General features: G+C 40.0%; 3 protein-coding genes across 4 annotated transcripts; 1 reads left to right on the top strand and 2 right to left on the bottom strand.

The window, feature by feature from the left end:
- Positions 1 to 3264: 3264 nt before the first annotated feature.
- On the bottom strand, positions 3265 to 56554 carry MRPS27 (mitochondrial ribosomal protein S27). 2 transcript variants are annotated; one of them, XM_065661926.1, is made up of 12 exons: positions 56435 to 56554; positions 54236 to 54313; positions 45911 to 45981; positions 43940 to 43998; positions 29414 to 29500; positions 19880 to 19994; positions 19326 to 19404; positions 17924 to 18039; positions 15011 to 15113; positions 12068 to 12210; positions 8599 to 8754; positions 3265 to 3684 (listed from the first exon to the last, which is right to left on the bottom strand). In XM_065661926.1, exons 1-12 carry the CDS (start codon positions 56499 to 56501, stop codon positions 3445 to 3447), a joined length of 1314 nt encoding a protein of 437 aa, XP_065517998.1. In that variant the 5' UTR covers positions 56502 to 56554; the 3' UTR covers positions 3265 to 3444. The 2 variants fall into 2 exon arrangements, with proteins under 2 accessions (XP_065517998.1, XP_065517999.1); XM_065661927.1 differs by lacking the exon at positions 29414 to 29500 and having other exon boundaries at positions 56435 to 56550.
- PTCD2 (pentatricopeptide repeat domain 2) lies at positions 56529 to 74201 on the top strand. The gene is made up of 10 exons (XM_065661929.1): positions 56529 to 56682; positions 58705 to 58797; positions 61140 to 61269; positions 62176 to 62293; positions 63699 to 63777; positions 64975 to 65066; positions 67020 to 67133; positions 68695 to 68769; positions 69580 to 69693; positions 71064 to 74201. The coding sequence occupies exons 1-10, from the start codon at positions 56577 to 56579 to the stop codon at positions 71286 to 71288; spliced, it is 1146 nt and encodes a 381-aa protein (XP_065518001.1). The 5' UTR covers positions 56529 to 56576; the 3' UTR covers positions 71289 to 74201.
- A 28072-nt stretch (positions 74202 to 102273) lies between these two features.
- Positions 102274 to 139344, bottom strand: ZNF366 (zinc finger protein 366). The gene is made up of 6 exons (XM_065662971.1): positions 139279 to 139344; positions 123634 to 123703; positions 117715 to 119042; positions 115456 to 115647; positions 109615 to 109789; positions 102274 to 107279 (listed from the first exon to the last, which is right to left on the bottom strand). Exons 3-6 carry the CDS (start codon positions 119011 to 119013, stop codon positions 106744 to 106746), a joined length of 2202 nt encoding a protein of 733 aa, XP_065519043.1. The 5' UTR covers positions 119014 to 119042; positions 123634 to 123703; positions 139279 to 139344; the 3' UTR covers positions 102274 to 106743.
- Positions 139345 to 144179: the final 4835 nt, after the last annotated feature.

Raw genomic sequence — 144179 nt, forward strand, 5'->3', positions numbered from 1 at the left:
ACAAAAGTTTGGTTGTTTTTTTTTTTTTTTTTTAGATGCATATATATACACATCCACATTTTTCACTTACCATCAGAGCTCATGGTTAAGAAGCAGCAGACCAAAAGCTGCTGCCCCAGTTCTAAATGCAGCTGGCATCACAACAAGTGATGGCTATCACAGGAGTGCACAGAAAGCCACAGGCACCTGGCTTTTCACTACCCAGTGCCGTTTCACTGTTGGCTGTTGCTACAAGTGTTCTTCAAACTTGTATTTAAGAGTAATGCAGCAAGTTGAAAATCAGGTTGTGTGTGCAACATGACTTACGCAAGGGAGCAAAGCGTGAAATCTTACTTTTTCTGGAGTGGGAAGGAGAAAAGCACGTGAGTCAAGCTGACTTAGCTACTATTCTGTTGATTTTTCATTCGCTGCATTTGTGGTACACAGCTACCATCCATGTCTCCCTTAGGAAGCTGAATACATGCCTGAACAGCACTGGTCTGTGAATTACCGCATCTCACAGTTTGTCTCACTGCTGACTTTTGCTCAAAGCTAGCGGGTAAGTGAGATCGCTGAAGAGGAGAGTACCTTCCTCTTCTTCCTCAAGCTTCAGTTGGCAATTCATGTTTCCAACCTCTTGTGACTGAGCTGTATCCAGGATCTTCAAATCTCAGGGTGCCCAAGCACTTAGTACCCTGGGCTGCTTGCTGTCTGCAGAGCTGCGGGGACACTGCTGTTTAAGGTAGGCATGCGGAGCAGACACATGGCCAGCCTCCTTGGAAGGGAAACAAATAAATGTGAGATGATATATGGGAGGAGCTTGAAGGGGATCAAGGGGAAGGTCAAATGGGAAGCAGTGAAGAGGACTGCTGAAGAATTCAAGAGGGTGCAGGTACACTTGTGGGAAACGTGAGGATTTGTTAGGTGACAAAACATCTGTTTGGCAGAAGCTGGTTGCTATTGAGAGTGGTGAGACGTGGGTAGGGAGAAGTGACAGAGCCTACTGGGCCATGGAATAATACTTGGCTTGGGCATAAAAGGGAGGGAAGAGGAGCTCCAGCATGCAGCTGGTGGAAGTGTCAGAAGCGATTTCTTGCTCAGGGTGGTACCAAGGGGACAGATGAATGAGAGAGTTTGGAAAAACTCTTGGTTTCTAAAGCCACAAATGGTTTGGGCCCTCTGCTGCAGGTCTTGGGTTTGATGTCCTTCATGTGGCCCCAGGAATCTGCTTTGTTTCCTATAGAGCAATAGGCAGCAAATCTCTCATCCCCCCCACCCCGCCCCCGCCTCCCAAGGGCTAGGAGTGTTTAAGCTTAGGCTTTGGACTGGGCTGAAAGCATTCAAACACATAGTGCCTGTGTAATATTCATTAACAAGCTACTCAGAGCTTAGAAGAGGATTTTTTCTCCTATTGCTATAATAGTTAAGTCTAAATAAATGGGAAGGGTATTAATTGTGGGGGAAGTGAAGCATGCTCTGAGAGAGTGGGGGGTATGGCAGCTGGCAGCTTGTTGGAGCTCAATTAGCATTAGCAGCCTGGTGTATCTACCAAGCAGGGTGAGGGAAGGGAGAGGTGGGGCCAGAAACAGGCTCCTTGGGCTGGCAAGAAGCAGATGATAACAGGAAACAAGGAGAAATGTGGCAGTGCCCATTGTGGCCTAGCCAAACAGTCTCATAAGCAACAGGATCAGCAGCTGCAGTGGCTAGGGGCCATGTGTCTGCAAGAAGGGTCTTAAAACTGTGTTCTCCGGAAGGGAGAGGTAGTGTTTGTAGAGAGAAGCTGAAAAACGAACCTGGAAGCAGGAGTGACCATGAACTTTTAGACGTACAACCCATGTTGATACTGAAGAAGTTAAATAGGCAGTCAAGGAAGAGACACTTCATTCTCTTGTGACTGGAACAGGAGAGATGGCCTCTAAAGCCACCAGTTTTACAGAAACTATTCTTAAAAGTGTGTTTGGCTTCCTTCTCTCCCTTAAGGCTCACTAAATTCTAATAATCAGAAAGCATTCAGACCAAGAAAGAAGGGGGAAAAAAAAGTCAGGAGACTTAGACAACTTGCCCAGGAAAATCCACTGCTGGTTTAGTTAGGCTAAGCCACAAAATCATCCACTTACCTGGAGACAGCACTCTCTTACTGCAGCACGGGCGAAACTATAGCACTTGCTAACAAGACAGGGTGAAGGGTCTGACAGCCAAGTTGCAAAAGAGCAATCAGGCTCTGAGTGCATTTGCTGGGAATAAGTGATTCGGAGAAAACTCCAGGAACCAGAGGTATTTGGTAGGGGCAGATGCTTTCCTTACACTTGAAACAAGTTCACAGATTTGCAGCATGTTCTCACTGGATTTACAGTAAGTTTGTGATGTGAGTTTTATTATTGTAAGACTAGACAGGTGCATGACAAACTGGAAATGCTTATCAGACCCTCTAGTAAAGCACAGTGGGACAACAGTGTTGCTGCCCTAAGAAGCAGAAATACAGCAGGGCTGTTGCTAGGATCTCCATGTTTTCAAGGAACTTGCCCTGCCCTGAGCTGAATGAAGTCACTGGGTGCAGCTGATGAAATTCAGTGGTGACAGGGAATATAAGCAGGCATGGATGCTGCTGCATCCCACAGCCAACGAATGCACTACGATCCTTCCCTCCCTTGCCCTTTCCTTGTGCTGTGTGAATACCGACATTGTTTTACCGATGTGAACAATGGGGCATGGGACCGTGTACACAGCTGAGACAGGAAGGGAATTAGGTCAAACCCCCCATGAAACAGCGCCAAGAATATAAAAAGAAACTGCACTGCAGTATGAGGCTCCTCAGTGTGCGCCGAGGTGATTGTGTGTGTTTTTCTACTGACCTCAAAAATGGAGCAGCGCAGCAGCAGTAAAATCAGAAATTTCTAACTTCCTTATAGGCAAGGCAGATCAGAGTGCCTGCACAAGTGCTAACTCACTAGGCTGAAACTCTTAAAACAGTCTAAAGTTAGGCTTCCAACTCCATGTATAGTAGCCTGGATTTTCCAAATGGGTTGGGGAAGAAAAAAGCAATCAATATACGTTAATCCTCTTAGCGTCTGAAGTTCAGAGTAGCCATGGCATTCTTTCCTGTGAGAAACCCCTACTGAAATAACTTGTGCTCGAAATTCTTCCCTCTTCTTTTGTTCCTTCCACCCTTTACACCTTTCATTACAGGCAAGCTACTTCTTGTGCCTTTGTTTCTTTGTGTTGTCTCTATTCTACCCCCTGCCTGGCTGATGTTAGGAGGAAAATATACCACCTACAGGATAAAGATTTCTGAACCACATGTGCTTTACTTCAGGAAACAGGCAAAATGGGAAAAGTTTAATTTCCATATAGCAGTCACATACAGTCACACTTGTAGCAGGACTGAAGTGAATATCAATAATGGTACGCACTTCAGTTCAGTGACAGAGGAATGCATACCACTATGGCAGTCTCGGAGTTTCAGTACTAAGCAGACGCTTTAGCTAGCTTCTTAGCTTCCATTTCCTTCCTAGCCTTTTCTCTCATCTCTCTTTCTCTCTCAGTGAGAAGTGCTTGCTCTTGCTCCCACTCCTTTAGCTTCTGCTCATATTTTGCAATGTCTTCCACTTCACATGCTGGCATCTTCTCCTTGACAAGTTGGGTGGTCAGGGTTAAGAGGCTTCCAGATTCAACCTTGCCAAGTGAATGCAGCTTGGAGTACAGCTCCTGTCATAAGAAGGGATTTAGCAGAAAGTGAAAAGGAGAGAGCCAGTCAGTCACAAAACAGTCAGCCACAAAATACTTCTCAGTAATAACCAATACATTGCTGCCTGAATCTAACTATTAGCTGGGCTGTGTAGGCCAGGGAAGTACTTCATCCCACCACTGTTGTGCTGTGGTTAGCTGGTACCATTTCTTGAAATGCTAACGTTTAGAATAATTTTTTGAGCAATAAAACTGGAAAAAAAAAAAAAAAGTTTCATTTTAATTAAACATTGAAATTCTCTTTATTTTTCCAAGTTCAGTTATGTGTTATAAAGATCAGCTAACCAGTCAACTACAGTAAATATAAACTGAATACCTTAGGTTTGTGTCTTACATCAAAACCAACTGATTGCATTAGCATCCCTCTCAACAAATACACATAATTTTAAATGCTCTTTTGCTGACAACATACTAAGTAACTCCCATGATTTTTCTTCCCAACAGTTACTGTGATCTGAGGCTTGACTATACTTACACAGACTGTACAATAGCACTAAAGCAAGGGATATTTTTTCAGAGATACTCTACACTGAAACTAAAAGCAGAGCTTCAGTAAGAAAACATGCAGCATTTCTTTGAGCTTTACTTATCTAGATTTTAAGCAGCATAAAAATGTTAATTCACTTAAGATAATGAATCATCCAGTGATACTATTTCTGGCTTTCTGGAATCTTTAGCCTGATGGCTCACTAACAATCTGAACTGCCTTAAAAGTGCAGCTACACGACCAAAGAGGAGTTTCCTGAGGGGAGAAAAATGACATGCCATTGAAATATTCTTTACCCCTTGCTCACTCAGTAGATAGCAACACATTTTCCTGATTTTTCTTTAAATTAAAACATTTTACTGAGCCCACACTTGCAGAAATTTTTAAAGTAAGTACATGCCCTTAAAAGATTCTTTTGTGGGCCCTCTGAATAAAGCCTGTCTTTTTGCATTATAGGAACAGGTTGCCCAAAGAAGTGGTAAATACGCCATCCCTGGCAGTGTTCAAGGCCAGGCTGAACAGAGTCTACTGTTACATGTTTTCGTGTGACGTGTCCCTGCTCATGGCAGGGGGGTTGGAATTAGATGATCTTAAGGTCCTCTCCAACCCTAACCATTCTATGATTCTATGACAGAAAGAAGATGTAGGGATCATTCCCATCCAAATATTGTGGCAATTCTGAGGCTACAGATAACAGGACTTCCACTTGCCACACTGGAAGCTTAAGCACTGTGCTGCTGGACCACAGTATTCCTCTTGCCTCAGCCTCTGCTGGCAATAATCTGTAAAGGCACTGCCCCTCAGTTCCTGTCTTGAGGCTCTTGCCTTGTTCTTATGCAGGAAACCATGATACTGCCTCTGAGGCCTCTCCATTTTTCCCTACCTGAGCCAACACAACTGCAAACTTTGTTGTATTTTGCTAGACCCTTGAAGGTTTGAACTGGCCAGACAGCAGATGAAAAGAGTCTTTAAAATACTAGACATACAGGTCTGAGGGGCCTGGGTATTTGGCTCTGTTTGGGTGTTGATTTTATGACAAAGAATGAAGGCAAACCCAGTGGCTTTGAAGCTAATGGACTAACACCAAACTCAGCAATATTTAGTGTATTCATCTCTGAGATGTCAGTAAGTATACAATGCATCAGAAAGAAACATGAAGAGACCATACAGCTTGGGTCTGTGGAAGGAACCTGCCAACTATACTCATGTTTACAGATTAGATATTCATAGAATCATAGAACACTTAGGGTCGGAAAGGACCTTCAGATCATCTAGTTCCAACCCCCCTGCCACAGGCAGGGACACCTCATACTAAACCATGTCACCCAAGGCTCTGTCCAACCTGGACTTGAACACCACCAGGGATGGAGCATTCACAACCTCCCTGGGCAATCAATTCCAGTGCCTCACCACCCTTACAATAAAGAATTTCTTCCTTATATCCAATCTAAACTTCCCCTGTTTAAGTTTTAACCCGTTACCCCTTGTCCTATCACTACAGTCCCTCATGAAGAGTCCCTCTCCAGCATCCCTATAGGCCCCCTTCAGATACTGGAAGGCTGCTATGAGGTCTCCAAGCAGCCTTCTCTTCTCCAGGCTGAACAGCCCCAGCTTTCTCAGCCTATCTTCATACAGGAGGTGCTCCAGCCCCCTGATCATACTCGTGGCTCTCCTCTGAACTTGTTCCAGCAGTTCCATGTCCTTTTTGTGTTGAGGAAACCAGAACTGTACACAATACTGCAAGTGAGGTGTCACGAGAGCAGAGCAGAGGGGCAGGATCACCTCCTTCGACCTGCTGGTCACGCTCCTTTTGATGCAGCCCAGGATACGGTTGGCCTTCTGGGCTGTGAACGCACACTGCAGCCGGCTCACGTTAAGTTTCTCATCAACCAGCACCCCCAAGTCTTTCTTCGCAGGGCTGCTCTGAATCTCTTCTCTGCCCAACCTGTAGCTGTGCCTGGGACTGCTCTGACCCAGGTGTAGGACCTTGCATTTGGCATGGTTGAACTTCATAAGGTTGGCATCAGCCCAACTCCCAGAATCTTCCCTGCTCTGATGTGATACATCAGTGAAACTTATTTAGGAAACTAACTCTATATCCTGAAGGTACCAAAGGGCACATTTTTAAGTGGTTACATCATTGATTTTTAAAAGCAGACTCCAGGGCCCTGAATGCATAACATTAGAGAAGGAGCACTGCTTTTAGAAAGGGTGTTCCCAGCATTTATGTGATGAAATGCTTGCCCACTGATCATTGACACAGAGGGAATTGCCTGAGGAGCATTTTACTGAATAGTGAGGTTCAGCATACTGAATCTGAAAACACGTCATATGAATGACAGTGTCAGACAGAGTTTAAATTACAGCTCTAAAGGGTTTATCTGGAAAGAGCCAAATGCCCTCATATCCTGCTTGTGGAAGCGAAGGACATGCTGCCTCTCATACATTGTGTCCGTTAGGCTGCCATGGCTTTTTCAGGTATTTCCACAAATGGCTGTTCTGAAGGTTAATATGAGACATGGAGTCCAAGTATGTTGATAAAAACCATGCAGAAGAAGCTACAATTCTAGTTAAGAACAGTGTGTCTGGAGAAAATTCACATGCTTTTCCTCACACACTGAGGTGTATATGACTTGTGAAAGAGAACTGCACAAGCAGGAGACAGAAACAATTGGTTTTGAGCTCAAGGAGTAAGACTGGGATGTGGTGGCTAACGCTGGGCTGGACAAAGTGCTATCAAAGTGTTTTCAGCGAAGAAGTGCAAATTCTGTGTTGGAGTCACATCACATGGGGGGAAATGATCTGTGCTGGGACAGCAGCAGTGAATGCCAACATCACCAGGTTGCTTCAGAGCTGCCACTTTCCCTCAGACTTGTATGGATTTCTAGTGAACTTCTCAGCCATGTGAACTATGCCCATAGATGTCCAGCGGTTCAACTGGGAAGACTCGCTGGTACTGGCCTGATGGTTTTGAGACAAGAGTCTGAGAACTCTTTCAGGCTTAGCTGAAGCAGAGTCTGACTTGAGAGCTCCTTTTCTCATCCAGACAACCATAAATTGTGGCTTATTTACATATAGATTACTGTTGGATGCCTAGACTTAACACGGACTATGTGTTTCTTATATTCAGATTTTTATGGTGAGAGCTTAGAGCTAAGCATTGTGACTGTAGTTGTTGGCTTAAAGTCAGGGGACTCATTGCCACAACAGCGAATGCCTGAACTGGGGTTAATTATGAAACTCATGGAAAGGTTGAGGTGAGAAGAAAACTACTCTCTTGGCACTAGTCTGTCCCCAGTTTGACATTTAGGCCTTGTTTTGAGCACTCTGCATTATTTTCTTCAAGGCTGAAAAATATATAGACAATGAGAGACTCAAAAAAATGTCACACTCCCTCCTTCAAAGGGCACTTGTGTTTACCTAATTCACTGTGATTCATTCAGGCATTAATTATCACACGATGAGCACCCAATGATTCCCAAAAACTTTAATTAAAAAGTTCTAAGTGCCTACGAAGTCAGTTTAACCTCTAAAGATTAGTGGCAAATAATTTATGTAAATAAAAATTAAGGAAAGGAAAACAGTGTGTACGTGAGATGAAACCACAGGATACCAGTCTTTTAACTTTTGACATTTCTTTAGAAAGCAATGGTCTGCATTCAAAACAACTGTCTACGGTCATGACAGCTGCAATGGAAACTGATGGTGTATGGGAGGAGTTCCAGGTATGCTCCTGGAACTATAGAACAGATTAATTTGATTTTTACTAAGCACAAATCAGAGATGCTGAAATAAAATGTGCTCATTATATAGCTGAGAGATGTTAAAAATATAATGCACTTATTATATAGCTATGACCTAATGAACAACTGCTTGTGTTTCATATTCTTATCATCAGCGTGACAATGTAAATATAAAACGGAGGTGATACACCCTTTCTTAATTCCCCAAAGTACAGAATGCAACATTCCTACTTAATCATAACATAGACAAATGGGCAGCAAATTCAGGATGGTGTCATCCCTCTCACAATTTATTTTAATGAGAAAGAGCCCACACAAGGTCAGATAATGGATCTCTAATCCCATGCCACTTTTATAAACAGGATTGGATTTATCATTTTGATGTATGAAATGAGAAGATAAAATCCCAGGAGACAGATAAAAGACAAGTGGTCTTGAGCATTTATGTCTTTGTAGGCTGCTGCTTCCTGCTTGAATAAGTGAAAATATAAGGCGATATCTGTTTCAAAAATGCCAGGTAGGACTCCTGATGCACTGAAGGGGTGTCAGTCTACTAACCATAATAAGCCAGCACATATGTATTTTCTAGTAAGTATTATGGAGTTCTACTACATCATAGAATATTTAGATAAATGAAGCTCTTACCTTGAATCGGCTGTAGTACTCAGGTACTTTAGACTGCTCTGTTTCTTCTGATTCTGCACACTGTGACTTCTGTTCTAATTCCTTGACTTCTTCAGCTGATTCTGGATCAGGTTTTGCTTCAAGGACAGACTGCAAAACGGTCTCCAAAGCATCAATCTGAAAAATCACATTTGTCATTGTTAGCTTAAACAGCATGGAGATACAACCCAAGTAACACTGGTGTTACGTTTAACAACAACTTCAGGGGATACCACATATTTTGAGATGACTTCTGTGTATGATAAAAAGAAACCAAATTCTAGAAGGAAATGGGACTTGTTCTTGGAAGAATTTTGTACTGTGTTTGAGATCTTTGAGGATGGACATTAAATACACACAAGAGAAAAACCCCACCACCCTCTGTCAGCAATAAACTCCCTGTGACTCAGATGCTGATTGGTATCTGCAGATTTGTCAGGCATTAGGCTATTATCTTCTCCTGGCCTGATATCCTGCCATGGATACTAATGCTGAATGGTAGTCACAGGGGTAAAAGCACCAGCATGACACACAATCACAGATAAGTCTAAATAAGGTATTACTATGGACTGTTCGAACAATATAATCTCTAATAGATGATTAGTGTACCTTTACAATAGATGATTAGAGGTACAAAGATAGCACCTCTTTGGTGAAAAGAAGCAAGGGAATTAACTGTTCAGCAACAAGAACACTCATTCCTATCATTAGTTTGACAATTTAATAGGAAAAATGGAAATGTAAGCATTTAATATATGGATATAGTTTTGTTCTGTGACACCTCTGTTCTCTTCATATATGACTTCTGAGGTAGTGAGAGAACCACCCTCTCCTAATCTAATTGCATTTGTATCAGAAGAATGCATCAGCTTCACTAAGGGACTTGTTAAATCATTTTTGTATGTATTATTGATATAAAAGATAGAACTGCTATATGGATGCTCATGCTGTTTTGGGAATAACATGATCTTTGTAACGGGAATTATTAGGTGAAGGTTGCCTGCATTTCAAATTTTAGTTTTTACAAATGCAAAGAGCTGTTATCTTTCTATGAATCCTGAATGTTTATCAGTAGGATAAAATAACTCTGTGTAACCTTTGACTCTGTGATGTTTTCTCCAAGCAAAAGGGATCTTGATAATTACAGTTTAATTTTCCCATCATAAATATATAATGATAATGGAATAACACTGAAACACAATCTTTAAACTAGCAGTACTAAAACAGGATTAAATAAGCAATGAAATACAACTATGTGCTTGGAAATACGTACACTTACTCAGAGACCTTCTCAGAGAATTAAAAAAACCCAAAACTTGTCTTGCTTGTCCATAGTTAAACAATATAGCACAACACTAAAACAGTATTCCTATGATTTTGTTAAGACAGTAATTGTAGAGGGAAAATAGACTCCCTTCTAGACAGGCTTTAAGCTTGCATTAATTTCTGAAAGAAAAGTGACTGATAATCATTTGGAATCACTTGAAAATGTTTATACCAAAACTGCAGCTGTAAAAGTTCTTTTGAAAACTTCCCTTTTAGATAATGAAATTCATTCAGCCAGTAAACAATGTTACATTTTGAAAAAGAACTAAGTTCCCAAAACCAAAACTAAGTTCCATGTCTTTCTCAAATAACCCTGTGATTGTGCAGGCCATTTTTAACATGGGCCATGTTAAAAATAGTACATTTTTAACATGGCCCATACTTCTCAGAGCTACAATATGGATTCATTAGAATGGCATAATATTCAACCTAGTCCTGCCCATGAAAGACCCAAGATACTACAGGAAAGAAGGGTTTATGGCACTTGAAACTCTTTCCATCTTATCCACTGCTGAATTCAGTGGCAGTTGACTGACCCCCATATTGACCTGGTCAGTGCTCCTAGTCCTTCACCCTTAGGAATACCGCATTTTAGTCAGAAATAGTAACTGAAAATGTCAAGCATGGATTTTAATAGTAAGATCTTAATAAGCATTTGGGTATAAAAGGCCAGATGATGCAAATCAATACACTGTAAGTACTTTACACCAGATAGGGGTTATCGACCAGCATATCTTCTGGTTTTCCTTTCTGCACTGGGGTCACAAAAATGCATTGCAGAGCAATTACTTTGATACTAACAAACCACCCTGGCCTGCTCTTGGTCCTTAGCTTGGTGAAACTTGTATGACTTGCACTATTGTTTATATACTGCTACCTAAAATCCATATGAGGCAAAGTATCCTTTCCGGGAAGTTTCTGTGAGGCTCTCATGGTCATTACTTCTGGGGCTCAACTACTGGCTTCATACAGAGACACCTGCAGCATTAGTGAGTAATCAGTCACAACCTTCTAAGTTCTTAGTTTTTCAGTGCACAAAGTCAAAAGTGTTTCTATGAAGAAAGCATTGCTAGATCACCAGTAGTGTTTACTAGTGTTACAGCATTGGTACATAGAAGGATGGGATCCTGTCGTACCACAGGCTGATGCAGGCCAATACTAGGATGTTCACCTACAACCCAGAGCTAGCTGAGGAATTCCCTAATTTTCCTGGGGTTTGCAAGCATAAAAGATTACAAGCATGACAGGCTGAATTCTGCAGACTTGGAGTGAGGAAGAAACTCCAAAAACCACATATGCAAAGACGTAACTCAATCTGGCACAAGCTGCATACGTGACACTTCCTTCTCTGCACTGTCCAGTATTACACATGGAGCAATAGATAAGGAGAATCTGCTGAGCAGTGCCCTGGCCTTTGTTTGTCAAGGGGACTGCAGAGACTGCAAGCCTAGTAATGACACCAGCAGTGCTGTTTCTATGCTCCAGCCCATGTGGTGGTTTCCTAAGTTACTCTTCCTAAGCTGTCTGATTCCAGGATTAGCATGATGCCCCACAGCACTCCTAACCCACAAGTTCCTCAGTTGGTGCTGACTTCACAAATGGACTGAATCTATCCATCCTCCCCAGCTGAGGGCACTACAATTCTTCTAGAAATCACACTGTAAAATGTTTGGACCAGTGTAACTCAGGACATCATCTCAGAGGAAACAGAATACATAGAGTTAGCCAGGAGAAGAACAAGATGTGGTATTTCCTTCTCACTGCTAAGAAGTGTATCTTCCAGTGAGTTCCGAAGCTTGGGAAACAAAGGTGTCTTCCCATCCCCACAGACAAGTGCCTCCCGTGACACAGGCGCAGGTGTCTCTATGCAGGGGAAAGGTTTAGGAAACATACTTAAATGGTTTGTGGGAGTACAGACACATCTCCAAAAACATGCCAGTAAACATCACTGCCTCATCAACCGGAGCATGGTTCTGTTCTAAACATTACTTCTTTTCTTGCCTTCCAAAGATCTCTGAAGTGTAGTTGAACTTCTCATTAGCAAGGCACAGAATTCACAGGTTTTACTGGAGTTTGGCTTCTATGAAATTACCTTTGGTCAAAGCATTATAGACTTCATACTTACAGCTTCTTTGCAGATTTTGCTGTCCCCTGACAATGAAGCCACATTCTCCATCACTTGCAAGGCTCTATTCAAGTATCCAGGTGTCCACATCAGTGGCATTAGATTGTATACAGCTCTTAGCCCTTTGTTCAACTCCACTTTCCCTGTGATAAAAAAAAATACTTCAGCATTAATACTTTAACATTTGAGCCTTAACAGAATCCATACGGGTTGGCTCTATATTTCGGAAGTGACAGCAATTGTCTGGCTTCTGTGGTAAAAACAACACACTCTTCTACAAACCTGCTCTGACAGAACTGCTATTATTTTATTAAGGTGCCTTCTTTTTGCCCACCTTCACGGCTACCACATGTTTGTTTCCAGTTCCTCCCCATGCCCACTCCCTCATCTTCTAGAAATTTTGCCTAGATGGAAAAGAGGAAAAGCAGTTAGGTTTTCTGATTGTCTGGCAGTTTTAACAGCAGCTCTGAGAAGGATGTCTGAAGATTTCGGACAAATGTCTCCTTAGCTTTTAGGCACTGACTGTGTAGCATCTGTGCACTAAATCTAAGGCTCCACAGTCAACTCTTTGGCCTTTAGGGTCTCACATACGTGTCATGGCCAGACTGTACAGTATTTAAACAACATACACTCTGGCCAATCATACAGCTTAGTACCCTTATTTCTATTTGTCCTGGGTTCAGCTACAGCTGTCATTTTTCTCCTTCTTAGTAGCTGGTGCAGTGTTGTGCTTTTGACTTTCAGCCTGGGAACAATGCTGATAACACCGATGGTTTTAGTTGTGGCTCACTAATGCTTACTCCGACCGAGGACTTTCTGAGTCTCATGCTCTGCCAGGGAGGAGGGGAAGCCGGGAGGAAGCAGAGATAGGACACCTGACCCAAACTAGCCAAAGGGGTATTCCATACCACAGCACATCATGCCCAGTATATGAACTGGGGGCAGTTACCCGAAAGGGTTAGATCACTAACCCTTAGTTAGGTCGGGCTGGGTATTTGTCGGTGGGTGGTGAATGGTTGTATTTTCTTCCCTTGTTATATCCCTTATTAGTGGTAGCAGCAGTTGTTTTGTGTTATACCTTAGTTACCGGACTGTTCTTATTTCAACCCATGGGAGTTACATTCTTTCAATTCTCCTTTCCATCCCTCCAGGAGCGGGGGGAGGAAGAAGAGGGAGAGTGAGTGAGCGGCTGCACAGTTCTACGTTACCGGCTGGGCTTAAACCACGACACTACTGTAGCTTCCTTCTACTGTACAGGAAATAGGGAGAACTGCCAAGGCAAAATTTTGGTTCTTGATTTAAGACATTTTGTGCCAGATGTTCTTCACTGACTTTAGTAGGATCTGTGACAAGCAGCACTACTGACAATGTGACTTTTTTTCTGACAGTAATTACCAGAGAACATGAAACTCCTATATAATAGAGGAAATGTACATCACATTGCATTTGGTCAGTACTAATTTACAATTATTGTCACTCTAAGGCTTTGATGTTTTCATTGTCAATGTAATGAATGATACTACTTCAGTGTAGCTTATGAGAGCTATACCTAAGCTCTTGATCAAATCTGCACACTGGCTATAATGAAATAAAACTATGAAACACACCTTACTCTTCTTCACATTGAAGAGAACAGTTTAGAAAAAGCAAGGTAATAAGTGCACAGACAAAGCTGATTGAACTATGGCTAAATTAAAATAGCTGAGGTGCTAAAAGCCACTTTGTGCCTGTAGACATCTTTCTCTGAGGTCAGTTCCATTAGTGTTGGAAAGACTGTGTAACACATGACGTAAGAGTAAATTGCTCTTGATCTACTGAATGTCAATGTCATGGAACAAGTACTACCGCCCACAGACAACAGTGAAGTGCATTTGTGAAATACAGCCACTACTCTAACAATCTATATGACATAAACACCACTCCAAACTGAATGAAAATGGGACAGCAAAGCCCCTATTTGTATGGGTATCTCCATTGGGTAACAAACTACAGCTCCATGGAAAATCCTGCTTTCAAATTAATTTTCACATTTATCTGCCATTTGGACTAAAAGGATGTTTTTATCTTACAGTCATGATAAATCTGAATCAGCATCCTAACTCTGACACTACACATCGTATTTTGAGGCCACATTTTAAGAACAAGCGCACTTTTCATTAACCTCAATACATTCTAACATAAAATACTACGTGGTAATGGAAAAACTGCATCATCATGTATTTTAAATTTATTAATTACTTTTGTCCTGGGTTCCCATGACAACTTTCAAGTAAATTACCATTTTGTAGAGAACGACAAAACCTGTCTGTACTAAATTCAAAAATTATTTACCCTGTACTGCATTTCCCTCTAATTCTGAATACACTCTAACTGCTCTTTAATAGTATAGCATACCATAAGCAGTAAAGACTTCTTAACAGATACAGGGTAAAGGCACCAATATCTGCTGCTCACAACAGAAACATTAACTTTACAGCCGGTAGTAAATGCTTAAAGATAGTGTTTTCCAGACTGTGCTCTCTAAACTTCTTGAGGTTGAGGGACTATTTTAAGAAGCTTACTAACTAGAAACAGAATTTACTGTCCATAACCTTAAATTTATGTTATGGAACTCTGTACTTTTGCGTTTGGTTTTTTTTTAATTTGTTGGTCCACAAACCAACCAACCCTACTTCTTTCAAGAATGTCTTTCTTTCAGCTTCCAATTCAAACCAGCAGGGAGTCCTAAAGGAGGTTCCAAAGCTGTCTGATAAAGGACATACGATTCAAATCAGTACTATCCTCCAGGTCTAAAACAGATTCAGTCTTTGAAACTGTTCCTTACACTACTTCTCTTATCCTTAGCTTTCTCCTTGATTACCTTTTAATAAAGTGAAGATGCCAACTTAATTCAGCCACTGAAGACAAGAGGGAAAAGATGACTGTAAGGGAGGTAAAACTTACCAAGGAATGCATAGCCATACAGCTGGGAGCTAAAACCCACGGTACTTGTTTGCTTGAGACCTGTAAGCACTAGCGATGCTCCAAGATTTTTCTCCTCTTCCCACTGCAAATAATGTAAACTAAGTAAGTGTTCCTTGACAAACACAAACATAAAATGGCAACAGCCAAAGACAGGACATAAGGCTTTCATCAGATGTCTCAACAGTAACAGATCACTAAACAGTCTAGCGGTCAGAGTTACAGTACATTTATCCTGAGGAATAGCACACACAATACATTGAGGAACACCTCTCTTTCCAGAAGGCAGAGATTAATCAGTGCATTTCCTTCTAAACATAGGGCTACACAAATTTACACTGTTGAAGCTAAGCTCTGTCTCTGTCCTGTATGCCCTACCACTTGCTTCAGACTAACACTGCTGAAGAAAAGATTCTACGGCTTCTGTGCTAGAGTAGACTTTTCTTTTAAGTATGTGGACAAATACATGGTTCTCTATTCCTCACTAGAATAGGAAAACGCTGAGAGAATATGCTGCTAATGGCTGCTCTGAGTCCAAAATCTTTATTGTGAAAAGAACATATGCAACTCTCCAAGGCCCCTGTACGCCCGAGGATTACAGCTGTCTCTCCAGCTAGAGAGAAGTACCAGCTGTCTGAGCCAGACCACCAGTGTTGGTTAACAAATGGCACCCTACCAGTAAATAGGTTAAAACCACAAGAGCAGTTTGAATTTTGTTTTGTTATGGGATAGTACAGTACATTTTTCAAGACCAGAGAAGCACAAACATTGAGGATAAATGTCTCCTTATTGCAAGTGAAAGGAGACGAACAATTCCCATTGCTAAGAAAATGATAAAAAGGAAGCTAAAAAAAGACAATAGACTGGAGGAAGTCTGACACTAACACATGGATTTTGTGCAAGGTACTTGTGTCTTGTTTATTATCTTATGACCTGAAACAAATACCCCTGGCAAAACATCCAAGTTTTCTGAAAAATTCCCCAAGGTACACTCAGTCTTAAAAAACACAAAGATTCAACCTTCTAATTTAATGCATTATCCAAAGATGTCTTTTTCAAAGTATGGTATTGTTTCTTGTCTCCATCTGGTTGTTACAAGAATTTGCATGTTACTATTTGACAACAAAATAGTATCACCTAACAGCCAGGCAAGGTATTTGCCTGACCCAGAAGAGCGATACAAGGAGACAGGGCTGTTTCATGCTGAATTCAGTACTGCAGCTACATGTTACAGGGAAATCAGATGCAACTGGAAAAAACAAGGCTTATATGGCCTAGGTTCTTCTGTGAGCTAGCCCATTTGGCTCCACAATCTGGAGGAACTGGAAGAACTTAATGTTAACAGCTTTCAGTGGCAGGTAGCAATCATTGTTTGCAGCAGTCAAGGAGACAACTTTCTGGGGAGAGCCAAGATCAGTCAAGCTTTCAGTGGTTTTTACAACAGCAGAAAAATCACCACTCTCTATCACCATTGGTATATATACTAAGGACTAACATAGCCAGATGCCCAAGATTCAGCTCTCAAAGTTAAAAAACATGTCAGGCCACTGAACCCTAAGCTACTGCCAATGGTCTGTCTGCCGCAGCAAACTAGCTGACCTGTCTCACACCTTTGAAAAGGGAATGGGATTTTCAGGAATAGCTGAGCAGACCTCATAATTGTGTTTACCACCACTTCTTAAATCAAACACAGAAAATTGGCACTGAGAGTTATGAGGTATTGAATGGTACCCTGTATAATGCATACACAGAAAAATACAGCTTATTGCTGTCACTGGATAGGGTAATTTCAAAATGCCACAGCTATATATTATTAAATGTCACAGCTGTATGAATATGCTTGCCTTAAATGTGTCAAGTGTCCACACAACCCTTGTTTGCATATTCAGCTTTCATGAAATGCTATGCATATTGACAAATTCTTATCTTTGCAGTCAGGATACATGAACATGGACAAACACAATGGGAAAATGAGGTTTTGTTCCCCCTGCTTTTCATATACAAGTGACTACGATTATTTCTGTGGATTGAAGCAGAATACAGAACACGGCAAATGCACACCTGTTTTCTATAGTGAAAACTGAAATAACAATCCAGTTGAGTAAAACCTTAAGGCATCTGTAACATGTATTCTGGAAGATGCTTCATGTAAGGCAAATGGAGGCTTCAAGCATTTTGCTATGGATGACAACATGCTATTGAAGGCTTGTGTCAAAGTACATAAAAAGTAACTGCCTAAAGTGACAGACATGGCAGAGCCCTTTGCTGATACCTAACTGATCCTCTTCTGAAAAGGAAGAATACAATGCCACTTCTGAAAGCCTGAACTGGCATATTGGCCTTAAGCAAGCACGATGTGAAAGAAACCCCTAATCCTTGGAGACAGGAGAGATGCATCAAATTGAGGTTTAAAACAAATACATACTAGAAACAATACACCCAAAGCCGATTGGGTAGCAAAAATCCTAGTGAAAATGCTTTATAATTCTGCAATATCACCATTACCAAGGTCTAACGGTACACAATAACCACCTAAACAGGCTCCTATACAAGAGATGACACAGTTATTTTGTTAACTGATAAACCCCTCTTTGAAGTGAACTGAAATGTCTTTTCATAATCTTCCAATGGGCATACATTACATTTGAAAATTGCAACACATCTTCCTTTTCAGAGGACAGGGTAAAAAGGGTGACAAGTGATTTTACAGCTTTCATATTTTGTGTTTCTTTTTTTTTCTTTCTTCTGCAGTTGTAAAACTAGTGACAAATAAAAAAAAAGAGTACTATTTTTTCCCACGTAAACTTACAGGAAATAAAATACATTCAAGACTGAATACCCAACTGACACTTAGAAACAAAGGTTTTTGTGCATCATTTTGTGTGGTCAGCTTACCGTATGTTCATGCTTAGTTGCCAGGTACTGGTATAAAACATAAAGAGAAAGAAGCTGTGTTGATAATTCATCAAAACTTTCTTGCAGCATGATCTCTGTTACTACTGACACAGCATCTAGGGAGGAAAACAACACATAATCAGCAACTGCAAATTTACACAGTTCACTTTCATACCTACTCATGTTCACTGATACTTCATTGATGCAGAATGTTTTGAAGTACTTAGGGAGAATGTTAAATTTCTTATGACAGATAATGTGGAATTAGTCTTACTCGCTTGGGTTACTCAACATACTGCGAGAAGGAAGAATGGGTTGAATAGCATGAGAACACAGCAGGGATCTTTCCAAACTCAGCTCTACACTCTTCAACTGGCTCTTCTTTGCTCCGCCCTTCAATCATTAACATTTAAAAAAAAAAAAAAAAATCGGAAAAGTTACTTCTTTGTTCTTGTGTTTAGATTATGAACGAGAGAAGACTGGCTTAAATTCACTGTCTTGAGGTGACAGGAGAGTACAATGGAGCAGAAATGTTGTCACAGATGACTCACAGCACTCACTGTATTCAGCAAACAGTGCTCTGGATATGCTCCACAGGGAGTCCCAGTGACACTCCCTGTCAGGAAGGACAGTTTGTTAAGCAAAAGAACTGGAGCCTATCACAGAAAAGAAATATGGATTGAATAAGGGGTACTTCACAGACAGTGGAGCTCACAAAATTAAATAAAAATATGTATTAATTTGCCATTCAGAAAAACTTTCATGACATAAAGCTACAGACAGTTGGCAATTCTACTGTCTCTTTCAGTTATTTGTTTTACAAGAGGCTTAAGCAAAGAAAAGCTTACTGTTAAGTCTACAGTACCAGAAAACCTGCAGTAAAATGAAAATCTTAAATATCTGTCATCAAACACGAAAGGACTATTCAACACTTACACAGTCTGTAGTGAAAGACAGACACCCCAACACAGGAATTCAGCATAGCTGGCTCTCTCCAGTGACAGAGAGAAAGTCTAAACAAACAGTTCAGCTATGCAGCTTTTTGAATAACTAAATGTACAAAAAATTAACTCTACCAACACACATTTTGATTCTTGTAACATTCTAATTGTCACTAAAAACTCATATGATGTCGTCAGCATGTAAGTCAGACTTGCAAAAAGTGGAGAAGTTGATTTATATTTGGAATGGGATTAATCACAGTAGAAACTACAAACTACAACAGAAATGAGATAAATAAAGCTGCAGAAAACTAGCTTAAAGAAAAAAGGCATTATGTTTTTAAGGTGACCTCAGAGAAAATACGGCTGAAAGCTTTTAACTCAAAGAAAGGCTCTGCAGATGTAGAAGCATACAACTAAGGATGCAGAACTGCATTCTTATGCAGAACACATTTTCTTACCTTCGTATTTCTTCTGCTTTATAAAACAATCCAACAAAATATTGAAAGTGAAATTATCTAGAAAAATTCCGTACTGAACCTGAAGAAAAGACAGAAAAAACAGTGTGAAGATCTGTTTTTCCAAGTCTTCCCAAGCATAGTACTGCAGGTTATCAGAAAGAGGAAAACCACACCATTGCACACTGACACTGTGTGGCACCCAAGTAACCAAAGGAAATTAGCACAGCTTCTGTGATGTAGGCCTTCTAACTTCTGATGTACTGGCTTTGCTTTGGCACTTTATGTGAGCCTTTGGGACCAGGAGGGGCACTGCCTATCAGGTTTTTATGCTTCTGCATCTAGCATGTTTTGGACACCATACTGTTTAAAAACAAAATTCTTCCTGGGAAAGAAGATAAAATTCAAGTGCAACATTAATTTTTGTTTTGGTAAAGAAGTATCTCAACTTAAACCACAGTCTACAGGACCTGACTGCAACAGAGATTCCAGGTCAGCCACATTTTCTCAAAAAAGCTGATTAAATACATTCATGACTTTTCCCTGTAAAAATTTACCTTGTTTTTTAATGTGTATAAGGCTTTGTCTTGTGCACCATATTTTAAGCACTGTCTGATCCAGGTATGGATGGTCCAGTCTCTCAAGTACCAGCAATTTGGACTATGCCGAAACCTAAAGAAAGATAAATGGTCCAAGTTACAATATGACTCTTTGTTTTCACAGAAACAAACTCTGTAATGAACAAACTATGAGTTTCAGAACTCTGCCTTTCATAATCTCAAACATGTCTCTACCTGGTTTGACTTCGCATATTTCTCCAAAGAACTCCAGCTAGCCCCTTAGAATAACTGAAAGAAAACCTAGATCCACTTTGATAGTACATATGAAGGTGAAATCATGCCTTTTCACAAATGCATAATATTTTAAACTTCTCACTTTCCAGGAAGTGTACTGCTTTTCCCATAGAAAGATAAATACCATAAACCAGTAACTTGGTATTCCTATGAAAGCCAACTGAGATTGCTATGAACACTGTAGTGCTTTTTAACCTTGTCCTTCTGATTATGTCACATTGTATCCTTGCTGATCTCATCAAAGAGCAACACTGCTTTATGACTGATGACATAAGCAAGTATCAAAATTACATCAAAATACAGATCGGTCTGAACTTCAGAGCTGGTGTAATCTGGTGTCTCTTACCCCCTCTAACTCATGCCTCAGTTCAACTACTTAAGAATTCTTTGTACCTCAGCACAGGCCATCCCTGGGCTTCATTTGCTTTAGAAATGCTTCATCAGTGAGACATGCCTTGTGCAAGGAAAAACTGCTGGAAAGCCCTCCCCTGCACCAGCTGCCTTGTTCCCAACTGATGCTTCTTTAACCTGTTCTGATTTGCCTCATGCCACGGCTTCAGCAGTCTTCCCAGGCAACCTACTCGAGTGCTCAAGCAATTTGTACGTTTAAACACTCTTCAGTTCAGCCTCTTTTATTCCATCCTTATTTAGACATATACACTTCGCTTTGTATTTGGGTAAGTGGTGACAAAAAGCATATGGAGCTTTACCTTTGGCAAAGACTCAAAAAACAATTAAGAGCCAAGTGGTAGGAGTTGCTGTCGTGGTTCTGGGCTGAATTTCACACCCCAATGTGAAGAGATGCACGTAACCCTTCTCAATTCAAACTGTACGCATGAAAAATGGGCTCACTCCCCAGCACTTCCTGTAGAAAATGCCAGTGACTGAGCTGGGCTCATGTGCAGATGCTTACAGCCTCCAGCCAAGCTGCAGCACCATTTGGAGGCATTGGCTCTTCCATATGAGTGAGCATGCCTTCCAGAACATTTATCAGATTAACATGGCCACCAACATTCTTTCCCCTTCAGTGAATCTCCCTGTATTGCATCCCATGGCTAAGGCTACACAGATGACCAACCCTGGAAAATTACTGCAGCCCAGAAAGCCTTCAGGATGCAGAAGACATTTGTGCCAAAACCCTGCTAAATAACTACACAAAGTCTAAATATATGGGTTTGTAAGTAGCACATGAAACCTCCCAATTAAATTAGAATCTAACAGAAAAAGAAAAGCATGCTTTGAATATTAAATTACAAACATCCATTTTGTTGCTCTAATTGCTTTCCATTTTCTTCCCACTGGAGTTCACATATTGGTAACAGCAAGAATGGATATTTGCTTTCATTAAAGTTCTGTTTCAATAATGCTTGCAGGAAGCATCTATTACAGGCATTTGGACTTAATCATATTTTAATGAAACAATTATCTAATTGCTACAGACTGTTTCACCAGCCATTTAAGATGGGTCAGAATGCAACACCAGCACCCAGCAATAAAGCTGCCCGCACCTTTTAAAGTTGCTTCATTAAACGGTTAATATTGTTTCACAAGGGGAAAATAACAGACTTGTCTTATAAAACCATGACACCGATGCTCTCAAAGACTTAGGCCTTTCTTTTGATATAATCTTTGGCATCCTTCCTGCTAAATGGTTACACAGGAAGGAAAGAGACATTAAAAAAACACCCCAACAAACCAAACAAAAACCCCAAAGGTTTTAATGGGTTTGAATACTCACTTTTTTCAGAGCTATTATTTATTCTCTTGAGTACACCACAGTGAAAGTGAGCACTCCAATACCTCCTGCACCTTGGAAATGCTACAGCCAACTGTAATGGTGAAATGCTTCTAGGTTTCAAAGTCAAATTACACTTTAACAGTAAAGGCTTAACAGGGATGTGATGAGGTCTAGAAAGAGGATGAAATTGGTCCTCAATCAATGCAAGTTTCTGGAACTGAGATGCACAAAATTCAGAGGCATGTTATAAAAATTATATAAAACAAAGAAATCTTCACATGGATTTTGTAGGGCTGAGACTGATCTGAGAGTGTGTGTGTGATAAGATTTACCAGTTGTAATTACTGTATGCTACTATTAAGATCTTTATGCTCAGACCAGGTCCTCATTGTGATAGGTACTATGTAAATAAAAAGCATTCGGCTTCTCAGCCAAATAACTTCCTAGTTAATTCTAATAATTACAAAACAGTTGCCTGGGAATGAAGACAGGGGACTGGTGCCAAAATTTTTCTCTCTCCATGTCAACAAGAATGCAATGCATATGCATGTACATGATCTCTCAAGACTACATACTTCCATTAATCCATGATGCGGTAGGAGAATTGGAAGTGAAAGGGAAACAGGCACATTGCCATCTTCAGTTGTTTCTGATCCACAGAATGCTGGGTTGAGCTCTGTCTCTCTTCTACTAGCTAAGAATAGAAATCAACAGAGTATCTGTTTTTATAGATAACCTAGACAAACTAACCAAATATTATGGCAGACATTTTTATTTGAGAGGGAATCAGGGAAAAGAGATTGATGGTCATTTTGACAAGCATTAATGTTATCATGCTTCTCTTATTCCACAAAACACAAAACAGGATATAATTAAGCAAGGCAGTATGTTCAGGACTGATTAACAAAACCAGAAGGAAACTAGAACAACAGAAAGCAGAGGATTTACAGTGAATTAAATATAGGAAGCCTGTAACAACTGCTGCGTATTTAATGGAAAGATCAGGTTGCCCTGCAGATGTTTGCTGCTCAAACTATTTTTTCTCAGAATTAATACAAAGCTAAGAAGCACATGATTCTTACAACGTGTTCAGAAAAGACGAGTATTAGAGGAGCTCCCAAAGTGTCCCTGTTGGTATACTTTAATGTTAATGACTAAGGAATCAATATGGTCATCCTTCCAGTCATTGAATGGAGAACATCTGTCCCCACAGGGAACAAGAGCATGTGTAAGAAAATGAGTTCCTAAAATATCAAAGTCATTGTGAACCTAACAGCACACAGTGCAACGGTACTAGAATTCCTCTTATTTTGGAAAATTATTCAAATTACATAGTCCAGAAACTTGATTTTTCATTAAACCACCACTTTCTACTTGCAAATTACTATAACCTGGAAGAGATACAGTGAGTGTACAGCCTCAGTACAAGGCAAGCAGGACATTTTTATCCAAGTAAGTGCACAGTCTCTCTTGCTCACAAACTGGCTGCCACATTGAGCTAAGAATACATTTTTAGTTTATTAATTTCCTGCATAAGGCCCTGTTGCTTATTTACAGCAGTGCTGAAGTACTCATGCCGTGTTAAAAAAACTGAACAATGGAGAAGTTTATCAGATGCTGAGAGTGCTTATACTTACAGAAATGCATGGCTCACTTCTGCTGGTGCCCTCCCACACTGCAGAAAAGCTGAGTTGCTTCACTTCTTATTTTATATGGTCTTCCGAATTTGTCTGGTGCCATCAAGTGGTGATACACTCTAGTGCTGCTTTCATATACCTTGTACTCTCAAGGAAGTAATACATCCACCCTGAGAGCAAAGAAGCACCAAGCAGCTGGACTGTATTCTTTTCCCTAGGTTTGGTATAGGGGAGTTCTTGTTTTGGGGACAATCACAATAAGGAAGATGGGGAAGAAAAATTTTCTGGATTACAGAAAAGCAAATTCTGCATAAGTTGTTACTTCTACTACCAGGAACAGCTCTCCTGTACAGAGTAAGGCAAGCTCGGCAGATCTGTTCTAATTCTTTCATAAGCTGATGACAAGCTGCCATTTTGGACTATGTGGCTTTCTTAAGGGTCGATCCAATTCCTGGTACTGCCAGAAGCTATCCTTGTGCAACACACTATGATTTCTTCCCCTTCCCCCTCTCCCCTCCCCATCTGTGAAAAGGGATGAGTTTCTTTCCTTTCTCCAAATTTATCTAACCTAATGAGGAAGTGTTTTGTAATGTTCTACAGATCCAGTACATAGAACTGTATGATCTTTTAGGTGTCCAGATTTCTCCAAGACATTCTAAATTTCACCTGCATTGTGCTTTGCTGATTTTGCATTACCATATATAAAACCAACTCCATAAATCAAACCTCTTGATAGCAGCCTTCCAATATCTGAAGGGGGCCTACAAGGATGCTGGAAAGGGACTTCATCAGGGACTGTAGTGATAGGACAAAAGGTAATGGCTTTCAGCTTGAACAGGGGAAGGTCAGGTTAGGTGTAAGGAAGAAGTTCTTTACTGTAAGGGTGGTGAGGCACTGGAACAGGTTGCCCAAAGATGTGATAAATGCTCCATCCCTGGCAGTGTTCAAGGCCAGGTTGGACAGAGCCTCGGGCGACATGGTCTAGTAGTTAGGCATCCCTGCCCATGGCAGAGGGTTTGGAACTAAATGATCTTAAGGTCCTTTTCAACCCTAACCATTCTATGACTTGATGATGTTCTTCTCTAATCTTAAATTTTAGAGATTCCTGTACATCTTCTGCCACATTGCAAAGAAGTGGAGAAACCAGCAACAGGACACTGAACAATCTCCATTCTTTCATTATATACATTCTTTCTAATATACATCACTTAGATGCATTATTGTACTTTCCTCAGAGTTAAAAATAAAAAGGTTTCACATGCTGCTAGTCCCCTTGTAGGATCTAGTTCAGGAAACGAGCAAACCTACCTAGTGGTATGCACTGTAACAAATTTCTTACACCTATGCTTCAGATCTTCATTACTTCTGTTAGAACTAGAGAGAAATACAGGTTTGCAAATTGATTTGCTTTAATCAGGAAGGGAGAGTGCCAGATTTCTTCTCATCCACTTAAAATTCTAGAAAGTCCTGAAGCAAAATGTAAGGAGACTTAAAATGAGTAAGTATCATAAGAAATATCTCTGTGAGCCAGGAAGCTCTCTCAATGGAATGAATCCAAAGCCACACTATGTTTTGCACAAGTCACAGGGCTGTGAAGCTCTTTGGCAATGCCATGTTTTTTAATTCCCAGGCACATTTTTTAAGCCACAGTGCATAATGATCAAATGGATTCCAGGCAGGCTTAGCTTGGAAACTGAAAAGCTAAGGAAACGTCACCCAAAACTCCCCCTTTGTTTGTCATTTCAAGCCATAGGTCTTGGGAAAAATCGTCTGCATTTTAAATTGCCCCAGAGGCATTGCTCATGTGTCAGCATCAAAGGCAATGGCCCTGTAAAAAATCTTTGCTGATTGAAATTTCTTTTAAACACGGACAAAACTTCATTTTTTCCATGTTCTTTGCCTGCATCTTAGCCTACACCTTTCTTTGTATGCATCATTTTAAAAAATTCATACATAAACATATCAGTCCTATAGCAAATACCTCACGCATTAACTGACTACACTCAAGCGAAAACGGAGGGAAAACTTTTCTTCTGTGTTGAAATAAAAAACTCAACCAGCGCACATAGTGTAAGAAATCAGTTACAAAAAGCAGTAACAGGACAGGTTTAGTAAAATAAACAAGTCAACTGTAACAGAGGATAGTGTAATGCTGAGGCAGAATTGTGCTTCATGTGTAAACATGAAGAAAAGCTGTTTGCAAATTCCCTGAAGAAAGCTCACATTGAGCCCTTATTCTGTTTTAATTTTATTGACTTTCCCCAATCTTTGATTTCAAACTAATTTAGCTTGATTGCTTTGGCCATCTCCACATGAACACCTGCACAGTGTCTTTCATGCAGGAGTTGCACAGACCTCTAACATCACTGATGAATATGGCCTCAGAACAGGTCCAAACGATCAGGTTTTAGATATAGGTTTTTTTTATAGTTTTTTTGACTGTGCAGAAGCACAGTCAAACATCAAGGCTGAACAGGAGACATAAAGAATACTTACAGTATTGGGTCTTGCTTTCCACTTATACCACAGTCAGCTTTTATATTCTGTCTCAATGTTGTAGGTTTACCTGTGTCTTAAATCCTTACGGCCCAGATCTGGGAGAGGAGATATTCTGCGTAGAAGTACATACTATACAGTCATTTAGAAGGTCTCAGGATATCAACTTGATAACCACCCTCTCCTAACAACTGAACAGACTGAATTCACCATTCAGTAATCTCAGGGTAGTTACTGCATTGCTCAAAACCCCACTCCTCCACCAGAAAACAAAGCTGCACTAGGCCTCTTTCCAACAACGACTATCACACAGAAACACACCACATAGTGGCTAGGATCTAGTTTATCCTTTACTGACCTAGATACTGTGCCAGCCAGTTATTATAGTTGATTAACAAATGACAAGCTGAATTACTGATACAACAAGCATTTCTGCCCATTGTTGTCAATCTTTTGTATCACTAAATGCTCTTCTTCCTTTTGATAGATTTAAGGCACCTTTGTGAGCAAAACACAAAGAACAGCCTTGTTACATTAAAAAAGATAAATAGTATCATCAAATAGCTGCAAGGTCCTAGAAAAATGTTACAGATTTCAAAACAATGTATGGATGGAGAAGCAGTTTACTGCAGCACAAAAGAAATGCTTTGCTTGTATATATGCTTATGTATATAGTGTTATATATATGCTTATATATAATTTCTCCTATGAGGAAAGGCTGAGAGATTTGGGGTTATTCAGCCTGGAGAGGATTCCAGGGAGGCCTTTCAGTTCTTAAAGGAGCCTGTAAGAAAGATGTGTAAATACTTTTTTGCAGGGCCTGTTGCAATAGGACAAGGGGTGATAGTTTTAAACCAAAAGAGCGGAGATTCAGGCTGGATGTGAGGAAAAAGTTCTTTACAATGACAGTGGTAAAATACTGGAACAGGCTGACCAGAGAGGTGGTGGGTGCACCATCCCTGGTGCATTTAAGAGACATTTAAGGCCAGGCTGGATGTGGTTCAGGGCAATATAATTGAGATACCCCTACTCATTGCAGGGGGATTGGACTAGATGACTTTGAAGGTACCTTCCAATCCAAACTATTCAATGATTTAAAAATAGACATGAGAACTACCACAAAACTAACGGTAGCAGATCCAGAGACTACAGCAAAGTCTGAAGCAATTTATTGGGATTCCTGTCTCTGAAAAGTACCTGAATTATTTATCTCTCTTTCCATCCACAGGCAGTGAACATACCAGCAGCTCTTCTAACCTTCTGCCACGAGGTTACACCAAGCAGCCTTCGACCCCTCTAGAATCATTTGCAAAGCAGAGGAGGAATGCTTCAAACAACTTGAACAGAGAGACCAGAAGGTGGAAGGAGGTGATCCTGCCCCTCTACCCTGCTCTCATGAGATCTCACTTGGAGTACTGTGCGCAGTTCTGGTGTCCTCAGCATAAAAATGACATGGAACTGTTGGAACAAGTCCAGAGGAGGCCAAGAGGATGATCGGGGGCTGGAGCACCTCAATATGAAGACAGGATGAGAAAGTTGGGGCTGTTCAGCCTGGAGAGAAGAAAGCTGTGTGGAGACCTCATAGCAGCCTTCTGGTATCTGAAGGGAGCCTACAAGGATGCTGGAAAGGGACTCTTCACCGGGGACTGTAGCGACAGGACAAGGGGTAATGTGTTTAAACAGGGGAAGGTCAGGTTAGATATAAGAAAGAAGTTCTTTACTGTGAAGGTAATGAGGCATTGGAACAGGTTGTCCAAAGAAGTGAATGCTCCATCCCTGGCAGCGTTCAAGGCCAGGTTGGATAGAGCCTTGAGCAACACAGCCTAGGGTGAGGCATCGCTGCCCATGGCAAGGGGGCTGAAACTGGATGATCTTACGGTCCTCTCCAACCATAACCATTCTATGATTCTATGATTCTGTAACTTAAGTATCCCACAGACTTGGTTGGCATTACTCGAACCTTCATACTAGTTAATTCACAACCAGACTGAAAACACAATGCCCAGGCTCGCTCTCTGTCCCTAGGAAAAATCTGTCAGACTGTGAATGTTTCCTAAGAAGTTCCTCTAGCCATGTAAATTCAAAATACTCCAGAACTATGCACCTCCTGGCAGGGCACCAATGGAAGTTCACTTCTCAGCATAACATGAGTCAGTATCTTCTGTATCAGCTTAATTGAAGATAGTCTGTATGCCTCAACTATCATGACACCAGTGACAGGCCTTGTCTAGCTAGAAACTACAGGTCTTAATACTCAAAAAAGGGAATCATTTTGCTTATTGTTCTAAGCATAATATTTAAACAATACAGGTTAAAGGTAAGGTTGCCTGCTAGCTCACTAAAACTGGACACCTGGGGATCCCAATGTTACTGGTAGAGGAAAGAACATTGTGATGGTATAAATATTGCTACTAAGAACAAGTGGTAATGCCTGGTTTAGTTTCACGCAGAAAATAAAACTGGATCATTCTAGCAACATTCTGAAGTTTTATTCCAAACACAAATTACGAAACAGGCAACCCCAATTTTTTACTTTACTGCTTTATGGTCAATACAGAATTATAAGATGAACCACAGGGGAAATCTGCTTTATTTCTCAATGACAGAAACCAAATAAAGAGACACTTTAACGTAGTATTTTTATTTTTCTCCTCCTTTTAGGATAATGGCATCTTGTTACTCCACCCCCCGTCTCTCCCAACTCCCTCTGGAAAAGCCAGGCAGGAAAATCAGATTTTATTCTCATACACATGAAGAATACATAATACTGTCACACTAAAGTGAAATTCAAAGAGCAATATTTAACAAGAAAAAGGAAGTATTTCCATAATAATAACAATAATAAAACCCCTAAGATTTCCCCAAACTATCAGCTGTAAAGGATACAGCTCCTAGGATTTCAGTTAAAAATACCTCTGAGCTTACAGTTGAAATGACTGGTTTTGAATATAAATTCCATTAATAATCTAGTGATTAAATAGAGTACCACAGCCTAAGGAAAAGGCAGGGAATGATGGGGTGAGCTGTTGCTATAGTGATTTTCATAAGATAATCTTTAGCGCTTTTCCTTGTCCCCACGCAATCACAACAAAGTCTAATTTAAAACCAACTCTTCAATTAATTATATTTTTTCTTTATAACCTGGCATATAAAAACATATTTAGAAAAATTAAGAACTATACAACACACTCTATTTCTTGTTTCAAGGAGATTTTTGAATCTCATCAATTTTTAAGTGTGTCAGGCTAAAGCTTGCTGCATTAAAGCTTGACAAAGGAGCAGTTCTGCAGGAATATTTAACTAACTGATTAACACAAATACTGTAAAACGTGGCATATATAAGTAAAGTACTGATTTGATTGTTACCATTTTACTAGTCCAGTTATGCTCACCATTACTTCAGCTAATCCTCCACCTGTCTGAAAGCCGGTACTCAAGTTAATGACTGCATTCCTATTTCAACATAAAAAAGAAACATTTGTGAAAGACCATCTGTAATCCATAATGGCTGAAATCACCTTTGTACCTGGTTCACTTTGCAGAGTGAGAACAATCCCCTGCTGAAGGCTGCCAGAAAGACAGTTTCTAGGGGAAAGCTAGTCCCTACTACCTGCATATTTGGAAGTTTAAAACCTGCTAGGTACCAAAGAGTACTTGCATCAACAGGCTTTCTTCAACATGGATGTCTGTAAATTTATGTGATTTTAGGGAATAAATTGCTTCAAAGCTAGTTAGATGTTTCATTTTTAAAAATAAATGACTACAGATGTTTTACAAAACCTCCATCTTAGCCATCAACTTTTGCAGCGATGCCACAGGGAAGCCTGCTTTCCAGTAACTATTAAATAAGCTGAACAGAGATGTAGCACAAAGGGTTTTCAAGCTGAGAAGACAGTGACTCCAAGTTTTACTGTCATTTGGTGTCAGAGGGAACTGAATGGGACTTAGGCCTAACATTTAAGAGATCTGCTTCTAGCACTAAACTTAAACTATGACAATAACCCCCTTAAATGTTAAAAAGGAACACTTTATGGCTATGCATAAAACTGCTGTCCACAAAAGCCAATAATGATTTATTATTTTAAGGGCAGGGGAAAAAAAAACAGCTTGTAACTAGACATTGCTATTACAGTATTTGCGAACACCAACCTTTAGCAGTACCCAATGTACAGCCTAAATTTAACCTGAGACAAAATTAACATAATTTTGTCAGAGACCTAATTCATAAGAGCTAGAGTCTGCACTGTAACAGGGTTGCATTTTCTATTTATTCCACTCAAATTCTTTATGCTTCATAAAATATCTCCCAGAAATACATCACACGCTAGCTTCAAACTACTGTAATATTACACCCACTGACGTAACCCTGACACTTTTTGGCTTGATCACAGTTGAACTTGCACACATTACAAGCCATGGATTCCTCTGTCTTGAGTATCAAAGGCTGCAATAGAGAAGCACAAGAGCCAAACAGTTTATTCTGCATATTTGTTGGGTTTCACACCACATGCAACCTAAGCAAAAAGGAGGTGCTAGAAAGAGACTGCTGTGGGAATACAAATATTGAATGGATCCCAGGTGTCAACTTTAGCAAGGGAAGAACCAAACTTTACAATTGCTTTCAAACACTTCAAAAACTGGATTGGCACAGTTCAGGTTTGTCCTGGTTTAACCCCAGCCAGTAACTCAGCACCATGCAGCCATTCTCTCGTCCCTCCTTTTCTTTCCTCTGGGCAGAACTGGGAGGAGAATCAAAAGAATGTAAACCCCACAGGCTGAGATAAGAACAGTCGAATAACTAAAGCTTTGGCACAGGCATTGTAGGCAAGGCAGGAAGATGGGTTGTCATTTTACTCCCATGTGTCTGCTGCCATTGGATTCAGCCCTGATCTGCTCACTCCCTAATGGAACTAAGTAGAAAGCAGGTGATTAGGCTAAAGAACAGAGTATTTTTCCCTTTTGTTAAATGAAAACAGTAGTGAAAGAGGAGAGATGAGAATTAAATAAATGACAATTTAAAGAGGATGATCATAAAGTTGACTTTAGAGATTTAAGCCAGCTTTACATCCACCCCAATTCTTGGAAAAAGATACTACTCATAAAACTGCAAATATGCTTGCCAACAGTTGCCAAAATCCGTGTGCTTTCAGCTTGACAAGCTCCACAGTGAAGGGGGGGGACTCATCAAAATCCACACTAATTTTTCAGCAAGAGAAAGAAGGAATGTTTATTGTGTCTACATTTACAGCTGAGAAAACGAGTTTCTACCAGCTGCTCCAATTTTAACAGCAAACCCAAGAAAGCATTCTTTGTTGGCTGTTTAAGTGCTCCCTAAACTAGATCCTGGGTCAAATCCTCACCTGATCCAAAGAGACAACACACGGCTCCCCAGCACCCAGGGACCTGCCCAATCTAATGAGGACCTGGCACATCATGCATATTCATGGATCATTAACTAGAGTAAGTCTGGGAAGTTAGGACAACTCCAGCAACTTTTAAGGATATGCAGCCCACTATCCCACAAAATCGGTCAGGGTGCTGAACACAGAAACCAATTGCTGAGAGCTGCTGCAGTTAACTCCTGAAATTACCAACTCCACGTTTAACAAAGCCCTTCAGGGTTTTAAACTGATTGTAGCAAAGGGGAGACAGAGAGGCAGCTAAAAAGCCTGGGGGCGTTCTCCTTCAGGGAAAGGAGACACACCAGAATTTTAGGAAATACATATGGGGATGCAAAAAATAAATAAAATAAAAAAAAAAAAAAGGAGAAAAAAAAAAAAGGCAAGGAAGAGATTATTCTACTGAGGAATCAAAGATTCACCAAGTAAAGGACAAATGCAGAAAAAGAGGTAACAGGGACTCTGCCAGAACAGTCACAGGTAGCTGAGCAGAGTGATGAGAGTGCTTTGTACAGAGAAGCACTGAAGATGCAGCTGGCCTCATCGCAGCAGACAGTATAGGTATGTTACCTGGAGCATGCAGTCATGCAGCTTTAAAAATAGCTCACTAAAGCAGCATTAAAATAAACAAAGGAAAAAACCCTAACCAAAACTCAAAAAGTAGGTGACCTGAAGAACCATTTTTTTCACTTTGCTACTGGACATCTTACATTCAGAAATTTGCACTTTTATTTTCCATTTCTGGAAAACAGAGAGAGTAATAATCTCAGAAATCACTCCAGGAAAATGTTAAACTATGACCTTTACTTATCAGAACCTCTATTTAGTTACAGCAAAGCATTGTTTTGTGGGTCTGTTTGCAATATGAGCTTCTTCTCCCCTTAGGGAGGGAAACACTTTTTCACAGGCATGAATGTATATGTAGAAATAATCAGCCACAGAAGCTGAATAAACATACCTGCTTATTTTCATTTTTGTTCTGTTCTCCAATGTTTCTGGGTATTTCTGAAGAACATGGGAGTATTTAGAAAAAATGAACCACCAGAAGGAATCAAGCAATGGAAGCTGGCTTTTAATTTTTTTTTATTACTGGGGGCAAAAAGAAATCTACAGCCTGATGGGTATCATCAAGGTATCTTCTCAATGTCTCGATAACTGGTTGTTGGCCCAACATTTAAAGTCCTACAGAAGCATAAACATCCACTTCTGTAAATAAAAGAAGCCAACTATTTGAAAACTAACATTCCCCATCATTTAAAAGCTAAAGACAGATGTATGCTAAAGTAAGTCTCTCTTGTCCCTGTCACGGTAATTTCAATTTTGTTGAGAACCATTTTGTCTATAATGGAGTATAACAGAACAAAAAAGATCATACCTGTGATGCATTATTTCATCCCTTACTGTGGTCATTATGTTTTTTCCATTTCCAAAGACTTTCACTTTCTGGAACCTGCACATCTGCTACCTGTTACTACATAACTATGCAGCAACATGCAATACAACCACAGTTACTCACAAATGCAACATACACTCTGCTGGATTCTATTAGTAAGTGGAACATCTTCACTGTTACCAAGAAAGCACCAGTTCAGTAAGATCATGTAGGCCTTTTTTACATGCTTCATCAGACTGTATCCATCTTACACATACTGTGGAACACAGCAAGCTTATAGACAACAATGATTTGTTTAAAGTTAAGATCATACATATTTTTCCTTTTACAGAGTAAAATCAGGGGAAGTTCTCACTGAAAAAGCACATGAACCTTGTATCTCATATGAGTTAACACAGGAAAAAATATTTTAGTGCCTTTCTCCTTTTGTCCATCAGTCTACATTATAAAATTTACACGACTTGTCATCATTCAACCATACTGACAATCTTAATAAAGGTGGTGCAGAACAGGATTTCTCATGTAATGGAATGTCAACAGAGATGCCTTGGTTCCAGCTCTGCTTCCATGCACCCTGCAAGAGCTGATACTGTTTCCATGGTAGAGCAGTGTCATAAAACTGCCTGTATAGGTATTAATAGCATTCGTAACAGTCTCCCGGAGAAACTTTAATTCAAACATTGCAAAGAAAAAAAAAATGAAGAAAAAAAAAATCTATATATGGACAGATAGATACCAATCCCCTTCAGGCTAACCTACAGTGTAATATGGCATGGAATGTTTCAAAACATTTTTTCACATTCTTAACGGATCTCCAATCCCACTTTCTTACAAGCATCACTTTTAGTTACAAATAAAACAATTAAAACATAAAATTCTGAGTGAACTCAGGTACGTAGATCAGCTTTACAACATGTCCATTCAACCCAATATGTATTATCAAGACAGCAGTTGTGACAGGCTACACAATTCTAATACCCAGTATCAGAACACCAGAGAGCCAAGACCACTTAATGCATGTATTTCTCCTCCAGCTCCTAACTTACATTTTTCCAGAATAAAACTGACAAAGTCAAAACCATGTTAGAATCATAGAATCATAGAATAGCTAGGACTGGAAAGGACCTTAAGATGCATCTAGTTCCAACCCTCCTGCCATGGGCAGGGAGGTCTCACCCTAGACCAGGCTGCTCAAGGCTCTGTGCAACCTGGCCTTGAACACTGCCAGCGATAGAGTGTTTGCCACTTGGGCAGCCTGTTCCAGTGCCTCACCACCCTCACAGTAAAGAACTTCTCTTCCTTATATCTAACCTGACGTTCCCCTGTTTAAACCCCTTACCCTTGTCTTATTCCTACAGTTCCTGATGAAGAGTCCCTCCCCAGCATCCCTATAGCCCCTTCAGACACTGGAAGGCTGCTATGAGGTCTCCACGCAGCCTTCTCTTCTCCAGGCTGAACAGCCCAAATTTTCTCAGCCTGTCTTCATATAGCAGGTGCTCCAGCCCCCTGATCATCCTCGTGGCCCTCCTCTGGACTCCTCCTCCACCTGCTCCATGTCCTTATGTTGAGGACACCAGAACTGCACACAATACTCCAAGTAGGGTGTCATGATAGCAGATTAGAGGGGCAGGACCACCTCCCTCGACCTGTTGGTCATGCTCTTTTTGATGCAGCCATGAGCAGCCTGATTGATACCACAGAAAACTATGGCTAATGGCAACAAATCAGCACCGTAACTTATCTTACAAATCTCTTTTACTACTAATTACAGGAAAATACTCAAAACCACTGTGATATCTTTACAATTCCTAAGAATCTTTCTGCCTGATCTGTAAGCCTTTTGACTTTATTTATTCCCCTGTCTTAGGACATTTAAACTGCTGAGCATTTTAAATACATGCTGGTTGCAATAGCTCAAAAACCTTTATTTCGCAAAACATAGAATAAATGCTTCCCCATTTTTAGCCTATTTTGTTAATTATACATGATGTGTGAAGATAGATGAAGTTCAAATGACCTAATATTTTCATTTGAATGGCTACCTACACTTTTGCTTATACCACAATCCTGTGCTACTCAGCAGCGTGACTCAGCTTTAACTTCAGTAAGTTAAAGCTAACAAAAAAATTAAGAATTGCTATTTGAAATAAACTCACAAAAAAAAAAAAAAAACAAAAACCAACACAAAAACGTAAAGCTAAATTAAAAAATTTGTATTACATACTTCCCCCCCCCCCCCTTAAGAAACATGTATTTTACAGCTAATTTTACTAGCAGGATACAATGCCACAGACTAGATAAAGTTACTAGCTGAGCAACTAAAACCAGAATTTTGAATCACTGTTGCCCCTTCTACAGCTGCAATCACAATATATTCCTTATTCTCCTATGTTATGGTTAGTTCAACTCACTATTGAGTAACTTGTGACCAAAACCAGCAAGGGTGCATACTTACATCTTTTAAATAAAAAAGAAATAAAAAATGGCACCTACAAATAATAAAATCCTGACATCCTGAGAATCTGTTAATTTCAACAAATAAAAACAAGACTTTATGCAGTTTTTAAATTTTAAATGCAAAACATGTTCTGATGCTTTCCATATTGTATCTAATATAAATGATGTTTACATAGTTATTAAAATATCTACATTTGCAGAAAAAGTAATACTTTCATTCAAGTTTCTTTCTCAAGAGAGCTGTCCCAACCAGTGAAATACAGCACCCTGGTAAACACTTCTTACTTTTTTTAATGATAATCAAATACATAAATTAAACCTCTAAATACCTGTTAACCTTGCTAGTATCCACACAAGACTGCCTCCTTGATCAGTAAAAAATGGTTTCAAATTTAGTAGAATAATTCCAAATCATAATTCCAAATAATTCCAAATAAAATCAAAATGGTTTAAAGGGTTACCAGAAAACAACAATAAGGCTTTGTTCAGAAAGATAATACAATTCTAAACATGAAACATGGTTGAACTCTTTTATTTGAATTAAGGTTTCTTGCTTGCTGATTTAAGCTGAGATCAAATTCAACAATTCAAGTAATTCTAATTCTAAACAAACTATCTGTAGTAAGACAGCATCCTTTAGAGCATGTCAAGATTATTCCTTAACAATGTGATTCATTGTTATTTTTCTGCCGTATTTATTTAGATATAGAAAAGAATAAACACCTGCACCATATAGGAATGACTAAGATTGAGACACACTAAGCACAAAGTTACCATATCGCGAAGAAGGAGGAAGGCCAGGAGACCTCTTTGGGTGGATAAGGAGGAAACTTCGAGGAAAACAAAGAGGCTTATAAAAGGTGGAAGCAAGGACAGGCGGCCTGGCAAGAATACAGGGATGTTGTCCAGGAAGCTAGGGACCAGGTTAGGAAAGCTAAGGCACAGTTAGAATTAAACTTCGCTAGGGATGTGAAAGATAACAGAAAGGGATTCTATAAGTACACTGCAAATAAAAGACAGACTGGGGACAATGTGGGCCCTCTCTGGAAGGAAACAGGAGAACTGGCTACACAGGATTTGGAGAAGGCTGAGGCTCTTAATGACTTCTCTGCCTCAGTCTTCACTGGCAAATGCTCTGACTACACCACCCAAGTCTTGGAAGGCAAACACAGGGACTGTGAGAATGAAGACCTTGGGCCGACTGTAGGAGAGGATCTGGTTCAAGACCATCTTAAGAACCTGAATGTGCACAAGTCCATGGGACCTGATGAAATCCATCCACGGGACCTGATGAAATCCATCCACGGATCCTGAAGGAGCTGGAGAATGAAGTTGCTAAACCACTGTCCATTATATTTCAAAAATCATGGCAGTCAGGTGAAGTTCCCAATGACTGGAAAAAGGGAAATATAACCCCCATTTTCAAGAAGGGGAAAATGGAAGACCCGGGGAATTACAGAGCAGTCAGTCTCACCTCTGTGCCTGGCAAAATCTTGGAGCACATTCTCCTGGAAGGCATGCTAAGGCACATGAAAAACAACAAGGTGCTTGGTGACAGCCAGCATGGCTTCACTAAGGGGAAATCCTGCCTGACCAATTTGGTGGCCTTCTATGATGGGGCTACAGAACTGTTGGACAGGGGTAGAGCAGCTGACGTCATCTTGGACTTGTGCAAAGCATTCGACACTGTCCCACACAACATCCTTGTCTCTAAATTGGAGAGACATCAATTTAATAGGTGGACCACTCAGTGGATAAAGAACTGGCTGGATAGCCGCACACAAAGAGTTGTGGTCAATGGCTCAGTGTCCAGCTGCAGACCAGTAATGAGTGCTGTCCCTCAGGAATCTGTGTTGGGACCGGTCTTGTTCAACATCTTTGTCGGTGACATGGACAGTGGGGTGGAGTGCGCCCTCAGCAAGTTTGCCGATGACACCAAGCTGTGTGGTTTGGTTGATACACTGGAGGGAAGGGATGCCATCCAGAGGGACCCTGACACGCTTGAGAGGTGGGCTGATGCCAACCTTATGAAGTTCAACCATGCCAAGTGCAAGGTCCTACACCTGGGTCAGAGAAATCTCGGGCACAGCTACAGGTTGGGCAGAGAAGAGATTCAGAGCAGCCCTGCGGAGAAGGACTTGGGGGGTGTTGGTCGATGAGAAAATGAACATGAGCTGGCTGCAGTGTGTGCTCGCAGCCCAGAAAGCCAAAAGTATCCTGGGCTGCATCAAAAGGAGAGTGACCTCCCCAGGGAGGTGATCCTGCCCCAATACTCTGCTCTGCTTTTGTTGAAATCTGACTTGAGAGTACTGTGTGCAGTTCTGGTGTCCTCAATATAGAAAGGACATGGAACTGCTGGAACAAGTCCAGAGGAGGCCACAAGGATGATCAGGGGCTGGAGCACCTGCTATATGAAGACAGGCTGAGAAAGTTGGGGCTGTTCAGCCTGGAGAAGAGAAGGCTGCATGGAGACCTCATAGCAGCCTTCCAGTATCTGAAGGGGACCTATAAGGATGCTGGAGAGGGACCTTTCATGAGGGACTGTAATGACAGGACAAGGGGTAATGGGTTAAAACTTAAAACAGGGGAAGTTTAGACTGGATATAAGGAAGAAGTTATGAGTGAGCTATCCCTGCCCATGGCAGGGGGGTTGGAACTGTATGATCTTAAGGTCCTTTCCAACCCTAACTATTTTATGATTCTATGATCACGACGGCTCTGGGTGTGATTGTAAGTCTAATTCAGATTTTATCCTACTAGTTGCCATCTTCAACATTACTTAGAGGGAAAAGATTGCTACACTGTTTAACATGACTTAAGAAAGCTGTAACAGAGAGAACTCAAGAGAAATAATAACTTCATATTCCTTTTTTTTTTTCTGTTCACATGGGTTTGGAGCTGCTGCTGGCTCTGGCTGCCATTACTGCTCAGGGGTGGTAAAGGAAGTTGAAGTTCCTTTCAGGTGAAGCTGGATGGTGTTAATTCTCAAGTTTATCTTTACAATTATTAGTCATCAAAGCTAGCCAAGGAATAAATCTCTGCATATGTTTGTGTTTTAAACTCTGAAGCTTATAAAAGGTTTTACTCTGTCCTGGTCATTTGTATTAATATGAACCTATCTCTCTCTACATTTTTGGCTGCAATTTAACCTCTGTCTAGATTTTTCTAAAACATAATTCAACATCTGCCTATAGACAAGCTTATTGGCGGTGCAGGAATTTACAAAACAACCTCTAGAATGCTACTGGATATAGTGAAACTGACCTCTGAGATAAGCAGCAGTCAAATTCTGATACAGAACTCTTTTTTCGCCTTCAACATGTAATGCATGCAACATTCAAGATCTGGTCCCACATATTTACTGCTCACAACATACTTAAAGCTATTTCCAACACTGTCTACTAGATAGAATGCTTTGAGCTGTTGACAAGAAAGATGCTGATTGAAATCTATGAAAATTCTGCTAATATTCTTTTCTAGCAAGAATAGTAATGAAAGCATTTCTCCCAGTGAAAAAATGTGTCTACATGGTTCACTTCCTTCCATTTCTAAATCTGCCTGGCTTTATCTTTCTAACTACTCCAGAAACGCTGGAGGGAAAGAGAGGGCTAAGGTTCATATATGTATTCTGTTTGTAGAAGAATCCTTCTTTTCCCTTTGTCTTACTTAGAAAACTTTTTAAAATCCAAATGCTTATCCTTTGAGTTCTGAAAACATGAAAAAAAAAGAAAACTAGTGTTGAAGTAAAGCTTTCTTACTTCTGCTTTTATATTCAGTGCCTAGAAAATTCTTGTCCAGTTTCTGCCAAGCTTAAAGGAAAGCTTTAAGAACATAAAGCATAAGAAAAGCATAAGAACAGATGAATTATGAAAAGCAGATGACTGAAAAGGCCTGTGCTACAGGAAAACATCTTTTTGAAAGCTTTTCAGTGTTACACCTTTACGGATGGTTCTCCGCTACTTTACAGCACAGTTACATTGAGCACACCTACTTGAATGAGATGTGGCTACCGAATCAGGCTTGCTGAAACTGGGCTCTGGGTTCTGAAATGTAGTTGCTAGATTCCTATGGCTCAGACTGACAAATCATGGATAATGACAACAGAGAAACTGTGAAAGATGACAGGGAGAGAAAGCTCATGTGCCCCTTTGTGCAGAAATTAGTGAATGCTTGAGCCAGAAGTGCAGTGGTATCTCTCAGACCATAAAGCTTCCATCTGACAGCACTGGCTTTGAAAGTGACCAACGGCTCTTCCCATGAAGCCACATCACACACTGGTCTCCATAATGGAATAACAATAAACACAGGTATTTCTGTCACTCACAAGCAAATTACTAGAACGTTCTAACGAGGTAAAAATCTACCTGGTGCTTCCCTTCCTTGTGTCTCCCAGTCTGACAAAGAGCAGCACAGATTCTTTTGCAAATGAAGTTATTTTGGATTGCTCAGCTGAGGCAGGTGTTCGAACTGGCAAAACATACCCTTCTGGATACAAAGGGAAAGCATTCTCTCAGATGCTTCCACCACTTCTCAATTTCATTTCAAAATATAACTGCTACATAACTTGAAAAATAGGCAGATATTTCAGACTTACATGTTTTTACACTTCCCTCCCTCCTCCCCCCCACCCCCCATATTTCTCTGGAAGGACTGAAAGCCCATACCTGATGAACTAACTGACAAAGTCTACATTAGCTACAGTCTTAGGACAAGGAAAACATGTCAAAGGAAGAACTAAATATGTTGCAGAATTGTATCTAAGTCTTTTCTCCTTTTTCTGTTTGCGCTGAAACAGTTCAATGGTATTCATCACACCCTGAAGATTTATGTACAAAACCAAAACATCGTATTAGTAATGAATGCCATGCAAAGTATATTTCAGAAGCATTTTTTTATTATTATTAGTATCATTTATTACAAGCAATACTTCAGAGTAACTGAACATTTTCAGACACCTAACTGCTTGACTGGCATGAAAGTACCAAAACCTCTAACTTCTGCGTCCACAGAACAGACATGCAGATACAGGCAGCGCAGGTGAAACTTATCTTGCATGTGATGTTAGACTAACTACTAATACACTGGCATGGAAACGAACAAGCACAAATTCATATATATGGAGACCACTGTAGTCCCAAAATGATTTCATGTCTGAAATCAGGCCTCAAAACTGCAACTTACTACCATGAAAGATAAAACATCACATCTAAGAGTATCTTCTAGGAGTTTGCTATTGTCCCATTTTGTGATTATAATCAAGTACTGATCCCAGGTAATAAATCCTAAAATCTGCAGAAATAACTAGATTTCAAAAAAAGCAATTATTAATCAAGGAAAGGCAATGAGAAAATCTAGGTAGATTGTGCAAGAATTTACAGAGCACATGGATACACAAACATTACATTTTACAGACAGTGTGCACACTTTTTTCTATACAGCGGGTCACGTGTTTAATGCAATTAAAAATCCTCCTGAGGAATCACAACATAAAACTTCCCCAGTTGCTTTCAAGCACATTGAAAATCTTTGTTGGCATAAAATTCACATAAAGAATCAGCAGTTACCTCACCACAAAACCCTGCTCCCTTATGCTAATGTTTCTATCATACAAAAAACACCCTGACTTGAGAAATAGTGACATCTCAGTGAGTGAGACAGGACAAAGTAAGGCGAACTGCAGGTCTTTGATCTGGCTCAAAGAGCTATGCATTCTGATTAGAATTTCTGCTGGTATCCTAGGAGATGAAAGGGTTTTTTTTAAGTCTGACAGTTAACGGAGGGGGGGAGGTATTCAGAAGAGAACAAAAAGAGGAGCACTGAAAGCAGATGATGTCATGCCTCAAAATGGCCTTTATCATCTTACTGACATGTTCCACAATGTAGGGAAGTAGTTTCTACACAGCTATTTTTGACAGCTCAGGATTCTTTGTGGAGACAGTATGGCAGGAGATCACTGCTTTAAGAGAATGTAAAGTTAGAACAGGTCTAAATATAATACATATATTGTATTTCAGGACTCTAAATGCATTATAGTAATGCTCCAGAGTACTACTTTCAGAAACTATGTTCTGCCTGAAATACTACAAGGAAAGTCACCAGTCTACAAAGCTTGTAATTTCAAGTTCTGGCACTCCCATCTTCAGCAAAACCTCACACCATGAGCACATAAATGCCATTTACTTCCCTCTGATTCTTCCCACAGGCACAGCTTGCCCTTTTTTGTTAGGAAGATCTTCCAAAATTGATGGGGCTTTGGAACTGATTACGCTTCACCTCAGATTGCCACGGGCAGCCAACACTGGGGAGAGACATCAGAATCTTTCCCCTATATGCATTTTTCCCTCTATAAGGGGAAAAATGCAGGACTCTGGGAGCATTCTGCTTATTTATGTTCAGGCAAATGCACATACAGCAAACTTACAGGCCACTTACATGCCATTTGTTCACAATGGATTTCTGTACCTTAAAAGAGATTAAAAAGCTTTTGGCTGATACTGCCTTTCTCTTTTTTTAGAGGCTTACTCTTCTTACATATAGTACAAAAATTGTGCTCTGAACTGTTTCTCAAACTATTCCTCATTAAGCCAGAAAAAGTGATTTCCTGTCAAAGCTTCTTTTTTTCTTAACTCTCCCTCTCTACCACCTTCTTTGTATCACTTGGAGTGGACACTTTTGCACAACTTTCCCTCTGTCAAACATTCTCCCAGCTGCAAAGAGGTATCTTATAAATATGTCCTTCATTTGAACTCCAGCCTAAGTGCAAAATGTAAAGAACAACAAGAAGGGGCATTTTGGATACCAATCACATCTCCAATTTCCTGAAGCTAGCACACATTTTCATTTGAAAGGGAAGCTGGTGTTATAATTGGGATTTTACATTTTCACATTACTTACAGACCTCTTTACACTGTTTCACTACCCGCATACAAATGCATTTTGAGAATAGTTTCATGGATCGTGTTGAAATGAAGTCTCCTGGAAAACTTACGCTAACATCACTAAAAGACTAAGCAGTTTGCAACACCAAAACAAAGCAGCATTACAGGGACACAGACAAGAACAATGTCAGTGAAAGCATGTCTGACAAGCCATGTGACACATCAGTACTTCTCTATTTTCTCCACACAGACTACTAAAATCTGTATCAATTACAAATGATCATGCTTGATGCACACATAACTATGCTCTCACCAGCCACAGGAAAATTATTTCTTAGAGAACGAGTAAATAACTGTAATTATTTTTGAACTGCAAACCTCTCTTTTAGAATGTGATTTAAGGATAAAGCCCCTGTGTTTTAAACCGAGGTACAGGTGAAGAGTGGAGAGGATATTTACATGATATATACCAGAGATTCCCATTCTATTCTCTTCCTCTTACTATGGAATTTTTTCTATATTCTAATTTTTTGTCACTCTCTCTGAACCTCTTGTTTTCAAGAACATCTGTAAAACAAAAACAAGGGCTTGCCTTGAACTGCTTTACTTTCTCCTATTTTCATCTTACCTGTTGCAGGAAGGAAAACTGAATTCTGAGCATAGATTCTCACAACACTAATGAAATTGTGACAAAAACTCTACTAACCTTCTCTCTGTGAGAGATAGTTCTTCCTCATTTTATTTTTTCAATTACAGGATATTGCTAGTATTAGCAAACTGGACTTCTCTGATGTTCAGATACTGCCCCAGTAATACCAGAGAATCACAGAGATCTGACATGTAATGCAGTCATCCCTTACAACTGCATATATAATTAAAACAGTCATCCAGTAAACTTCATTAAAATAACAATCATTATTATTTAGAAATAACAACCTAACAATATTTGTAAAGATGCTCTCTCATGCACTTTGACAGGAGGAGTTACTTTCTCCACCGGAAAACCTAGCTCTCAAAATGTGTGTGCAACCAGCCATAAGAGAACTAATTTATTTTAGTTATTAGCAAGAATTACTGTCCTCTTAAGGGAGATATTGAGACGCACTGACCTGAAGCAAGCAAGCACTCAACCTGACATTAGCAGAAAAGGTACCCAATACACTTCAATAAACTCAAAAAGAGTTGCAGAAAACCCTAACAAACCATGCAGAAGGTGAACAATACAAGTTTGTCTGGGGAACATAAAGTACTAAGGGAATAAAAACCAAGAATATACTTCATTTAGCCCTGCTGACTTGATCATGACCACAGCATGCCCATTCTCATTTCTGTTCGTTCTAAGGAAACAAGCTGCCATGAGGCCTACACCTGAACATGCAAATATGCATCTGGCCAATTTAGTTAAACAATGACTTAAGAGGACAAAAAAAAAAGTATTAGAAGGAAAAATTGTAAACAAACATAATTCTTTTATCTTTCAGAATCTCTACTGTAAATCATAGCTGGAGGTATTTCAGCTGTTCAGTGGCTCAGACCAACACGCTTGACAGCAGTCTATGAGAGAGGACCTGAACGGAGGTAGCTATAACAAAGAAGTTACCAAGAAGGCCCTTACCTGTGAGTTATAAGACAAGTAGGTGCACATACTTTGCAAAAGAGAAATTAAAGCCAGTAAACTGGAAAGGGTCAGAGTCTTAAAATTGCAAGATTTCAAGGTATTTACTTGTATGTCTCAAAGTTCATGTTGGGGGGAAAAGATGCTTACTTGTAAAGGTAGTATTCAGCTTGATCCACTTCCTCTCGTGAAGAAATGTTGTCAACAAACTGATTGAAAAATAAGAAATAAAAGCTTCAGAGAGAGCACTCACAAAGGATATTAGAAAGAAATACCACTTCAATAAACAAAATACATGCATAAAGCATTCAGGTGTCTGGCAGTACCGCAGATCTTCAAGTCTTTGGCTGATCCTACTCTGGTTTCTTCTAGACTGCTCTAAGTCAAACCTTTTTAAACTGAGATGGCACCATTCCTCACCCTGAAGAAAAGTTATACCCCTTGAAAACATGGAGACCATGTAAACATAATGGCCATATAGCTTAGTACCTCGTATTTTTGTTGCTTCTCTGTGAATTTTTTGCTCTTTACTGGCATCCTTTAATTTGAGAACATTGAGATAATTTTTTTCCCCACTTTTGAGGGAGTCTCAACACGTCTTACTTCTCTCACTAAAAAGTAATCTTTTCGCTAAAGTTTGCCTGCTATGTCTATTCATACTATGAATTCTGAAGGACAGGGGCAACAGCATTTTGTATTTCACCACACACATAAATAACAATAAGAAAATACATCACACCCCATGCTGTAAAGCACAATGTTATTCTTATTTCAAACGTTTTCTACGCTAGACAATCTTCCAAAATTCCCAGTGCTATGAACTATTTAAATAAAAGCAAAGTTTTTAACCAGACTTTGTCTTAGGGTAACCGTGAATCATGAGTGAACACTCTGGAGTCTTTCCAATACAATACCTTTAACTCAGAATATATAAACAACATGTTCTAAAGATCAGTACTTCTCTTTATTCTAAGCATAAGCTAAAAATAATAGTTTCAACTGACTGGTACTCACTTCCAGTTTCTTCATGCTCCTTGCATGATGTATATATAGGTCTCATCTTTTGCATGTGGCAATAGTATGTTTGCATGATTTACACTTTAGAAAATAAGAATCTGATGTGAGCTCCAGGTGTTGGAAAATTTGATCACCTGGAAATGCCACATGTTCAGGGGAGTGATCAACCCAAAGCAGGAACATGAAGCAAAGGAATAAAGCTGACTAAGTAACATAAGTTAGAGGAACAACCATTACCCGCATGGATGCTGTCTCAGAAGCAGTGATCAAGAATGTATCTGTATAAATGCTTGAGCTTTTAACTGCACAAAGTATTCTGTGACCTCAGTTAGTGGTGCCCATGATCCTAATTAGTGGTAGCACTGAGGTATACCAAGGTGCTAATGCAGCTTTTTCAGATAATTTTGAAGATTGAAATTTTAGTCAACTTTTTGTATAACACAAGTGACATATTTATTCTCCTCCTTCAGTACACTCACACAGAGAACTTAAAAGCACACCTCACATTTCTGTCTTCACTCCTCCTCCCCAGATTAACGCATCCGGAGGATGGAGTTGGTTACTAATTCCAATAAAAATAATGGCTTCTCTTCTCCCATACCAGCATTCCTGCCTCAGTCTCCTGAGGCAAGGAAAGAAAACCACAGAGGCAAAATGTATCACCTCTGCCTTACTCTGAAAGGAGCCAGAAAGTGGAGGAAGATGCAGGCAAACAGGCAGTGTGCTAATTCACTGCAGTCCGTTAGCAGCCTGGGTCCTTATCAAGTGCCAGAGGGGGTGTTAAAGCTCTCACTAAGGCAGAAACCACAGAACGAGAGGGAATGTATATTAATGAAATACACAGCCCCTTAACTGCGAGACCTGATTTTACTAAGAAAAAAAAAACCACCCTGTATCTATGGTGAAGACCCTACAGTCCATGTACTAATAAGTACAAAGTAACAATAAAACAGCTTTACATAGCAATTTAACAGTGTAACAAGACATTTACCATCCCAGAGCTCCCAAAAGAGGTGGCATGATTTATCTCCCCTCAGCTCACTTGACTGCATAAGCATTCCACTGTTATTTCCATTATTTTATGATTGGGATTTATTTCCTTACCCGGGCTATTGTCAAAGAGCTGACAGGTAGCTTTCTTTCATAGGTTCTGTCCATTAAGTGGGCTAAGCTGGCTGCAGAAAACACAAAAAGAGTATGTTTAATCAACTGGCATTATAGGAAAATCTGGCAGACCCATCATGTAGATGTAGAAAAGAACCTCTGTCCACGAAATCAAATTACGGTTCCTTGTTAACATCTCATTTTGATGTTGTATGAAAACAATACTTTCAATTGTGCCCTTGCAGCCCAGAAAGCCAACCGTATTCTGGGCTGCATCAAAAGGAGCGTGACCAGCAGGTCGAAGGAGGTGATCCTGCCCCTCTGCTCTGCTCTCGTGACACCCCACTTGCAGTATTGTGTACAGTTCTGGTTTCCTCAACATAAAAAGGACACGGAACTGCTTGAACAAGTTCAGAGGAGGGCCACGAGGATGATCAGGGGACTGGAGCACCTCCTGTATGAAGACAGGCTGAGAAAGTTGGGGCTATTCAACCTATAGAAGAGAAGGCTGCATGGAGACCTCATAGCAGCCTTCAAGTATCTGAAGGGGACCTATAAGGATGCTGGAGAGGGACTCTTCATTAGGGACTGTAGTGATAAGACAAGGGATAATGGGTTAAAACTTAAAACAGGGGAAGTTTAGATTGGATATAAGGAAGAAGTTCTTAACTGTGAGGGTGGTGAGGCACTGGAATGGGCTGCCCAAGGAAGCTGTGAATGCTCCATCCTTGGTGGTGTTCAAGGCCGGGCTGGACAGAGCCTTGGGTGACATGGTTTAGTGTGAGGTATTCCTGTCCAGGGCAGGGGGAGTTGGAAATTGATGATCTTGAGGTCCTTTCCAACCCTAACTATTCTATGATTCTATGATTCTGTAATTATTGTTTATACTTTATATATATACATATATATTCTTTATACTTTAACAGAAAATAATATATATGGAAAGATTCTCAACATGGTAATTTTAACTTATTAAAAAGAAGGGTGGGAAAGCAAACTACCCTATAATGTGTTGGATTAATTTAGTATAACTAACATAATTCACAAAAAATACCTGAGCAGATGTCCTTAAAATTAACACTTGCTTTCAAGCTTAGCATTTGCTGGACAGTGCTTCTGGCATGCATTTGTCCTTTATTTTACAGTAAAACAATGAAACACAGAAACAAACAGTACCATACCGATAAGCACTATAGTCACAAACATCAATCCAAAGAAATCCTGTTAATCAAACTGGGCACTGTGCCTGTACTCTATTAACTTCAGAGCTTTCCGCTCCCATGGTTGTGTAACAATATTGATTTGACAATATTAAGAATTTCAAGCTTCTGACTGTTGAACAGGTAGCCAACCATTGCATTTAATGAATTTAATTAGAAGTTAAATTAACTTGAAGTTTTAGTTTTGTAGTGTTCCTGCAAAATAATGATAACTCAGGAAGAGTAAGCTGCTTATTGTACAATTAATGTCAGCTTCTTTACGTTTGATTCTTCAATGGGACACAAACTGATGATATCCTATCTACAATATTTTGAGATTTCAACCACTCTATTCTTCTGCATCTTCCAGAACCAGGAATCCAACATATTCTCCCTGCATCATCAGCATCTTGCTTCATCCTTTGCACCCCAAGACTGCAACTGTTACTAAACCAGCCTCTCCCCTGACACATCTCAGTCCCATTACTCATCCTTCCATCCAGGCATTAGTCCCATTGGTCATCCTTCAAGAGTTTATGGGTTGGCTCACTTTACAATTTGTTTTCCAAAAAGCTCATCTGACCTCCACACCTGTCAATGAAACATGAGGTAAGCACAGCTTATAGCACCACATCAGAACAAATCAAGCCTTCCACCCTGGTAAAGTTGGCAGGGGTTGGAATCAGCCCTGCACCAGTAACATGCTATGTCTCAAACTGATGCAGCCCATATCTGCTCCGTCCATAAACACAGTGATATCACTGCTCATCATGTTACAAAACACACCTGTACTGCCAGTGAACACTGCAGGGTATACAATTCTAACAGTACAAATGGCATTCCATGCTATTCTGACCTTGTAGGTATTCCCTCAAATTATAAAACGTGCAGAGATTTTTGCTCCAGTAAAATAACAGAGCCTTGATTTGGAATAAAAGTTGGCTCTTAGTCTGTACAATGTTGCTACCACATAGCAGTATTTTGTGTTTATGTAACACCTTCCTTCCTGAGGCACCTCAAGGTGTTCTTCAAAACACAAAAAAAGCATTTATCTCTGGCTACAGGAAGGCAAGTATTTCATGACCATGGAAGCAAATGGAAATCTGAGGCAAAATTACTGAGCAAGTCCTAGCTCCTAAAAAATACAACACAGGATGCTGAACTGATATAGGCCACCAAGGCCATGCTATACAACTAAAACAGAGGATCAACCTTTTTAATGGTAAAGAAATTTCTGTGGGAACACCCTTAAAAGAAGTGTCTGTATTTGACTCCGTATTACCCATCTGTCCAGCACTCACAAATGTAATGATGGAGCACGCAGGTAAAGATTATGGGGGCATTCTCAATAGTGCTAGAAGTTACACCAAAAGGATGCTGTGGTCAAGTCACCTTGTCAGGAACTAAGGACTGGCTAAATCCTTGCCTAAACATAGTAAGCCTGCTGTCCTCCAACATTCTTCCTCTGCATTTCAAGACAGCTGGGAAAAAATTATTCACTCTGAAATCTGCTATGTTTCATGACACAGCAATGTGGACCTGTGATAGACAATCACTTAGGGTGGGAGTTTATTTATCTATTCCAGACCTAATTTTGTTATGCATTTTCCTTAGAAAACTATAAGGCAGTACCTAAGACCACTTTGTGACATACTCAGTGCCTGAGCTTAGCCCTTCTTTTGTTTACCTGCTCATGAAGACGAAGAGCCCATTTCAGGAAACACTAAGTACCTATGCAGAACATAAACCAAATTAATAGAATGCTATGAGTGCAAAATCCCAGGACTGTTAGCTATTTATATACAGGCCTCCTCTGGGAGAGTTTTCACATACAGAATTTTAATGACTGACCTTTTATGCTGTCTACAAAGCTACATCTCTCCATCAGAACTTTACCATGGAAAGCAACATGAAGCACTTACCTATCAGCTCCAGTATAAGACTCACAATAACATGAAAGCTGATTAAACCTTAAATAGAAGACAAATCAAGCTAGTGGGAAAGTCTGTTTCCAGAAAAATGGCTGTTTCTGTTGCAGTTTCCAGATTTGAACAATCTTCAGTTTTCTCTGAAAAGCACCTAAAATCATTTTTTTCTTATATTCATGATTTGAAATAAGTCAGCCACCTTCTGTAAACCATGCTTGTTTCGTAAGTTGCCACTCGATAATCAAGATGAAAGCTGCTTCTTAGTTAAAAACATCACAACAGAAGTACTAGAATGCAAGGATGTGAATGTTCAAGTCTCCTGCCACTGTAGGTAGTAAAATTGGAGAACTAACATTGGTCTATGAACCAAACAGATGTTGTAATGGCCAAAATAAAATTCTACATACATTCTACTATATATATGTTGCAAGTGCTTTTCTTTGATAGTCATTACCAAAGAGGACACTAGTAGATATAACCTCTCATACACATTACCTAAAAATACAGTTCTACAAGATGATTTTTTTAAAAACTTTAATTTCTACATATTGCAAAAGCTCATGGATTTAAAGAAATTAACAAAACAAACCATAAGCCTGAGATGAGGTCATTTAACTTCTGGACATGACTTCACAGTTTTCTCTATAGCACTGGTAACTTAGATTTCATGTTCACTTTTTTTTTTGTTCATAGAAACTCAGCATCTTGCCGCCTTCAACACAGTGATTCAGAACAATGTTTGGGAAAATACTGTCACCTTCCAAGTTAGTGGTTATGACATCTAATACCAGTTTGGTGACCTAGGAGATCAATCCAGTTTCATTTTGATCTGCAGTGTTCACCTACCCACAGCATGTAGCAACGTTGACAAGTGGCACATTTGGCCACCATATAAGGTTGCTACCCACTTATTCTTAGAAGTGGTCCACCCCAGCCAGGGTTTAAACCCAGAGATGAGACAGCAACAGGAAAGTGGATACAACTACGATGCAAAATTTACTTGTCCTGGGAATGCTGAGCAGAGCTAATATCTTAACTCAAAGGCTAACATTTCACTTTCTGTAAAATGAAAGCCCTGATTTATTTTAGATACCCAATTAAAATACAAAGGCAGGGTGAGGCAAATATTTTGCCTTACAAATTTAGATGCTCCATGTTTCTCATTATTGCCATATCCCTAGCATCTTCTGGAAACAACTACAGTTTTGTACCAAAAAAGGCTTTGAATGGAAATTATTCAAGTTTCTAAAGGCAGCACTGCCACCTGGTGTTGCAGATAAACCATTCTGGGCACCATGAGGTTTTCTAACAAAAAAAAAAAAAGCCACTTACTGTCTTACTCGGATTCCACCATCCCCATGTATTCTGATAACTGATATTCTTCTCATCAAGATGGTTACTGTCACTTAATTACTTCCAGACAGGTTTCTAAATTCTAGCAGTTTGTAAACTCCAAATCAACACATTTTCAGTTCCTGCCTTTTTGAACAAACGTGCTTCTATACACAAAATACAGTCTTGTTTTTTCCCATGCTTTTTTCAGTACTGAAGTTCATCAAAACATAGTAATCCCTGGAATGCTAAACTGAGACTACAGAGAATAGAATAAAGCATATCTTACATGGACGCAGTAAATGAGTTTAAGTCTCGGATGGCACCACATCACTGCAGCAAAGAAATGGAATCGACTTCAAATCAAAAATATTTATTTTTCCTTTAAAGGTATTCTTACAACACAATTTTGCAGAATAACAGTTCTGAAACAGTGTTTGATATAAGCAAATAAAAGAGCATCTCCTCCACACAAGGAATTCACTCTAGCTACAGCACACTAGATTATATGTGCAACCACACAACTGACAGCTACAGAGCAGACGTCTGCAGGGCTGTCTCCCCTTTGAAAATGCTAATACAGCTGACACTGTGTTAACTCGGTTTCTCTTTTCTGTGAGCACAAAATGAAAATGCAAAGTAGTTCTTTGAAAAGCATGGAACAGACATCTGCTTTGGATCAAGATCATCAGCAGAGCAGCATGAAGACTTGCCAAGCAGTCATGAAGGGTCTTGCCAGGCCCAGGGAAAGCCAAACATGGATTGTACCAGCACTTGCACAACATTTTCCTCTACAGTGGATTTCTGTTGCCAAAATAAGCATCCTTTCTCATCTGGAGGTGACTGATTCAAATGCATCTCAGGCCACTAGACTGTGCCTCCAGCCCAAAAATACTGCATGATCAGTCCTATTGACCGTAAAGGGTTAGAAGGTATTAACAGTCTCTGCAGGATCCAAGCTACAGTCATGAGCACCCACCGGCTGTTTCTGGCCCATGTACAGTAAAACATGTTGACTATACCAAACTAGATGGTTATAGGCAAATAACAGAAACAAATTAGTGCATAAAAACTACTGATCATTTATTGATCATTTACTGATCAATAACTGACCATTTTGTCTGTCTTCCTGCCTGACAAAAGCCCGTGAATATCACCTGCTGGCACGGTTACAGATTGGGCAAAGAAGAGATTCAGAGCGGCCCTGCAGAGAAGGACTCGGGGGTGCTGGTCAATGAGAAAATGAACATGAGCCGGCTGCACTGTGCGCTCGCAGCCCAGAAAGCCAACCGTATCCTGGGCTGCATCAAAAGGAGCGTGACCAGCAGGTCAAAGGAGGTGATCCTGCCCCTCTACTCTGCTCTTGTGAGACCTCACCTGGAGTATTGTGTGCAGTTCTGGTGTCCTCAACATAAAAAGGACATGGAACTGCTGGAACAAGTTCAGAGGGGGGCCACGAGGATGATCAGGGGACTGGAGCACCTCCCATATGAAGACAGGCTGAGGAAGTTGGGGCTTTTCAGCCTGGAGAAGAGAAGGCTGCGTGGAGACCTCAAAGCAGCCTTCCAGTATCTGAAGGGGGCCTATAGGGATGCTGGGGAGGGTCCCTTCATCAGGGATTGTAGTAACAGGACAAGGGGTAATGGGTTCAAACTTAAACAGGGGAAGTTTAGATTGGATATAAGGAGGAAATTCTTTCCTGTTAGGGTGGTGAGGCACTGGAATCGGTTGCCCAGGGGGGTTGTGAGTGCTCCATCCCTGGCAGTGTTCAAGGCCAGGTTGGATGAAGCCTTGTGTGACATGGTTTAGTGTGAGGTGTCCCTGCCTATGGCAGGGGGGTTGGAACTAGATGATCTTGAGGTCGTTTCCAACCCTAACTATTCTATGATTCTATGATTCTTTCAGCCTCATAATCTGTGTTACAATTAGTAAACACAGCTCAGGGGCCAGGGAGTGAAAAATGGAAGACAAAGGTAATGCATTAAGGAGTCTCCAAAACACCTGCAGTATAAAATGTGTATGTAATGAAAAAAGTTTTGTATGATGCTTTCCATTTAACACAGTCACCAAAAAGACAGTGGAATGTCATTTCAAATGCAAACTAGCGAAAGAATTTAGCTATGAAATTCACACAAGAGATCTCACTACCATCTGAGACACAGTTTAATGTACAGATTCTTGGAAATAAATGCATAGTTTCATTTTTCCCCAGCAGAAAAATCTAAAATCTCCACAAGAAATATAACTTTCCTCTTGCAAACCTATGAGGAAAATGGTCTTAAAAATGTTTTCAAACATTAATTCCCTGTAATAATTACAGAATAGGTCTTCTTTTTCACTGCATTACAATCAAAACAATCATAGAATCATATCGTACAATCATAGAATGGTTTGGATTGGAAGGGACATTAAAGATCATCTAGTCCCAAACCTCTGTCATAGGCAGGAATACCTTCCACTAGACCAGGTTGCTCCAAGCTCTGTCAAACCTGGCCTTCAACACAGCCATGGACGGAGCAGTCACAACTTCTCTGGGAAACCTCTGCCAGCGCCTCACCACCCTCACAGTAAAGAACTTTTTAATATTTAATCTAAACCTTCTCACTTTCAGTTTAAAGCCATTCCCCCTTGTCCTGCCACTACATGCCCTTGTACAAAGAAATCTCCCCTCTATGTACTGGGCCCTCTTCTTTAGGTATTGGCAGGCTGCTGTAATGTCTCCCCTGATCTTTCTCTTCTCCAGGCTTAACAAGCGCATCTCTCTCACCTAAATTAATAGAAGAGGTGCTCCAGCCCTCTGATCATCTTCATGACTCTCTTCTGGGCTTGATTCAACAAGTTTACATCCTTCTTGTTAGGGGGCCCCGACGCTGAATGCAGGACTGCAGGTGGGGTCTCACAAGAGTGGAGTAGAGGGGAAAAATCACCTCCCCTGACCTGCTGGCCATGCTCATTTGATGCAGCCCAGCATACGCTGGCTTTCTGGGCTGTAAGCACACACTGCCAGCTCATGTTGGGCTTCTTGTCAACCAACACTCCCAAGTCCTTCTCCTCAGGGCTGCTCCCAACCCAGTCTGTGCCCAGCCTTCATCTACACTCAGGATTGCACCAATCCAGGTGCAGGGCCTTGCTGAACTTCATGAGGTTGGCAATGGCCCACCTCTCCAGCTTGTCAAGGTCCTTTTGATGGCATCCCTTCCCTCAAGTGTATCAACCAAACCACACAGCTTGGTGTCATCGGCGAACTTGCTGAAGGCGTACTCAATCCCACTGTCCATGTCACCAACAAAGATGTTGAACAAGACCAGTCCCAACACCGATCCCTGAGGGACACCACTTGTCACTGATCTCTACTTGGACATCGAGCTGTTGACCACAGCTCTTTGACTGTGACTATCCAACCCTTACCCACCAAGCGGTTCATACATCAAATCCATTCCTCTTCAATTTAGAGACAACGATGTCACACAGGACAGCGTCAAATGCTTTGCACAAGTCCAGGTAGATGACATCAGACGCTCTTCCCTTATCCGTAGTATCAATGAAGAGGACACTTGGAGACAGTCTTAACTGTCAGACACAAAACTATGACATTCATAAAAACCTTGAATGTTGTCAAAGAAAAAAACAAATTAGCTTGTAGAAGCCAAACATTAATTAAATGGGAAAACTGTAACTTATTTCTGCATTCTAGCTTTGACCATGACAGACTTTTTACGAGTTGAGCAGATTTTGACATAGATCCTCAGAAGCATATTGCTCCACAAATTTTTTAATTTTTAAATACTTATAGATGATAAGCTAGTCTAATATGAGTGCAGGCTGCAATTAGTCAAAGTGTAGAAAAGGAAACAAACTTTTCTTACCTAGGCTATGATCTTCTTTTTTTCTGTTTTCCCATTTTGAGCTGTCCACATAGGCTGCAGAAAGAAGGTATCTTCTTCCTAATGAAGCAAGAAATAACTAAGTAAGTCAGGTTCCTTAGACACCTCTAAATAAACTAGCACTTTATTGGATATCACCTTTTTCTGTCACATTTACTGAGCTGGATGCATTAAACTGTCTTATGACACAACTGTCAGCAGCAGATACTGTAACAGTTCAGCTCCTTCTATGTGGATGAGCCATTACCTCATAATTTTTAAAACAGAAAAGCTCTCCCCTACGTTTTTTTCAGCATGAAACAAGTCTTTTTAAACTAAACTCCGTATGTAAGAAAATGCTAACTTGTAAACACAGAAAAAACCCAAAGAATAGCTTCTTTGTGCCCACAGGCCTTTATCATCAAATGCTAACAATTAAATATATGTAGACATAAACACATAAACAAAACAAAAAAAAAAAAAAAAAGGAATACACACCAACAGGCTTTTCTGTTGTTGTTGCACAGTTATTTTTTTCACCTGCAAAGATCTGTCTCAGCATAAATGAAAAGTAGATACTAATCTTGGAAATACTCCATTTTTGTTTATCTCCCTTTTTTGCACCTCCTGTGAAATGCAAAGTTTGCTCAAATGTTTTTAAGTTTTTTTTTTCAAATACTATTTTGTGCCACTTTTGAAATCTGCTCAAGACATGTTCTAGCTTGTGAAATGAAACAGAAAATGTTTAATTTGGAAGAACAAAATATGTTTGTGCATCATTCACAGATGATGAGGCCTTGAAAATGCATGAGGAATATGTGGATAATTTTTTTTTAAGGAATATATAAAATACATGCAAAGGGTTGTGGAAATCCATGTTAAAATGTACTATGTACTGTACTATGCTACGCAGAATTCTTAGCTAGTATCTTAAAGCCTTTACCTGAAAATCTTCCTGCTACCACTAAAAGTTTGTTGTTCTTGTGTGAAACAATTTTTCTCCTTATCATTCTTATGACATGAAACTATACACAGACATCTGAACATCTTAGCAAATTTTTGTCAAAAAAGACCAGGTACACTGCATTCCACATTCAAAATGTGAAAAAACCTGCAATGCTTTACCAAACAGTTGGAAAGTAAGATAAAAGGCATTTCTGTTTGGTTCGAATCACAAAATCATAGAATCAGCTAGGCTGGAAAAAACCTTTAAGCTCAACCGTTACCCCAGGACTTACAAGACCACCATAAAAACCGTATCACTGAGGGCCTCATCTACATGGATTCTGAACACTGCCAGGGATGGTGATTCTACCACTTCCCCAGGCAGCCTATTCCAACACCTGACTGCCCTTTTGGTAATGATTTTTTTCGTAATACCCAGTCTATCTAGTTGGTGGGTTTTCTTTAGAAGCTACTTCTAATTATGTTCATGAAGGAGGCACACGAAAGATCCAGGTTTGTGCTGTTCTTTTGTTAGGATAAACACACACTCACAGCTCACTCACAGCTAAGGATACCACTAGCAAGGATACAGCTTTAAAGAACTGTTTTCTATAGTACAAGCAACTGCCTGGCATGATAGTGCTTTGCTCAAGTAAGCTGGAGGTCCAGTGCCAAAGCAAAGGGCGGCCTTACTGAGACAGGGGCATGTAGGTACCAGGAAGCAACATTGTGAAATCCCTGCTGAGGGAAGCTGAAAAGGCACGGTTAAAGTCACCCACCACCCCAAAGGCCAGGATTTTTTGAAAAGTGGCTTCAAAAAACCCAAGTCTTGGTTGCACTTCTGTCACCTGAGTTAGAAGGTTGTGATGAACACCGACTGCCGCGAGTTCGGCAGCACCCATACAACCCCGCGTGGCTTCCCGTGACCCCAAACGGCAGCTCCTATCACACTAAGCTATGAAATCGGCAAGGTGGAATACCTATAAAAAACGGATTAAGAACACTCTCCCGCACCGCATGCTAGTGGTACGCCGTTCTCAGATCTGCCTGCACCTTTACACGTTTGTACAAAGGCAAAGTGGAAGTCCCTAGGCAGCACGCCGCGCCTGCTCACGCTCTGCGGCCAGCCAGGGCGACTAAGGGACCCATCCCGCCACGGCCTGTCCTCCCCGGTCGAGCCCCCACCGCCCCGCAGGGAATCCCCCCAAGTGGGAGCCCAAGCCGAGCGCTGCTGCCGTCTGCCAACAGAGCACCGACCTGCGGCGGCGGCGCCGAGGGCCCTCCTGGTGCGGAACACTGCGCGCCTGAGCACGGCGGCGGCCATCGTGCCGACGGAGGAGGCAAGTTGCGGTGAGGGGCAGGTCCGCGAGCGCCCCGCCTCCGGCAGGTCGGGCGCAAGATGGCGGTGGTGCTCGCCGGCGCGTCGCGGCGGGTGGCGCGGGAGGCCGTGCGGCGCTCCGCCGTTCACCTGCCCTCCTCCGGCTGCTGGGGCTCCGCGCCTGGAGGTACCGCGGGCTGCGCGGCGGCGACGGGCGGCGGGGTGCGCAGCCGGGGCCCTGGGCTGCCAGCGGGCTGCGGCGCTGGCCCTGGTACTACAACTCCCGGCAGGGTTGGTGTTTGTCGTAACCTTGTGCATGACGGGAGTTGTAGTTCCGGCGGGGATGCCCCTCCCGGCCCTGGGTATGGAAAGAACGGGAGCGCTGAGGGGCTACCGGTGGGACTTAGAGCGGGCGGGCGCTGTGATGTGTCGGGCTGGTGTGGCAGCGTTGTCCCGCGGGGCAGCATTACTCGGTTTATCCTGTCTTTGCCGTCGGCTACGTAGGAGTCACCAAAGCCCAATAAGCATGCAGCTTCATAAATGCGGTTTTGTTCTGGGAGGGCGACATTATCCAGGCGCGCCTGCTGGCTGTCACCACGGTGACCAGGCTTCAGAGGCGTTTCGAGGTGTTCCCTCTGCGTGTGGAAAGGCTCCAGCATAGGCCACGTCTGGGTCTCTGGGTTGCTGTACCAACGTCTGTGGAGGGTTTGCTTAGTCTACAGATCCTTTAAGATGCCTCAGAAACATGAAGTTCCCCGCTGCATGGTGGTCTGCCCACCACTTTTCACTGGCCTTCCTTTTAGAGAGTCACAGTGTGTCAGAAGTAAAGCAGGTTGGTCAGTTAATTTATCTGGGATGGCCTGCACTGCCTGTGTGTGCCAGCCATCGTGTTGAGCTCCCTCTTTTTTTGCTCAGCGGCCCTTTTGCATTGTTTTCTTTCTATAACACTGTAAAGTGTGTATTTAAGAAAGCAGTAGAATAGAGCAAAGTAATTTCAAGAAGGGTAAAATTCTGCTCTCCCAGGCTCTCTGATCACACCTGTGACTGCTGAGTGTCCATGCATTGTGGTGTGTGTGTACCAGCCCAGGCACTGGCATGATTCATGCATCAGCTTTGGAGAGGCCCAGGACAGGGGTGGTGTTAGACCAGCTGAGTGGGTCTTTGGGAAGTAATGGCAATATAATCCAGGCAAATTTCATGCTGGATAAAGTGTATTTGCTTGCCCATTGAAACTATTTCCATTAAATTTAACGGCTAAAAATGCCATTTAATGGAGGGGGGTTTTCTTCAGATTTTATAAAATGTACTATTAGCGTGCTTAGCTTGCATAGCTAACAAGTGTTTTTATTTTGCTAGGGAAACAGGAGGAGAAATAACCTAGCTCAGGATAATACTTGCCCTTGTCCCTTAGTGATTAGAATCATTCTTTAAGAAGCCAAAAACTTAAAAGATTAGATTGTGACAACATAAACTATTACAGTGACTCTCTGTCACAAAATCACTGGTTGCAAACAAAAATTTACTGGAGGACTTTTTTTGTTGCACCAAAAAAAAAACCCACAAATAGCATTTGCGTGACATGTCCGTTAAAAGAGTTTACAACACAGCACAGTTGAGGTCAGCACCCAATGCTAATTTTGAGATTCTAGGTTGTTCTCCGATATCTCTACTGCACTACAATTTTACTGGGTCTCCTGAGTGTTAATACAATCCAAATAGTAATCTTTATGGTTTTTTCCTTTTGTCTTTCTACTGCATTTGGAGCTTCTAGAACAATGCATTCTACAATAGGGTGGACAGCAGATGTGAGGAGCCTTTGCCAGTAGTGCACTGTGGTGAACAAAGAGGAGATAAATCGTTATAAAAATATGAAAGGGGTGAAATACCTTATGCTTGTGCAGAATCCTCATGTATCGTAGCTTGGTGGAGAGAAGTGGTGTCTCTACTTTTTCTTTTGTACATCTAGTAAATACATACTTCTTCATCTTTATAGACATTAACTTCGTGAAGCTGAGACGTAGTGCTCAGGCACTTTTGTCGGTCACATGAGCAATTGCAATTTTTGCAGTCTTTTTTTTAGGGTCATGGTGCCCCTGTTTTGGCATCACACAGTAATTAAGGACAGTAATTAATAAATACAAAGTTCAGTAGTATTAAAACAGACAGTGTGACATAAAACTCTACCTTCATTTTTTTTTTCTAATGGTAGGGAAGAGGTATCTGCTAACAGAAGATGATATCAAGTTACAAGAATTTCAGCAGATGAAAGTGGTAATTAGAAATGAAGTTCACGGCAATAAAGGTATTAATATTTATTTTATAATCACCATTCTCAGTTTTGGAATAAGTCCTAGGAAATAAGACAGTCACAGTCATTATAATGTGATATCAACTGACCCCATGTAAAACAACAACTTAATCTTTCTCTTGCAAATTTTTTGTTGCTGAAATTACTGGAAGATCTGCGTCTTTGTAGAGTGAAACAATATTAGTTATGGTGTGCTGGAAAATGTGGAGAAGTTTTCAAGCATGCAGACTTTCGCATAAGAAGTGTTTGTGCCCTTGCTTTTCCAACTTTGTCAGTCTAATAGAAAATACTGTTTCAGTCTACAAATCTTGCTTCAAATATGGTATCAGATAAAGTTAATACAAAACCTAATAGCTGCTTAACTATCCAGAGAATGCCTATGGCAGTAATTCTCTTTTAATCTACTCTGTAAATTCAGTTAGCTTATTCTTTTAGATTTGTTTCTATTTACCTAATGTAAGTTCTCAATTGTACACCCAATTCTAGGTGGTATATGCATACTTAGAATACGGAAAACAAATTTAGGCTTTCCGAACTTACGAAGGAGCAAGATACTGATCTTGGGTGTTACCTGATGGGGATTTTATCAAGCTGCTTAAAAAATAAACAAATTCCTTTCTTTAAGGAACATAAATATAAATCTGTCCTTAATATTCAAGAAAGATTTGGTAAAACTGCACTTCCTGCACCTGTTTAATCATGTGCAGGTGTTCTAGTGATTCAAATTGACAATTGTTCCAAAGGATGTAGTTAATTTCAGTTTTTATGTGTATGTCAAGGAAGAGACAAATAATCAAATTTTGTTTTGTGTAAACCAGTCTTCTGGGGCAGAGTAGGAAATAAAGTCAACCGGACATTCTATATTAAATGAAAGTAGTGTTTAAATCAGGCAGTGGCAAGTCATAATGTTGCTATATTGTGCTGTGATGATGACACACTCACATGGGGGATTATTCATCCTGCCCTTCAGGGAGGATGAATGTGATAATTCAAATGTATTGAATATAATTATTGAATATAACAAACTTAATTTATTGCTGTGGGTTAATCACTCTTGCTAAAACAGGTTTGTAGAAGCCAAATATTTGACCTTACAGGTCACAGTAGATCTTTTTGTTTTGTACAAATAGAAGCTTCCATGGACTAATTAAAACAATGTGCTAAGCACCTATCTGTGTGTATGTGTTCATGGTTTCTGTACTCTGTGTTTAGTCTAATACTTGAAAGCTGAAAAGGAGCAATTAGGGTTATTATTAAACTTGGCTTAGAAGGAGAAACAGAATATATATACACATATATAAATTACACAGTATGTAATACCTATTAGTTATTATAATGCAACTACTAACTGTAATAGTTATTCTATTAACTACAGCAGTTAAACGGTTGCTTACGGTAATATAAAGACAGTTGGAATCCCAGGTATTTTTTGAATTTCTATGCATCTTTGAATACATTACAACTATTATATGCATGCATCTATATACATTCTTCTGACTTCACAGGATTCAGCTCTGCATTTCAGCTTGAGTAAGGACTTGTATTTGCATGTAGCAACAGATACGTATCCGGTAGCTGAATACGTTGTTCTCTGGGGTGCTCACTTTTAGGCCTCTTGTGTAGGTTTTTAGCTTGGGAACAGCACTGACCCAGCAACTGTTACCAAAAAGTTCACTTCCCTGGCCAAGATGGGAGGTAGCACCCTTAGAGGAATGGGGCTGCCAGGTGGTGCATGTGATTTTAATCTTGGGTGTGTCTGAATCAGAGGCTTGAGTTTACAAAATGAAGGACTCATCTTTGTGCTTGTTTTGTCATAGGAAAACGTGCTGGATAGAGAAACCTCTTTAGGAGTGGCGGGAAAAGGGCAACAATTCCTAAGGTTATGGTTATATATAGAAATACATAGATTACATATGAGACTCTTTGTGTTTGCATCAGCCATGAAGGAATTTAAATCTTCTGCACAAGCAGTGTTGAGTAGGAGTTCCTATGGTCATTTGAAGGCTGAGTGGGATTGGTTTTGTTTGTTTGCTTGCTTTTTTAAAAAAGAACATAAGGCAGAAAATGTCACTTACAAAATTTCCTTCCTCTTTAATTTTTTTTTTGTATGACATAACACACACAATGCAGTTAAGTTCACAGTAAGCATCCTCTTGTTTTTCCAAGTCTGACATGACTTCATGGGGACACCTAGGCATGAAGTTTCATGCATTTTTCTTGGTGAAAAAAACCCCAAGGTTTCTGCCTCATTGAATCTTCATGTTTCAGGTACTGAGTATGCAATGCAGGTAAAGGAATTGTCTATAGACTATTGCTATAATGTGTTTTATTTTCAGATCCGTATTTTAAAAGTATTAAAGAAAAATTAAAGAAAAATGAAATCATTCTCAAAACTGAATTAAAAAGTTTGCTGCATTTATGTCAGACTTCATCTGATGTGGAACTAGCCAGAGAAGTTATTTACAGGTATTTTTAACAACCCAGGTAACGCTCTTTTCTCTCTTTAGTTTTTTGCTTTTATTAGATCATCTCAGGTTATGTCTGCAGTTGAGGGCTTACCCTAATACAGTGGCCATATGCATAGTTAATCCCTTAAACTAAGGCTGTGTTTTATTTTGGTTTGGATCTTCCAACCCTTCGCAGGCTCTCAGATCAAAGAAGAGTCAAGCTACAAGAGCAAAGTGCTTTCCTATCGTATGCAGAATGAACAGTGCCACATAGAAGCATTGTAGAATCACAGAATAGTTAGGGTTGGAAAGGACCTCAAGATCATCTAGTTCCAACCCCCCTGCCATGGGCAAGGACACCCCACACTAAACTATGTCACCCAAGACTGTCCAACCTGGCCTTGAACACTGCCAGGTATAATGGTGTGTTCAGTGGCATTTTCCAGCCAAGCCATCCCTTGTTATAAACTCTTCTGCATGCAGTAGTGGCAGGTTTTGTGAATTAAAGCCTTCCCAGCAATTGCAGTGTAGGAGTTAAAAAAAATTAAACACTTTATTTTTAACATTTTAATTTGCGTTCTTTTAATGTAGGAGAGAAAAAGTTATTTGAACAGGTACTGCTTGTAAAATGCAATGCTGCAACTTCCTGTGCTATTGCTCTGGGGATAGAGGGTGAAGTAGCTGGAATTTTTGTGGCAGAGACCCATTTGGCTATTAATCCAATGCAGGTTACTTTACATATTACTGGTTAATTTATTAGTTTGATCAAAACAGGTTTTTTTCCATAAAATTAATCTTCTGTTATCTAAATATCGCTGGCTGGTGCTTGTCATTGCACATACAGATCTTGCTGTCTATTTAAACCTGTTTTCCCTTCACAAATTCCGTGCCCTGTGTGATTAATTTCTTTTAATCTTTCCAATAGGTACCATGAGCAGAATGGAATCACAGCCTTACAGAATTTTAAGTTTGGGCCACTCTTTATGAGGCTATGTTATGAGCTAGATCTTGAACGACCTGCAGTAGAACTTATCAAAGATCAGGTAATTCGCCTGTATATTTAGAAAATATTGTTGTTATTTTTAGTCCTATATGAGTAATTCGTGTACTACATGAGCCCTGCATGAGCTTATAGACTTGAAGTATGTGTGTTGCATTAGTAAGGATATCTATGATATTAATGTGAGGATGCAAATTACATGGGGTTTACCTTAAAACCAGCAAGACAGTAATTAAAACTAAATGCTAGTTTCACTGATAACATTATTGTATTTCTGCATAATTGCATCATAAGTATTGATTAAAACAATTCTCAAATAAACAGAGCTGATGCATGCTTTCCTGCATCCTGTGATGCATTAGCTTGTTCTTGGAAATAAACACTTCTGAGCTTTTACATAGTAGTCCTCTGAAATCCCTTGGGTTGTTTGCACTGACATATGTATCCCATTATTTTGTACTTCAAACTCCCTCTGAACCCTGCAGTGGTGATGTAATATTCATCAGCTCAGGAACGTGGCCATTTTAAATGTTGAAGAAACGTAAAGGCTTGTTTCTGAACATCTGTAAAATGCTGTGTATGCTATTATGACAAGACAGTAGTCACGCCCATTGTATGATAAATATAAAAGGTTCTGTGCAATAATGTCGTGTCTTCAAAAATCTCTGGCAGCCAGTGGAAAGTCACCTCTACAATGATAATCCATTAAGGCATGAGCTTGATCTAGCCAGAAATGGGAGAAGTCTCGCTTGTGCTACTATTGTTAAATTAGGCACACGTGAAAGTATGTGTGGTTTTTGTTTCTTTATGATTTTTTTTCACTTAAGATCTATTTCATTGAGACAGGTCCTGCAGTACTTAGTAACTAATGGATAGTAAGCTAGAGTACCACTTCTTCTGACTGCTGCAGAAATTTAAACTTAACGCCGCTGGCATTTTATATGGCTATTTCCAATGCAGTGTCATTGAAGCGGAATGTAAAATGTACTTGCTCTTTCTTCTGCTATTCTGTTCTTAAGCCATTGTGCTGATCTGTTCATCACTTGATACTGTGATGAGCGAAAAATTCTTTTGGTTTCATGGTGGTGGTACCTTACACTAAAGATACTGTTAATGAGCTGCAAGCTGTGTTTCTGCTGAGATTTTGGAGTTGCCATTAGTCAGTGACTTCTGCTTGCATCAATTTAGAAGTCACAATCTGTTATTTAAAAAATTGGTAGTGGGGAATCTCTGGGAAATTTCTGCTTAAGTTTAGAGAGCTTTTGACTATACTTAATCACTGGCATTTTAGAGGTGACTTGACAGAGGGACAGTCAGGGAACCCGGGATGTTAAATGTGGAACTTAGGAAGATGGGACTATTCCAGTAGGAAGACCTGCAAGATGCTGTGCACAGTAAGAATGCTCACTCTGCTAACTTTCTTTACGCTTGCTGTGTCTGTTCTCCAGAATTTGCGTGGCTTTTTCTCGGAGAGTACATCATTCCATATTTTGATGACTATGTTATTTAAAAAGGGCCATTTTGAAAGTAAGTACTCTGTTTGCTAAGGCAAATGCATTTTGAGGAGAATTCTTCTCATTGTAAGTGTGTGTGTATAAATACATGTACATTTTAATGAATATTACTCATTGGTTTATGGTTTCAAAGGCCAAACATCCTGTATATAAGTGTAGATGTGGATGAGCTGCACTGTAGGGTGTACTAAAAATGGAAGACTGTATTTGTTTTGCATTTTTACTGGTATTCTTACCATTCTTAGTTGCACAGAATTGTATTTATCCAGGGGGGATTCTTTCCTAACCCCTCTTTTCTGAAGGCTTAACTTCTCTTTGGTTTGTAATTTCCAGAGCTTTTTGTTTTTTCTATTCAAAGTTTGGTTTATGCAGTTTTTTGAACAGTAAACTCTTCCACAACCTTTTTTGGCAGTTCTGCATTTGTGTCAGAGCAGAAAAGGGTACCCTTTTTCCCGTGGATAACAAAACCAGGCTGCAGTCTTTTCTTTGTTTGTCTTACTAGTGTGCCCATACAGAGTAGCTACTGCAGTATTTTAAGTCAAGTGTTTCAAGGCATTTTGGTCCTTTTTGAGGATAATGGTGAATTATCTGACCTGACTGAAAAGACATTCCATGAGAAAATCTCAAATTGAGTGTGGAGTAAGCTTTTCAAGCAAATCCTTTTATTTGAAATTTGTTGAACACACAGCACTTACTCTCTTGATGTTTGGCAAATCTAAGTCCAGAGGTTGTCATAGAAGTCTAGACTGTAAAAATAACTGGATCAGAGCCTCAATGCAGTGTGGTGGTCTAATGGAACACATGTGTTACTGAAGAGCTGTTAGTTTCCAAAACATGGTGGAAGCTTTGTTTATGTGTTTAAAAGGCAGACTTTCTGGGCAGTTGGGAAGAATGAAAGCAGCTTTGTCAAGTGTCTAGAATTTATTTTTGAGATTTATATGAAAATAATAGAACAGTAAGGCCAGATGCTAATGTAGATTGAAAACCTTCTTGCTGGCAAGAAATATTTGCATCCAACTGACTCTAAATTAAACTTTTTTCAATGTTTGGTTTTGTTTTGTTTTTTAAGAACAGATTTCAATTACAGTCATGTTTTGAAATACACCCATAAAGATTATTCCATGCTGATTTAATTTATCTTTTTTTTCCCTGTTGCAAAATGTACAGCCTTAAATTTGTGAAGTGAATAACACTAATGTATTTTTGATAGGTGCTTTGGAAGTTCTGGTCGAAATGAAAAAACAAGGTATACCTTTCAGCAAAGAAACCTATCTAATTGCATTTGCAATATGCTACAAACTGGTGAGTATTTTTAATTTACCTGATGAAAAAGGATTTGAAATGCCTCCTCTATGTCTTCCTTTTCTATGAAATTTAAGATTTCCCAGTCATTATTTCATATCTAGCACAAATATTTTAGGCATACTTAATCCTAAATTGCTTAATTGAGTACACATATACAGCTTCCCATGCAAACTAATGTCACAAAGCAAATCTCTAAAAACTTATGTGGGCATAAGCGCTGAAGAGCAAATTTGATACACCGTGATAGTTTTCTTTCTCTTGTATCTGTGTACCTCTTCAGACTGTGCTTTGTGCTTCAGCCTTAATGTTGGTTTTACAGTCTGGCTTCCTTAAGAAACAAGGCGTATATATAATATGTTCTGTCAGACATCTCCCATACATTTTCCCCTTCCCCTCCAAGTAAACTTGAACCATTTCTGTAATTGCACCCAAACTTGGCAAGGATTATAGTTCTCAAAGGTAATATGTTCCTGCATGTCTGATGGAAATGGGCAGCTGAGTGGAGAAAAGAAACCTAGATGAATGCCTTCAGTGAGAAACAGGCTGCCTCTTGACCTTAACTGTATTTTTAGCTCAGAAAAAAAAGAGCATAAACACAGTAAGAAACTAGGCTACGTAGGTTCTATGAGTGTTTCCTTATATCTGTTTCCCTTTTATAGCAAAGTGAGATCCCCAGGGTTTTTTTTATTTTGATCCTTCTCTCCAGATTTGAATCAGTTCTGTAATTTTAAATGCTAAATTAGGCCTTTCCCAAACTCAGTAGGGAAGTATTCTTCAATTTCCCCATGTTTTTAGTATGAAAGACACTAGCTGAAGAAAAATTATATCACTTGACTAAACTTTCTCAGGTTTCTCAGTTAACCAAACAATGAAACTGGTACATATGTGATAAAAAGGAGTTGGCCTCAAACGATAGCTCAGTAGTAATTTATATGGTGCTTTTGAAGTTCTCAGCCCTAATGAGTCAGGGCTACCTTTAGGTCAGGAATAGCCATGTGGCTTTGGTGCCTGGGGAGTGAGGCAGTAGACTGAGCTGAGAAAGAGCTGCAGAAGATGTCTGCTGTTAAAAAAAGCTAGAGATTGATGATTACAGTCAGTTTAGTGTTGTTACCAGTTCTATGTAGAAGGTGCCTTTTTTAGAAAGTTCTGAATATACAAAGACTCTTGACACTATGCTACAACCCAAGTTTATAAGCTGGTGTTTACTACTAACATCTACTGAGGCAATACTTACCACTTCAGGGTTGCTCCTTGGCAAAACACTGCCATATAGGTAAAGGCTTTCAGAGAAACTTACTGTGTTTCTCTGACGTATCCTTTACTCAGTCTTCAGTAGTTTCTTCCCTAAAATCTTTACATAGTTCTTTTCACGGCCTGCTGTCCGAACCCTTGGATCTGTGGCATGTGCAACAGGAAGAGGTTCCCAAGACTTTGTTTTCTACTACTTCTGGCCCTACCTGTGTTTTCAGTAGAGAATCTGACCCATCATTAGCTGTTTAGTGAATTGATAAAAATAGAGGGGAAATGATTCTCAACTGTCACCTGGTTGTTTTAAAAGACACAATAAATGTGTGGTGTTTTGGGGGCTGGGGTTTTTTTTTTGTTGTTGTTTAGTTTTTTGTTTTTTTTGATGGGTTTGGGAGCTTTTTTTTTGTTGTTGTTGTTGTTGTTTTGTTTTTTTAATGAAGATAAAATACTATCAATAAGGGAATAAGCTGCAGTAACCCTTTATGCACAAAAGGGGATTAGGTGAGGCTTTTTGAAAAACTTAATCTATTGATCCAGCTGTTAGCAGTAGTAAGCTGCGCTACTTGAATACTGAAAATAATGGTGCTGGTATCTTACAGTATATTGACTTCTGATTGCCTTCTGAATGTGATTGCAATTGTCTACAGTCCTTTCATATCACAAGAATAGCAAGTGCAACTTAGGTTTGAAATTTCAATGCAGGACAACCTGGAATCTTGCAAAATCTGTGAGAAACTGCTTGAAGAAGCACAGCTAAATGGTGACGCATTACCACTGCGAGCATACTGCTTTGCTGTAGCAACTGCTCTGAAGCAGGTACAGTACCTTTTGTTCTGATTTGTACCTGAATCTCTCTAGTTTAATTTTTGTAAGATAGTCAATGAAAGGAAGCTAACATAGAGGAAGCATAACTGAGATATGTAATAACTTCAAGTACTAGAATTTTTAGGCCCCTGAAAGATTAAGATTATAGACAATTCCCACATAAAGTGAATGTAGAAATTCTCTAATCTAAACATACATGCTGCGTCGAATGCACAGATATTTGGTGCTAGTAACAACGCCAGTAAAGAGAGTTCAGCCAACAGGTCAGATGTCACCATGGACCCAGTCCTTCAGATACTGCTAATTATTGATGGTTTCCTTTAAATGTAATTAAAAAGATAATTTAAAGTATGTGTACAATCATCTTTTAAAAATATGTAACTTGGGAGGCAAACTCAAAGGCTATGTTTTGTCCTACTGCCTGGAAGATGGCTTGTCTTTCTCCACAACATTTCTTCAGGGGGAGGTTTTCATATACCTCATGTGCCTAAGCACTGATATGGAGAGGCTCTGAGGCAGTACAGGGTTAAAGACTGAGCAAGAAAGTAACAATTAGAAAATTGTAAAGTCTAATATTTCACCTACAGATAACTTGTGTATACTGCTTGAAGGAAATTCTGAACTTTCTCTATTTCATGTCTAAACAGAGGTCAGAGACACTGTAAGAGCTAGTGATTTGATGCTAATGGATCAAATGGATAAGAGCTAATGGATTTGAATGGATGAAGTGAAATTGTTAAAATTTTCATATGCCCTCTGTGGTCTTTTTTGCACTGTCTCTGTGAACAGAGACACTGAACAATAGCATCATCTAATTAATTTTTTGATGTGCATGGTGAAATGACAGGGCATCTCACTGGCACTGAGGTTTAAAAACAAAATATCTGTCTCTACCACAACATGAAATATCCTTCATGAAGTTGCCTTATATAAAAATCAGTTCTTGTTTTGCAAACAGATTAATGCTCTACGTTCCTTAAACTGCATGATCTTTGATAGCACATCTTGCTGTAAGATATTTCTTGATCCCAAGTAACAATGTTTAGTCTAGTAACTGTCAGTGTAACATTTACTGTCTATACAAATCAGTTGATGGCACAGACACAGTACTGTAAACGTGTATGTCCAAAAGGTTAAAAGTGCTGGGCGCAGGATAAATACTCACATTAACATATACTGCAATTCATTTAAGTACTCTGACTTGTGCCAAATTGTGCACATGTGTAGATCTTTTATCTTTTAGGTGTTCTTATGTTCACTGTTGGTTACATGCTTCTTTCCCTGGCTGGTCTGGCGCACAGAGTTCTGTCAGTACTGTGCTAAAGAGCCAGATGACATGGGAACTCCAGCATGGAGTGTTCCTTTCACAGGCTGGATGCTGTTTGGAATCTGTGGATCTTGGTGACCCATGGATTGGTGAAGGGATTCTAGATCCTGGTTTGTGATTCACTGAAAAGTTGTGAGAGGCTGTTGTTTTTCTTAAGCTTTTCTTGTCAAAGTGTGTCCCACATGTTTAACCATATTCTTTTTATTATTTATAATTACTTCCTAGAATGATGTTTCACAAGCCAAATTTTATTGTTCCCGGATACTGAAAACAGAGAGCAGACTATACAATAATCTTAAAGTAAGTATCTTTGATTCGTATTAGGATTTTGCTGAGAATTATGCTATACTGGACAAAATACTCGCTTGTGCAGAGTGACAGAAGTCCAGCTTCTTAGTAGCACAGGTGTGTACCAGTACTGTTGCTCAGCTTGGTTTTGAGCAAACAAACAATTTCTGTCAGTTGTACTGACAAAATTGTCAATGCTTTCTGAATTGTTAACACCCTGCCACCATTTTTTAAAATCACTTCCCACCATAGACGGGAATGAAAAGTAGACCAGTCCAATGTCTGTGAGTATAGGCTGTGAACAATTTCTAATTATGACATAGTAACTTTTTGCTTTCTTGCTACAAGAGATTAAAAAAACCACAGTTCCAAGTAAATGCCTTCCTTAGCTATGTTCTGCCCACTTCAGGCCTCCTACAGCCCTTTGAACCTTAACTTCATGTGCACGGAACTTTTTTTTGCCTTAATTGCATGGTCTAAAACCTGAGGGAAAGTCTCCTGCATGTGCCCTGTAAGTAACTTCTCTAAGCTGTGGGGAAAAAAAAACTCAGTTTACTCAAGAACAGCTAATGCAGCTCTGCCAGAGGAGCCTTCTCTCCAGGCTCACCCTTGCCAGGTCCTAGCTGCAAAGACGACCCCCTAAACTTCTGTGGAAATCAGTCATTCCTTTGGCTTTCTTTGTGATTAATGGATTTTTATCAGTGCAATGTCTAGAAATGTATTTTTTCCTGTATTGCTTCATGTCTTCCTCAAACATGTTTTTTTCTTTAAGTTTGCATTCTGATGGTAAGACTATTTGTGTGATTTTATTTTATTTTTAAGGTTCTTGTCCAGCTCAGATCTGGTTTGCTAGAAGAAGTAATAAGGACATTAGAGGCAGCAGTGAAAGTTGATACTCCTCCCTTTGTGAAAAAAATCGAGTTTTCTGAGCAGGTGGTAAGTGTACAGTAATGAGAAGAGGTCCATGGTGCTTGGCTGGGCCATGATGATGGTGGGTCAGTTACAGAACTTTAGGTGCCTGAGTTCACCCTACTAAAGTTGTTTGGAATCTGGTGCAGTCAGATGGTAAGGCTGCTGGCTGGCTTTCTGTACTGTTGGATAAAGCACTTAGCTGCCCGCTTCCCTTTTTTTTATTGTAGATCTTTATTGTAGCTCTTAGGATCTCAGATTTCATCTGAATGCAGATGAAGCGTTCTCTAGTGGCATTAAGTAATTTAATCCTTTGCCTTCTGTGCTATTTTCATTTGATGTAAAAATAAGGTTCTGATCACAGCAATATTGTTAGGTTGGTAAAATTTGCAAAGACCTGTGATGCTACCCAGGGAAATGTGATATGGGAAGTAATAGCTTTTGCTATTTTGCTATATTTTGCTATTTGAAAAAACCTTTTACAATATTGATCGCCAAGAAGACCTCCTTCAGAGCACGTGTGTACCCCTATCTGCTTGGAAGCATTGCTGTGGTTCTTCCAGAAACTTGTCTATAGAATAAGATATTTTAAGACTATGTTAATAATTAAATACTTAGCCTTTCACTGCCGCCTATTAGACAAAATTAATAACTGATATATAAAATAACAAATACTAAAAAGAAGTAGGACACATCTTTGAAAACACAGCCCAAGTATGTTAACTAGTGTGTTGAAATCAAAATTTTTTTAAGCAGCATTTCATTTTGTAAATTCATTGCAATAGATGTTGCATTTGTCAGTGTTGTATTTTGCTCTTGTTAGACAAATTTCGAACAATTCCTAAGAAGACTAAGCATTAGTCCTAACGCATTCCTTCCCCAAAAGGTTATCTATAAATAAGAATTTTTAAGAGATACTTACCCTTGAGCTCAGACTGTATATGGCGTACGGAACATCTCAGTGTTCTATAGTCTGACTTTTTTTTTACTTTCTCTGTACATTTGGTGTGATACATAATAATAACTAGAATTGTGCTGATCTGGAAAGTAAATTTCAGGAAGTAATTAATGTTTCCTGGGTTTGAATAGAAAAATAATCATGGTAGTCTGTACGAGGAGTGAAAACTGGACTGTATATTTTGAGGAAGCTTTAAATCTAACAAATTCTCTCTAATAGATAGCCAGTGCATTTCCACCATTGTTTGGTGATGTATAATGTGTGGTATTGTATTTGGTGATGCATAAAATCCTCTTCTTACTAGTCACTGTGTTAGCTACATATCTTACATTGTGTGCTTTTTTTTTTTTTTTATTCGAGTGATTGCTTGCCTTCAATATGGTGGTTGAGTGAGAGCTTCACTTGCTGAACTGTAAATCTGTAATTTTCTCCTCCTTAGCTGGCTGCAGTCAGGGAAAAGATGGAAGAAAACACCTACCTTTCTGCCAAATTAAGAGAAATTCATATGAAACTACAAGCTTCAGGACGGATAACCATGTGCACGCTAGAAGACATGCTTTTCCAGATTCCTAGTTCAAAGAAGATCCCTGCAAAGCTTTTCAGTCAGAAGCTATTGGGCTATCAAGCTGCTAAACCACTTCGGTCGAATTTGTTGTCGGAATAGTTGAATATTTGATGGCACACTGAACTGCAGTTAGCGTCTCTTAGAAGCCACATTGAAGTAAAATGTCTTCTCCTCTCCTTCACAATGAACAATTGTTTGTTTGTGTGAAACTGCATTTTAAATACATATCATGTAGCTTTCACATTTCAATTTTGATGATAAAAACAAGCCATGACAATGTATATTTGGGTGTTGGTCAGAAATGGAGTGATAGAATGGTTTGAAGTTTTTCTTCAGGCACTTTAATCAGAATTTTGCTATGCTAAACATCCTGATGAAAATGACCAGAATAATTTGTGTATCTGACCTGACTTGTGGTTTGTGACAAGAAAATTCAATCTTCGTCAGATGTAATGTTCTGACTAAAAGGACAGATGCAGTCCAGATTCTTGATAAAAGAGTACAGAAGTTAATTGTTTATTCAAATTCTGTACATCTCAAGAGAATCAGAGGGAAGAAGGATCTTTTTCCCTCAGCTGGAAATTATTCCAACACTTCCAATATGGAACCTTAAGTAGCTCCCAATCTTTTCTCCACAAATAACATTGATAAAGGATTTGTGAAGGTTGTTGCAGTGTGGCAAGGATTAGTGTGGAAAAAAAAAGGAAAAGGTGTGAACTACTGTTCAATTTACCTGGTTGGCTAGTACTATCAGGACAACTGTTTAATATAAAACTACATTTTTATTGGCAATAATAGAAGATAGTTTTAACCATTTAGCATGTTACAGAGCAAATATATAAGGTCAAGTCTTTTTCATTTCCTTATTTGGCACTTTCAAACTTGCAAGAAGTTAATTCGTCCTCGGACTGAGATTCACATGTTTGTTTTAATCTGAATTGCTTAGGTTCTTGGCTCCGACTGTGTCCTACCTGTAAGTGGAGTAATGATAACTTCTATTACAATTACCAATATAGCTGATGTTTTCCATTCTTTGTTCCCTTGACTATTTGCTTTCTTGAGGCTGATTTACTCAAGCTATAATCTGTTTTAAGGAAGCACCATTTCTTTGTCTTTAGAGAGAGAGGCAATGCCCTTAAATAACTAAAAATACTTCAGTAGGAAAAGAAAGCAGGAACCCAAGAAGGGTAGGTTCAAAGAAAAAACACACAAAATTCAGACAATTAAACATGAAAATATTGAAGGTTGCTCTGGAAGTGCTGTAGAAGACTGGTAACATCCTCCGTTAGGAAAAAAGGGAGGTGAAAAGAGCAACTTATAATATTTATGCACATTAATTCAAACAAAGTCTAATTTGTTTCATTCAAGTTGCACACTAGCTTGTTCATCAGGGGAGCTTGGATTTCATATGTTTACAGATTTACTTTTTGGTGCATCCAGGTCCTGAGCACACTGGCTCTTGTGCAGAAGATTCTTCAACCGTATGCTTAGTTTAGCATGTTGAAGTGTGGTTGGCATCTAGTGTCCTAGTGCCCAAGATCAGGAAACCAAACTTTTGCTGTGTTGGAGTGGCTGGGATGTCCTGGGTTGAGTCACTAGAGAGCATTTCTTGGGGATAGCCACAAAGAAAGATATGTGCTATATTATTGCAGCCAGTGGTATATTTATACTTCGCTTATATAGAGTTTTAATCAAGGATGAGCCTTGAAATTCAAGAGAAGCCAACATTGTAAAATTCAATTAATTATTTGGAGGGAAGGGAGGGGAGCAGTCTGAAAAAAAACAAGGCGTATTTCAAAGGAAATTGCTGCCCTTTTTTTCTAGGTTTCTCTGCAAAAGACTTCTGTAGGAAATGCTGCTTGAAACTTTATGTATTATCTTAAATGAGTATCTGAAGGATTGCTGTTTATCATGTTCAAATATGTTTTCCTGCAATAAAAGGAAACATGAGTTTAGAGCATCTCGTTGCACTCCAGCAGCTTTTTAGAACAGTGATCCAGGAGACAGCAGGTGGCGTTTCTTGATCATGCTTTCCTACCGACTCAATTTCCAGGGATACCTTGCATCTGCGATGTCTTGTTGTGTAAAGGCAGGGCAGAATGAACAGTTTGCCCTATGCCTAACACATGCAGTCTCAAAATGGAAAATCCAGGCATTAGTTTGCACCCCTGAGTGGCTGGTGATAGGTATAGACTGCAAACCTATAGATTTACAGCATTTTATTTTTGAAACTTACTTTATTTGTTGAAACAACTCATCTTTGCCAGTGATCATGATGCAGTTTTTAGAGTATTCTGTGGAAATACTAATCAATGACGTACAAGACAGGCTGTTGACGTTACTTCTAATATGCCAATGACAATTATAAAGGTGTACTTTGGTATACATCTGAAGAGAAAGTTGGGGACTTTTTCCAGCTTGAATTGTAAACCAATTTATTTTTTACATTCACATGGCATCTGTATTGTGTGCAGTCTTCAAAGGGCTGATACTCCTCTGCTATAGATGCTTCTGCTATTCTCCATGGGTTAATACCTCTTTCTATTCTTTTCGACAAACATCTTGAGTCTTGGTAAGGAAGGATCACTTCCTCTGTGCTCCTGTTAATCTTGTGCTTCAGAACAATGAAAATGAAGGTGAAAGGATTTATCGAAACAGGGTCACTCAGGAATGTTTCTTAAAGAAAAGTTTTTGTGTACTTAATGACCCTTCTACGTAAGCTTAAATATCTTTTGAAACAAAGACTTGTTAGAACTTCGCAGCACTGCAGAAAGTAGGGAGTCCTATAGTGTGTAAATCCAGAGCTGTTCAACTTTGGGTTTGGTTTGGGGGTTTTCTTTTCCTCAGGGTTGTTTCAAATTGCATCCTTCTAAAAACTTCTATTGCAAAACAACAGAAGACTTGTTTCTTTCTTTCTTTGTTTTAAAGCTGCATCTGTTATGGCTGCTTATATGCCCTTGTACTGCCCCATACTCAGTAGTAAGTTTATTAAAAGTAGATGTTGCTCATACACCCCTTTCCTCCTATGTTTCTTTTCTCCTGCTGCTTATGAACAGTGTTTAGAATTGAGCAAGTGTCTGATTGTCTGCTTACTTTCCAGGCCACTTTTGAAGTCACCTTATTTTCATCTGGTTGGTATAGTTAAGCAGCAAGAGGGGTTAAGTAGACTTAAAACTACTACTGATAACTAGCTTCATGTTTTGTGATGTGAGATATAATGCTACTTCCACATCTATCTTTGCTCTTGCTATTGAAGATAGGTAGATGAAGACCTTTGGGAGCTTTTGGTGTGTCTTTGCTCTGCACAGTTGTCTAAACCTCCTGATGATTCCAGCAGCACATGCAGTGGAAACTGGGGTAGTCTGACTCCAGCTCCCCAAGCATAGGTGCTGTTTTTTGCGAGTATTGATGCTCTAACTACAAACCATTTTGTATGCTTGTCAGGTAAGGTCAGCTCCCAAATCCTTTTGCCAAGCAGCAACTCAAATGCAGGAGCACTGATGCCAGAGGGAAGTTGAGTTAGGGACCATCTGCTCAAATCAGACATATGGGGTCAGAACCTGCTGAACCTGAACTTGGTGTCAACATGAAGGGTAAAAGTGACATGACAGTTACAGGAGGCTTCCTTCTACAGAGATAGAGGCACCAATCTGACAAAGAATTGGGAAGTTGTGGAGATGCTGCCCAGGCTGGAGAGAGAATTGAAGGCACAAGAGTCAGAGCAGATAGTTGCACCTGCCAGACAGCTTGACAGGGGAGGCTTTCACTCTTCCCCTGTAAAGGCTGCGTAATTTAAGACCCATCACAAATACCTGTACTCAAATCCATGTAGCATGAGGAACAAGCCAGAGGAAAGTCTATGCACAGCTACAGAGTTAAGACCTCATTAGGATCATGGTGACGTAGTGGGATAGCTCTCATGACTAGAATGCTGCAAGAAAGACAGGGGTGGACAAGGATGGCAGAGAGATTGAGTTCTGTATAAAGGAGTCCTATTCATTTGCTTGTAGGTAATCCTTACTTGTGGGTAAGGATCAGAGGACAGACCAGCGCAGGTGATGCTGCGATAAGTATCTGCTACATCTCATCTGGTAAAGAAGAGGGGGCAGATGAAGCATTCTTTAGGCAGCTGGAGAAAGTCTCAGTCACAGACTGTAGTACTCATCAGTGACTTTAGCCACTATGCTTGAAGGACAATAAGGCTGGACGCAAGTGATCCAAGAGATCTCTGGAACACGCTGAAGATAATTTCTTGATGCACATGACTGATGAACTGGTGAGAGAAGGTGATCTGTTGGACCTGCAACTAACAAGTGAGCATCAACTGGTGGATAGCCTAAAGGGCAAGACACTTGCAACAAGAGTTGCAAGAATGAGGTTTAAGATCCTGAGAGGAATAAGTTGGATCCAGGAGTTCAGAAGAGTAGGTTTTGGTTTGTTCAGGGAAATGCTTGCAAGATCCTATAGGAACCATTCCTAGAAAGAAATGGGCCTGGGAGACGTGGTTGATCTTCAAGGACAGCCTCATCAGAGCACAGGGATGATCCATCTCAGTGTGCAGAAAGTCAAGCAAGCTGGCAGAAGGCCAGCATGGATGAACACAGAGATCCTGGCTGAGATCAGACACAAAAAAAGACACATAGAAGGTGTGGAAGGCAGACACAGGGACTGAGAATGAAGACCTTGGGCTGACTGTAGGAGAGGACCTGGTTCGAGACCATCTTAAGAACCTGAACATACACAAGCCTGTGGGACCTGATGAAATCCATCCACGGGACCTGATGAAATCCATCCACAGATCCTGAAGGAGCTGGCAAATGAAGTTGCTAAGCTGCTGTCCATTATATTTGAAAAATCATAGCAGTCAGGTTAAGTTCCCGATGACTGGAAAAAGGGAAATATAACCCCCATTTTCAAGAAGGGGAAAATGGATGACCCAGGGAAATACAGACCAGTCAGTCTCAGTGCCCAGCAAAATCCTGGAGCAGATTCTCCAGGAAGGCATGCTAAGGCACATGAAAGCAACAAGGTGCTTGGTGACAGCCAGCATGGCTTCACTAAGGGGAAATCCTGCCTGACCAATTTGGTGGCCTTCTATGGTGGGGTTACAGAACTGATGAACAGGGGTAGAGCAGTTGATGTCATCTACCTGGACTTGTGCAAAGCGTTCAACACTGTCCCACACGACATCCTTATCTCTAAATTGCAGAGACATCAATCTGATGGATGGACCACTCAGTGGATAAAGAACTGGCTGGATAGCCGCACACAAAGAGTTGTGGTCAATGGCTCAGTGTCCAGCTGCAGACCAGTAATGAGTGGTGCCCCTCAGGGATTGTTGTTGGGACCAGTCTTGTTCAGCATCTTTGTCGGTGACATGGACAGTGGGATTGAGTGTGCACTCAGCAAGTTTGCTGATGACACCAAGCTGTGTGGTTTGGTTGATACACTGGAGGGAAGGGATGCCATCCAGAGGGACCTCGAAACGCTTGTGAGGTGGGCTGATGCCAGCCTCATGAAGTTCAACCATGCCAAGTGCAAAGTCCTACACCTGCGTCGGGGCAATCCCAGGCACAGCTACAGGTTGGGCAGAGAAGAGATTTAGAGTGGCCCTGCGGAGAAGGACTTGGGGGTGCTGGTCAATGAGAAAATGAACATGAGCCGGCTGCAGTGTGTGCTCGCAGCCCAGAAAGCCAACCGTATCCTGGGCTGCATCAAAAGGAGCGTGACCAGCAGGTCGAAGGAGGTGATCCTGCCCCTCTACTCTGCTCTTGTGAGACCTCACCTGGAGTATTGTGTGCAGTTCTGGTGTCCTCAACATAAAAAGGACATGGAACTGCTGGAACAAGTCCAGAGGAGGGCCACGAGGATGATCAGGGGATGGGAGCACCTCCCGTATGAAGACAGGCTGAGGAAGTTGGGGCTTTTCAGCCTGGAGAAGAGAAGGCTGCGTGGAGACCTCATAGCAGCCTTCCAGTATCTGAAGGGGGCCTATAGGGATGCTGGAGAGGGACTTTTCATTAGGGACTGTAGTGACAGGGCAAGGGGTAATGGGTTAAAACTTAAACAGGGGAAGTTTGGATGTAAGGAAGAAGTTCTTTACTGTAAGGGTGGTGAGGCACTGGAATCGGTTTCCCAGGGAAGTTGTGAATGCTCCATCCCTGGCGGTGTTCAAGGCTGGGTTGTACAGAGCCCTGGGTGACATGGTTTAGTGTGAGGTGTCCCTGCCCATGGCAGGGAGGCTGGAAGTGTATGATCTTAATGTCCTTTCCAACCTTAACTATTCTACTATTCTATAAGGTGGAAGCAGGGGTAGGCTACTCAGAAGGAAGGCAAACACATGACCATGCACGTAGAAATGGAGTCAGGAAAGCCAAAGCTCAACTGGAGTTCAAACTAGCAAGGGAGGTGAAGGATGGGGAAAAAAGGTTTTTCTAAATCCATTGGCAGCAAAAGGAACGTTAACGAAATGTGGGCCTGTGGTCACTGGGGCAGGGGAACTAGTGACAAGTGACACTGAGAAGGCTTAGGTACTCTGCCTTTTTGTCTGGGGAAGAGAGGCTTGGAGAAGTGGGTTTCCTCAGCCTTAAAAAGAGAAGGCTCGGGATAAACCTTATTCTCTTCTACAGCAACCCGATCAGAGGGCAAAGAGATGGTAGGGCTAGACTCTTTTCAAAGATGCATGATGATAGGACAGGGAGCAATGGGCACAAGTTAAAACATCAGAGATTCTGATCAGGTATTAGGATAAAAAAAGTTATCATGAGGATGATCCAACCCTGGAACAAGCTGCCCAGAGGGTATGTAAAATCTCTGGTTTTGTAGGTCTTCAAGATTCAGCACGACATGGCCCTAAGCTACCTGGCTTGATTGGACTTGCTGTGAGCTGAGGTTTGGACTATATGACCTTTTAAAGTGAACTGTTCTATTAGACTCCTGGGTGAGCTACTGACTATGCTGGCTTGCAATCCCCCACTGTCCTGTGAGAAATGCACATGAGGTTTCAAACTCCCAGCATGCCACCATGCAGCTGGCTTAGCAGTCAGCTTTTACACATTTTCATAGACAAGGCTCTCTTTTTACTCTCTTCTGTACTGAGGATAACGCTCAACCCAGCTGGGGGGTTGCCTGATCCCCAAGTTCACTCGGGGGTTATGAGTTTCAATGAAAGTTCTAGACTTTGACCCAGCCTCTCTGCTGCTCCTTTGCTATCCAGAGCATAGGAGCGCAAATTTCCAAATCATATGACAATCATGTGCTGTACAAATAGGCAAGATGATAGCTAGTCTGGTTAATTCCACCCTTTGGACTGGAAATCACTGAATTTATCTGGATATGGTATAGTAAGAACAAGGTGGATTGGGAACCCAATGAGCTGGTAGACATTATTAAAGGGCAGGAAAATTCTTTTCACCAGTTCTTTGTAGGACCTGTGTTATGCGGTCAAACATTACTCTTTTTTGGAGGTAAGCATCTAGAAAAATCAAATGTCCAAGATTGTTGGAGCAGCAGGGGGATTTGAAATTAGTTCAAGAACACTGTCAGATACTTTGATCTATGGTGGAACTGTAGTACATTTTATTCCTTTTCCACAGTTGTCTGATTCATATTGTAAAATCCAAGATTGAAAGGGATAAGATCAACATTGTATTGTTACCTGGATTATTCTGGACAGAACTGGTGTAGTCGGCCTATGATTCAAAGATTCAATTGCTACATTCCCCATTTATATCCAAAATTACTGCTACTTCTTTGGTTTGTTTTAATATGATATACCTCCTGGTATTTTGGCTTATATACATGCTACTGAAAAGGTTTCTTGAACAGCTCAACAGTCGTCATTTAATTTCTCGTATTATCAGCCTTTGTTTGTCTCCTGAAACTTCACAATTTGCCAGGATAAAAGAAAATAAACATCTCAAAAGAGCTTTGCTTTACCACATCAGTAAACAGGCAATTATAGTAATGTTTCTTTCTATCTTTGGAGTAATTTAAGGGGTTGTCTCCTTTACACATAAAATATCAAAGCAGATAATGATGCGGACTAGGACAATGTTACCAGCAGTCTGCTCTAATTTTCTTACCAAACAGCCACAGCACTATGTTCAAGTCATACCCACTGCTTGCTTCAGGAGCTAGGCAGAAGAAAAAATTTGCACTCACTTCTATCAAACACAAAGCTTTGCCTTAGCTGCTTGGGCTGATGGTATGCTTGGACAGGAGATGTGACTGTTGTTTGTCTGGAATAGCTGGGGTTCTTTGTTCCTGGAGTCCCAAGGGGATGGGTGCTTGTAGCAACCTGCCCCTGCATTCACTCTGGCACATACTCCAAAAAAGAAATTGTCCTCCTAGTTCATGATAAAAGGTGGCTTTTTTTAAAAGGCTTTGTACTTGAGATAGATTGCAAGACGTGCTTTTCATGTCCAGTTTCCTAAGTCCTGAGCTTTCAGTTTCTATACAGTTAAAGGAAGTTTGTGAGGTCTCAGTCCTGCTGAACTTTGTGAGATGCCTGAAGAGGCATTAAGACCACAGCCATATTCAGCAGAAACTACAACATCAAAATAAAGTAGAAAGCTACCCATTTTCAGTCTTTCCTATGCTAAGTAATTCAGGCTAACTATCACACAAGAGATTATCACATTTGCTTTAGGAACAGGAAAGGTCTTGTAGCAGCAGACTTGGCAGCACCAATCTTTATGGAAAACTTTAGAAAAGAATAATGAAAAAAGTGTGCTGCAGAACTGAAGCTGTAGAGTCCAGCATAACTTGCTAGAATAGGAAAGGGAATCAGTTCACAAATCCACTTTAGCTAACTGGAGAAGTCAAATGTATTTGGTTAAACATTAGCAAAACAGTTTCAGAAACTTCTTATCCTCCTTCTCTATAATACCATAACTTGGGGTGGGGAAAAGGAAGGGAGGAAAAAAAAGGAGAAATAAAAGGCAGAGACATTGTCAAGAACTTCTTATTTATGTTTGAATCTTTATTAGTTCTCACATCAGAATGACAGAAAAAGAGAACTGTGATGGAGAAAGGATGATACATCTACAGAATTGCCCCAGTGGTTAAGTACTTTCAGGGGAAATTCAAACCACAGACTCTGCTCTGCTGCACTTTTAGTACCCTTTGGAAGGGTTTAAGATTTATAAGCATTCACAAATTAAAGCTTTGAAAAATGCCCCACAAATTGCTAAAAAAAGTGCATGATGCTTGATTTTAGAAACAAACCTGTGGTGACTGTTGCCCTAATGCAGCTCTCTGTGGCCAGCACACAGATGAAAACATCAACATGACAAATTTCAGGCCTGAAATTTTACACAGTAAGCCCCTTTGCACGGGCAGAACTGCTTAGTCTGCAAAGCATTTCTTCCTTGAGCTGCTGTGGGTAGCAAAGCAGTTTGCTGCCTTGAACAATGTGGTGTAAAAAGTGTGATGCCTTGTCACATTTGCATTACTGAGGGAAGTTTTAGATTTTTAATTTGTTTTACGTGTATTTGTAACTATGTTAGTGACACCTATGTATTGGGCTGATTTATTTTATTAATTTATTTTTGCTTGCAAACTAATCACAGAGCTGTAAATTAACTTACATTGGAAGAGATTTCTGGAGGCCACCTTTTTCCATCCCCCATTACATACCAGTAAAGAATAGCACTGAAACATTCAGTGTTCAGTCAGAGAAAGGAAATTCAACTCATTGCCTGTACGATTATAGACTTATGGGCCTAGCTCCCTTGCCTTCCAGTGTAACCAGGCTTGTTCTTTCAACTTCTATTCGTATTAAGATACATGTATCTTCACTTAATTCTCTTGCTTCATACCTGGTTATAGTTAGCTCTTGTTGGTGTCTACTCCTAAAATTACTGTGCTCTAGACTCACTGGAGTGGTTTAAGTTTGGATTGAGAACCTCTCTGTATTAGTACCTATCTTTTATTATTCTCTTCCTAAGCAGGGGTGCCTCAAAGCATCCTCTGACCACCAGAGTGGAACAAAGAAGTGTTCTTCCATTGACAGATGATTCTAAATGTCTCACTTGCTGTGCACCATTTTATTTTGCCCACAGTCTTTCTTAACTATTGGCTAAATATAATCAGTCACCGTCAATTACAGGTGATTATCGATTAGTATGCAATTGTAAGTCACATTTATTTCATTGACAATCTTTTTATACTTACACTGTTCTGTTCAAGGTCGTTAGGGTGAGAGTGAACATACAACTTCCTCAACCAAGTCAAAACTTCCTGTGTTAGTTATTTAGTGGAGTAACTATATGATTAACCACTTCTATTTCTTGAAACTCCTAGAGATGGTTGTGGTACTGATGTTTTTTGCAAGGATATTTATCTAAAGACCTCTCACCAAATCCTGATGACATACCTAGAAATGTCCAGATAACAGAGTTTGCATACTGCCAAAAAAACAGCAATAAGAAGCCATATCCCAGTATGGTTCTGATTATTCCTGTATGATATATATGTTGTGTATAAGGCTTTTAAGAAAGATAAGCCTTATATTTGCTCTGGTGTCTTTTCTCCCTTTCTCAGATTTGGATGTATAACAAGCAAACTGTTGTCTTCCCAAAGTAAGCTTCAGCAGTCAGATGTTTTCTGTGGTCCCAAGATGACATGTGAGTGAGTTTCTTTTCCTTTGTGTTCGCAGGTGTGATTTTTTTTTCCCGATTGTGTTCTTCATTTAGCCAGAAATGTAGCACTGTACTCAATTTGCCAACGAGTTTATCATGCATGTTGTTACAATATTTTGCTTGCATAAATGTTTAGTCTTCCTGTTAGCTGCAGGGAATAATTTACACATGTGGTATTTGTCTTGTAAATATTCAAGGTCAGTCTTACAAATAGTGAGTCATACTGTTAGTATTGAGCAAGACTGCTCATTTAATTAGTCTGAACGTTTATGCACACAGCCTGGAAACTGCAAGTTTAAAGTCATACTGTGTTGGTCTTCTGTTTGGTTTCTTAATATTTCTTTCCTTAAACTTGCACATTCAGAAAGGAGACCCACGAAAACAGAATGGTGAGGAAGAGAAAGTGAGAAATACTTCTCCATGTCAAAAGAAAACTACATCAGTGGGTGTTCACTTCATCAGAGCTGTTCTCCTATCCTGGATGTAGTCACAATTCCTGATGCGAACTAGGGCAAATCAAAGAAATGAGTAAGGGTAGTAGCAAATCACCTCTTTCATAGTCATGCCAAGAATGTTTTCCCGCTGTTTCAACACCTGTGAATAGCCCAATATGCTTCCAATTAATATATTCTTTAAGAAGAAAACATATAGAAAGTTTACTGTAGTGCTGGGTAATTGAATCAGTTCTGCTATGCAATGCAATAACTTAGAAAGTTTCCTGCAAATGACATGAGGGACTGCCATCTCTTCCTTATTCAAAGCACAAGTAGGGATATATCCTCTGCATGCTGCAGTGACCATAATCAGTAACTAGTGTGAGAACTGAAATCTGTTCCTTAGGACAATCTGAGATAATTTAGCCAACCAGACTCCTAAGTTACTAGCCAGAAAGACCAAGGGGCTTAGAAATAACATTTATGTGATTGGATTATTTCATGTGTTTTATATAAAAATATGTTCTTATAGCCAGACTTCGGATATCTTTTTCAGTTTTGGGGAGACCATCTCTGGAAATTTCGGAACTGTCTTTCAAATACTGTTTCATATGGGTTTTCTGTGCTGTCTGGCAGCTCAGAAAATCAGGTACAGCATAGGGTGTCCCAGAAATGAGGCAGCACAGACTGGATGTCTTTAGTAAAAGTGCTGTTGACAGTTTTGGCTGGTATCTGTATGGTATCTTGGTGACTTCCAGCTGTGAAATGAATTAAAAGCTCCTGGCAGTCAAGTCACATGCCCACTGTAAATGTTCTTAACCAAGCTGTTTTACTTCCAAAGCCCCTCCTTGTGCCAGAAATAGAGGTGTAGGAGGATGATGGGAAGTGATGTGATCTTATAATTTTCCTATACACCTTGCAAAACCAAAGATCCTGAAAGCTTGACAGAATTTGAATTCCAGCACAATTACACTGAAAATTTCATAAACCCCACCTTATATTGGAACTGAACTACTTCTGTATTACAACATCCCAGCAGGTTTCTTTCAGATATGTGAGGCTACTGGGCTTCTGCAGAAACTCAAGAACTTACAGAAACCTCCACTGGTAAAAATTGTTGTGTGTCACTTTGCTTCAGCTCAGCCCTGATTACTTCTGCTGTTAGAGGATTTTTCCTTGGGTTCCAACACCAAGCACCCAGTCTGCAGATTTTGTGAATGTGGTTAAAAGGGCAGCTGGGAGAATGTTGTTGTATAAACAATAAGCAGAAACACAATGAGTGAGAATGCTTCCTGTTTCCCTAAATGACCTTAAGGGAAAAAATGAAGGTATAAAACTGAGAATATCAGATATTTTTTTAAAAGGGCCTTTTTGAGTAACAAAGACAAATTCAGTCCAGAAGTGTAGAAAAAGCTAGACCAGATTTTCAATTTATTGAGCAAAGCTAATTTTGGCCTTGTCTAATTTACTTACTTCTTTGTGTAAGTGAATAAACCCCATGTTTTTTCTAAGACGTACGCCTCGTCATTGGCAAGGTTATTTTGGTATGCCCTGACCTGCAAGAAAGCCATTCTCCTTGTACTGATCTTTATCTATGAACATAGTTTTCTCTTTCTCTGGTGGAGCAGTACTACCACTGAGCATGCACCTCACGCTCTGGCAGGTAGGACAGGAGGTTGGGACCTTTACCTTTGTTGTAGATGGATCTTTCTTTGTACATCTTGCGACTGCTGCTGCTGTCTGTAGCTACAGCCATTCTTTACTGTACCTTGCTTCTTTACTTTTATGGAATAAACTGAGAGTCCAAATTCACCATTTCTACAGCAAAAAAAGGTTGAAGACATTTTGCTAAATCTGGACCCACTTCTGTGGTGTTTATAGAGTGAGACTGCAGTTATTTTCACTGATGTTTTCAAATGCTTGAAAACTAGTAAAGCAAAGGGCTTTCTGGAAAACTAAAATGTTCTTGCATACTCCACTGAAAGGCAGCTAGTGCTTTGTGTACTTCCTCTCACTAATGATAAATGTGACGCTGCTTTTCTGGCATAGGATAACTTTTTGTGTGCGTAAACTGCATATTGTAGTTGTAGGCTATAAATTTCAGCAGCACAGACAGAAACTGGGAAATACACAGAACAATATTTTGCTGTTTCATGGAACCAGACAGTTGCACATGCGCTTTGAAGCATAGCAGATGAAATAATGTGAGATCAGCTCAAAGTATTACAGCTGGAATCAGACCTAGTAATACAGATATCATCATGCTGAATCAGCAACAGCAGAAGGCAAATGAAGGCAAGATAAAGCAAGAACTGTTCAAGCACTGCAAATAAGCCTGTATCTCAAAATCCTGTGTGTCAAATATAAAGAGTTCAAACAAACTCCATGTACATAGGAGAAACCTTCTGCAGATGGACATCTAGACAGCAAGTGCTGATTTTGCTTGCTATTCTGCAAAACAAGGTCTGTTAATATATGGCAATAAAAATCAATTTATTACTAGGACATAGTATTTCACCTAGGCAATAGTTGCTTAAAATTTACTCAGTACATTTTGTGTGACGTAAATAAAATAAATTCCATACATACTGTGAATATGCTGAAGTACGTAGTCACTGTTTCTGATGTAGTAGGCAGGCAACTGCAAGTTTGTGATTGACCCCATAAGCACTGTTTGCTTTAGTCCAGCTACTTGCCATAGTTTACATATTTTTATTTTGAACAGAACTATATTGGTTCTTCTCTGTGTTCAACCTCTGTAAGACAAAATTTCTCTTAAGGGTTCTTTGAAAGTAAATACTCATCTAATGGCTACACAGAACTTACATTTACTTAAAAGATGCTCTGTTTCAACTCTACCACTGGTTTTGAACCTTCATTTGACTATGACTGTAGTGGTTGTGTGACTGTAGTGATAGGACAAGGGGCAATGGGTTTAAACTTAAACAGGAAGTTCAGGTTAGATATAAGGAAGAAGTTCTTTACTGTGGGGGTGGTGAGGCACTGGAATGGGTTGCACAAAGAAGTGGTAAATGCTCCATCTGTGGCAGTGTTCAAGGCCAGGTTGGACAGAGCCTTGAACAACCTGATCTACTGTGAGATGTCCCTGCCCATGGCAGGGGGGTTGAAACTAGATGATCTTAAGGTCCTTTCCAAACCTAATCATTCTGTGATTCTATGACATTAGTTTCAGCTGTCAGAAGAGATAACACTGAGGAAACACCTTCTTGTGTAAAAGGTTTTGTTCACAGAATTAAAATTTGTCTTACTGTGACACTGATAGAATAAAAGTATGTCCTCTCTCATTTTCAGCATGAGATACTAACTCTCAAGAACTTCAGAAACCATAGTTCTATCAAAGTGATTGCATCCTTGGAATGGTTTCAAAGAGTGATGGAAATACAGAATAATGCTAAACTTATTTATATGTACTTTTAAAGAAGCCAGGAGGTCACAGTGACATCCATCCATCCATCCATCCATCCATCCATCCATCCACATCCATCCATCCATCTCTATGCATAAAAAAGCAATTGAAGAATTCTGTGTTTAAAGATATTTTCTGCTCTTGACTCACAGTATATATATTACCAAACTGCTCAATAAAAACCAAGTATCCCATCATACTTACCAAACACAATGGACATTGCTATTCTGAATATGTGTTATACTGTTTTGTATCAGTACCCATTGCTCTCAGTAGCTAGATGTCTAGTATTGACTGAATAACACTATGTTTAGAGGAACTCCGGAAATGTCTGAAAAATGTCCACATGCCGCACCAACACATTACAGTGAGCACAACTGAAACTTAAAGTCATTAAATGCAAAATCAGAAAGTGAGATCTGCACCTTGTCTTTGCAACAGGACTGAAAATAAACCTTCATATGCCACTATAGTTATGAAGGTTTCATCACTAAAGGAATAATGCTCCTTACGCTATCTCTGAGATCTTACATCATTATTTGAAAACATTATTTTTCCAATATATTTAAGATGCTCATCCATGAAAAATTCTCTTGTGTGGAATCTGCAGCTTGTCTAGACAGGTACTGATGTCCTGCAGTGGTGACTGGAGATGCTTTAGACTCTCCACAGCTAAAAGCTTAACCATTTCAACCACTTTTTACAAATACTTTGAAAATAAAGTGTTTGAAATTTGTCCTCTCAAAATTATTCCTCCGGAGTGTGTGACCAGACAGAAGGTGTTTTCCCTTTCCCAAAATAAATAGTTAGCCTTTTCCAATTAAGAGGCAAATAGATGCCAAGACACGTTGACTGGCTATTTCTACTTTCCTTCACAATAGCAAATCTTGAAATTTGTCATTATACCATGAAAAAAACCTTTCAGAATTTTGCCTTTTACCTTTTTTTTTTTTTTTTGGTAGCTAACAGGCATGCTGTTAACTATTTATCTGTCACAGCATTTAGTAAAGATTGCTATGAATTATTTTAGTTCTTTTTGTAGCTAGTAAACAACATAGTTTTGCTACATTTTTACATTTTTGTTTCCCTGAGTTAATTGTTGGCATTAGAGTGGACAGACTTCAGGTCAATTTAGTTCGCAGAAGCTTAGAAGTGTGGACTGGAAGTGCCAATGGGGGTCATTCAGTCCAGTTTCCTACTTGAGGTGAGACTGTTTCTCAGACAAAGTTACATGAGCCACAGCTTTTTCCAGCAAAGTCCTGAAAACCTCCATGGACTGAGAAACATCCCTGGAAAACCTGTTCCAGTGCTGCAGTAGTCTGTGCTAGCAAAACCATGCTTTCTAACACCACTCATTTAAAACTTGAACCTCCCAAACCACACTTTTTGGTTACTCTCTCTGTTACATCATCTATCACTACCAAGAATTGGTCTGTCACTTTCGTAACTACCCTCCAAGTAATGTTAGATAGCTGTTAGATCACCCCTGAACCTTTTTTTCCTAGGTAAAGACATAAATCAGTCCTTCAGTCTTTCTTCACAACATACATACTGCAGGCCCTGGACTTGTTGGTAATCCTTCACTCCCTTCTTGTGGGGAGATAAATAAAACTGGAGGCGATATTCCAGAGCCAGCCTTACCATCATAGTGGTGAGTATAGTGTGTGGTAATAAATGTCCTTGACCTGCTGGCTACAGTGATCCTCAAGCAGCCCAGCACATCAGCCAGGTTTGCCTGATGTGCAACTGCCATAGCAGTGCATAGGATTCTTCCACTTTTCTTTACTGAAACATATGAGCTGCCTCTAGGCCCAGTCCTTAAATTTATCAACATGTCTCTGTGCTGAGACTCTGCAATTGCCTGTTAGCCACTTAACCTTGGTTAGTGCTACATTTCAATTATGTTGCTCAAAATGGTTCTCTGCCTGTGGAAACTGTCCTTTGAAACCCCTCCAAGGCTCCACTGTTCATTTAAACCTCCTCTCATTCATGTGCTATATAATCTCTCACGGTTAATGACATACACAGGGACTTGAATGAACAGAATGTATAAATCATTTGCCCTCTTCTACTTCACAGATTTTGTCAGTGCTGGAGAAAAATAACAAGAACATTTCCATTGGGTGAAATAAGAATTGGATGTAAACTACACGCAAAGAATAGATTCTTTAATTTGTAGAAAAATGCCTTTGATAATAAGAGTTCAATTTTTTTCTAAAGCAAACTTGGGCGCTTGCTAACTATTATTAATGCGCCTTTCCAATATATATTAATACAATTTCCTTTACAAGTTGCACACTCTGGATCTTCTTACTTTTCCTATATGGGAGAACAATAGCAGGAAGAAGAAATACGTGTGTATTATTTAAACTGAGGAAGGGACAGGTGCAAAATTAAGTGACTTCTAGTTCAATAGCACGAAATGTTTACACAAATTCAAATGGATGCCACTTAGATATGTGCTAGGAAGATATTTGCAAGAACTGATGTCATGGAAGGATAATGATACATGAGCTACTATTCTAATACTTTTACTGCAAGGTACAAGGAAGTAACTACAATATCCTGAGAAAGAATGCAATGGAGATTCATTAGAGCACGTCAGGCATTTACGAGGTCATATGGGTGCTGGAGATGGAGCAAACTGCTCTGAAGTCAGACGAATCGGAGATTTAGGGTGATTATTTTACTTGGTTAACTGCTATTGACATTTGAAAATCTGTGTGGCTGTCCTTCATTACAGGAATTTGTTAGGAAGCAAATGGACTATCCACACTGTTTTATGTGTCTTGTGATAATAATAATAACTAATGTTGGGTATTACATCAGATACTTGAAATGTTCATTTGAATAATTTCCGCAAAAGTCTTAATAGCAGCTTGGAAGGGGGCATTTTCTTATTAGAGTGACATGGGACATTTTGTAAAAGGTATACAAGTGTCATTAGTGCTATCTTTGCTTTTAAATGACAAGACTTAATATTCAGCTATGTTCCAGTGACTCAACACATCTAGTCTTAGCTGACATACTGGAAATATTTTCTAGCTAAGCTGCTCTTTGACAGAAAGCTAAATTTTCAATGAAATTTTCCCCAAAAGATTTTTTGTCTTACATGAAGAAGAATAAACTTTCTTTTTTTTTTTTTTTTTTTTCCCCAAATCATACAATTCCCTGAAATGAACAAAGCTTTTCTTTATGGTTGAACTTTATTGCATTTATGCTGAAATTAAAGAGTTGTTTTCTGAATAGTGTCTTTGCAAAGTGCTGTCTATCAGCAATGAATAAACTAAATCTTCTATCATACCTCTTGGCTCTGCGAGTGTAATACACAATTTTCTTTCTTCTGAGAGAAGGAGACCACATGGTGCCTTCCCAGTGGCTTTAACCAGCTGGGGATCCTGTCCAGCAGAGAAAACCAGCCTCCTGACTGAAAACTGTCTCAAATACAGCTGTGTTGTACCACCTGTCAGGAGCCATAAGACAGTGTAGGTCTCCTTTTCTGAGCTCCTGGTTGTAGTAAAGTTCAGCCACAAAGAAAAGCTTTGTTCATTTCAAGGAATTGTATGATTTGGGGAAAAAAAAAAAAAAAGTTTCTTCTTCATGTAAGACAGAAAATCTTTGGGATAAAATTTCATCAACAGAATAATTAGCTAAAAATAACAATCTAAAGCTGTAACTCCTCTTCTTCCTCTCTCTCATTCGACATTATCTTTGAGTTTTCAAACAGTGCCAGGTCAAATGGACAACAGAAACCAGAGACTAAGTAAGTATAGAGTCAAAACTACTGGCTTAAAAGAAACAGGGAAAAACCAATAAATCTGTATGAATCTTTTGCAGCTCAAAGGTTACTGAATTGACCAACTCCTGTGATGCCATGACTGCACCACACTTGGCAAGGCTTTTGTTTGGTCTCCTGTAGTAGCCTAGTACCCAGACGGGTGAGTTAGGGATTGGATACACAGATTGTCAATCAGGTGGAAAATCTGCAGAACTGCTAGGCTCAAGGGGTTCTTTGACCATAAGTATGAAGTATGATGGCTTGTTATTCACTGTGTCCATCAGGAGCAGAGACTGAGGCCCATACTGGTTAATAAGAAACAGTTTCCACTGGAAAATTCCAGTTGTGCTCAAACAGGTTTCCCTGAGCGATTGCGAAGTCTCCATCCTTGGGAGATACTCAGAACTCAGCTGGTCAATGTCCTGAGCAATCTGATCTACTTCAACCCATTTTGACCAAGAAGTTGGGCTAGATGATGTCCAGAGGTTCCTTCCAATCTCATTTGTCCTGTAACTCTCCAGTTTTATAAATATGGAGTCATCTTCAGCTGCTGAAGTTATTAATACAACAAACTGGTTGATGAGAAGCTCATCATGACCTGGCAATTTGCACTTGCAGCCCAGAATGCCAACTGTGTGCTGGGCTGCATCAAAAGGAGCATGACCAGCAGGTTGAGCTAGGTGATTCTTCCCCTTCCACTCTGCTCTGGTGAGACCCCACCTGCAGTGCTGCATCCAGCTCTGGGGTCCCCAGCACAAGGGGGATGTGAAATTGTTGGTGCAAGTCAGGACAAGAGGGCTGGAGCACTTCTCCTATGGAGACAGGCTGAGAGAGCAAGTGTTGATCAGCCTGGAGAAGAGAAGGCTCTGGGGAGACTTTAAAGCAGCCTTCTAATACCTAAAGTGTGCCTAAATCAACTCTGGAGAGGAACATTTTACAAGGGACAAGAGGTAATGGCTCTAAGACAGTGTAGATTTTAAAGAAAGAGTGTAGATTTAAAGTAAATATTAGGAAAATATCCTTCCCTGTGAGGGTGGTGAGGCATTGGCACAGGTTGCCCAGAGAAGCTGTGGCTGCCCTGTCCCTGGCAGTGTTCAAGGCCAGGTCGGACTGGGCTTTGAGCAACCTGGTCTAGTGGGAGGTGTCCCTGCCTGTGGCAGGGGGGTGGAACTGGATGATCTTTAAGATTCCTTCAAACCCAAACCATTCTATGATTCTATTAATGTCTTCCTTTGTCAGTCAGTGGGTTGTAATTTCCATAGTAACAAGGGGAATTCCTCTTTCTTAATTTTTTTCTGCTTGTTAGATTAATTACCATGTTGTAAGAAGACCTAAATGAAGGCAGAAGAATTCCTGGTTATTACAGGATTATTTTTTTACCATGCTGTACTATTCAGGTATGCTACCAGATGGGGAGTTTGGAAGACAGTGCTCAGCAAATTGTCTGCATAGTGGCTGTTGGTGCCAGCAAAAAATGTGGGGAGACATTTAATCTTCTGCATGTTGCTTATTACACAAAAGTAGCTAGAGAAAAGGAAACCACTCTCATCTGCTTTACCAGAGTCTGGTTAAGCAACCTTCCACATGAGAACAACCTGATTTCAAGTCAGTTATTCCTGGTTTACACTGTAAGAAGGCAATCAAGCTCATTATAAGAAGACAATCAAGTTATATTCCTGGGTCTAAAGCCACTAATGAGAATGAACAGTGGTTAAACATTTGGCAGGTACTTCTGCAGAGAGGAACAATTAGGCTTTAGTTATCAATTGAAAATTGTTTCATTGCTCTGACTTTGTGTTGCTTTTTAACTGATTTAGAAAGATACTCAGCAGTGTCTGCTTTGCTGTAAGATGAAGACTTCACTAACTGCTATTTACCTTAATAGTTTTCAGATTGCAACCCACATAGCTGCAAAAAGGGAAACATCAGCTATATTTACAATGTCAAAAAAGACAACATTTTTTTTCCGTATGCTTTCATCTTGTTTGCTCCCTTAAAAGCACTAAAAATGAATAGAAAAGAATTTCCTGGGGAAAACTCTGAAACACTTAGATAAAATAGAAGGAAATGACAGTGAAAGAGAATGACAGGCCTGTATGTCATGGATGGGGGTGGGAGATTTCAAATTATAAAGCAGAGGGTAAGAAGCAGTGTTTCTTTATAGACAGTGGTTAAAAAGTCGTGACATTATTAATCATTTGTATAGGACAAGAGATTTGCATGGCTCCGTACTGTGAAAGATAAACAAATAGATGGATCTGTCATGGGTTTGCATTTTAAAGGAAGGGGAAAAGTCAAAGGAACACAGCACTGCACATGTAACCATCACAGCTTTCAAGTTTTAGAGAACAGTTGAAGTTTTTATAAGGTTGGGAGTGGCTACAGTTCAGAAACACTTTCTGAGTAACTTCTGTCACAAAAAGCTGTTTCAAATCAAGCTATCTCTTTCCTTCAAAGCTGTATTGATTTCAGTGAAAAATTCTGCAGTCAGCAAAGGTTTAACTTCATAAAAGATTCAGGTTGCATTTTGGAATCTCTTTGAAAAAAAAGAGATTGTTACTTGATGACATTAGATGATATTGCGTAAGTAGCATAAGTCTTGTATACATTTCTGATCACCTGCATAGCCAGCAGAGAAAAAGATGTGTCTTTGTTTTCTGTGGTGGTGATTCACAAGAACAGGGAGAGTATATTTGGAGGTTGAGACAATTGCTGCCCTCCATTTGCTAGAAAGGGACCCTACAAACGCTTGAGCTTGGAAAGCATTTTTCTAAGGCAGTGTATGAAATTACTTTACAGTGACACATACAATAAAACAAACATCAAACTGCCACTCTCATGGAAGTGGATTTCAGACTGCTTTGGGACCAGCCAAACAGATTGCTTTGACCCTTTCCCATAGATTAATTAAGTCAACTTTCCTATTTGATCCTAAACTGGATTAGCTAGGGATATGCCACACTCCCAAGCAGCAAAGCATTGGGCTAAATCAGTGTTCATGAGTCACATCTAACAACCGCTGCAGCTAAGAGCAGATTTGGCAGAGGGATCACATTGTTATACCCTCTGTTTTGTATATCATCAGCTGGAGTTATTTTTCAGAACAATGCTGAATGCCTATTACATACTACTTCAAGTATGCAGTATATTTTAATACTACACCAAGCAGACACTTCATTTTCATGAATGTCATGAAAGGAGTCAGGGAGGTAATATGTATGTTTTAGATATACAAGGTGACCCTCAGGGATGTGAAACCAAAATAATTTTAAAGAAGATTAGGTAAACTGCATTGAATTAATTTTTTGTGTGCTATTTTTAAGAATTAAATTTTTAGGTAGCTTAATTAAAATTCAAAGGGAATTTAATCAAATCAAATTCATGCTACCTTAGCCCCTAAGAATCTAAAGCTGTAAGAATGCTCCACTTTAAATACACACTTTTATATAACTCAGATTCATCTTCTCAATTCTGATCATGTTGTCAACCTGCCAGTTGAATTCTTGCATATTCTGAAGTGTTTTCTTTCAATAAATACAACACTTCTAGGATGGAAGATGCTGGTAGCTGTCAGACTTCATAATTTTGACATATTGGTGATGTCAAACCTCAGTATAGCTGGCTGGTAGACTCTCATATAACCTCACTGAGAAAATAATTAAATACCCTTTCACCTAGCAACAAGTGAAACAGTAGAAACTGCTACCCAAGCCACAGACCAGCAAGGGGCTAAGGAAAACCTGGACTGTACCAGTCAAAAAGCTTTCTCTGGGACAATTTGCAAACACAGTTGATGGGTTCAGGCTAGATCATAAAGGTGCATATGTGAGAATGTGAAATGAACCTACCAAAAATGCAGTCAAAAACGAGCCAGGGCCAGCCAAGGAAGTACCAGCAGCATGGCCCTGGAAGAAATCCAAAGTAGGAGTGAAAGTTCTAATTTTGGACAGAATGCTGGCTTAAAACAGATTTAATTCTCTAAACAAAGAAACTGCCTTCTGTTGTTTGTCCCTACTGTGTACTTTCTTTGTAAATAAAGAGTAACACACACCCCAAATCTCAAACTCTCCATATTTAACTTGTTTTCCATCAAGAGTCTTGGCTGCAAGCAGAGTTATGTGCCTGGGGTACTGATATTTGGTTCATAACTACTGTTTTTCTAAAATCCACTGCCTTTGTTATCTCTATTCTCCACCTTCTTTTGCACAGCTACAAGGAAGTATTGATCTTTGGCAGAAAAATAAAATAAAAATAAAGGTCAGTTCAGGAATCTGAACACCATTTGTTTCTTCTCCTTGTATATTGTGCATGGATATCTTTCTCTCCCTGCACTGCTCCCTGGCGATGTGGAGCACCTCTCCAGAAGGGAATAGAATCATAGCATCATAGAATTAATTAGAATCATAGAATCTGTTACAATCGTAGAAACATTTAGGGTGGAAAAAAAACCTTTGAGATTGTTGAGTCCAGCCATAAACATAACATAGCCAAGTCACCACTGAACCATGTCCCTAAGTGCCACATCTATGCATCTTTTAAATACCTCCAGGGATGGTGACTCAACCACTTCTCTGGGCAGCCTGTTCCAATGCTTGACAACCTTTTTGGTGAAGACATTATTCCCAATATCTAATCTAATCCTCCCCTGGCACAGCTTGAGGCCATTACCTCTTGTCTTATTGCTTGTTCCTTGGGAGACTGACACTCACCTTGCTGCAACCTCTTTCCAGATAGTTGTAGACAGTGAGAATGTCCCCCCTGAGACTTCTCCATACCAAACAATTCCAGCTCCCTCACCTGCTCCTCATCAGACTTGTGCTCCAGGTACTTCCCCAGCTTTGCTGCCCTTCTTTGGACCTGCTCCAGCACCTCAATGTCTCTCTTGTAGTGAGGGGCCCAGAACTGAACACAGGATTTGAGGTGCAGCCTCACCAGTGCCCAGTACAGGGGGATGGTCACTGCCCTGGCCCTGCTGGCCACACTGTCTCTGACACAGGCCAGGATGTCGTTGGCCTTCTTGGCTGCCTTGACACAACCTGGCTCATGTTCAGCTGGGTGTTGACCAACACTCCCAGAGAATGAGTAAAAAGTGTGAGTGTGAGAGTACGAGCAGTAAGAGATCACATTTGTGTCAGCTGAAAAGTAAAATATAGGCTCCTCATTTCTTTCCTCCTGCTGTTCCAAACCTCTCTTTCCCCTTCAGATAAGGAGCTAAGGAGAGCTTTATACAAACACATAGTTTGTACTGGTGCCTTGGTGTTCTTGTGTGAAACAGGTAGTTCATCTAATTTGCTGTCCTCCAGGAAGAACATTGTGCATCAGCTCAGGTGACCATAATAATGAAACCCATTGCAGGCTGAGGTAGCCTTCCTTTAAAAACAGGATTAAGAGCTCTGATAAGGACAGAAAAGGAGAGGAGGAAAGTCATCTCAAATAAGTGGTTTAACTGGAAGATGATGAATCTCTCTCTAATAGGTTAGCATTCTTGACAGCAAAATGAATGTAATCAAACTCTGCACTGGCACCTACAATTCCAATTTAGATTACAATCTCCATGGGTCACTTTATTTAGCAAGGATTTCCAGGTCATACATATGCATATGGATGCGGGATAAGTGATGCTGAAGTACAGCCTTCAGTCAAGACCCACATCTTTACAGGATAGGATTTTTCTTTATCTAGCTCAGCATCTTTGACTGCCTGCACTGCTGCTCAGGCAGAAGAAGGAAGTTCGCATGTCAGGAAGATTGCTTCCTATTGCAGCATGAATAACCCAACTGGTAGCAAGTTGGCTGTGTGCCATTCAAAATTGAGCAGCTAAGTCAAACTGGGTCAGGTTTGCACTTTACCAGGATAATACCGTCCAGTCAGACACCAGCACAGGAGCATTTTCAGATCAGTCTGCTAAGCCATGGGAGGAGGCAGAGAGAGCAAAGGAAGTTTGATTGTCAGAAACCTTGTTTTATCTTCTACTGTGAAAAGCCAACTGGCAGCTGATCAGGCATTCAAAGTTGAAAGGTCTAGTGGCACCTGTTTTAGGTACATCCCTTCCTCAGTTATTGGGCTGAAAGTGTAAGCATCAGGCAGCAGCCTTAAATGACATCTAAAGCTGTTTTCCATTTCAGCTGTGCAGTGGACTACATTGATGTGTAAGTTCTGTGTGCATTTCTTGCCTATGGGCACAAAGCTCTGGCTTAATTGTCATTGCTGGTGGATGAGGTAACCGCTTTCTGGCTGGCCCAATCTACTGCCTGTTAAAGACAGGGTATAGACGTGGGATGCTGCCAACACCTGTTAAAATGGCTCCATGGAGTCCTTTCCACTCTCGTATGCGGTAAAGCGAAAGCCGGTTCTGAAAGTCAGTTCAACTTTCCTGTGGATTATGGCTTTAAAATTGGTGGAAGACAAGAGAGTTAGAACTGTCATTTGAAGGTGGAGAGTGCAATCACATCCACCATAAACACAAAGCTACTATTACTTTCTTGCACAGTGAACCTTAACATTCACAGAGCAGCATGCAGTTTTGCTCTGTATTTTCATTTGTTCTTATATTACTAACATAATCACCTACCTGCTTCCCACCAGAAGAGAAGATTTGCCAGTTTCATCTACCTACAGGAAAGAATAAAAAAACAAGCTAAAGAAAGAAAGAGCAGAAGGGAAAAAAAGGTTGCTTGAAAAGACAGTCTGATGGCACTTGCTATTCCTTCTTTTACAAATAGTGATGCTATTCCTTCTTTTACAAAGGAGAGCTCCGTAATTACAAAATGTACACACTAACAGGACATTATTCAGGCTCTACATAGAAGGTTAGGAGGTGGATTCTTAGAAGGTAAGGAATGGGTTCAAGCACCTCCATCAACATGGAAACCACGTGAGCTCACACACTCAATGAGGGAGATTTGTCAGTGGCAGCAGCAAGGTGGAAAGAGGCAGTCAGGGGGTCTGAAGGGAAGAAGTTTCTCCAGTGCTTGGAGGGAAAACTGAGGTTTTGGTATGTAACTTTGCTTTAAAGGTGTTGGAAACCTGTAAGGAAAAATGAGAAGAGGAGCATAAGGACTGGTTTTCCTTGTCAGATGGCTATTGGAGACATTATGAGACAGGCTTGTACCCCGCAGAGGTGAAGGACCTCAGAAAATGGATGTAGGTCTAAGTGCAGGGAGAAACTAGAAGTAGTGAAATACAGAACTGTGCCTCAGTTATGACTATATGTTTCTGCCCTGATGAGCTCTGGGGCTGTCTTTTGACAGAGCTGGTGACTCCCAGAAGTATCCATGGTCTCCTGAAAGGCATGTTTCTTAAAAATAATTCCTGCTGATGCAACAGAGCAGGTCAAAACAAGACCCTGTCACCTTCATCTACTCGTTGAGCTTTATAGGAGAAAGTATGTGACTGCATGGTGATGCACAGATATAGCGTAGTCCCTTTTTGTATGCCTTTTGCATCCTTTTCTCCCACCAGTGGGAGGCTGACCCCAGTGCCCCAGCATGGGTGTACGCCATTTCAGCAACCCTGGCAGCACTGGAGCATCTGCTTCAGTCTGGAGCCATTGGGTCAGTTTGGAGCTTGTTGCCTTCTAACATTGTGGAGAAAATTCTCACATCTCTTCTGTACAACTGATCTCAATGGCTTGCACCCCACAAGAACAAGCTGGAAAGCTATTGCCCAGTAACCAGTTTGCAAAATGCAGTGGTCAGTAGGTATCAGCTGAGGAGGTGCCTTGGCTGGAGAGGACAGGAGGCGGGAGATGTGTGGTTGCTCTGATGGCCTTCCTTCTGGGCATGCTCGTGCCTAACTGATTCAGAAAGTGGCAGGAGGGTCAGTAATGTGAAAGTATATTATAACAAAACCACTTCATAATAACGCTTGAAAAGCTAAGTATTTAATTAAATAGATAGGGTTGGAAAGGACCTCAAGGTCATCTAGTTCCAACCCCCTGGTATGGGCAGGGACATCTCAGACTAAACCATGTCACCCAGGGCTCTGTCCAGCCTGAACTTGAACACCACCAGGGATGGAGCATTCACAGCTTCCCAGGGCAACCCATTCCAGTGCCTCACCACTCTCACAGTAAAGAACTTCCTCCTTATATCCAATCTAAACTTCCCCTGTTTAAGTTTTAACCCATTACCCCTTGTCCCGTCACTACAGTCCCTCATGAAGAGTCCCTCTCCAGCATCCCTATAGGCCCCCTTCAGATACTGGAAGGCTGCTATGAGGTCTCCACGCAGCCTTCTCTTCTCCAGGCTGAACAGCCCCAACTTCCTCAGCCTGTCTTCATACGGGAGGTGCTCCAGTCCCCTGATCATCCTCGTGGCCCTCCTCTGGACTTGTTCCAGCAGTTCCATGTCCTTTTTATGTTGAGGACACCAGAACTGCACACAATACTCCAGGTGAGGTCTCACAAGAGCAGAGTAGAGGGTCAGGGTCACCTCCTTCGACCTGTTGGTCACGCTCCTTTTGATGCAGCCCAGGATACGGTTGGCCTTCTGGGCTGTGAACGCACACTGCAGCCGGCTCACGTTAAGTTTCTCATCAACCAGCACCCCCAAGTCTTTCTTCGCAGGGCTGCTCTGAATCTCTTCTCTGCCCAACCTGTAGCTGTGCCTGGGATTGCTCCGACCCAGGTGTAGGACCTTGCACTTGGCATGGTTGAACTTAGTGAAGCCATGCTGGCTGTCACCAAGCACCTTGTTGTTTTTCATGTGCCTTAGCATGCCTTCCAGGAAAATGTGCCCCAAGATTTTGCCAGGCAGAAAGGTGAGACTGACTGGTTTGTAATTCCCTGAGTAATCTGCACCTTGCTTTGAAGAGAGGACTAATGTGTCATACTCATGGTGCTGGCTGTTGGAGATGATGCTAAGTGCACCTGGGGTTGTCATTCTCTCTGCTTGTCTGTCACACTGGAGTGTTCTTTTTTCTTTGAAACATTTCATAGGAATGGCTCTGCAGCAGTGATCTCAGAGTAGATCACCCTGAACACCCAGTGTCCCCTGTAGGAAGCTGTTTGGTAGTCTGTGTAATAGAGTCCTGAAGAGTTGGTCAGAAAAAGTAAAATGGAATAGAAGAAACCTTTTTCCAAAAATACAAAATAAAAAAGCAGAAACATTAGAAAACACTTGCTAGCTTGCCACCATCTGTCAAAAATGCATACAAGTAGTTACTTGCACTTACTCTTCTCAGTATGCATTATAAGATCTAAGCAAATTTTTTCTACCTGGAAACATAAAAATGCAGAACTAAAGCCATAGAAAAAAAAAATTGTGGAAATACATGATCATAAGAAACAGAGGAAGCAGGTCAAGCCATCAGCAAGGTTAATAGACTCCTGCAATTAGACTAATGGGGCAATGGAAATAAAAAAGCCTTACATTATCCAACACGGTATCAGTATTGTGTGGTTTCATGCTGCAAGGGTTGGATCTGCTAATATAAGTCAGGTAGAAGGACCACTAACCTCACTGCTGAAATCAAGCATGTTAGTGGATGTCATCATCAGATACTCATTACTAAAATACGTACAGCTATTCAAAATGTATTTGTCCCATAGCTGCATGTTACAGAAGAGTGGGTGGAACAGGCTGCACAATTATGCCTCATCACCTTCAGAGTGAAATTAGGCAGGCTTGCTCAACCTGGATATGATATAATTAGAATGGACTAGCTACAGTGGAATGGGTGACATTTGCACAAACCTCTCTCATGATCCATTCTGCTGGCTGGCTGTGGGGAGGTTGCCTCCCACAGAGTGATGGTAACACTGGGAACCCCAGATATTTCTGTAGGAAATATTTCAGTGGCATTAATTTTGCTGGTGTCTACTGTCAAATCATGTGAAGTCTGCCTCATACAATCCTTATAGAACTTGCATTGTTTTTAATCCCAGTTTAAAGAAAACTCTCATTAGGGGACAGCTTTTAACTTTTCCCATAAGTAAGAACAGAGTTTACTGGCCTGAGTAAACTCTCATGCAGTACATGTGCATTTAGCAGACCTATATCATCTTGGACCTGTCTGGTTTTGGTGTTGCTGTCACACTCTTCCAAGATGGATTATAGTAGGCACAATCCTGTTTCAATTTTAGTGTAACTTTCTTCATAGCAAGACCTCACCACTGTTGTCAGTTTTCATTATATTTATGGCTGGCTGGAGGGTTGATTCTCTCTCTTGTAGAAATGCTTTATATACTAATTTTAAAAAGTCATCTTGGTCTATGAAACAAAAAAAGATGATGAGTTAGTGTTTCTAGAAGAGCCACACAGCTTGTAGCAGAAAAAGGCAAGGTATCACTCTGTATTGATAGATATTTCTCTGGGTTTGTATCTGCCACTTAGCTTGCTAAACAGTATTTCTTTTAGAGACGTTTCTGAGGCACCTTGTCTGACAAATTTGTACTGCTCCCATCTCTGTTAATTTTATAACAGGTAGAAATACATTTCATGTTTTCACACAACTCCATCATTCTCATTTTATTGCATCCTGTCTTTTAGTTGGCTAATCAGTGTCTCGATCATAATCTATCCTTCAACAATTTTCCATTCAGAACTCAAAGGGTACTTAAGTACTGAAAATAGTACAGTACAAACAGAGAATCCCAGCTCCAAAAATACAAGCCAACATCTTCTATGGATGTAAACTGACAGAAGCCTGTTAAATGAAATGCCTACACTATAAGAGATTTTTCAATCTGGGAAGTAATTCACTGTAAGGCAATGGTGTTTGGCTCCTTCCAAACAAAATCGTTTATACAATTGCACTGAATATACAGTACTTTTTCAGACAGGGTAAATAGAATGATAGGACACTAGAAGGTTTATTCGCAAAGTGTCTGCCCTCTGTCCAGCTGTACTTCCTTTGCAGGCTGATCTGTAAGGAAATATATGTTGTATGATCCAGCACACCATCATATCATATCTGGGAACAGCATTAGCAGTGATCCCTATATAGTGTTTCATCATTTGCAAGTGCTGAAATGACTGATGCCCTGCATGTGTTTTTAGATCAGATTTTTGCACCATGAACCAGTGGGCAAACACATTTAACTGTACCACATTACACGAACCGTAGAGCAGATTAATGGGACAAATTTGGCAAGAAGTTGTGTATACAGCCTTGTTTCCTAAACTAGAATGTTAATTTGTTGAAAGTCTAACACAATGCAGTTTGACTGTGACTTTCTCTACTTAGAGATATCCCATATCATCTGTATGTAACTAGGGTTATTTTTTCTGTAATATTTACGTAATATTTACGTAATATACCTCCCGTATGAAGACAGGCTGAGGAAGTTGGGGCTGTTCAGCCTGGAGAAGAGAAGGCTGCGTGGGGACCTCATAGCAGCCTTCCAGCATCTGAAGGGGGCCTGTAGGGATGCTGGGGAGGGACTCTTCATCAGGGACTGTAGTGACAGGACAAGGGGTAATGGGTTCAAACTTAAACAGGGGAAGTTTAGATTGGATATAAGGAGGAAATTCTTTCCTGTTAGGGTGGTGAGACACTGGAATCGGTTGCCCAGGGAGGTTGTGAGTGCTCCATCCCTGTGTTCAAGGCCAGGTTGGATGAAGCCTTGTGTGGGATGGTTTAGTGAGAGGTGTCCCTGTCCATGGCAGGGGGGTTGGAACTAGATGATCTTGAGGTCCTTTCCAACCCTAACTATTCTATGATTCTATGATTTCACCCCTTTTTGTCGTATCATTGGTATTAATTTGCCTGTCTCCGTGAAAATACTTTAGATATTCTGGGCCTGTCACCATTTTGGTACAGGCACAGAAAAGCCCCCTGGGAACATCTGAGAGGCTTTCTTTCTCTTCTACTTCATTTCTGCTTGTTTGAAGACATAAGTGAGCATAGCTCAGTTTTCAAGAAGAATGAAAAAGGAAATTTGTGAAAAGGACCAAGCATGCATTCCATTATTTATTTGTGACTGGCAAAGGTGAAATTTTGAGATTCAGTGATGCTGAGTCACATGGGAATGAACTATGGCACTTCCCACATATGCTACTTCTCCTCATGTAGAGGTAGCTTATAATCTTCATAGTTGTTTTTACCTGTGATCAAAACAGAAGGGAAAACAAGAAAGTAAGAAAACAGGAAAGCAAAAAAACCTTATTTCTGTTTCTTTTAGCCTCTTACATGTACTTCTAGTGTTTGTATAAAACTTCTTGCACTTTTAAAGGCATGTAACTTTGAGAATTAAATATATCTATTTTCATTATTGTTTTAATTATTTTATATCCAATATTCCAGTTGCTTTCTCTTGGTGCTCAGAAACAGATTAAAAAGTTCTCTGTAAAGTCTGATGATGCCAAACCAATCAGGTTTTCATTAATCTAAACAAATTCAAGAGTTTAATCATCACTTAAAGTGATGCATTCCATTACAAAAAGAAATTCTGGGCCTCCATATTTAGAATCTTTTGCTTATTCCTCAACTTACAAAGGTGTATCTACTTTCTAACTTCAGTCTTACAGCACATCTGTTGTTTTTTTTCCTCTCTTTTTACATGTTGCAGATCTTTGAAATATCTTTAAGGTAAGGATTACATCTTTGATTTTTATCTGGTGTAAAGCCACATTAACAAATACCATAATCATCCCAGAGCATTTTTGCATCCTCCCTGCAGTCTGAAGTAATAAAGTGATCTCTCTGCCTCAAACGATGTGGCAGCTCTTTCGCTCTTGTCTTCGAGGCTTCCCTTTACAAGGACCACTCTTCAGCGGTGCTGAGTGAGGCATGACCTTGTCAGACCAGCCCCATACATTTACTATATAAAATAGCTACAGTTCCAAAAAGTTCAGATCCATTTCAATGCAAAGCACAGCAGCTTCTCCGGTACATATTTATTTGCTTAAATTAATACAATGCCTCATACATGCTTTTACTGTTGAGATATAAAGCCAGAAGCTGAGTATTCACATATATTTGGTCTATTTTGTGAGCTGGGGCTTTGAATAGGAACACAGCATTCTACGCAAAATAAATACACATCACTTTATTTGCAAAATCTGTTAGAAGTACAAAATGTTAGCTCTGTTACATCTTGTTCAGCTAAGCAGACATGACATTTTCCAAACTGTTAATAATTATTAAAAACTTCTTGGAACAATAAATACAGTACTTATATTACTTCTTAACTGTACACTCATAATAGCAGAGTCCAGCAGCACCATATGAAGAGAGAAATAGGAGAATAGCTAGTAGATCAACAGAGGGTTGTAAAAAGGTGGGTACAGTAGCATTACCTGATCTTTCCAGCAACTTGTTTTACAGGACACAGCACAAGATAAACTTCTATTATAGTATCATAAGCGGTTTATCCTTTGAGCTGCTAAACGCAGAACACCTGTCTTTGCATTTACAGGCTGGAGGCTGTCCTCAGCCAGGAAGAACTCAGGCTAACAAGCAGATGGCTGAGACCTGGTAGCTAGACACAAACCAGTTTGTTCCGTGGTTACCTACAAATTCACTTTCCCAGTAAATACGTTGTCTTTCTTCACCCAGTTTTTGACTTTTCATCCACATGTACTCTGTTTTGTACAGTGTCTTGTAGAATTCTCCCTGCTGACCTTAACAGCAGACAAGCCTCTAATATAATAAACCACCTGCATTCACTTGCCCATACTCATTATGGTGTGGCCAATTTGCCTCTCCTCAACATTGCTTCTTGAAGCATCTCATTTTATATGAGTTTGGAAAGCATCTCAGTTGCATGAGCTTATGGCCACTCTTATTTGCTCTGGTGCTCTTCAAGAGGATGGAATTAGGCTTCTTACAGTAACACACAGAAAGAGTATGGATGTGATTTAATACAGAGGTGGTAAAGATTGGGCTTTAATTTTATGTGTTACCACAAGCTAAACACCAAAACAGCGGAGAAGAGTCAGGCAAATACCTTTTTTCTACAACATCGCAAGAAGAAGGTAGATAGATTAGGAAGGAGTAAAAAGAAAAAGAAAATATATCCCCTAAGGTCCAGGACACAGTACTTCTGAACCTCTATTCAAAGCATAACAAGGAAGCTAATCTCTCAAAAATTAGAAATGGGAAATAACTTCATTATGAGAGCAAATTTCTATAAAGCATTTTCAAAGCTATTAAAAAGCAAAGGCTGTTACTGTCTGTTCCCAAAACGGTGCCAATGTAAATAGCGTGAAAATAACTTATGTTTGAAAAGCAAGGTGCTTCACAATGAAGGCTGTTATTTCACTTTTAATTTGTCCCTTGGGGAGTCTTTTAACAAGTGTCTTAGACCCAGCTGCACTATGTTCTGCAGTAACGACTATCATCTCCTAACCTTTTTGCTTGGGTCACTTGGCACTGTCTCCTTATCTTAGTAATAGTTTTGTTTGTAATTCCTCTGACTGGTGACTTAATGGTTTTAGATGAGTTCTTTACTACTCTAACATGAATTAGCCTTGGGTGTTTGTGAATTAGTTTTGTGTGACTATGTGACTGGGCACAGTCTCAAGGATTCATTGTAATGGAATATTCTCTGCTTTCTAGGAAGAATGAAAGAAAACGAATTCACATTACAAACTATTCCCAAATAGCATAGCCATTCTGGGGGGCTCTTCTCCTTTCCACCTGTCTGTATGTGGCTGGCAGTGGTTTTGCTCCGAGAAGCAGGATTGTAGAAGTGGGTAATTTGGCTGAAAGTGTTTGGGTTTACAGACAATCTAGACAATCCAGAACTGTTTGCAGTGATTTCCTTTCCTAAGGACATGTCTGGCACTTTCCCTTATGAATTCTGTAAGGGAACTCTGAATTGTACACGTACTTCCAGCAGACATCAGGTTTGTGGTTATGCTATCTACTGGAGCTGAGCTCGGCTGAAAGTTTCCTCTGCTCTGTTTACCTGGAGTGTTTTTGGTATGTAACATTTGTCTCTTTCAGCTGTGCCATAACACTCTCCAGTGCATAGACAACAAGAGCTTTACAATGTAAAGGCTGCATGTCTTTACCTACCACAAAAGTGATGGGAATTGCTAAGTTCTTTTGCATGCCCACCATTCTAGAAATTACAACCAGGCTCCTGATTCTCTGCTTATTCTTATTATAGGAACTAATATGCCTACAAAGGTAGAGTGGACTGATCTTGGATCATGAATATCTGGAAACTACACGACTTTGAGAGAGACATTTCTATGAGTCAGAGGCTCCCAGATCTTGGCTGTACGCACTCTCAAATAGGAGATTTTGTCTGACAGAGACAAGATATTGCCAAGAAGGTAACCAAAGGACTTGTTTCTATTTCTAATAGGCACTCTCCTAAACCATGCTGAATTTCTACCTGATCATTTCCCCTCTACTCTGAAAATCTTCTGATTCTTCTGCTTGACCACAGTGTCTTCCTGAAAGGAAGATGGCTCCTTTTCCAAGAGGAGTTATAAGCACTGGAAGTTAAATGTGCATGATAAAACAATTCATCACTGAAAAAATATGGATATGTATCTCTGAAATACACCTTATTTTGAAAGATATTAATTCTAGGCCTAACATGACCTACATTCCACTTCAATTTGGCATACCCTGTATGCCAGCTGTAGAGTTCATGACATTTTAGAAGAGTCACCTGCATATTACAGCTTCTTTTATCAACAGCTTTTCTGCTCTTCAGAGTCTTTATTATACTGTGCTTGAGCCATGAAAATTAAAACTGCATTCTGCAGCCTCAGACTGCACAAACCCAGTTTTAAACGATCATTAAGGGCTGCTGCCCTGTGAACACTGATTAACTGGTAGGTATGAGAATCATCAGTTCTGAAAGGTGAGTGGTTTCTAAGAATGGCAGAGAGTTTCAGCTACATGACTTCAGCCCTCAGAAGCCATAAGTCTATGATTATATTTAATTATAATTTGCTATGTCTTAAGTGTGGTAGCAAGGTAATTCAAATCAAGACCTTGGCATGTAAGTGAAGACGGCAATCATATTTGGATACAATGTACCATATATATAGATTTAAACCATTTGAGTGGGAATGTCAGAATGACATAGGACTAATTAAATGACTTATTAAATCTTTATTTCCTTATAAGCAATAGGGTGGAGTGGGGCTGTTTGTAGTCTACTTTGAGGATGCAGGAATCAATGGTCTGATCAAATTATTCATGCAATTAATGGAATGTGCTTAATGGAATTGTGGTTTCTTAGCATCTGTTATGAGAATCAAAAGAATGAAAAGTTGTGAATTACTCAGTAAAAACAGCATGAGTGGAATTCTTCTGAAAGGCCTGGAGGTTACTGGTCAAACCATGTTGATAAAGGAAAAATTTCTGACTCAGTAAAGAGGAAATACAAACACAATTTTCCTCTGTGATGTGCTGCTTGCCCTATAAGGGCTCTTTTTTGCCATATCTTCTAGAATAAAATCTGCTCAGACCTGTGTATTTCGAAGTCAGCCTTACTAGCCAAGGCAAACTGGACAGATAAATGGCAAAATTGCAGCATTTTCTCTGTTAAATTACTCATATTGCTTTATGTGTAATTACAGCAAAACTTGCAAATGCTACATGCTGCTGCTGTTCATTATACATTGGTCTGAGCAGACAGAACATGTCAGCACAGTCCATGCTACTTCACTTGAAGAATTGATGAATATTCCCATACTGACTGAAACATAGCAAAGCACAAACATTCTTTGTGCCAGAGAAAAAGTTTCTGTGACTGTAATAAATTCCGGTCCTTACAGAGCTGCCCTTCACCATATCACAAAACATTACTATTTCTTCTTAATTTCTTTCCCACTTCTCGTCGTAAGTGGTTGAACTGTCACTTCACTATATGGAAGTATTTGGACTGTGTTAGTCCTGAGAATTACAAGACTTTCATGTACATCCTGTTTAACAGTACTCTAACTTACACTGTGAAATACTTAGCACTGAGATTTTTTTTTTTTGAGATTTATAGTTAGAATTCTTCATATGTTTAGTCAGATAATAAATCAAATGCTAGAATATGTTGCTTTTTGATAACTAGAAAATTGCATATGTCTCTACCATCCCAGATAAAGGAAAAATAAGCTCCTTTACCTACCTCACTGTCTGATTAAACATGAATGGGTAAGTATTAAAATGTTATTTTCAAATTCTATTGCATTTCTTTGTGACCTTGAACTGCTTTATACTTTTAATACATGTGGTTTACCTTAAGTTATTTTTATTCACTGGCTTGTTTGTTTCCAAAGACTACTACAAAATTCCAGGCGTTGGCAAATTACAGTTCATGTTAAAAGCTATCTAGTTCCCATTTTCCAGATTTTTTTAAATGTCCATTTTAAATGCCTATAAGCATCTTTTGTTTTTCAACTTTTCTTTCCAGCAATTCTTTCAAGCTCTTGTTCCTGTGCTTGAAATACAAGTAATCAGAGAGAGAGTGGCCAAGCCTGGTCTTTTCAAAGGATCTAAAGCTGAGGTGTTCTTTGTCGTTTGCAAGGTCCCTCTCTCCTTGGCTCTCCTGTTTGTCTGAGCTTCCTATTCTCTTCTCCATTCGTCCCTCACTTTGCGCTTCTTCTTTTTCATTGCAGTAGGACTCTCTGTAGTCTTTCATTATGCACTCAGGTTTGCCAGACAGATCCTGAGCCGTGTATAGCTTATTGTCATCCTGGTGGTACATGGCAGGGGTGTATCTCTCTGCCTCATAGCAGTTGTCTTCCTCTTCTTCCTGGCATGAGCTTCCCTTGGCACTCTCGCCATCTGAATGAAATGAGATTCCCTTCCCTTGGCTTTTCTGGGAAAGATCAAAGGGCTCTTCCTGTTCCAAGCTTCTTAAGACATTTGTCTGGGACAGAGCAATTCTTCCTCTTCCAAAACCTTGTAGTGGTTTGAGGGATGAGAAAAGGAACAATTTATATATAGGAAATTTTACGTGATACATGGTTAAAAAACAGAATGTGAGGTGGCCTCGTATTTCATACTTTACCTCTGTTTTCCATTCAGCTGTCTCCAAGTACTTTACTGTTTACGTCTCATGACATCTCCTTTGAGATACTGTTAAAGAAGTACTATTGTATACACTTCACAGCCAGGTCTGGACACAGAAAACATTGTGCTGGACATGCCAGACACTGGGTTAGGGAGCTAGGGATAAAAGTGAAGTGGCCTTGCCTCTTTTAACTATTTTTGCCAGTGTACATTCCCTCTTCCTTCTTATTTTTTTTAGAAATGAAAACTTTGATCTAAAGCATCACACGCCATGACCAAAGCCCAGGTTTTGTACTTTTTTTTTTTTTTTTCCCAGAGGGTTGGAAAAGATTAAAAACATTTTAATGTGATTGTTCTATAAACACTTTGGTTCAAAGTTACCACTTCAAAACGAAATGATAATCAAGTCTCTGCAGCCTACAACCTTCACTGTCCTTAATTTTTCCTCTTTCATCCACTGAGAAACCATTCATGCCAGTGGAAAAGCTCTGTGCAATAAGTAGTGCTTTAGCTTGAGGAAATAATGTTGAACAAATGATGATTTTGAGCAGTGCAGTGTAAGTCTGAGCATAGTCCTGGATCTGGTTTATCTCAATATTTGTCAGCATCTCCTATCTTGCTGGAAATCCAGGCATTACGTAGGAGGCATCCATGGACTCAAACACACTCTGAGCGTTAGGACGCACTGAAGAAGATTCAGACATTGCAGGCATAGTCCATTTTAATTAAAAGAATAATGACAGCACTAGGATGAAGATTTAACCTATTATCTGTGAAAGCTTCTATTTTATTTGCTTTAGTTTGGTTTGGTTTTTTTTTCCTTTAGTAATTGATCTATGCAGCCTTACTAGTTACAGCTGCTAATTTGCAACAGTTTGTAGTTGTTAAAATGACTCATGAGGAGGTGGCAACCCTTACAAATTGCCTGGTGTCTGACAGCTTCAAGGGCTGAAAAATGTCTGTACACTGAAAAGCTCTTAGGCTGTCTTCAATTACAAGTAATTGAGTAACCAGCATGGTGCTGTAGGAGATTTACAGGGAAAAAAAGAGCCATTTATTTCATCACCTGTTGGGAACTTTGTAAATTTTTATGCCAAATGTAGTTAGAGTGTGTGTTTTACATGTGTGTTAATCTGCCTTGAAGCTTGAATTTGAGGAACACCAAAAAATCTTACCCATGAAAGAATTATTTATCCAGAAAGTCTTAAGACACAAAACGTCTTGGATACTGAAACTTTTGAAACTATCTTCCCTAATTCCCCACTTCCCTGGGTAGTAAAAAATCCATGTCTCCTCCTACCCACATTTCTTTGCAAACTGGCCCTTGACCCTTTGGTAACATCAGCTAGGTCAATATGGTACAGAATAGCCAAGGTTTCCAGATACAGAACCATTCAGGCTTCCATTCCAGACTGGAATTCAGTAAGTAGTGAGCAAGACCCATGGAATGTTCTAGCTTTTTTGTTCATTTCAGTTTTGAAAGAATTTATGATGTACCTCAAACATAAGAGAAAAAACAAACTCCTACGCAGATATGAGCTGGGGAGAATGTCTGCTTGTCCATAGCTGCTAGGCTGTGATCTGTCAACCTCTAGGAATCAAGTCCCTTGCAACTGTAACATCTATTAAAAAATAATGGAGCTACACCCTCAGTCAGGAAGATTATGTCATCCCATCATTCCCCTGCCCAACTACATGCACCACAGCCTCACCAAGACTGAATCTCGACCAGCTCGCTCCCATTTGTATCTCAGGGTACCTACATGCTGGGAGAAACTCTGTGGTGCTGTGGACATTACACCTTCTCACAGCAATGGATGGGGAGGCCTGGGCTTAAGTACAAGAACATTTGGTATGGCTTGATATATCTTCTACACTCATACTACTGAATGTATTCTCCCTGAGAACAGCAACTTAGTATGCTAAAATTATTTCTTTTCTGCTCATAAATGCTGTCACATTTTGTCTCCATCTATTCCTCCATCTCGGTCTGTACCTGTGTGTTATCAGGTATCTAGTCTGAAAGATCTCCAAGACAAGGGTCACAACCTTGGGGATCTCTGATCTGTATCACTGAAGTGACACAAATAGTTAATGACAACCTCCAAGGCTTATGGGATTCAATCTCTTCCAACCACATTGGATCTGTGGTACGAAGCCCATTTGGGTTTACAGACATGCACCTTCAAATCTCTCAGAGAACAGCCTTGCTGAAAAATATTACCTTGAGAATGAAATCCTCGTTCCATAACCCCATGTTTGACTTTCATGTGCCTGGTTAGATTCCCCTTCAAGGTGAATTTGCTGGGACAGTAGAGGCACTTGAAAGGCTTGCTGTCCGAGTGCAAGTGCATGTGTCCCATTAAATTGTGCATTCTGTTAAATTCTTTTCCACAAAGCTGCAAAAAAAAAAAAAAAAAAAGAAAATTATTAGTTCAAGCGGGTACAAGCAGAACATTTTGAAAGGAAATAGGACCTACTCTTCTCAACTTGAGCCCTGGCAGCTTCTGGCTGCAATTTGTTTTTCAAAGATTCAGGAAAAAAAACAATGGACGGGAATATGTAATTGAGTATGATCTACCTAGGGCCTTCTGCACTGCTGTCATATTTTAAATTTAATGAGTAGAACACACAGTCAAGGATTCTCCCAAAACAGGGAATGTTTTTGTAAGGAGGTGAGAGGCCTAAGTGTGTAACCTGGAAGGCTTTTAATTTTAATGAAATGTAAAGTATAACTTTCTGCACTGGTGAACCATTTTGTTTGTAGTTTATAAATCTAGCCTTTAAGCAAGAACAACACCAGACAGAGATAGAGATACAAAATAAAACTAAGCAAGAACAGCACCAGACAGAGACAGAGATACAAAATAAAACTAATGAAGGGTTTCTGTGAAACAGTCAAGCAGAGTATTACTTTTTGTTAAGTGGAAATGAAATGGCTGCACATTTTGCTTTAACTAGAAAAAGCAATTCCTTTTTTTTTTCTTTTTTACTCTCCCGTTATTCTTTGATCCTCTTATCTTCTGTTTACCAACTTCTGTGTTTCAGTCTCTCTGGTGAGTAAGCTGGAATTTAAATAGTCATGGGGCTGCAAGAATGACTCAGCTTTTCCTGAAGCATGCTCCTCACTGGTTGTGCTCAACAAGCCATTGATGGTGCAAGTTTGCCTTTGATGAAACAGTAAGGGGGATTTTTTTTTTTTCATTGTTATTGTTTATCTAGATGGATCTTTTTGTAATCTAGTTCCATATGAGTCAAAGGTATTCTCAAGACACGAGAGTTTGAAATCACTATTACAAGCTTCTAGTCTTCCTTATCTTCTGGTCTTTCCTTATTAGGATTTATCATTTTATTCACATTCAAGTGGCTGTTTCCATCCTCTGCAAACTTTGGTGTTTGCTTTCTACTTCAGGTCCTTTCTTAGGAATAGTTTTACCATCAGATTTTTTATTTATTTATTTTTTTTTTACAATCTTTATTGCTATATGAACCAGAATCACCATTACTGAGTAAACGAAACTTCTATCAAGCAGTGTACTCATTGAGGAGAAAATTACTAAAAAGCAATTATTGAGATTCCACCAAAATTTTGGTCTAATCTGAATTCTGATTTAATTTATTTGGATAGTACAGAAGGTCTGTTACAGTACTTTTTGATTCAAATTCACAAAGCCATCACCTGGAATATATGGATGAAATGTAGATAATGGAATGATCCTTGGTGAAATAGTACTGTATCTTTCATATTTTAAACCGTTTCTCGAGGGGAACATAGAAGCAGTCCGTTAATACAGAAATTTACAGGGGTGTTGTGTTCAAATAAAAGCTTGGGCTGAGTCAGTGCTGCAAAAAGAGTTTGGAAATATTCACTTGCCTTCAGAAAACTATTTGCTTCAGCTGCATAAGTTCTCTTCCATGATTTGCTCTCTGTGATTTTGCTAAAATTAATATTCTGACAAATTTATCAGCAAAATGTTCACCAAGATGGGGAGCTGGGGTGGGGGAAGCCACTGAAAATGAGTTATTAATCAGCAAAACTAAAATGTCTGATTCCAAGGGTCATCCATCCACTTAGGAAAGAGGAGTGTCTCTTTGCATTTGAATTAAGTTAATATGCTGGATGACTTCTATTCAGGGAAATGAATGCACAAAAAAAACCCTAAAACCACTCTGAAAGTGATGGGGTAAACAAAGAGGAGAAGCAGCACTGATGAGCACAGAAAATTTGCAAGGAGGAACAGCAGCTGATTACATCTTAGCAGCTGCTGGAATGACCTATGACATGTCAATGTTTCTCAGGCTACAAGAATGCCAATAATAATACCCCTCAGCAGAAAGCTTCTAGTTATCTGCTTGTATTGTGGCTCATCTGTGTTCTCACCAGCTTTTGCTCTCTGACAGCTAGGTCTTTACTTCTGTATCTAAACTGGTAATCAGGAAAATAAGGTTAATCAGGTGCTGTATCTTTATAAGGTATTGATTACTGAAATGGATCTAGTAGAAGCCTTTTTTTGTTGTTATGTGGTGGTGGGTTTTTTTTTTTGGTTTTTGGTGTTTGGTTTTGGTTTGTTGTTTTTTTTTTTGGTCAAGGCAGTATTTGTTCATCTCCATGATGAAAAGACAGGGACTGAAACTTTGTGTCTCTGAATAAATGGGGTAGGTTTTCTGTTTCCCAATGTCATGCACAGTCTTAGGGACATGTAATGTACTCTTGTCCTGAAATCTCCCCTGAGAACATGAGGAAATGGTACTACAGTGAAGAGGTGTGGCAGGAAAATGAAAGAAATGCAGATATTAAAATTGTTTTTCGGGATGATTGCTCTGTGTGGCATTGTCTCTGGATAACCCACACATTTCAAAAGGCACATGATGACTTTCAGATGAGTGTTAATGATCCAGAGGATGAAGGGAGCAGGTTTTGTGCTTATATGCTGGAAGACAGTGACCTAGAGCTAGCTGGGTTTCACAGCTAGTGCTTAAAGAACAGCCTGAGCCTGCAGACCAAACCAGGAAGGTGTACAAGATTTTCTGTCTCTGGGAGAGGGCAGGGTTGTGAGCACCAATCAGAGTCCTGAGCCAGCTGCATGAGAGGGAGCTCCAGCAGAACTCTTCACAGAGCACCTTAGCACTTACAGGGAATCAAAGCTGATGAACGAGATCTTGGGATAGCAGGAGCAACATGGACCTTTTGTTAGGCTGTCTATATTATACAAAGTAAAATCAAGCCCTGAAGAGAAGTACCTCAGTTGCAAGTCTGCTGAACACACTTCGCTGCACTAGCTGGTGAAATGGACTGAAGTAATTCAGGTCAACGCTAGATTTTGTCTTCCTAAGTCACCACTTGAAGTATTACCTTCCTAGATTTGTCAGTCTGTTTTGTTTCTTCTAAAGTACTTATCTCTCACATTTCCTTTGGCTTTGACTCCTGTTCTAAACCCATGATTTTAGATGGGAAAAAAGTAGAGTTCAGAACATTTGCTGCAAAGTGTATTTGGCTGGGCTGCAGAAAACTTCATTACATTCTTTACTGGAGGTCTAAAATATTGCTGACTTCAGCACTAAAAGCAATGGTAAGTTTCACAGAAGCTTCCTCTACAAATCAGAATTTGCACTATTGCACCAGTTGGTGCAACTCCTTCAGAGCTCTTCAGTGGTTTTTGGTGGAGGGGGTTGTCGTTTTTCTTTTAAACAGAAATTAAAAAGGCAGCATGGGCTCAGGCCTTTAAACACTACAGAGAAGTTCAGTCTTCAGAGAAAAATTAGACACGGATCCTGGCTGCAGCTGGATGAGGAAACAGAAGGGACAGCTATTTGCTACTCCCTCACTTCAGATAGTCTGTGCTTAGCTGTGATTAGACACATAGGAAGGCCTCATGTTTTCTTTTGCTGTGAGAAAAAGGTAAAGAAAACCATTGCATGTGGTGAAGTAGAAAGGCTGCTGGCTGTGCTCTCTTTCCCTTACATTCTTCTTTTTTTTTTTTTTTTTTTTTTTCATAAGAAGGGTGTTCCTTTCCTCAAAGAGAGAGGGAGAGGGAGAAAGACTGTAAACTGTCCAAAAGGACCGTGAGAAAACAGGAAGCTTTGAAAAGTACAAGAGAAAGCAAGATGAAATCTATTTGCAGGCGGTTCCCGGGGGACATGTGAGCCATTGTTAAAGCAGGCTGTTCATACAGCTATATCCTTCCTTCTGCTGAGGAGGAGCTTGGTGCCAAAAGGCTGCTATCTGGTCATTGCCTTAACCCTCTGAATACCAGCCAGAATACTCGCTCAAGTCTTTCAAGGTCCCTACCAGAGAACCAAGGGATGTTCCTGACACAAAAGAGCAAATCCTGATTCTCCCTTTGCTTGTTACAACCTACATTCTGTTCAGGGGCATCCCTGCAGCCATGGGAGAAACTGGTTTACTGTGCTTACTTGTTTCTTTTCTCCTAGGAACACTGGGTGGGGACAGAGAAGTAAAAAAACAAGAAAAACAGGTTCCTGGTGGTACTTCAGTTCCCTGTTCAAGCTATTGCCATCTCCAAGTAGAAAGAGTCTGTCATCATCAAACCCTAAGCTGAACACAAACTTCCAGCTAATCTGCACATAGTAAAAAATACTGTGCGTCCAGATACTGCATCAGAACAGTTGGTCAAACAATTGAGTTTCTTTTCTGAAGTTTGAAGGATCAGATGAGGACTTTGACCAAATGGGAACAAAAGGACAGGTTTGCAGGTATTCACACAGAATGAAAGTCTACAGAAGATTTGACATAGAATTATGCAAGCAGTTCAGTAATAGAAATTATTTTATCAGTCTAGACTAACATAAACCTAGTATACAAAATAACTTTCTAGTAGGACATAAAATTAAACAAACCCTCAAATTTGGAAGATTTTGCTGTTATTTTTTTAAGGTGAAATGCTTCAAAGTTGTCAAAGCAAAATGCATCGACTAATTCTAACATTTTCCTACTAAGATTATCACTGAATGCAACATTTTCCTATGACATTTCAAAATTCTACATCTTTCGAGGCAAAATAATACCATTTAAATTTGTTCATCCAACTCTGCTTCTCAGTGATGCTTTCTTTTTAAGAAAATATTTAATTCCATAAAAATGTTGGATGAGAGTTCTAGAAATTGTTTCCAGATCAGTCTTCAGTTACTTAAAGTAGGTAATATGCTCCAGTCTGTATTTATAACCCTCTTAGAGGAGGTCATAGTAGGAATAAAACCTACAACCTCTGACTTGACAAAGTATGACTAAAATAATGAGCCAGATAGGCAGCAAAGGAGCAGATGTAGTGTCCAATACTGGGTAAGAATAAAACCACAAACAATTCATAAGGAAGATATTAGAGATGAGCATAGTCAAGAAAACCAAAGTTTTCAAGGTTTATGAAGAAGGAGAAGACAGGATAGAAAGGGAATGTCAGCCTCCAGTGGGCTGGCGGAAGGCAGCAAGCTGGAATTAGCACAGAATCTTAAAAAGGCCAGATGGTCTTAGAGGCTGCTTTGTTAGGATACTGATGTCCTGCCCTGAATTCCAGCCTGGTAATTACACTTGGCCCATTCAAATCCCTTCTGCAGTTGTATTTTTCTGTAACTTTCTTTGAGTCTTTCTCTGAACTGTCGCACAGCATCACTATGTGAAATCGTGGCTGCTGCTTTTCTATAGTCCTCTGTGGGGTGCATGACTGGAACTATGTTTTTAGTCACTGTTTCAAGCTGTTAAACACTTACACTTCTGTTTGGATGGCTGTACTAAGCAAATGTCAGGTATGCCTGTTGTCCTCAAACTGCTGTGGCATTGAAATGATCACAAAGCAGAAGAAAAATACCTGAGGATGAAAGATGCTGATATTGAAGGGGAAAGGAGTGCAAGGAGTACAGATGTTTACCTCCATTATTTTGTGCTATATAAGCATAATCTGGTTAAAGCCAGAAAACCGGGCTAGTTTATGCTAGTTTAAATGCAACTGCAAATTAGTCACATCTTAGTTTTCTACTGCTATCACATCACAAGATCATAATATCACAGAAATATCCAGGGTGTTAATGCCTCTGCCACCAATGCACTTACCTTGCATTTAAAAGGTTTGACGTCGGAGTGAACAATCATGTGGGCCTTGAGAGTCTGCTTCTGCACAAAGCTCTTGAAACACAAATGGCACTGATAGGCTCTGATGTTGGTGTGGATCAGGACATGTCGCTTCATGTTGGCCAGCAGCGTAAATTCCCGGCCACAAATTCCACATTTGTGCTCTTTCACACCCTGTGAGAAAAGGAAAAAAAAAAAAAATCAGAAAAATCTGTAGATGGAACATTTTCTAGATCATTAAAAGTTCAGTACAAAACCACATGAATTATTTATTCTTCATTAGCAAAGCAGGTAATAAATTATTTCAGTTTTAACATCATTTGCTCGAGTGGTAGATATTTATGTATTTCTTTCCTGGCAAATTCTTACAAAGATCTGAGAAACAGAAATATAAGCTTAATGAATACTAAGGTTTGTTTCCATCAGTAAGTTTACAAATCAGTGAGACATAGTCAGGAACAAAGCTTCTCTGTCCTGCTCTGCTGCATATGTTAAGTATTGGTCAAATGTGTGTACTTAATAGACAAGAATAAAAGCTAACCAGTTAAGAGACTAAAGTAGTGCTTGTTTTTGAATGTCACCAGCTTCTAAAAAAGCCATAGCCCTATTTTGAAGAAAGCTATGGAAAATAATCTGAAGCAACTGAGAACTAGTCAAGCAATGTAGCCAAATAATGATATATGTTACATCCAATTTTTACCTGGTGTTTACAGAGCATTTCTATCACCTTTTATGCCATCCAGTCAATTTACTAATGCATAATTCAATATTCTTGCTTACGCCCATGTTGTCTTACTGCCAACTCCTCAAAAACTCATCTAGATGCTATGAAAATAAATTAATTTACCACTAAACACTTCAAGAGTTTGAGGATAACTTGCTGAAGGTAATGAGAATTTACTAGAGAAGTGCTGAGAGCAATTACTCACTCCTCCTGCAGGCCCCGTAACAACACTCTAAACCATCCCTACTTTTGTGCTAATCAGTGTTTTTCAGTTACTCGCAAAGCTAAAATTATGGACACCAACAGTGTCTTTAAGTGTCTGCCTGTCTGATGCGAGACTGCATTTGGTCAGCTAAGTGCTGTTAATCAAGTTCACAGCTGAATCCACCTGCAGCTGTGGACGAAGAAGCAGAAGCTCTCTAAAGGCTCGGGGGCATTGCATTTCCTGTGACAGAAAACTACCAAGTCTCAAATTGGTAGAATTTTGCATGGTAAATCCAAAGACCAGGGAATCTCCAAAACCAGCAAAAAAATATAATCACATAGTAGGAAAGAAATAGCAAATGTGGATGTAGAGGTTGTTGGTTTTTAAAAGAAAATGTGTCTATAAAAGTGAAATACTGTAGCTTTCTGTATTTCTAATGTCTTTCATGTAAAAGCCAAAATTCAAATGTTAAAAGTATACAAAGCAAAATTTTATAAAATGTGTGGAGTTTTGGCTTATCTTAACAGCATTTTTGTAAAGGTGGATAAGCCAATTTCAGATATTTTTGAATTGAACAGTTACATTTTCGCTATTTTTGAAAGCAGTCTTCCTGGATGTGTTCCAAAGCCTGCTCCAGCCTAAACTGACTCTGCTGTCATTGCTGCCAGCAGTGGCAAGACTGCTACTTGATACAAATTGGCTGGGACTACCGTCCTGCTTGTCCACTTTCGTTAGCTGCCATTCCGGATAACTTATGCGAGAAGGGGAATTTTTCTTAGGTTGTTTTGGTTGCGGTTTTTTTTCCCCCTAAATGTCTCATTATGATGATTCTTCCAAATCTGTTGAGTAATAATATCTCTCTTTCACTGCAGTCTACTGCCAATCCACCTACTTCCCAATTAAGGGAGCATAGCAACAGATCTGTTTTTCAGTGGAAAATTTCTGTTAAAATCTCAGGGGGGTTATAGAGCTCTACGAAGTTATGTTATATTACAGAAGGTCATCCTGAAGATAAAACTGAGAGATGGAAACATGTGAATACAGTTTTGAGAAGTAATACAGGTGTTTTAATTGGACTCCCATTTATGACAGACCACTTTCTTACAGACAGACAGACATATGGTACCTACTATTGCCAGTGCTGCTGAGGCTTTTGCTCTACATAAAACTCTCCAGCTGGCAAAGGGCCAGCATGAGCCTCTATGATCTGATTATCTTCTTTCTGAGGAGATACATACATGTATCTTTAGTAGCCTGTGATTCCTGTGCTACCTTCTGATGTGAAGTGAAATTGCAACTGGTTCTGGCTTACCTTATGAGTCAGGGAGTGTTGTTTGAGATGGTGGGGTTGCACAAACTCCATGCCACACTCCGTGCAGATGTATGGACGGATGTCTTTGTGCTTCATCATGTGATTTTGCAGCTGACTCGGGTACTGGAATGTCTTATTGCATTCAGTGCAGTTGTATTGTATAGGGCCACGGTGGGTTGTTAGGTGCCTCTTCAGCTGAGCCAGGGTTGGAAAGTCCAGACCACACTCCACACAAATGTTCTCTCTGCCACTCTCATGCTTAGACTCGTGTGCTTTCAGCTCGCTGGGGTAGGCAAAACCCCTGCCACAGATCCTGCAGTTGTAAGGCTTGATGTCGCTGTGTTGCATCATGTGTCTCTTGAGGTGGCTGGTTTGAGTGAAAGCCTTGTGACACACCTGGCACTTATGTGGCCGAGTGCCCTGGTGTGTCAACATGTGTGTGTGCAAGTGACTCAGCTGCTTGAAAAGCTTGCCACATCGGGTGCAAGCATGTGGCTTAATGCCGCTGTGCCCCAAGATATGGGTGACCAGGTTGTACTTGGATGTGTAGGACTTCTCACACATGGGACATTGCCAGCGTTTCTGTTCACCCCCCACATCAACATAGTAACTGTCATCTATCTGAAGGTTGACATCTACTCTTTCCACTTTCTGTTTATTTTCGCCACTTTCTCTTACTTCAGCTCTCCTGAAGGGTGGCTCTGGAGGTCTTTTCATTTGAAAGGGGTTCCTGAAATGAAAGTTTGGTGGCACAATAAAAGGAAACATTAAGCCAGGGTGGACTTTAGGATAATAAGGGTAAGGAGCCTGCATGAAACCTGGGCTACTGGGCCATGCCATGTTAGGCTTCACTGATTCTTGCTTAATGGGCTTGGCTCCAAAGTGCTCCAGAGTTCTGTAGAACTGAAACCCAAAGTTGCAGAGGTCAATCATCTGGGAACTGTACTTGGGCTGTGCTGGCTGTTGGAACACCAAGGAGAGACTAGAAGAGCTTATATCATTGTGGTCTTCAGGTCTGTCTGGTGGTGAAGAAGAACCCTCAAGGGCAATGGAAGGAGGCATTTTTGTTGGCATGCTCTTACGTTTCCGAGACCCTCCTTCCAAGGACCCCTGAAATGTTTCCATGTCTCCAAGAGGAGTAGGGCCATAGTGGAAGTGTGAGAGGTGCGGTCTGAATTCTTCACCAAATGGAGTTGTTCTGTGTGGCTTTGTAACAGGGCTTAGCGGCTGGAGGCAGTGGGAGAAGGAAGAGGCTGTGGTACTGTCCACATTGAAACTCGTTTCTTCATTCTTCATCATGTTTGATTTTTCCTGTGTTGCACAGATTCCTTCAAATAAACAAACACCAAAATCTCTTTATTTCTTCCTGTTCTCCTGGATTTAACATTTTATTTTATTTATCAAGTTTGACCCATACAATATCTTTGCAACATAAACAAGCAGTACCATGTAGTGACACATTACTTTGCATCTGAATCTGTATGGCAAGATTTCTGCTTAATTTAATTCAACCACACTATTTGTAGGCAAAATCTTGTCCTTGGCTGTGCATGCACAGGCTCTAGAAATTGGCGGTGCATCTAAAGGATATAGCAATACAAACAGTAATGTGAACATTTATTATGGTTGTGACATGAAAAGCCAATGCCAAAAAATGTTAAACTTCTTTGTATCATTAACATGTGCTGCTGTGAGAGAAAACAATGGCCAAGAGATCTAAGGACACTGTGTACCATCAGGTTTTGCGCCATGTTTCCTGGCTTCTCTCACTTTGTATTGTAATAAGAAGGCGGAGATTAATTTATTTTCTTTGTTTTAATCCCAGAGATATTTACCTGGCAGATTTGGAGGAGGAAAGAACCTTTGACAACTCTCCAAATTACTTCCAGTTTTATAGGCTTAATGTGGAAGGTTTTTTTATTTCTAAATAAATGGGCAAAATCACCGCTATAAAACTAAATACAGATTTAATGTCAACAACCCCCCAGGTCTCCAGAGGAATTGACACATAAGAACGCTCCAAGCCTTACTAGTCATAGACTGTCACAAAGCAGATTAATAATTATCTTCTGGCAAAATTCTATGTTCCACTGATCAGCCGTATCCTGGGCTGCAGCAAAAGGAGCGTGACCAGCAGGTCAAAGGAGGTGATCCTGCCCCTCTCCTCTGCTCTGCTTTTATTGAAATCTGACTTGGGAGTATTGTGTGCAGTTCTGGTGTCCCCAACATAAGAAGGACATGGAACTGTTGGAACAAGTCCAGAGGAGGCCACAAGAGCCACAAGGAGGCTGGAGCACCTCCCGTATGAAGACAGGCTGAGAAAGTTGGGCCTCCTCAGCCTGGAGAAGGCTGCGTGGAGACCTCATAGCAGCCTTCCAGTATCTGAAGGGGGCCTATAGGGATGCTGGGGAGGGATTCTTCATTAGGACTGTAGTGATAGGACAGGGGTAACGGGTTAAAACTTAAACAGAGGAAGTTTAGATTGGATATAAGGAAGAAGTTCTTTGCTGTTAGGGTGGTGAGGCACTGGAATGGGTTGCCCAGGGAAGCTGTGAACGCTCCATCCCTGGCAGCACTCACGGCCAGGTTGGGTGACATGGTTTAGTGTGAGGTGTCCCTGCCCATGGCAGGGGGGTTGGGACTATGTGATCTTCAGGTGCTTTCCAACCCTAACCGTTCTACAAGTCTATGATTCTATATATGAAGCTTCTCCTGAATTTAGGGTTCACCTAAAATATTTTGTTTCATGTTAAATCAGGCTTCTACCTTTTGTCTTGGTTCTCCAGAATCGTGGAATCGTTTAAGTTGGAAAAGAACATGAGTCCAACCATAAAGTTAACACTGCCAAGTCCACCACTAAACTATGTCCACAAATGACACATCTACGCGTCTTTTAAATACCTCTCGGGATGGTGACTCAACCACTTCCCCAGGCAGCCTGTTCCAATGCTTTACAACCCTTTTGGTGAAGATATTTTTTGTAATAGCCAATCTAATCCTCCACTGGTGCAACTAGAGGTCATTTCCTCTTGTCCTATCATTTGCTACTTGGGAGAAGAGACCCCCACCTACCTCTCTACAACCTCCTGTAGATAGCAATAAGGTCCCCCACATCCCCCTTTTCTTCAAGCTAAAAAATCACCCTTCCTTCAGCTACTTCTCCTAACACTTGTTAATTAGACACTTCAACAGCTTTGCTGGCTTTCTTGACATGCTTCAGCACTTCAATGTCTCTGTTGCAGTGAAGGGCCCAGAACTGAACTCAGGATTCAATCTGCAGCCTCACCAGTGCCGAATCACTGCTCTGGCCCTGCTGGCCACACTATCTCTGATAAAGGCCAGGATGGTGCTGACCTTCTTGGATGCCTGGGCACAAGCTGGCTCATGTTCAGCTCCACCAATCAGCACCCCCAGGTCCTTTTCCACCAAGCAGCTTTCCAGCCACTCGTCCCCAAGCCTGGATCATTTCATGGGGTTGTTGTGGCCCACGTGCAGGACCCAGCACTTTGCCTTGTTGAATCTCATGCTATTGGCCAAAACCCATTGATCCAGCCTGCCCAGATCCCTCTACAGAGACTTCATATCCTCAAGCAAATAAACACTCCCACCCAGCTTGATGTGATGGGTAAACTTATTGAGTGTGCACAAGGTCCCCTCATCCAAATCATTGATAAAGATATTGAACAGAACTGAGCCCTTGGGTACACCCCTAGTGACCAGCTGCCAACAGGACTTAACTCCATTCAGCAGCACTCTTCATTCCCTGCCATCCAGCCGGTTTTATACCCAATGAAGAGTACATCCATCCAAGCTATGATCATCCAGTTTCTCCAGAACGCTGTGAGAAACGATGTCAAAGTCTGTACCAAAGTCTAGAAAGACGACATCCACAGCCTTTCCATCATCCACTACCTGGGTCACTTTGCCATAGAAGGAGATCAGGCTAATTAAGCAGGACCTCCCTTTCATAAATGCATGCTGACAGGGCCTCATTTTTCTTGTCCTGTACATGCTGTCTGATGGCACTCAAGGTGATCTGCTCTACAATGTTCCCTGGCACTGAGTTCAAACTGACCAACCTGTGGTTTCCTGGATCATACTTCCAGCCCTTCTTGTAGATGGAGGTCACATTTGCCAATCTCCAGTCAACTGGGACCTCCCCAGTTAGCCAGGACTGCTGATAAATGATGGAAAGTGCCCTGGTGAGCACTTCTGCCAGCTTCCTCAGTACCCTTGGGTGGATCCCTCATGGCTGCAGAGACTTGTATGTGTCTAAGTGATGTATCAGGTCAATAACCGTTTCCCCTTGGATCATGGGGGCTTAATTCTGCTTCTCATATCTGTCTTCCAGGTCAGGGGGCTGGGCTCCCAGAGCACAACTGGTCTTATTATTAAAAACTGAGGCAAAGAAGTCCTTAAGTGCCTTGGCCTTTTCCTCATCCTTTGTCACTCTTTCCTTTGCATCCAATGCAGGATGGAGATTGTCCTTACCTCTCCTTTTGTGGCCAATGTATTTATAGAAATATTTTTATTGTCTTTTCAGGCACTAGCCAGATTAATTTCTAGTTGGGCTTTGGCCATTCTAATTTTCTCCATGCATAACCTCATGACATCCTTGTAGTCCTCCTGAGGGATGCACTTATCTGTGTGTGCATGTGTGTTTATGTACATGCATCCATACAACCAGGCAGAGGTTGTGCTGGAAAACCAGACATATTTTCCCTCTGTCACCTGTGACACATTGACGCTATTTATAACCCCGTGCTTGGAAATGCTGGGTGGAGAGTGTGAAGGTGGTTGGAGTATTAAAGATACTGCTGTTTCTTTTTCAGGAAGCTCCATGTTGGTTAAAACTGCTTCTCAATATAGATAAAAGCTCATCTCTGTGACCTAGTTAGGCTGTGGACAAAAGAAGGCATTTTAAAAACGTGCTTGCAAGCAAATCACTTCCGTATAACAGGTTAGACTGTAGAATCATCTTTGAGATACTGTTTGCAGCCAAAGGCTCAGTGATGAAATTTTAAGATGAAAAATTTGCACAAAGGGATCAATCAGTGCACAGATAAGGAGTAGTAACCAAAGCAAAAATTGTAAGAGCTCTAAACTAATTATTCAGAAAACACCTGTGATTTTAGAAAAGGCTGGGAAAAAAACTGCTTAAAACTGGGACAAGTGCTTAATAATTTTACCAGGATGTGACTTTTAGTCCCTGGCTCACTGAACTGGATATAGTGTAAATATATATACACGCACTATGTGTACACTATTTTTGTGTTCGTATGTGTATATAAGTAATATATGTAACTGTGTGCGATCCATCAGAAAGGATTGTTAGGGGATATGCATTCTGCTATGTTTCCTTGTCATCCTAAGTCCCTGGGCAAAATAAGGAGCAGTTAAATCTCAAAGACTCTTTGGGTGCAAAGGCTTGGCTTACTAAAAAGGGAGAAGGGGAGAGGAATCCTTTGAATACTGAAAAAGACTCCGTTTGGTTTTGGGTTAGTTTTTTTTCAAAATTCAGTTTAAGCAAAGTTAAACTCCCACGATTTGAACATAAAGTACGCCCGTACACCAAAATCTTCCCTTCAAAGCATGGGCCTGTCCCTCAAATGTCTTTCATCTTGTGTAACTGATTCTTTCCCAGCAATATGGGTATAAAATGCTTCAGAAAGCCCACAACAATTGAAAATCCAGCGATGTTATTTACTGCTTTTGTTAGATTATTGAAATACTTCCAAAAATACACAGAAGTGACGGAGTTGTGACTAATTGCTCTCTTGTCTCTTGGCTGCCGGTTACTCCCTTCTTCCACTGCCTGCATTATGCAAAATTTCAATCTTTCTGGAATACCGAGTCATGGCAAAGACTGTAGAATGGTTTCAAATTACTAGAAAGAGTTAATTTTGTTGTACTACTAACCTTTGGCTGCTTTCACTGAGCTTATGGGTTTATTCCACTGTCCACAGCTACGCACATCACAGGACCAAACCTACGGGGGAAAGTATTTAAACAGTCAGTGACCAGCAGTCAGAGAGGTGCTACACAATCCAACAAAAGAGGACCTAAAAGTGGAGGGAGAGTACAGATTTACAGTGTAAATATTTTTTTATATGTACAATATATTACAATATATTGCAATATTTACTGTATTACAATATATTGCAGTGTAAATACTTTCTGCTCTTTTTTTTTTTTTTTTTCTCTTCAATCTGCCAAGCACTGTGGTGTAGAAATTAATTAAGGAAAGGTTAGCTATAACCTATCTTCTCATCTGCTTTCATGCTGGTAGCAAACCCTTACTAATTTCTAGGGAAGCATGATCTTCACTTGATCAGAACTTAATTCCGTAAACACGTGAGTCCTGAAGAAACCGTAGAAGAAACTACAGATCTGACCACCATGCATGAAATATCTAAGGAGCTTCGAAGCTTTCAACTGCAGCTCCCCAGTAATTTTGTTCTGTATGACTCTGGAGTAGCTGATCTCATTTTAATACTCAACAATAAATAATGAGGGTGTGAATTGAAGAACATTTGTTTCAAATATCTCTTAGGGATCTTTTGTGTTTCCTATAAAAGCACTTTAAAACCTCTTTCTTTCTTCAGCACGTAGTATTTGAATTGGAATTCTATGTAGCACAGTGGCTTATGATTCTAAGCACTGAGTTCGGTTTAAATCTGGATAGATATTATAAAATTCTATCTTTTGTCAGTAGCACTTCAGCTTCTCAATTTTGAAAACTTGGTCTGGAAATCTCCCTGAGACAGGGGTTTTCATGCTGTATTGGCACTTAAAACCTTAAAAAAAACCCACTAAACCTAGCACTCCAGAGCTTATTAAAAAGTTAATTTCTTTTGAACAGACAAGCATCCTCACAGTTTCTTTCTATATGTACATACTTGGAAATACATGATTTTGAAAAATAGAACGGCAAATAAGCTCCCTGCCCACACTTTCAGAAAAAAAAAAAAAAGAAAAGAAATACTACAGTGAGTTCAAGTAGTTATTGAAATATTTCCACAATAGAATATTTATGCAACACCTAATAATGTTGTTAACTTCCATTAAAGAGGAACATTTTAATACAGAATATGAATCCCCCTTTATTTTCTCATTTCCTTTCATCATATTTCTACAAAGGATTAAAAAAGTATGTAAATCATGCTATTCACTCTACAAGCATATGATTGTTACAGTTTCCAGTTAATATTCTGCACTGAAGTCAGCAGCAAATTTTCTTTAGACTTCAGTAGAACAAACGTTCTGCATGAAAGTATCTTCTAATAATAAAAAATGTGAGGTTGTAAATTTTCTCAAGCTCAAATACTGAATACTACTGTTCTGATTTTGCTCTTGGGCAACACAACGCTAAAACCAGAAACGAGACCAAGACAAGTGAAAGTTTTATGTACTCTATGACAAAGGGAAATGATCTACTTTATTAGGAGGCTTGCACTTGTGTTTGCTGTTTCACAAGAAGATGAAACACAGGAAAGTGGAAGAAGTGTAAAGGTGGCTGAATAGACTGAACAGCTTCTCTTACTGGAAGAGAAGTTCCACATTTGATGGAACATGTATGACTGTAGAAACTGGCCCTATAAGAATGTGTTTCTTCTTTACTTTTGAGGCCTGAAATACTGGCATCTGTAAGTAAAGAATGAAATCTAACAGCTGTTTCTGTATTGGAAGTGGTGTAAATCAGTGAAAACTGACAAACTATTGCATTTCTTGAGGTGAAGCTGAGCAGCTGGAGAGCTTCAGCCTTACTGAGCAACCAGCTGGGTTTTTTTCCGTCACTGACTGTTGTAACCTGTTATATATCGATGGTCATGGTTATCTTAATAGAATCTCCTTCATTCAGTTCACATGTCCAAATAGGTTTTAGAATCTTTTTAAATGCACTAAATGTTTTGGAATAGGTTTCAAGTGTCCTCAGTCATACAACTATTGAACTAAGCACCAAAAGCTTTACTTATTTTTCACTTATTTACTATTTCTATTTATGCAAAATTCACATCAGCCTCCATATCTGACCAAAAGGGGTTTTAAGAATTCATCTCATTTCAGCAGTGAAGCAGTGTTCCCTACTGCATCTACACTGATTCATTTGTGAAACTTTGAAAATGCTAGGAATACTTGTACAAACATGAATGCATCCACTCCTGGTAACTGAATATTTTGAGTTAGTACACATCTGATCACTCCTTACTATTATCCATGCTGATTTCCTTCAGTGATGGCATGAACTCTCCATGAACCCCTTTTTTCTTTCTCTTCCACTTCTTTTCTGCTGCCTCCAGAGTGAGTGAATTCATGCAACAATGTTGCCATTCCTCATTTCCTCTTCTATTGGGAATTTAATAGTTTTAGAAAGTTGTAAATCAATCATTTGGATGTTTTTAACCTGTAATTTTCAAATGTTTATTGTTTGTTTTCCTGGTTTTATAGCCTGTTGTTAGTAAGAAGTTGGACTAGATGATAATAACCTTCCACAGCTGTAAAATCTGTGCATCTGCTTGTCATTTGTACAGTCAAATTTTTGTTTGTAGGTAATAGTGCTGCAATACTGCTGCAACTATGAATGATGCAGAAGTTCTAAATATGCTTGGAAGACACAGAGTTATTTCAATACGAAGTTCACTAGATAATTGGCTCGAACTGTGATGGTTATTCAATAATGGATTATTTATATAGGGGTTTTTTCAAATTAAGGTACATTATTTACTCTAGGCTTGAGTGACTGCAGTCATTAGAGTAGGGTAGAAGATAAAAGACCATGTTCAAACACTTACCAGAATTTCTCTAAAATCTATGTCAACCGTCTAATTCTTTAGAGAAGTCCATGCAAAGTGTGTTTTCTATCCATGTTCTCCCACTATAAATATCCACATTTCAAGCACACAAATTTCAAAAATTGACTCAAGTAACATATACTGAGTACATGTTTTTGTACTCAAGACAAGTCTATAAGCTGAATATGTGTTATATACTCAAATCAACCTTGAAGTCCTTAAGCTATATTATTTGAAGCTAACCTGAAAGCTGATTGATATGTTAAATGAAGAGAGCACTTTTCCTGCTACAGTGCAGAGCCAGGAGAAGATAGAAATTTGGACTACCTTGCAAAAACAAACATGGATTTAGGGAAAGTATCCAAAATCAATGAGTTCAGATACTGATTAGGAAGACACAAATGGTGGGGAAACCTGAAATAAACAGGCCTGTGCTGGAAATAATAGCCATTGTGAAATTTAGTCAAAACTTCTCAGTACCACTTCTACAGTCATTTTCTCTCCCTCACATGCATGCAGACCTGGTATCAAATTAAGTCCATGATTTAACATCTCCTTAATTGTCATTTAAGCTAAGGCTTCTTGTCACATGCCTTTGGAAACCAGTTGATCATGAAAATGATCTGGAATACTGAAAATGAGAAGTGGACAAGATCAGGTTTTTTCTTCCTGCATTAGTATGATAGTACTGAGGATCTCAGCGTCTTTTTCACTTCTCCTTGGGAAATTACCTTCATCTGCTGGTATCAGGCTTCAGGAGAAAACTTCTTCTTTCCATTAACAAATGTGTGCTTTTTTTCTTAGCATATGGTAAAGGAAAACTGATAACATTGGTAACTCTTCCTAGGGCATAATTAGAGCTCAGTGAGGTTTATGGAAAGACTTCCAATGAACTCTGAAACTAATCCGTCACAATTTTCCTTGTTATTTGTTATAGGTTCTGTTGTCCAGCAAGATGTTGTCCATCTATGCCATGACCAAATTTTGTTACTTTTAGCAAATGTATTGTACATATATGAAAAAATATAACTTACATCCTGAGACAACATGTTAGCAGATGGTAACCTTTGCAGATAAATGTAGTAGAAATCATACAATCACACACGTAAGAAACTGAACTGATTAAAAATCTGACATGTTTAAACAGTTTAACATGACTCAGTAAAAAAATGCAACAAGAAATGAACTTTCAAAGATGTCCTATATGTTAAATAATTTTTTTTTTCCTTCATTAACTCTGCTTTGGCATGTCTTCCTTGCTTCATGTCCAAAGTTTGATTATTTTAGATATTCCTTTGCTCTAAGTTCTTCCTATGCAGTGTAGTTGCATTAATATTGTTTGGGGATGACACCAATGTGAAGAAATGGGTCTTTTTTCAGAAAATTGTGAAACAGAAATGCCCTCCTTGCATTGTCTTTGTTATTCCCAAATTTTAACGTTTTAAGTTACATCCTTTTTGTTTTGTTTTAGCTGGAAAATACAAAATTAAGGAAACATGCCAGTTTGCCTGGGTTGCCTATAAAGTGGCTTTTGCAGTCATCTTGGATATATGTGTAACTTGGTTTAGTACTCAGATTTCAGGGAGCAAGACACTATGAGCACTTTTATAGTAACATAGTTACTATAAAATAGTTTTTTTGGTATTTCTTGTAATAGAGAAAATTATTAGAATAGTATCAAAATTAATGTGCATTCACTTTTGCGTAACCTACAGATCATTTTTGTTTTGATAATTATAGAAAGTGTTAGAGAATGTGCCATCCCGGGCAGTGTTCAAGGCCAGGCTGGAGAGGGCTTTGAACAGCCTGGTGTAGTGGAAGTTGTTCCTGCCCATGGCAGGGGGGTTGGAACTGAATGAGCTTTAAGGTCCCTTCCAACCCAAACCATTCCATGATTCTGAGGTGTTAAACTAGATTCTGACATTTCCTCTGCTGAAAGTGTGGAGCCATCCCATCACCCACCCTGCCAAAGCTGAGGCACTGTTTGTGGCATCAAGAGCTCCTATAGAGTGGTTTATGGCATAACTTGCTTTTCAGTGGTGGCATTGATTAGATAGAAAAAATTGCCTGGTGTTGTACAGAGCTAGTCTTAGATATTTTTCCTCTCTCCAGTGTGAGTGTTGTGTTCTTAGTTTAGTCCCGCTGCCCAACAGGACAGTGAGTGGAAACCACAGAACAGTATGGCTTTGTTAACCACTGAACATCTGCAACAGGGCCTTATTGGTGATGCCTTGAGCAGTACTTAAGCCTCATGGACCATCTCTAGTTATTTTGATGTACATACAAAGTGTCCTTTGAGTATAGCTTGTGCTTGCTGTTGGTTTGGCTCTTTATTTCTCTTTTTCTTTATCCTCCTTTCTTCTTTTTTTCTTTTTCTTCCCCTTTGTGAGTTTTCTTAGTTCTTCTCTTATGTTTCCTTCCCTCTTCACTTCTCTATTCTAACTGTGGTTCACTCCCTCTCTGCTTCTCTATTCTATCTGCTAAAATTGTCAGCAGCACATAGACAACCCAGATAATGAAATGGATGTTAAGTCCACAGGCTCTGAAGCTGTTTTCACAAAGTCACCCCAAACCAGACACACACAATAGGAGCCTTCAAGGCACAGCAAATTATCTGGTCTAAAAGTGTGTAATGGAACAAATATTATAAATATCCTCAGATGAGCACTTCCACCTTCCTGATTCTTTGGTACCAACAAGGAATTCAAGGCTACCTTGGGGTGGGAACAAAGTGGAGAAGGAACAGTTGTTTGCTGGCATATCTCTGGGTTCACAGAGCAGACCTGCCTTATCTCTGCCCATAGCAGCATGGGCCATTCTCTTTCCCCCCACAGAAACCTGTTAAGTGTAGCCTGAAATAGAGCTGCTGGTAAGGTACAGGAGGATGTAAAACCAGACATATCAGCGAAGGCTACTGGTGTAGCTACACCGTACTTGTGAAGAATATAAAAACCAGAAGAAAGTATTGTGACAGCTTTCCAGTGCTGTCCTCAGTCCTCCAGCTGTCTGGCTCAGAGCTTTCCTGACCCAAAGATGTTGCATTCTGACTCATTTTATTCCATGAAGAATGGATGTGGATAAAAGTTATTTAATATAAAAATCAAAAGACAACTGTTTCTTGTGGGATAAGGGACATACAAAGATAGGAAGTGAGATATCTCTGAGTGCTTTGGTGGAGGTTCTTGTAACTCCAGAGAATTAGAGAGAAAAAAGGACAGTGAGAGCTGCACTGTGCAGGAGGAGAGATGCCTACCTACTCTCTTCTCAATCTACCTCTCCAGGAAACACTTCTGTTTCTCCTCCTGAAAGTCCCCTGAAACCAATGTGTACTGAAGGTTATTTCACTCATGCCTCACTTTCTATCCTACCATCAAGTCCTTCAACAGCTGACCCTGTCCTGCTTCTACTTCTCCCATCTTTAGAAGCCATTACTTAGCCACTATAAAGCTAGATCATTTTTGCTGATTAGCCTTTTACTGTATAGTCTTTACCTTAAGAGGTTTTAATGTACAATTCCTTTCTTTTGTTCTTTTCTTCTTCACGAAAATGGGAAAGTGAAATATATTCATATTCTGAATAGAAGTTTGGAGGATACATGGGGGTGAACTATTTGCCTCAAGCAGGCTAACCAGTGCCATAGGATCATAGAATAGTTAGGGTTGGAAAGGTCCTTAAGATCACCTCATTCCAAAACCGCTGCCATGGGCAGGGGACACCTTACACTAGACCATACATGGGCCCAACGTTCTGTCCAGCCTGACCTTGAGCACTGCCAGGGATGGAGCACACACTGTGTGTGGCACTGGAGGCACTCCTATGTCCATGTCAAGAAGAAATTTTCTTAGGTACCGCAGACTAGTTTTGCCTGTTTCCAAAAGAAAACACAAACACAAAGCTGAGCTCTGAGACCTGTTTTGCAGGAAATGGCATACAGGCCTGAGTTTACGCTGAGGATGTACCATAAAAAATTGTACTCACCCATACTTGTCCCTTCTTCTGGAGCTTTTGCACTGCAGAGAAGGGGGTTTGTGTCAGAATGAACTAGAGGGAGCCTGACACCATAGCCAAGCCATAAACACAGTCACGCAGGAGGCTCACGTGCCTTTAACTTTCAATGAACCTGAAGAAACAACACCTGGAGGGGAGCCCAGACCTACGGCTAGATGGATAGAATCTGCAGCCCCTGTCTACCCTATTTGTCTTCTCTCCTCTCCCTGCCCCTTGGCAGTGGCATTTTTGTCTGTGTAATGGACCAGATTCAGCAAAAGGGGAGCAGGGTTACCCTCACAAGCTCTAGTTAGGGCACTCTCTTAATAGGCTGGAGATGTGTGTCCAAATTCCCTGGGGAGAAGGGGAAAATTAATCCAAGTCACCCCCCCCTGTAGCTGTTCTATTTTGCACCAAATTTGATGTCTTTGGTGTATATTCAGTTTTACACAAATACTCTTACAGGTCTGGGTCCCCAGGAGCATTTCCTCATAGGTATACTGAGTTTTCAGACACACCCCCCCCCGCCAGAGTTCAGGGCCAGCCATGATGGTGACATCGAGAGCACATACACAGCAGCACAACTTCAAATGTGCTGTCTATGAAACAGCTGCTCAGCCAGCAGCGCTGCCGGCTCCTGGGCAAAGATTGATGAGGATGTGGGGCTCCCTTAGAGGCTCTGGCCATTCAGGAACCAGATTCCTGGTTCCCACGCCCCAGTGCTGAAGGCATCCTCCCCAGAGCTACTCACCTCGGCAAAAATCCTATCTCTCCATCCCTGCTTCCTGTCTATTTCCATATCTGCCACTGCAAATTAAAATAGTACATTTTTGGCACAGTAGGAATCCTATGTATTAAATAGTTTTTCCTCTGGAAAATTATCAAATAGCACTAATGAAGGTTTAGGATTTTTTTTCTTTTCTCACCACACAGATATTAAAAGAGATAGGCTGAACAGAAGAAAAAATAAATAATATTCATGTAAGGAAACTTCTAGTAGTAAAATAGTAATATTGAATAGAGTGTGGGGTCCCTGGAAGAGCACTTTGGGCATAATCTTTCCACCTACAAAGCACAACCATTAAATGATACAGAGTGAAGTGGAGACAGAGGGTTTTGAGCTCTGCAGTAGTCGTATTTTAAAACAATGGAGCTATACAGAACACCCAAAATTAGAATGATCAAAAAAGCATGCCCTTCCATAACCCTTATGCTGCCTTGCTTGGGCTGCTGTTTCGAAAGTAAACCTTTCACTGGCATTCATGACCTTTAAAAAGGAAATAGACTGAGCTTTCCTTCCTACTGTAGTCCCAGTGTTGTTATCACCTCTGTGGAGGCCAGAGAGATGGTCTGGTCTCCTCCTACCTCTTTGTTATCTTAAAGGGTAACTGAGGGCCACTTTCAGCCTTGGTTCTTCAAGCCATCCTGCTGGCACCCTTAGCACCATTAGCAGTTAATAGCACCTTCCAGGCATGGCATGTGTAAAGCAACAGGTATCTCAAAAAAGAAAGTACCAGGTGAAATGTACACTTCTGCCTGTAGAAAGGCCAAGAGAGAATAGGATTGTATAGGAGACTTCCATATAATGTCTCCAAAGCAGATTTTTTTTTTATGAAAGTCTAGACATGGAGGAGTACTATTAGTCTTCAGCAGCACCGTTTTTTTGTATTTATTTTGCATTCAGTTCTTTGTTTCACACAATTCAAAACTCGTAGTGAAACTGAAGGTTGCTAAAGTAGTAGGTATTGTGTTTCAGAAAGACGTTCTATGTCCTAAAAGAACTAAAAGAAGAGGATTTAATCCAGAAACTGACAGAAATAAGAAAAATGTATCTGCTACTGAGCACTCCTTTTGGTGTCCAGTTTTTAAAAGTAATTACCAGATGAGGCTTTTTTAGATTTCAGCTGAAGTTTGAGCAGACTTGCTGGAAAAGCTGCTTGGCTGAAAGGACTGCTTAAGCCCTGTTGACCCCTATTACTCACTTGCAATAAAGCTGGCTCAGTAGCGACTTAGACATTTTGCTGTGAACATAAGTTCAATGGGAAACACAGCAAAGGAACTAGAGATGTCAGTGACATTCCTAGGACACCACTCTGTTTATTCCATTAATACCCAAACAATAATAAAAAAAAAAAAGGAATCATGAGCAATGACACAGAGTTAAAGGTGGCTCTTCAGGCAAATTTGAGGCATTGGAACAAACTACTTGTTATATATCTGCACCGTGGTTAAGGAGGTGTGCTTTTCAGTCTGACAGAGTATAACATCTGTGTTAAAACATCAAAACCACTTTAAATAGGTATTTATTGTTACCACTTTAAATAGGTATTTATTGTTTAGAAAAATATCGCCTTCACATACATCTCACAATTGCATTCAAATAAGCATTAACTTTTAAAAAAGCAATTGAATTTGTTTAAAGAGTAATGTGCTTAGTTATTAAGTTCCAGCATAAATGGTATTTTTGACTGATCACTAGAAGTGCCTGCGCGAAAGTAGTTTAAGATAACTTCCTCCCTGACTTTGCCCTTCACCTATGCTACCATACTTGAACCTTCTCCTTGACTAAACAGCAAAAAGCTACTGCTTTCGCTCTCTGATCCCCAAGATACATCATGCCTATGGGTCTTAATTCTTTGGTTAGCTTCCAGAAAGTTTTGAAAATAAACATTAGTTTGTTGCCACAACTGAGGAAAATCTGAAATTTAAAACAAATTGTATATTGCTTCAGTGATTTTGATCAACTGGAAAACAAACCTCGATGTAAATCAACTAACAGGGAAAAAATCTCGAGGTTAATTATTTTAAACTGATACAGATTTAAAATGCCAATTTTACTGAATTAGCATGCAGAGTGGGAATGGCAGCTCAGACTTAGCCAAATATCATAAGAAGACAGTGGAACAGAGTCCAGAGCTACAAACAAATAAGACATTACTTTTTTCCCAGAGAGGGAGTGGTGGAGGTTGGGGGTGAGGAGTGAGAAGAAACTCGACATAGTTTCAAATCTGAAAATCTGAACGTTCTGCAAACCACTCTAATACTAATCCTTCACCATTAGTGATGCTGAAGGCTTGTTCTGGGTACTAACTTAGTTCAGATTTTCAATACAAGAAAAAAAAACCAAAAGAAAACATCAAAACACAGTGATGCTACCCCATGACTAAGAATGGCCATCCAGCAATATAAAATGAAGTTCTGTGAAAACCACCTTGTATATCAAAACCATTTTCTTAGTATCTGCTCCTCCTCCCCCCAACTCCTCCACCAGCCCCCTAATTCTACTCAGGGATTTTTGCCATGTACAAAAACCTGGAAGAGTTTATAGAAATTATTGCTGTGTTTTGGAAGGAATAGCTGTGTTCTGGGAGGAATAGCAGGCAAGGCTGTGGTAGGCAAGAGGACATTACCCAGAGAATAAATAATTGTGTGAATTGTGTTCCAATTCACTGTCCTAACTGTGTTCAGTACCTTCTACTGGGTGCCTGTTCACAATTTTTTTGTGTCTGGTATTGAACAAGCTAGTGAAAATCCTCACTGCAGTTTTCAGGGAGAAGCCAGACCCTGATCATTTGCCTACAGAATCCAGTGATACCTGTTTTATTGCGTTTCTTTACCTGCAGCTTAAGCTTAGGTGGGCTTCCCTTTGTAAAGGACATGAAAAAGTAAACTAGCGTATTTGGGTAAGAGCACATACTTTCTCCAGTTTACAAAGTTGTTAGTAGCAGACACAGCATAGAGGCCTCCACAAAACGAAAGGTCTTTCGTTACTGCAAAAAAGAGTCTAACAGTTATGTTGCAACCCTAACCATAGAAGACTAAAGCATTCGTGTCTTCTGCACAGTCAGAAATAGTAACAAGCCAGTGAAGAGGAAGACTGGAAGTCATCTTGTCCCTCCCAGCCAACACACATGTGGCTTATCAGAGGGCCTGGTGTCAGAGCAAGTTTCTCCCCCAGAAGGGACAAAGCCGTGTACTCCCATACCAGAACTGCCACAGCTGCTTCTCTACTCTGGGAACACCACCCTGCCAAATTCTTTCCATAAGGAGAAAGTAGATGGTTTCTAGTTTTCATCAGGCCTCAAGAGGCTGACGCGGGTAATGCCTGCTTACTGTGAATGTACAGCATCATCCAACAATTAAAAATGTATGACCCTTCTTGCAGCCTTGCTTTCAATTTCAAATCAGTTGTATCTTTCTCTAATTCATTAGCGAAAACTGATGTTAGCAATGTATGAGACTCAGTTTACCTTGTAGCTTTTTGCAGTTAAATTAACCTTCAGATTCAATGAACATTTGTATTTCTCTGAATTCTAGTGCTGCTAATGACAATAAGCAGCTGGAAAGTTTGATGTTTCCAGATTTACTTTTTATGAGTATTGGTAGCAGGTAAATAGGTTTTCAGGAAACGTTCTTTTTATCCTAAGTTTTTCTTGTAAATCACATGATTTCATATACATCCACAAAGGAGAAGGGAAATGTGTCAGTGTTCTAGCTTTCATAGCGGCAGATGAAGGGAAGAGAAAGTTGTTTTTTTTCTTCAGCCTTCATTCAAATAATTAGTAATGTGTCTTTCTAACATACAAAGCAGGAAATAAGGGGTGAAAGTAGAAAGAAAAAAAAATTACAAATATTCACATAATTTCTTCCCATAACCTTCAGAGCATGAAAATATTTTCTTTTAATACATAATTGCTTTGCTTAATTACTTCCAATGACGTTAGAAGTCTTTACAATGCATTAAATATTTTCAGTTTAGAAGGAAAATGCGATGTTTTGCTTATCAAGATCAGGGTAACACTAGTATGAAACTATTTATTTTACAAAAGAAAGTCACCAAGTTATTAAGTTGGAAGAAACTAAAACAAAGATTAAATACTCTTTTTCACTGGATCATTAGTATTTTAGAAGCCAGACAAGATACAAACATAGACACCAGATAGACATGAAGAAAAATCAGACATCCAGTATGCAATTCAGTATGTGTTTCAAGTAGTCAATGCCTATATTAATACGTATGATAGGCCTCTTAGTTGGATGAAGATCTATCATTCCACTACATTTAAACAGCAATGGAGAGCTGTGTCCTCAGTTTCCAAATACCAGCTTTTCAGCAGAAAGAAGATAATCGCAGGTCACCATTTTCTCAAACCTGTTTCTTTCTTTTTAAAAGATTCACGCTACTTGTCTCTCTATAAAGCTGACATTCCTTCCTTTTCAGTGATCTTCTGGACTTGTAAACTATAATGGGGAAAACTACTACATTTAAGAAGAAAATGCTCATAACAGGGGGTCTATTTTAAAAATCAGTTGGGGTATAAACTTAGTTCATCAAACAAATGAGTAATTTTACAACTATCTGTAGCAGTCTATACAGCATTAATAAGGTCATTCCGTTTTATTGGGTCAGTTACTACTGGGGAACATGCATCAGTGCTCAGAAGCAGCGGACCATTTCTTAACTAATACAAAGCCACTTTTCTTTACATAGCTTTACCTGACTTGTGTCCTTAGACCATGGCCACAGAAAACCCCTGTTACCTTATTTAGCCTTTACTGCTTTTGTATCTCATGGTGATACTCTCCTGACATGTCTGGCTAACTGGAGCAGTCTGTTCAGATAGACGTCTTTCTGTGGCATCAAGCTTTTGCAGTATCAAGGACTGCAAGCAATGTAAGTGCTCTCTGGGTAATCCATACTCTTCTGCCTCTATTAAGGCTTAATTTGGGTTGCTACCATGATTCATGCCCCTGTGCTTCTCCTATTCTAAATCCTGCATATCTGTCTGATGCTACTAGACACAGCACCTAAAAGACACGCCAATACGCTCATCTGTGAGATGCACATCATGCCTCTCAGTCCACCAGTATCTGCTCTACATCCAGATAGTCCTGAAGCAAGACTCTTGCTGATGTTCTTGTCTGAGAGAATGCTAAACCAGTAAAAAAGATTCAAATTATCTCGTGGTCAAAAATCTACATTACAGATTACAAAATGTTAGTAGGAATGTAAATATATGCTACTATCCTGCATCCAAAACTCTGATTCTCAATGGTTTTCATCATTAAAGAAGCTGGTCCTAAATATAAAAAGGCAATTGACATTTAGAAAGGTTTGTATCAGTGTCTATGCTTTTTGAATCAGACCTGTTAACCTGGGATTTCCATAGGCTATGACTTTTTTGTAAAATCTTTGCCGTCACTGTTGTAGTTTTGTTTTTATTTTTCAGAACAAAAGCAAAATCTCTATATATTTTCTTTCATTATAATTCCAAACAAATGAAATGAAAATAGTTTATTGGAAATGGAAATAAAACATGAAATAATTCTCTGAGAAAATGCGTACACTGTCTTATGTATGATATATACATAAATATATCTCTTAGCAAGAAAAGCAATAACATTTTAAGCAAAATAAACAGAGCCTCTCTCTTTTTATTCTTGGTTTATTGCTTTAATGTTATTTTTTTAATAACATAGAGGTGAATAACTGAAAATTCCTTTCACAAGCATTTAAATTGTGCCATAAGATGGTAGTAGATCTGTACTCAATGGAGTCTCAGACTATATCCTTCTCTGCTTGTAAATATCTCAGCTTGTGGGATAAAGATTACACATCAGCTAAAAATCTCCTCTTCCTGACACCTGAAGAAAGGTATTGGTTGTGTTACAACTACCGTAATACTAAATCATTTACAGTTATTCCAGCAATAAATTATACAATTTGAAAACAAACTCCAAACAATTGCTAAGATGTACTATTTGAAGGAAAAGTAAGACCTGTAAGTGAAATCTAAGAATGAATTTGAAAATTCAAGGTCTGTTTTTCACTGTCAAATTATTAAGCATTCATTCAAAAAAATGCTCTTTCTGTGTGCTTATTATTTGGGAATGGGTTTAAAAATCACATATACTGCTTTTGATCACTTACTATGAATATGACCGCACATTCTTATTTATGTATTTCAGACAATCTCTCGGAGAAAGAGTGTACTGTATACATGTGCAAATTAAGAATACGTTAATGTCTAGTATCTTCAGAAACGAAATTGGTACCTGAAGGCTGCAACTGGCTCTTACCTACATGACAACTGAATTTCTGAACAAACCAGACCAAAACTTGCAGGCAATTGCAATCCAGACTAACACTACAGCTTGAGAAAAATCACACTGCAATACAGAGCTTATGTTTAGGGTTTGTTGTTTGGTTTTGAGATGTTTTTATAATGTTTGGGAGACTATTTCTTACTTAAAGTAAAAAGTGATTTGCTATATATTTGACGTGTAACTTGTCACAATAGCTGTCCAAATCATCTATTTCATTTGAATCAGTATTTAGTCACATAAAACATAATCTCATGTGCCCCAAGCAGAAGATGTGGCAAGTGGTTTTCATGGCAATATCTGGCATTTACTTGCTATTAGCAGGGGATTCTTCATGGGTTAAGTATAGCCAAATAAACCTAATAACTGGTACCAACCTAAACCAAGCTGCAACATTAAGATGCGAAGTTAGAGAAACCTCCTTTGGTAGAACCTATCTGCTGCTCCTGAAGCAAAGGGAATCTACAACTTACCCAGAAATCGGGCTGAAATGGGGGTAGATCACTTCTTCCTAAAGAAAATCTTGCAGAAAGACCCCAGATGGAGGGAGAGGAAAATCATCCCCACTACTTGGTTCAGCGAGGGGTGGGAGCAGAGGGCTGTCCTGGGGCGGAAGCGCAGCCCAGGTGCCCCGGTGGGAGCAGGAGCCGGAGCCGGAGCAGGGCAGCTCGAGCTGTCTGCCAGCCCCCCCCGTGATGCCTGCCCGCCATTTGGAGACGCTCTGACCGAGCTCCGGGCATCCTGCAGAGGACCCTGTGCTTCAGAGAGCAGCTGCTTGAAGAAATACCGGGTCAGAAGATGACCAAGTTTTCCTTTTGCAGAGAAATGGACACCTGTCCTAATTCTTCCCCCCCACCTCTGCATTCCACTTCTATAAAAGCCTGTGTGGGGGTGATATTTGAAACATATGCTTGCATTCAATCACTCATTTTACATGCAACTGCTGATCATTCTGGTACATTTGAGCCCAACATGAAAAATGTTGATACTTACAACAATGCAAACAACAAATAGAAATTTGAATCCACCCTATTACCAATGCTGGTGATCAGCCTCAGTTCGACATGAAACCTTTTGTTTTCAAGTGAGGACCCGGAATTATCTTACCATGTCTTAAAAGTCACTGTTCCTACACTAATCATATACACAGATGAGTAGAGATAAACATGTGCAATCGTAAACACAATACAGTTTGAAGGAAAAAAAACAATGTAATTCTTCTCCCACTATAGCACAGGCTGGTGGGTTGGAGCAGACTGCAGTAGTGGCAGATGATATATGAAATACATCAATTTGCATATGACAAAGCTTTTGTCTGTATTTCAGCAATGGCCCAATGAACCTTGCTGAAACATTCAGGATAAGGTTAGAGAAGCCTGAAACAAGATTCTGGTAGCAGAAGGGATATATGCAAAATTCTCAGCAGATAATGTTATGAATATTATCAGCCTCACTGGAAAACATTGTCTTGTCTGTGCTGGTTAAACAGTATGGTATTACCACCAGTATCTAAAAACCAGACTATAGGTAACTATAGCATAAATATACTCCTTGTCAATGCATACGGTTATTACCTCTTTATCAGTTAAAAGTGTATCTGATTAGCGCCTTTTCTTAATACAGAAGCATATATATTGTACTTGTAAAGAGTTAACCATAAATACATTTTTACTTAACTTACCAGTTGTTGAAGCTGGAAGGAGTCTTGCCCTAAGCTCTCTACCTGCTCTCATGTTGGTAATCTCTGTCTCTTTCCCCCTTTCTGTCCCTCCCCCCATGCAGAGATTGCAGTAAACTTAGAAAACTAGCAGGGACAGTGTTTCAAATGACTTAAGAAAGAGAACAGGAACAATCATTTCGTTCTCTTTTTTTTTCAGATGAGTACAGTACCTTCAGAAAGAAGGAAGGAAGGGAGGGGAGAGGAAGTCAACAACCCTTTGCTTTCCTGCAAAAAAATAAGGAAACAGAAGATAGCAATCTCATTTTCTCTCAAACAAAATGTTTGGAAAAATAAATATATCTAAACTAAAAGGAATTCCTCAAGTATTATATATGAATTATTGGCTCCATAAAACCTACGTTACAGCTTGCTATGTGCAACTACATGAAATGAATTTCCAACACAGTGGGTAGGAATAAGACACAAGTATCTTATGCACAGCAATTAGCCATAAGCTTGCGTGAATAGTGTAGGCTTTTACTATAGAGAAGGACTGATCATAGATGTATACATGTATCTTGTCTCCATGGTGATATAGGTACCCTCTTTACTGTGATCACAAGAAAATAGTACATTAGGTATTTATAGAAAACTGTCAAATAAGAAATGGGATGAAAATGGTCACAAAATTGATAAGGATTCAGTAATCACTAATTTATCTCTAAGATTTTCATCATAGAAATCATGCTGCTGTATCCAAATGAACCAATTTGCTATGTTCTTGGACACATTTTATACTGTATTTTGTTTCTTTCTTTACTCATTAAATATATTTTGACAAAGAGATACTGGCCAGCTGGCAAGAGTTACACCTCAGATAAGTTTAGTCTATTGTGCTCTACTGTATTTTTTGTTTGCTTGTATGTTTTCCCCTAACTTCATCTATCATCTGAAGTCCACTTACAGTGATATTTTTTACCTTTTTTTTTTTTTTTAGTATTCTTGCCAGTAAACACCTTCACACTGTCACTGGGGCTGCATTTTTCGGTTAATCTTGTAATGTGGTACTGGAGATGGGGCTGCTCATTGATGAGTAATTGAGGGCTGAGTTCTGTAAAAGACATAAAATAAAAAGCCATTTCAAATGGCTCTCTCCTATAATCTATGCATCCAGACTTCACTCTGAGAGCAGTAGCTAGATGAATGTTGGTGAAGTAAATTGAGATATTGCTATAAATCCGTTGTTAATAGGAACACAAGCTAGTATTCTATCCCATAAAAATTATTATTTCTTTTATTGTATATTATACATCTGAACTGTCTGTGAAAAAGTAAGATTAATATCTTCCTTCCGGTCTACAATATACCTGTGGAATTTTAACTGGGTAAAAATAATGCACTTCTCACTTAGAGACAAAAAATATTGAAGGACACCTAATTGTTTTCCTTATGTGACTACCCACTTTGCTTTCCTGGTTTCTGCTCTGCACTGCATGTTTACTGTAGACTGTTCAGGAGCAAGCTGGCAGAATGCTAATGGGACCAGAAACAAGTGGAGCTTGGCGTAAAGGACCCCCCTCATGTGCTGCAGCATGTGAAGGATATGGCTGTAGTTGCCAATATTCAGTTACACATTGTGATTTGTTGAACGGCTATGCGTCGCATTGTTACACAGTAATATAACTCCAGGATTTTCTGGTTGGTTGTTTTCTGTTTGTTTTTTAGTTGTTACAGTCATACTATATGTATTTCATTGTGTTTCTCACATTAGAATATAGTAGGATTTTAGAAATACTCCAGATATTTTACATTACTACATGTCTTTCATTATCATAGTATGATCAGAGTATTCTCTCATCTGTTTGCTTGTACAGCTAGATCTACTACTCTGCCACTTACGTATTTTTACTCCTGAGTCAAGTAATATCTAACCACCGCTTAAATTAAATAATGACATTTGCAAACTACAACCTTTGGAGCAATAATATTTTTTCAATTGTTTTGGGAAGAGAAAAGTAGGGATTTTTACTAAAGACAGGAGCTTTCCTGGCAATAAATACCTTATTATAATTTAAAGTGGCCTTTATAACTCATGCTGGGCCAGACTAATTTCTGGTAAATGACATTGGCTGAAGTCATTCAAAGACAGGCTTTTCCTGTACCCTGTATGTAATCATCACAACTACCTTTATTAAAACAATGCCATCAAAAGCTATTTTAAAATAAGATGGTATGATTAAGAGGATGTGTTTTCATCTTTTAACATACATAAAGTTATGTGAGCAGGACTGTGAGCCATATTCAGGTCAGAGGTGGATAAGAAATTGTCTTTAGTCAGTATGTTTGAATTTGGTGTCACGTTTGAAGATCTGTAACACGTGGAAAGTTGCCAAAGTATCCAGCAAGTGTTTTGGTCTGGCTATTTGACAGCAGTAAAGGCTGCAGTCTTACCCCTACTTAGACTGGAAAACTAATCCAACATTTGTTCTTGTTTTCTTGATGACCTCACTTGATTAAGAGTGTTCATGTACTCTAATATCCGCTAAGTGTACAGTAACATCTGAAATTACTTAACATGTTTACAAACTTCGGCTGGTCATCTAATGTAAAATTTGTCACTCTTCAGGGACAGGCATATTGGCATATTCTTCCCTATGCAGTGATGTTCCTTACTTTATTAGTTCTGACAATATGATAATATTTCTCCTGGAAGCCTGAGTGTATATTTCAAGATAAATTTGAAATTAATATGGATTTACCTATTTTTTGTCATCAGTCTGCAGCTGCAGTCATTTGCATTTTAATTATTTTAGTCAACTTAGGTCACATAGTCTCTGTCTTGAGAGAAGTAAATAGTAGTACTGATTTTTGAGATACAATATTGTCTTTTAGTTTGTGGTATTTTTCCAAAGTATTCAGTGATTGTGCTTCAGTTGAAGGGCTGTGAGAACTTCAAAAAGGCCCTTTCTGGGAGCAAGATAGTGACCACCCACCACCACTGCTACTAAGTAGTATACCTCTGATTTACAGAGCCCAGGAAACTCCTGGGAAATCAGTACTCCATACCTGTGTGAAGGGTGATAAATTGTGTCTGAAGGGCTTTTTTAAATGAATGAGGAGAGAGGGAGAGAACGAAAGAAGGAAAGAAGTTTGGGGGAAGGGAGGGTGAGTGGGGAGAGAGAGGGCAGAAGAGGAAAAGGAAGAAATGAAGGGAAGGGAAGGGAAGGGAAGGGAAGGGAAGGGAAGGGAAGGGAAGGGAAGGGAAGGGAAGGGAAGGGAAGGGAAGGGAAGGGAAGGGAAGGGAAGGGAAGGGAAGGGAAGGGAAGGGAAGGGAAGGGAAGGGAAGGGGAAGGGAAGAAGAAGGGCCCATCTACTTGTGTTTAGGCTGGAGTTCTGGTGTATTCATTTTTTCTGTTTGGATTTGCTTGTATTCTTGTAATTTGGGGGTAGTTTAGTACCTTGACACTTCTGAAATACCAGGCAGAGCAAACACTGTATTGCTGCAGTCCTCATTCGATGTTCCTACTGACTGATGTAAGACTTCCTCATAACTGGAGATAATTGTTTTAGGTCCCACACATATTAAATGCTACAGCCAGCAATCAATGTAAACTAATTGACTGCATGTGACAGAACATACGGTTCAACACACGAGCTCACATGAGTTCAAAACAGTAATTAATAAATAAAAGAGGAGTGCTAAGACATCTAGACAAGAATAATTAGGGGAAAAGAAAAGTGGAGCTCTAAGGTCTGTTAGGTTTCCTCTGTTCTTCAAAAAGTTCAAATGGGTCTTGGATTTGGTCCTTGGTGGGTTTATTTCTATTATTTTAATAAAACACTTGTGATAAGATTGCCATTGTTTTGTAGAAACATGGTTATAACTTGAAGCACAGGAAAAGAAAACCTACAGGAAAACCCTCAAGCTACTCCAGAAGTCTTTCCACTTCGATTTCTTCAGCTTTCCCTTTTGTTCATTAGGGTTGCTCACTTTGGTATACACCAAAAGCATGCTCTGCTACAACACTGCTGGTGGTTATTCTGCATATGCATAATGTCAGAATACCCCTTCTAAGAAGTTAGTAAGCAGTGTTGTATGGTTCCTGAATATTTCTGGAGAAGCTGTCTGTGTGTGTGTATGTGCAGTGATTGACGATGGTGCTATTTTGTGTGGTACTTTAAATTATTTTTAAGAGTCTAGCAAGATTTTTAACTGGCAACACTTGATCCTAGGCAATAGTCAGTAAAAAGGAGGATGGAAGAACAACCTGGGGTAGAACTGAAGACTGCAGCTACAGAATATGCAAGCTGCTAGGCTTGCATGACTGTGTGTTGAGTTTTCTGCAGATGTTTTTGTCTCCTGTCAAACGCAGACTTAAAATGGGAGATATTTTCTCTGGCTGCTTGAGGTAGAGCTCAAATGGAAATGACTGCAGCTGGAGACACTGTTGTGACTGGTGCACTCTGATCCCTTAACCAAACTAGTGGCAGCTTAGTACAGGCTCCAAAGGGGGTAAATGCCTAGGCCATTAATGGGGCAAGAACTCCTCCAGTTTCAGTCTGTTCTCTGAAAACTCACAAAAAGGAGCAGAGTGACACAGTGAGCATTGATGCATATGCGCTTGAAACACCAATCACACACATGAATAGCAGGTGGCTTTTCCAAGACTCATTTATCAAGGAACAAAGAAAGTTGTGTGTATAGGACTTTCATGCATATCTTTGTAATTTGACTATGAGCCAACTACTTTATTCGATAAATAGGACAGCCTCTGTAAGCAGCCTTCCTTGAGCTCTCCCTAGCAGGTAGCGTGGCTGCATGGTGGTGATCTCCTCGTGATCTGGAACAACTCTCAAGGTTGCTTCTCAAGGCAGAGAGACCTTTTGCCAACAGCAGACCTTTGGTAAGCAACTGATATCAC

This window comes from Lathamus discolor, chromosome Z, assembly GCF_037157495.1.
Source record: "Lathamus discolor isolate bLatDis1 chromosome Z, bLatDis1.hap1, whole genome shotgun sequence".
NCBI lineage: Eukaryota > Metazoa > Chordata > Aves > Psittaciformes > Psittacidae > Lathamus > Lathamus discolor.

Bases quoted from the DNA above. Each gene is read 5' to 3' on its own strand.
- MRPS27 (XM_065661926.1), bottom strand. From the start codon at position 56,501: ATGGCCGCCGCCGTGCTCAGGCGCGCAGTGTTCCGCACCAGGAGGGCC. The intron at 15,114-17,923 runs GTAAGCTGACCA...CATTATTTGCAG, and splicing joins CAACTAAGCATGAACATACG to TGGGAAGAGGAGAAAAATCT. The intron at 8,755-12,067 runs GTAAGTATGAAG...GTGATTTTTCAG, and splicing joins GCAAAATCTGCAAAGAAGCT to ATTGATGCTTTGGAGACCGT.
- PTCD2 (XM_065661929.1), top strand. From the start codon at position 56,577: ATGGCGGTGGTGCTCGCCGGCGCGTCGCGGCGGGTGGCGCGGGAGGCC. The intron at 58,798-61,139 runs GTATTAATATTT...TTTTATTTTCAG, and splicing joins TGAAGTTCACGGCAATAAAG to ATCCGTATTTTAAAAGTATT. The intron at 68,770-69,579 runs GTAAGTATCTTT...TTTATTTTTAAG, and splicing joins GACTATACAATAATCTTAAA to GTTCTTGTCCAGCTCAGATC.
- ZNF366 (XM_065662971.1), bottom strand. From the start codon at position 119,013: ATGATGAAGAATGAAGAAACGAGTTTCAATGTGGACAGTACCACAGCC. The intron at 115,648-117,714 runs GTAAGCCAGAAC...CTTTTCTCACAG, and splicing joins AACACTCCCTGACTCATAAG to GGTGTGAAAGAGCACAAATG. The intron at 107,280-109,614 runs GTAATATTTTTC...AACCACTACAAG, and splicing joins ACGAGGATTTCATTCTCAAG to GTTTTGGAAGAGGAAGAATT.